Below are 104584 nucleotides of genomic sequence, written 5' to 3'. Positions count from 1 at the left end.
CATATGCAATATGTCTCACAATGGGACACCAAACCTTAATTAGGATTCCCCCCCTCTGCATTTACTATAGCAAATTAATATATCATAAATAATTCATACTTGGCATCGACAGGAATGGACCACTGTCAATTAGCTAATTCTCTGGTGGGGTGCATCCATTTTGCCTTATATTCCTAGCCTATTTGTTTGCTAAGGCAGCATAATGATAACCGATGGTGATTAAGGTATTGTTCCAAGGGCACAAAGCCACAGTAGAATTCTGTCCTCATCATGTACCTCTTTAGCCTGGCCTTTGACACTTTAAATGTATACTTTTAGGACACCGCTCTTTCTTGTGATTGTAATTTGTTTTCAACTGGTTTTTTAATGTATTTTAAGTTTTTACCTGCTGTGGGACCTTAGGTTGAAGGCTAGGCAATTAATAATAACTTAGTAATATTTTGATTTTGTTCTGTGAACTGCCCTGAGACCTCCAGGTATAGGGTGGTATATAAATTCAATAAACTAATAAAATAAATTAAAATAAATGATGATGATGATTATGCACACCTACAAACACTTGAACCACATGCCAGGAGACACAGGATGCTACTCCTGGAGGGCAACCATGTTTATGATGGACCTTAGTTTACTTAACAACCCAGGTTGCTTTTGGCTTCTGCAACTTCTGCAGTTGAGATAAATTACGGTAGTAAACCTTCAAACCATGATGAATGGACCAGTCTCAGTGCTCATGGGAGCAGGGTAACTTCTGACTAGGGATGTCAAAGAACTGCAACACAGTATTTCAAGGGACTACTGGCTTACACCAACAACTCCCCACGTGCAAATGATGTGATAAAATTGCTACATAGGAATTAACATGTGAATCAACCTTTTATTCTAATTGATTTCCATTTGTAGGTTACTTAGAAGACTTTTGTTTCCGCTTTATCTGATGTGACTATGCCTGTTGCTTTTATACCCCACCTTCAGTCTTCCTTTGATACCCTGGTCTCTCTGAATCCCCCTTTCTTTCCCTCTCTCTCTGTTCCTTTATCTTTGTCAAAATTTAGATTGTAAGCTTCTTGGGATCATCGTTTTTTGCTTATGATATTCTGTAAAGTGCCATATATACTGAGGTTGCTACATAACTAAGAAAAATACCTGACACTAATTTGGATCACTGGATGATAGTTCAGCATGACCTCAGTGATAAAACTTGCCTTGAGAATTGTAACTTACAGGTGTATCTTTTTTTTGTTAAAACCTACCAGAGCTGGATTTCCCTGGAGGACTGCGTTCCTTTGATTCGAAAATGCTTGCATAGAGAATTTGCAATTGGTTGATAAGGTTATCTGTATCTCCATATTAACTTGGGATTGTTTCAGTATGCTTGGCATCTGTACAGAGGCATGGGTGTGTATCTGGCTTCACAAATAATTACTTCATCCTGCCTCCCCCCCTCCCCAAATCATCTGTGTAGTATTTCAGAACTAGAGATAGATACCAGCCACTTTACCTGCCCACAGTTGAGATCCACTAGCATCTTGCTCATACATTACACTGCTTACACAAGCAGGCCATTCCAATTACCACAGCTGCCATAATCATGTCTAACATTGATAAACACTTGCTGAGTCCTATGAAAAGTGACATTTTCCAGTTGAAATAGGAGACCACAATAGAGATGGAGGAGATTTTGTTCAGTCCATATTCTAAAGTGAACTGGACTCATTATTAGCCGTGTTTCCAATCTGCATTGGATTTATCACTTCTCCAATTTTTGCAGTGCAGTTTGGGTTCAGAAATCTGCACAAACATGTGTATATTAAGGGAACGTACATGGAGAAATTCATGTTTTAGGGGAAGAGTGCATACAAAATAGTGTTTTAAAAAAATCCACAAATATGGGTCAGCAGAACAGACCTACAATTGAACGCATAGGAAACTGAGCTGGAATGGAAATGGGATTATCTGTCCATTGTTAGCAATATTGTTCTTCTTTTTTGCATCCTATGGATATAAAAAAATAAGACTCTAGGTCCATGTTCAAAGCACAGGCATTCCAGATGGTGCTATTCTGAGGTGCAGAATGATGAACTCTTTGGGTGACACCAGCTTCATGATAACAGGATTTTTTCTACACCCCCCAGGCATGCATTAATCAGCAGTGTTCCACCTTCTGTTATATCTTACTGCTTAATTAACAAATGCAGTGAGGAGAGCTGGCAGCCAGGGGCAATGACAATGTGACAGTCGACATTGGCATGTTTTTGCACTTTATTCCAAAAATTGATAATGTTACTCATTATAGCTTCACACAGAAGCGACTACTTCTTCACCTACCTACCACTACAAATGTGAGCAGCATAAATCACATACTTAAAGAGTAGTATGGACATGAGCAACTGTATAGTCAATTCTACGACCATTTGATTAAGCTCCCATTTTAGGGAGAGAGAGCAGGAGAAGGCCAAATACTTGTTTTCTTACTGAGTTCACTCAATGTCAGTAATGACCTGTTTTGTTATATGGTTCTGCAGAGCTGGTGGTTAGAGGCTATGCTGACCTACCCGAGAGAGTGGCAAGTGTTTTGCTAAAATTGAGAATATGTGAATTGAGAAGATGTGAATATGGACAGCATTGGGGCAGTTATATATGATACTGTTTTCAGTACTGTTAATTTTTTTAGAATGAATATACTGTTTAATTTCTGATCAGGGCACATCCCATAACATTTTGCTGAAATCCTGTAATTTTTCACACCATATTTATTTGTTTCTCATCCCACTTTTGTTGCACTATAGCACATGAGTGCCCCTCGAGATGGCAATAATGCACTAACCTTGAGGAAGCATATCAAAACAACTAGTGAAGTAGATTGATGTGTGAGCAGTCTAGCATAAGTGTATCACTAATACACCATGATTGCTTCAATGATTGCAGAATACACACACAAAACAATCTGGGTAGGGAGGGCCCTTTGCCAAAGTTTCGATTCTCTAGATGATAAATGACTATACAGCTGCTCCTCACAATGTGGAACTAGAATTAAGGTGTAGCACAGGCATCCCCAAACTCGGTCCTCCAGCTTTTTGGGACTACAATTCCCATCATCCCTGACCACTGGTCCTGTTGGCTAGGGATGATGGGAGTTGTAGTCCCCAAACAGCCAGTTAGTTCACGATCTATCTTGAATAAGGATTCTTGTGACTCCTAAAGACCTTTTTCTAGAAGTATTCTTTTTCTAATTAATTCTCATGTATTCCACTCACAAATATACATGATTCAGTAAAGTGGCCTTAGTTTATTAGATAGCACATTTCTAAAGAACATCTTTTTCTCTGTTTACAAAGCAGATTGTGTGATAGTGTTTAATTTTTAAAAAAAAAATGAAAGGGGGGGAAAACAACAGTGCAAAATGACATTATATTTACGTGGTCTGTCTTCTCTGTTCTTTATTCGCTCTGTGTTTTGTTCGTTTGTTTGTTTTCCTACAAATATGATTTGTCAGTCACTGGAAGGTTTGAAATGCTGATTTAAGTTACACAGAGTTACAAAAAAAGGAAGAAGGATAGAACGGCACACCTTGTATAATCATGGTTTAGACCAGAAACTATTGTGCTGTCCTGCAGATAGGAGCGCTGTATAGCTAAGCGCTATTGCTTGTTCTTCAGAAAAAGAGTCTCTGGTGTGTTTAATGTGGCTTCTGCCTCCCCTGCTTCACCCCCTTGGCTTTCAGAGCCCTGAAACTGTTCAGCCGGGAGTTTCTCACATGAGTCTGGGATGAAAACCAGGGAACCACCAGGTAGCTGAGTTCTGATAAGACTGTGCGGCATCAAAGCTTAGATTCCCAACACCTCTTAGCAGATTTCCTCTTTCTCTGGACTCTTATGTAGCATATATAATTATGCACAAAGGGATACTGTATATTTTACTTAGATATCTCTTGCTTCATAAACAATAGATTGAAAAAATATTTTACAAAGGAAAAGACTCCCTCCCCCCTGCAGATGTCATTCAATATATTGCTATACCTTATACCATATTGATAATTATATACAAAACTTTTAAATTGCCTCTTAGAGATGCATGGAAGCATATAATATAACAGTTTGAAAGTATCCCATTTAAAGGGTTTTTCTTTTACTTAAAAAAGAAATCTTGGCTCATGTCAGTCTCTTGAATAAACTATTGACTGCATGAAGAATATAATAGGAATTATTTGGAATGTCATTTGAGATTTAAGAATAACTGGAAGTATTGTCCACTTGTGGCTTAATTGGGGAGCACCAGCCTCAGAGAACTGGTGGAAATAGCAGCAGCAAAAGTCTTAAAACAGTGGTGTAAAGGTGATTTAGTGTACGGTGCTGGTGGCTACTGGTTTCTGCTGTTTATCCTGTGCTCTTCTTTTCTTCAACTGTGTTTTACTTTTGTTGTCCCGTTGTTCTCGGTTTTGTCTTCTAGATTCTCGGCCACTGTTTTCCTGCCTGTTTTCCTTGCTTTCTTCTGTCTTTGGCTTTTTTCTTCTTTCCTCTCTGTTTCTTCTTCCTAAAGCAAAAAGCAACAAGACCGTTCTTTAAAACACATATTCACTTTTCTTCAGAGGTTGTTGTTGTTATTCTTTCCCCCACCCTTTAACACTGCATTTCTTCAAGAGGTACATATGTGAACAGTAACTGGAAGCACACACCATAGAATCTCATAGAATCATAGAGTTGGAAGAAGACCACAAGGGCCACCCAGTCCAACCCCCTACCAAGCAGGAAACACCATCAAAGCATTCTTGACATATGCCTGTCAAGCCTCTGCTTAAAGACCTCCAAAATAGAATCATAGAATCATAGAGTTCAAACTCTTGTCTTAATCATGACAAGTTACTCCAATGCACAAAATGCATCCATTTCTTTTTTTACGTATTTCACACTTCATAGACATTTTGGTAATCATTCTTGTAAAAAATTCCTTCTAGGATTGCTCCAGTTGCTCTCCAATAGGAGAGCAAGACCAATTGCAGTCGTCGCCACCTACCCCTCCCCACCCTCTCACTATATATAAGGGTCTGGTGAGTTCTGTTTCAGTGTATCTGAAGAAGTGTGCATGCACACGAAAGCTCATACCAATGACAAACTTAGTTGGTCTCTAAGGTGCTACTGGAAGGAATTTTATTATTATTATTTTGTTTCTCCAGTAAAAGTTATTCTATAGCCTACAGCCGCCAGATCAGTAAAAATAAATTAGACATAATAAATAGCAATGTGCTAGAATTTAATATAAATAACATGGCTTTTGTTGCATATATTTTAACCATTAGTAATGTCCTATAGAAATATATTTTCCATAAAGTATTTGTATATATTCTGCTCGGAAGAAATATAAATCAGCTAATGGCAACTGAATTTCAAAAGTGTGTGCCCATTTGTAGGTTTGAGACACCTGCATCTACAAGTAGGTGGGGAAAGAAATATGTAAATGAAACCAAGTTGTATTTCAGTGTTGGAAGTATTATTTGTAATGCAACAATTAAGGTAGATAACGAACAATTCCTGTGGTTCTGAATGTCACAAATTGCATTGGTTTAGGTGAAGTAGCAATAAAAATCCACTAAGGGGCACCATTGAGCTTTCTGAACCCATATTTTGCAGTCTGTTCAGAGAGTATAGGATTCTTTCCAATGTGAAAAGGAAAAAACCTCATCCTCTTGTGCAGAAGTCTGGGGTTAAAACAGGAAGGAGAGTGAAGAGCACTCTTAACCTGGGTGTATACGTTATACATGTTCTTTTTCTTTCAACCACACTGGTGCTCTGTGAGTCAATCTGGTTTACCATACTGAGAGGATACAGCAAGATGGGGTTATGCAAAGCTATCACTCACACAGTCAGCTGTGGTATCCAGCTGCTGAAATGTCAATATAAAACAACTAACAGTGCATCCCTGTAGGGTCCCATTGACTTCAATGGGAATTACTCCCAGTCCAATAAGTAACATTGGCTGCGGTATTACTGCTTAACCCACAGAAAGAAACAAGAGTGAGGATAAAGAGGTGTAATCAAAAACTGTGAACCAGAGATGCGGATTCTTATTAACAATTGCAAGAATGTGCTGAATGTTTGTATAAATGAAGTCTACTCTTTCACCTGCTGAACCTTGCACACTGAATTATGCATGGAATGCAAAGGCGGTAGGGAACCCCATAAAGTGGAAGGTGTATAATTTAAAGCTCCATGAGCTTGTCCCACCTGGAATTACTGGCCTGCAAGTCCACCATGGTAGGAGGACAATGGCAATAGTGCAAGGCTATGTGGGGAAAGCTTCGTTAAGGTGCACCCAGCTTATAGTGCTTTTGTTGCCTCTTTCCATAAATCAATTCAATATGGCTTAAAAAGGAAAGCATCCAGATATATAACTCCAATTAACAATCCCCAACTGGGAAAATGCTCTGGAAGAGCCAACATCTCCAAAACCACTGATGCAATTCTTGTTTACTCCTGGGTCAACTTCAAGTCACCTATAGTCCATTAATGCAACGTTACATAAATTCCTAGCTCCTTTCTCATTTCCAAGAAGCATGACCAATTTTTTTGGCGAAGGGCCAACTTTCAAATACACTCAGACTGAACTCCACAGATGTCTGCCAAAAACATAATTTTAAGGACCCCTTCTCCCAAGGCTCCCATCCAGCACGAAAGTGATTGCATTTTCATTTGCCAGCCTTTTTTAAATTCATTAAAGGAACAGCACGATTCCCCAGTATTTCAGGTACTCAATGACTTGTGCAATTTCTAAAGAAACTTTACCCTGGTTGTAGGTTGGGATGAAATTATCTACTAGCACAGTCCTGCTAGCACTGGAAGCAGAATGAAGAGCTCTATGGATGCTGGCATTAGAATATGTGGCTTCCAAGTTATTATTACTAATGACATTTTTAGGTTAGGCTGAGCAAGTGAGAGTCTGGCCCAAGGTCACCCAGGTGAGTTTCATGGCCAAATGGGGATTTGAACTCAGGCCTGCCTTGGTCCTAGTCCAAGCACTACATCATGCTGTCTGTCAGCAGCCACACACTTCCACTCTTCCCTTGGGCTCAAGCACACAGCCGTATCATTTAAAGAGAGAGGTTTGAGCAGCAGCAGGCTATCCCATTGGCCCACCTTATGGCAAAGCATTCTTGCAGCCAGATTATTTGCACAAACACAATTTATGAAGCGTACATGGCCTCTTAGTCATTCTGTTTTTATCCACAATGGTTTTAGGCCATGAGCTGCAGCCTGTAAGGTCAAAAGAGGTATGAAAGAGGAGAAAGGAGTGGAGAGGGGTGCTCTGTCAATTTTCTGCATTTAAGTCCTTATGCTAGTATACTCTTTTCACAATAAAGAAAGCAAATTTGATTTGAATAACTTTGTTTATGCTGCAATGTAGATAAGGAGAAAGAATTCACATTGGAACATCATTTTATATTGCAATGCAGAAGTATTCATATTAGTTTTAAAAAATGGGAGATAAACTTAATATTTACTTTAAAAAAAGATATTTCCTGGCCTTTTTGTGAAAAAAATGGAATGACAGCATGAAAATTACTTGCTTTGGCAATGTTTGATTCAATACTTAGCCCGGCCAAATCCACAAGATGTTTCTGAGACACTGTGGACCTTAAATAAATTTTAATTAGCTGAAGTTTGCTAAATGACCTCCCTCAAGAAGCTACTGTTGCTTACTATTGTTAAGCTAACACAAACATTTGAAAATCTGTACTCTGTAGTCTGTACTCTGTTAACAAGTTCAACAGATCCAATGGCTTTAACTGTGCGTTTACAAAATTTGCTTTCTATACTGAGGGTAAATGTTGCATTTCCTTTCCAAAATCTTCACCATTAAGGTCAGCAGGATATTGTTCTGATAAAGATAAGGCTTTCCTCTCCACATCACTTTTGGACATGGTGAAATATTTCTATAAGAAATCAAAATTTTCTGCCAAGTGCCTAAAAGCATTGAAGTGGACAGTTAATGGTGCTACCAAAATGTAAAACACACACTTTCTGAAGTAGGCCTCTTCTGGAATATCATCTATCTTGCCATTCATTTCTTCCAAGTTAGCAGTAGGTGTGCTGTCATTATATGGGCTTGTCCTCTTGCGCCTGACTCTATCACATCTATGGGAGAGTTTTAGTTCTTTATTTAAGTTTGATGCAACCAATTTGGCTTCATTCCACATGCATTTCCAGTTGTTTTGAAGTTTTGTCAGCTCTGTGATGAGAGTTTCTATGTTTGCTACTTCAATATCCAGCGTGGCATCTCTTATCTTGGATAACCTTGTTGCATATATCAATGCTAGCTAATATTTTGTACCACATGACTGGCAGTAACACACAGGCAAAAGATGTCACATATTAAATCTCCATGGAATTCATTTCTTGTTTGGGCTGTCAAATTTAGTCCTAGGAGGTCTTCCAGTGCTAATTTAATGCTAGACAAAGGAGCTGTAAATGGCTTTACACATTCAACATGATCTGACCATCTTGTTTCAGACGTACCATGAAGAGAACAACCAACAAAGTTTTGTAGTAATTCGCACCACTTAGGACTGGAACTGAACAGGTGTTACACAGTTTGAATTGTTCTGGGAAAGGTTATGGCTTCAGGTGTGCATTCAGCAGCAGCATTTCCACATAAGGTGAGTGTAAGGTTTGTTATTGGTCTTCCAACACTAACCTCTCCCATTAGATTCGCTTGAGGTCACGGCTATTACTCTTTGCTTTTTCTTTTTTCGAGATTTTAATTCAGCTAGTGGAGGCATTTGAGCAAACCAGAAACACAGATCTGATGCTGTATTATGTCAGAACTGCATGTTTAGTCTGCCCTTCGAGAAATAATCAGGAAAAGTTATACATGATAAGAGACAGATGCTTCTATCCTGGCAGATATCTGAACTCATTCTAGAACAATATTACAATGGGAGAGCACCCAAAGGAATAATTTGATTTCATGTTAAAAGGATTTGCAATCCAACCACTTTGTAATGAACAATGATACTGTTTCTCTTTGAACTCACACTTAAAAATAACTGAAATGAACCAATGTGTAAATACATTGTGCACTATTTGAAATTTGTGCAACACTTTTCTTATGCCATTGGCCATCTATTTCCTTAATTCCCAAAATCAGGGCTAGAAGATTGTAGAGTCCAATGACCTTGCTTCAAGAGAGAATCAATCCATGCACCATTTGCCATTTGTCCTGTTGCAATCTCCTCCCCACCACTCCCCACATAATGTGAAATACCATATATCACAAGCAGAGAACAGAAGCAAACAGACTGCAACATAGCAAAAGACTTGTAGAACAGATGGCTCCAAGTGACTCAGGAAAGCAAGCCAAACCATATGCTACAAGGAAGAGGGGGCGGAGAGAGTTAAATATTTTCTAAACTACTTCCTGATACCAAATATGGGAGCAAAACCAGCCTAGGGAACCGACTGCACCCTTTTAGATCAGGTTTGAATAGCATTAGCCCACATAAGCACTGACAGCCAAAGCATATGTTTAAAGCACATTTCCCCCCGGAAGAATCCTGAGAACTGCCATTCATTAAGGGCGACAGAAATTTCAGTTCTGTTAGGGGTAAACTACAGTTCCCAGAATTCCTTGTGGGGGGGGGGAAAGGCTATGTGCTTTAAATGTATGGCAATATGTGGAGAGAGTAATTTCTAAAAGCTTCCATTTCTCTGCCCAGGAGCATTTATTGACTCAATTTCATACTGTATTACCTGCCAACAGAATGTCACTATGAGAAGAATGAAACAATAAAGCTGAAAAATAAATGAATGCTCTCCTTTCCTGTAATGGTGCATCCCTTTCTGGCTTTGACACCATGCTGTTCATGCACTGGGGGAGAGTATGAAGGGTGGAAGTCTGCTGAAGACGTGCAAAGCTGTCTTCATATGTTGTAGCCCTGAATAGTCAGAGTTCCGACCCACAGGGGCAGCCTGCTTGCACTTGACAGGTGTACCTCCTTCTGAACTTCCCCAGCATCAGAAAGTGGCCAGAATGAGCCAGGTGACATCAGGAATGGACATAAAAGGTGTAGCCCCTTTATCCTGTGAAGGGGGCTGTAATTAAATCAAATCAAATTGCAGAACTCCAAGCAATTGCCACACTTCCTTGAATCCATTAGCACATGCAGATCTGGGCATCTCTGATTTGGAGAAGAGGGGGTTTTTCTGTTTGAATGGGCTCTGAATCTCCCCAACCATCACTACCCTTTAGCTGTATATAAACTGTAGGTCTTATTTAGCGAAACTTCTTTGAAGCACTTGGTTCCTACGGCTGACACCAAAAACGCTAGCAGAGAGAATCACTGGGGACATTAACAGGGCATTAATGGAATTTGTTGCAGGACTCAATATAGTGGAATTAATTCACATTATTATTCAGTTTGTGCTTAGGCTTCAAAAGGTAGTAGACCAACAAATGCTGCCGTGTAGTGATGGAATGAGACAGCATATGCTGAACTCAATACAAAGCATAGGTGGCAGGAACATTTAGATGCTCAGTTTCAGGTATTGAAGAAATAAAAGGGCAGCCAGGTACCATGGTTAAGGTAAGATGTGGTGTAACCTACATAGATTTGTTCTGGTTACCAGAGAAAAAGTCAGAATACTTTTTTGGCGTTTCTCAAACATAATGAGTTTGATCCTGTGTATTGGAGTGGAGTTTCTACCTTAGCTCCTGGAGTGAAAGCAGAACTGAAAAAGGGAATTGTTGTTTAGTCATTTAGTCGTGTCCGACTCTTCGTGACCCCATGGACCAGAGCACGCCAGGCACTCCTGTCTTCCACTGCCTCCCGCAGTTTGGTCAAACTCATGTTCGTAGCTTCGAGAGCACTGTCCAACCATCTCGTCCTCTGCCATCCCCTTCTCCCTGTGCTCTCAATCTTTCCCAACATCAGGGTCTTTTCCAAGGATTCTTCTCTTCTCATGAGGTGGCCAAAGTATTGGAGCCTCAGCTTCACGATCTGTCCTTCCACTGAGCACTCAGGGCTGATTTCCTTAAGAATGGATAGGTTTGATCTTCTTGCAGTCCATGGGACTCTCAAGAGTCTCCTCCAGCACCATAATTCAAAAGCATCAATTCTTCGGCGATCAGCCTTCTTTATGGTCCAGCTCTCACTTCCATACATCACATTTCCATACATTTCCATATGTATGGAAAAAGGGAATAGGTTGCATCATTTCTGAGCTAAAATCTTGTGCAGAGAAGCAGCCATCACTATGGCTCTCTATTTCACACTTGTCTGTAATATGTGAAGTGGCATTTAACTATTTATGCTTCATCAATTTTCTCACTAGCTGCCATATAAACCTGGCAACTGCGTGAATCTGCTGCACAGTATACCCCCTTTCTACTGCTCCTTAAACTGAAGTTGGTTTTAAGCATGAGCAAAACCATGTAAGTGAGATCCTTGTTCTATACTGTATTGATTTCACTCTGCACTGTGCCAGCAGCCCCTTAGCAATAAAAATCATGATACTGTGAATTAGGGTTGTTTCCTATGATGGGGATATAAATGCAAACTACAAACTTCTACATGTAGGTTCTATCCGGTTTGACTTTTGCAAGAATGTAGAAAGTTTATTCTTTTCCAAATCCCCCAAAAGAATGAGCAGTGAATTTATGGTTGTTTGTAGTGCCATAGCTTTTACAGAAACTGAAACTAGCAGCCAACTGTTTATAAAGAGACAGGGAGAATATGAAGGATTAATGCTCTGATTCATTCATGTGGTGACGGAGGCTGCATCTTCATTTTATTCAATAGATGCCGCTGTGGGGGTTTTAACACTATGTTTACCAGTTTGTTATCCAGTCGTGCTCTTACAAGAGCCCCAAAACATCACAATGACTCTCTAACATTTTCGTATTTTAATAATGCATTCGATCCCAAGTCACTCTGCTTGTGCAGCATATTATGGGCTAGGAACTTCATCACTTGGTGATTAGGGTTGTTGTTTTTTAAGCACTTATTCACGAAGCATAAACCACGTAATTCCTTGGCACAATATGTGATGCTACCAACCAACTTAGATGGTTTTGAAGGAGGGTTAAAAATTCATAAGACGATAGGGCTGTCATTGGGTATCAATCATTACAGCTATAGGATGTCTGGAGCAGGAGAGGCAGTGTGCCTCTGAATCCCAGTTGTTGGGTTACTAGGGTGGGAGAGGGTTAGGTACCCTTACTCTTCTGAGGGACAGACCCCCTGGAAGAATGCTTTCCATGCGATCTCTGTCTCACACAGTTGCCAGTTTCAGATGTAACTGCTTTGGTGCAGAAATCACACCACAATGTATGACTGGACTTTATATAGCCCTTTTTAAATGGAAGAAGAAGAAGAAGAAGAAGAAGAAGAAGAAGAAGAAGAAGAAGAAGAAGAAGAAGAAGAGGAGGAGGAGGAGGAGGAGGAGGAGGAGGAGGAAGATTCACAAAGGATAAAATGATCAATGGCTATTACCCATGGTAAGGTAAAGGTAAAGGGGCCCCTGATCATCAGGTCCAGTCGTGTCCGACTCTAGGGTTGCGGCGCTCATCTCGCTCTATAGGCCGAGGGAGCCAGCGTTTGTCAGCAGACAGCTTCCGGGTCATGTGGCCAGCATGACAAAGCTGCTTCTGGCGAACCAGAGCAGCGCACGGAAACGCCGTTTACCTTCCCGCCGGAGCGGTTCCTATTTATCTACTTGCACTTTGATGTGCTTTCGAACTGCTAGGTGGGCAGGAGCTGGGACCGAGCAACGGGAGCTCACCCCGTTGCAGGGATTCGAACCGCCGACCTTCTGATCAGCAAGCCCTAGACTCTGCAGTTTAACCCACAGCGCCACCTGGGTCCCCATTACCCATGGTAGCTAAAGTGAAATATCTGTGTTCACAGGAAGTATGCCCTAGATTACAAAATGTTAGGGACAAGCAGCACCTTTATTAAGTCCTACTAGTAAGCTTCCTACACAGCCTGACTAGCATTATGACTTGACCTAACAAGACAATTATTTTGTTCTTTCCACTAGTACCATTTAGTCAAGAACCTGAATTGGTTCTTCTCACACTAATGCCCAGAAAAAAAATCACAGCTCCCACATGAAAACAACCATTCCACAAATGGATCTGAAAATGGATCTGAAAATGCTTTTTTTTTCGAGTGGCAGAGGGGACGGGACATTAGTGGTTGAGGATTTGGATGTAAAAACTAGTGTGTGGGTTTTTGTTTTTTAAAAGCCGCAACTGGGGCCAATGGGTCACACAGGCAATATGACAACCCACCCACCCTGTATGATTTATTTGCATGTCTGATACTATTGGTCTGTGATTGTAATAAATAATTCATTCACAAGCCCCTGATGTTTTGTGGTCTTGAGGGGTAATTTGATGAAAAGAGGACTCAACTGCAGTTGGGCTGATCTTTGGCAACTCTTTGGTTGAAGATGCTGAGAGGCAGGGTAGGAGAATCCAAAGAGGGATTCATTGGTATGATCACTGCAGATTGACTGGCATGCCAGTCTGTTCTTGAGACTGGAACATTTTATCAGAACTGGAACCAAGTTCAGTTGAAGGGTAGTAAGCAAGGGATTGATTGAGTCAGAGCTTTGCAGTGCAGTGGTTAGAGTATTAGACTAGGGAACCCCAGTTCAAAACCCTACTTAGCGATGAAGCGCAATGGGTAATATTGGACCATTCACTATATTTTAGCATGACCTACCTTAGAGGGTTGCTATAAAGATGAAATTGGGTGGCTGTGGTGGGAGGACAATGTAATCAACAAATGTAATAAATCAGTCAATCGGGCATTGGACTGAAAAGCCAAGAGACCTATATTCCAATGCTGTATTTTCTATCACTGCCTTGACTGTGTGTGTGTACCACATCTGCAAAGCAGGGGTAACATTTGAGTATTAAAAGCTACCATTACTATAGTCGCTTTGCCAAAAGTTTGAATTCTTCAGTGCATGGGTAAGTCAGTAGAACGGGCCTTTTCTGTTGTACGTTCTTGTCTATGGCGCCAAGGAGGCCAGTCTGGTGCCAACTTTCTCACAGTTTCGACCTTAGCCAAATGCATTCTTGTTTTCTCAGACATATGCGCTGCATCAGTGATTTGATGTTTTTAATATTTTTATGTATTTTTATTATTGTAAATCACTCTGGAACTTTTCGCAGTGGACAGCAATATATAAACATAATAAAGCTAAACCTTGGAATACTCTGGTAAATTATTCAGACAGTGCCCTGTATGATGAACTCATAATAAAGAACAAGCAGAGCACCTTTTCTGGATTGCATTTCTCACCCATTGTACAGATTTTGGTATTCCAGCACTTGGATCCCACCCTGGCAATTTCTCCCTTCTCCAGTCATCTGTCCCACTAATGAAGTCAATTCCTCGGAGTTTAAACTAAATCCTTCTGGTTTTGCAATGCACATTTCTACTTAAGCAATAAACAGCTGTCATCTGCCATTCATTAATATTAATTATAAATGGTTACTAGTGCAGAGGATCCAAGTCCAGCAGCTGAGATTTTTCCGCAATCTGACCTTAAGGGTTTTGAAAGGGTTCTGCTGAGAGGGAGCCTTATACTCCAAGCCAAAAGTAAGTAGAGGTTGAAGAACACAGCATGCAATCCATGTAATCAGTAGAAATGAAGGGGAGAAAGGAAGAATAGGAGAGACCACCAGGAGGTTTCTTTAAATGTTTAAACATCTTACTTAGCCTTTTGTGTTGGCTTAAAAGCAAAAAGAGACATTGTTCATAATGATGGTGCACCATCCATTTCATGTTCCTGCGAATGAAAGCTTGTGCAAATTAAAGGTTGTTCATCTCATGTTTCAGGAATGTAGCATTGTGTTTTATGCTGGAAGCCTGTTTTTGTTTTAAACCGAATTCCTCAGATGATGACAAATAGAAAGCAAACCATCTGAAGAAATTCTATGCCAAGGCATCGATATACCTGAATATTTTATACTGAGGCTACTTATGTCCATAGGCAAAAAGCTTTTGGGCAGTGTGTGTTTGTGTGTATATATAAAATTTATCCATTCACCTTATCTACCTTTTATTTATCCATACAACTGTACGGATGCATAGGTGAGTGCCAGCTAACCTAAGCGGATACGCCACAATAGAAAAATAGATGAATCTTAATAAAACTATGGAAAATCAGATGAATCTAAATAAAACTTTATGAGCAGAGATGTGACTGCATTTCTGTACCAATGAAGGTTTCCTTCTCTTCAATGCTGTTCAGTTTTACAGATGCCTGCTTCTCAGTCCCAGTTGTCCTGCTAGTTTTCTAACCCTTCACAATGGATATTCCCCCCAAAACTCCTGTTTTGAGTGATTGTGAATATTCAGCCCAGCTCAGGTCTAAATCTGCCTTGAGACAAAATGTGTATTGCATACAATTGACTGCACATTTCTTAGTCAGATCCTGCAGATCCTGCAACTCCAGTTGTCTATTGAGAGAAACTACATTATCTATCACTACATACTTCTAGCAGAAGTATGCCATTTCTCCCAAAGCTGATTATTCTACTGCATTTCTTGGACTGTGGTTATGTAGCCATCTTAGGCACATGTAAACTGGTACCTGTTTCGTTACTGGTAATAAAAAAATATTCGTTGTCCACTCTCCCACCACCCCACCTGCTTGAAAAAGAATGTTTTCAAAAGGATGATTTTATTTTTGAAATATATTTTTGTGCATATGTAGAAGCAGAGTCCCTCACCCCTTATGTAGTACCGGTAGTCCAGCATAGGCAAGAACATAAACTCACATTTTTAAAGAAATGCACATAAAATGAAGAGTTACTTCCATTTTAATTCAGTCCGACACAATACACAAACCCAACCAAAACTGCTATTTACTTCAATCCTGGATGTCTTCTCTCCCTCCCCCCAAATATGTGCTTTAGTTTAGCTGCACGTAGTACCACAATAGCTTGATCAATGTGGTTTGTATTAGGCAAAAGTCTAGACTAGATGATGATTTACCAGTCCCTTTTGGGCCTGATGTCAGTCCATTTCTCAAACAGTAACCCATTTTTCTAATGCCTACGCTGACTTGGACACTTTCTAGACCACTTCCTAATAAGTGGAACTGACTGTGCCTTGCAGGCCTTCTTTTTATAAAAACGTTGGTAAAGGTGATGCTTGGAATAGTTTGTCTGAGGGAAAGAGATGCCAGTGATTTTGTTCCACTTTGAAATCGGCCCATAAAGACTCCGGCTAGTAATAGTAAGTAAATACTACTGAATTCTGTGGTCAGCAGCGTCGTAACAGCGTTGCTATACATGGAAATATTCCATGGAAAAATAATTAAACAGTACTAAATTTTGCTTTCATTACATTTAAAAATGTTTCCTCCTCTGCGGCTGGCATTTCCAAAATGTTTTGCATACTTTGGCCGTGTTTTATTGGAGGTACTTATAAATTATTTCTTCTTCTCCTCGTTGCCCTTCCTTTCCCCTCCACTCATGATATTTTCAACATTCAAAGGCTGAAATACCAGATCCAAGAAGAGAAGGCGCCAGGAGCAACTCCTCCACCCAGTCGGTCCAGTTCCTGGCCTTTCCACTATGTGTCAGTATTCTCTAGATAAACAGCAGGCATTTGGAGAGTGCAAGTAAGCTGCTTGTTTCTGTTGCAGCAGCAGCAGGGCGAACTGCTTGTTTAGAATAGTCCTGGGAAAGATGCCAGGCGAAGGAGATCTGGGTGCATGGAAGGGTCTGGTGGAGCAGACTGGTTCTTGGTGCAAACATGATGTGTGAATGTATGGTTTTGTTTCTCCTCAAGTGACTAAAACCCACACCGTCTGATCTATGTGACACTAAACTGGCTTAAAGCCAAGTAGCCTGCCATCATCAACATGACGCTGGGTCATCAACAGAGCTTCCCACCCCCCTCCCAAAAGAAAATCTTATTCCTCGCTCATTTGTTCTAAAAGTAGATAAAACATAATTAATAGTTAGTATATTGTTCTTCCATATTCCTCCAAATCAATAACCATTTGTTCATATTCTTTCTGAAGAAAAGATGCTAATAGCCGGGATGGGCAGATCATTCTATTGCAAGTGTCTTGTCTCTTGTATACAGTATTCACAAGTCTGTTTCTTTCCATTTCTGCATTAATCCAGCCTTTTTTTATTTTTTTAAAAAAGTCTGTACAAAACTTGTTTATATATGCAACTACAGCTGCGGGAATGTTTTTTGCCCAAAAGTGGAAAGATGAAGAGGTCCCGTAGAAAGACGATTGGATACAGAAACGAATGGAGTATGCAGAAATGGCAAAACCTACTGGTCCTGGAAGAATAAGACATCAAGACAACAAACTTTTTAGAAAAGAATGGAAGTGGTGTATATGTGTATGAATAAAAGAATAAGTTAAGACAATTTGGAGTATGCAGGAAAGGACGGAAATAAACGTAAAGAAGTGCAAAAAGGGGAAGGGAGTCAAAATTGAAAATGTTAAAACTTGGCAAAATAATTGTCGTAATGTATATAAATGAAAATTACAAATAATTTTTTTTAAAATAAATAAGATAAAATGCTGCAAACAAGCAGTGAACTTCTGTGTAAACGGAGACAAGGCATACTTTAAGTTGCTTTACACTGTTTTCAGTATTGTGTAATATTGTGTTTTTAATATCCATGTTGTGTTTTAAATGTTGCGACCCACCCTGGGACCTTTGGGTGAATGGTGGGGGATAATAATAATAATAATAATAATAATAATAATAATAATAATAATAGGAAGTGTGGATAAGCCCTTTGCCAGACACATGAGTGTCATAAGGCGGTACTATTTACTGCTTCATTTAAGTTTCAGGCCTTGAATTGTGAATTTCTAGATGAGTTTCCTGAATCAGTCAGCTAGTTTTTTACTACTAAAAGTTGGTTAAAATACTTAGTTATAAAATCTAATGCATTCATCAACTCCTGAAGAAAAAAAGTGTGTTATGAGAATCCTGAAATGTGGCAGTCGTCAAACATAAGAGTAAAATAAAATAAAATATATGAACCCCTTGATAGTTGTCTTATACAGTCCTTTCTTATTTTTTCTCTGCCCTGACTGCTATCCACAGTATTACACATCTGGGGTTTCTTGGTTTGCAAGTCTCAATTTCCACATTACTGGAGTGGCACTGAGGTCCCAAGCCATGTCAGAAGCTGCTTGAGTGAAGCATTTCCCATAAGGTTTGGTGTAAAATTAAACCACATAAATAGAACCACCTGAAAATGAGCAGTTCCACGAACAGGATTGTAGTAACCCACAAGACAGCTACCGTACTTCCCATACCATTCACACAACTTGAGAATTAGGTTTATCTCCAAATATCAAATTTATTGGCTTCACTATAAAAGTACTGCAAAGGTGAGTGTGGCAGGAGATTAACATGCCCATCAATTAGAGTTTGATGTGATAATTATGTAAATTAGCAATTAAAAACATCTTAAATTAGCTACAGTGATCCAGCTCATTACATTTTGCCTACGTGGCCCTCATAAGCTGCCAGCCACTGGTGAAGGGCAGTGTTTAGAATGTTGAAATCAGAGCTCTGAATAATAAAACGTTCATAAAAGAGTACATTGATTAATTTATTTTGCTTAGCAGTTTAGGAAAAAGTAGCTATTATATGGTCAATTCTTTATTCTTTTAAAAATGTTTTCTCTGGTTGCAGAGTACAAGAGTTTTCAACATATGCTTTAAAGTTTCAAAATGATTTATAATCTGGTTAATATAGTTGTTTACTTGCATTAAGTCCAACACATTTTTAGCACAAGCTTCAGAGGAGAGGGGAAGGCTGCCAAGTGACCCCTCTGCTGCATCTTTGCCTGTTTGAGGAGTTAAGAAGCAGAGAGAACAACTGGGGGGGGGAGAAAGAAAGAAAGAGGTGAGCTTTCTGCTGATGCAATGAGCAACCAAGACCCGGGGAAAATTTCAGCATTTGTCTTTTGTCCATATACGGATCAGATGCAGAATATGTGATAGAAGTGGTACAGAAATGCTAGAAATGAGATACCCAGCTCTTTCTTCAGCTTGGGCTCCAGTATTCATCCTCCTTGTTCATACGACATGGTAAGCCAAACTATGGCTTATCAAGACCACGCAAATGTGGGGGCTCCTGAAGAGGAGCTTGCAGTCACGTTGCTCCTCCTGCCCATTCCTCTGGCTGGGCTGCTATGCTAAAGTAAGCCATGGCTTGGTTTAACATGTAGTCTGTGGTTAAGCTCTGACCTCACTAACCATGAGCAATATTCAAGGTTTGTTCTTGGCTACGGTTTGTGGCTAGTGAGGATAAAGCTCATGGGTCCCAGTTTGGACATGCTAAACCAAGTCTTGGCTTAGCCCAATAAACCACAACAGTAAAAAGGAGAAAAGCAGCTGTAAGCTCCTCTCTTGGAGCCCATGCAGTCTTACTAAGCCATGGTTTGGTTCATCGTGTTGTGCAAACTAGGTAACTACACCCCACAAAAACCCTCTTGCAGCACTGTTTGTGTATAAGTGACTCAAGTGTGTTACAGATTTTCTGTGTTACAGATTTTCTCATGCATTTTTCATCCAGTATACTGCTAGCTGGGGAAAGAACCATGGTTCAACAACAGAGAGCATCTGATTTGCATGAAGAAGGTCCCAGGTTCAATTCCTGGCATCTTAGGAGTAGCAACCAGTGGCAGCTGGTGAGGTGGCTTTGCTATGCCTGCAGCCGCTGCTTGACAATCAAGAGAGGAAAGGAATTCCCACTTGTACCTTAAGAGATGGGAGGTGGTACTGGAGGCAGAAGCAGGCTGGATCTGCACTGGGATATCATATCAGCAACTATGCGCTTGAATGGCTGTGGCTATGGCACCCTCCCTCTTCACTTCCACAACCTCCCAGTGCTGTGATACACCTTATACACAAAGATTTATGTCCCGTCTCTTTTACCAGTCAGTAATAACAAAGCATGGAAATGAATCCCATTGGTACTCCTAGATCACCACAGAATGGTTACTGGTGAATCACCTCATTGGCCACTGATGGTAAATAAAAAGGGTGTGGAAAATACTCCTTGAGTAAACAAACTAATGTACTGACTTTGTTGGCACCAATAAAAAGATTCCCTCCTGATGCAAATAGCAGCTGTGGAGGATTTGGCGGGGATGAACCTGGCAGGGAGGAAGAGAGTTAAACTCATTCCACAACCTCTACAGTTCTGCTTCTGCTAGGACCCTCTGTGACTGCTATTTACTCTTTTTTAAGGTGTGCATCTTAACCCAAGGGAAGCAAACATGGTGCCCTCCAGATGTTTCCTGACTCTGACTCCTATCAGACCCAGCCAACATGGCTAATGGGCAAGGATGATGGGAGCTGTAGTCCAACAACATCTTGAGGGGGGCCTCACATTCACTATCCCTACCTTAACCACATTCACGTAATTAACTTCATGTCTAGCTTGTCTAGTTTGGCCCTAAGGCAGCTGGTTATGTTAATGGAGAAGGATGGTAAGGATTATCTCCCATGCTTCCCCTCTGTTGGTTGTATTTAAGTCATCATAGCTGAAGCCAATCTGTCACAGCAACTGGGAAACTGCAACTGAGCTCTCAGGAGTACTCAAAATGAAGCAGAAATGTGCTACCTTAGGAGAGGGAATGCTGCAAGGAAGAAAAGGGGGGTAAAAAGAGGATTTGCTGGCAGAAAAAAGCCATTAAAAATAAACAGCCAAACCCTTCACAGGATTTTCATAATTATAGTAGTAGCTTGGAGTCACAGAATCCGAGTTATGATGACCCAGCAGCGTATGCAAAATGTCAACACTGAGATACGGTAATTAGCTTCATGTTAATTCTGAAGCCTCAGCAGCCTGGGGAATAACCACAAAGAAAGGGCATTAACCGTAACCACACTGGTGTCATTCACATGCTGCTGCTAGAGGATTGTGCTGGCGTGATACGCCTCAGCTGCAAGAGTCTCAGCATCTGCTACAAGTTCCTCAAGGCAGCATGTTTTTTGATGTGGGGACAGGGAAAGAAGTAGACTGGGAGTGAAATGCTTTGCCTTCCACCGTACACATGTTTCATACTTTGAATACTGGAGGCAGGTTATCCTCCACTGCAGGTTACAAAATTTTGTTACTACCCCAGTAGGAATGGGAAGAGGCTTTGTAGCTCTGAGCTGTACCTAACTCTTTGCTGTCCAAGACTCCTGCTGCTCTATGTGCACTGTACACTCCTGATACACTAGAACAGGCATGTCAAACCTGCGGCCCTCCAGATGTTTTGGACTACAATTCCCATCTTCCCCAGCCACTGGTCCTGCTAGCTAGGGATCATGGGAGTTGTAGGCCAAAACATCTGGAGGGCCGCAGGTTTGACATGCCTGCACTAGAATAACCCAGGGCAATGCTGTGTTCTGTCCACACACCCTTTTCCAATACAGGGAATACTGGGCTAGAGTGAAACAGTGGCAGAGAATATTGCCAAAAATATTTTTTGCTAGTAGTAAATAAAGTATATAAAGAAAGGACCACAGCATACATTTGAAGCACATCCAACACACATTTAAACCTCATTATTTTCTCCAAAGAATTATGGGAACTGTAGTTTATTAAGGGTCCTGGGAATTGTGGGTCTGTGAGGGGTAAACTGCAGTTCCGGGGGGGGGTGTCTTGTGCTTTTAATATACAAGTGCATGATGTGGATCTTCCCTAAATGCCAAATGGAGATGTTATAATTAACATGCTGAAATCATACTGGCCAAATGAAAGCGCATCTTAGTGATATGAACTGAGTTGTATTGATGAAAGGTTTTGCACAATCCCTTTTATGTTTTAAAATATTGGACAGCTGTGGGTCATATCCAGTTCTGGCTATTCACTCACTCAACTTATGCCACTTTGGGTTGAAACAACCTTATCCCTACTGAGATCAGTAGCCCATCTAATTTGGTATTGTCTCCTCTGTCTGGCAGCAGCTGTCTGAGGGTTCAGTCAAGGAGTCTTTCCCAAACACTTCTGAAGTTGCTGGGGACTAACATGGTCTCTTTTGCATGCAAAACTATATTTGAAGTAGAACAGCCTAGGTTGCCAAAGATACTGAACCCTTGTACAACATTCTGCTGGGAAAGCAAGGGCAGAGAAAGGAGCAGCAGGTATAGTTGCTTGAGATCCTTCAATGCAGAGAGAAAGATGGAACCTTGTTTATTTAATAAGAGGTGCCCAATAAAGGCTGCAGATATTTACAAAAGAGAGAAACACACTGTCACATAATCCAGTATTGAAGGCTGAGCCTGAAAATAGGCTGCAGAACATTCTTTAAGTATAGAAATGCCTATACTGCCCTTCCAAAGAAATTTCCAAGACAAGATTACATTAAAAGAAGAAAAATCAAATTAAAATACAAGTACAGGCAACGACCATTTTGCTCACACCCAATTGATGCACAACTGCTGATGCACGGGTCCTTTTGGACTTGGAAGAGGGCAGAACAGGGGCGGAACAAGGTGGAACAGAATGGGATGGGCTTATGCATGCTCTGCCAATGTGTGTGGGGCCCAAGAACAGAGCAAAATGGTTTGGCTGCCAGATAAAGGCAATCAGCAGGGCTAAAATTATTTAGAAGTCATAGTGGCTGAAGACTGCCCTTTCCTGGTGCCAAAAGGACAACAAAGTAGGCACCAGGCATACTTTCCTGGAGAAAGCACACCATAATTGTGGTGCCATAACTGAGAAGGTCCTCTTCCAGATACCAACCTACCTCACCTTACAGGGTGGCACCCACAGAAGGCCCTTATTTACCTGGTAAATGGTCGGAGGGCACTTTGAGACTGACTGGGGGCAGAATCCTGCTGAAATACCGTCTTCTAACTTAATCTATGAAAGGTGCATGAATGTGCTCCTCTTTTGCCACTGGCCACCCTAGTTATAATGTCTTCATCACCATGCTGGAATCTGATAGGAAACTACAAGAGGAAGATGCCTAGGTTCTGATGTGGGCTCTCTTCTTGAACCTGGGGAACCTCTTGCAATGTTTCTAGTTAGTGGTTCCCCAAATGCCTATGTGAGTCCTCAGCTGTCGAATCAAACCTTTTTTAAAAAAGCAACCTTAGCTTGTTCCCCTTGGTTATACTAATAATAAAACAATGTAAAATAATACTAAAAGCCAAAAAATACCCTCTGTAAAAGAGAAGGCATTTCTTATCTACAAAAGATATCCAAACCTGCAGGCATGACATACCATATTTTTCTGTGTATAACACACCCACCCCGATGTATAAGATGACCCCTATTTTGGGGGGAATCCAATTTAAGAAAATGAGGGGAGAAGGCCCAGAGTTGTTGAGCTTTGGGGGGGGGGCTTTTTTGAGGGGGTTGCTGAAAATCACTCACCAGACTGATTGCACTGTCAATTGCACATGTCACAGAAGCCACAAACCAGCAAGTGCACGCCCAATTGCTGCAGCGGCAGCCAATCCACAGCATCCATTGCCATGGCCACCAATCACCAACCCAATTGCCGCCGCAGCAGCCAATCCAAAGCAGCAATTGCCGCAGCCACCAATCACCCACCCTATCACTGCCGACAAGCTCCTGCTCGTGGCTGCCCATCCCCCCCCAATTGCCCATCCCCCCTCAGCACTATCCATGTATAAGATGACCCTCGGTTTTGAATGTTATTTTAGAGTAAAAAACAAAACACCTTGTCTTATACACAGAAAATTGTGGTAATCATATTGGTAGGTAGGAATGAAAGAGCTTCCAGAATAATATTGTAGCATGCTCACAGACAACATACTTAAAAACTACCGGTATATAGCAGCAATTTTCAGACACATTTATGAATGTTTCTGAAACTCACTATAAATTCATGAATTCAAATCATACCGCCAACATAAATTTTGGTTGGTAAAAGACTGTTCAGTGGCAACACCAAAATACTTCGATTGAAGCCAAAGTCAGTGGGACTTGATTGCTTTGGATTATTATCAGAAGTACTCTGGTTTAAGTTTTTGCATACATATGTCAGCCTGTAAAATATTTTGTACCCTCTTTCATATTCAGCCTAACCTATGCCTAGTTAGGATATTTATTCAGAAGTCTGTCTGACATCCAAGCAAGGCATCTTATTCCAGGGCACATGTGCACAGAATTGAAAACTCTCTCTCTCTTTCTTTTAATAAACTGCATTATGCTGCTTCTGTTGTTTTTCCCTGGAGCAGTTTCACAGAATGTTAATTGAATCTTTACTCATAAACAAAGAAAAGTGAACAGAGATGAACTCTGCAACAACATGTCCCACAGGAACGCTAAATGAGCAGCCCACTTTTCTTTGCAACTCATTGCATTTCACTGATGTCCGAATCTGTGTGGTGTGAGAGTGGGCGTAAATAAGAGGAATTTAATTGCTTAATACTTTGAGCCTGCTGGTATTGTGTTACATTGTCTTCATCTAAAACCACAGCAACACTAACACTGAGGAATGGCTTTGTGAATTTTAGTTAAACAGTGTTCTAGGAAATCTACTGAAAGCCCAACAGGACGTCCGACTGGACTCTGTATATACAAGAGTCAACTGCATATTTATCAGATCCGGTCTACAAATATGTTGGATGCCCTACGTGGACACATATACTAATTAGGGATAGATGACCTGATCTGAAAAAATAAATAAAACTATTAGATGTGGCCAAAATTTTGGCATTCCTCTCTTCAAAAACCAAATGAAATCTTTATATGAATTCAAATGTTTGACATTGCTTAAGGCATTAAAAAAAAATCCCTTCCCAGGCCCTCCAAGTGTCCCTATTTTCCAGGGACGTCCCTGATTTAGAGATGCCATCCTGGATTGTCCCGCTTTTCCTTAGGATGTCCCTATTTTCATTGGAGAAATGTTGGGGGGTATGTAGTTACCTGACCCCTGAGCCATCTGAAGGCAATCCTGTATAGGGAAGGGTTTTTTAAAAAAATGCTTAATGTTTTATTATGCTTTTATATATGTTGGAAGCTGCCCAGAGTGGCTGGGGAAACCAGTACGATGTGTGGGGTATAAATAGTAAAATTATCATCATGGAATGGGATGTCCCTATTTTCAGCAGAGAGATGTTGGAGGGTATGCCTTCCATCATCAGATCACTTAGATAAGTGGGTTTGCAAACTGTGTCCCTGTGATTGCTTGGAAATATATCTAGTTCCTCAGTGGGAAAGGCAAGAATAGTAGGCAATGAAAGACATCTTGTTCACCTTTGCAGATTTTCCACTTTGGCCGGGTGTGTTCCAGACTTTGCTCCCAGATTCAGTTCATATAAGGTTAAGGATGAGTCCTAGCAGGGCTGACCAGTACAATGCATGTGGCCTAAAATATGATCCAGAACTATCTGCAATGTATAAAGAACCCTTGGCAGGCAAGTAAATGTGAAAAGTTTCCCAAAGATATTTCAAAAGTCTGTGGCTTTGAATAAAGCCTCTTCCAATTAAAAGTGTTCCAAATGAATCCCTGTGGGTTACATATGGGTAAAAGATGAGCCATATGTGGGAAGCAGGTGCATGTTGACACCTCAATCCAGCTATATATCTACAACCACTCATGGCCAATGGAAGAGGACAATAGTCTCATTTGCACTAGGCTGCCCCTTTTTGCCCATCCTTTCACACCATCTCTGAATTATCCTGAAGTGCTGCATTCTATAGCCGTTAATGTCAAGTGAAATATTTCACCACAGCTTATTATATTTTAGAAGTTTACCATCTCATATTCTCTTAAAGTTCCCCAATAGTACCTAACAAAAAGGTATTGATAATTGGACGTGTAGGCATACCCCATAAAATAGATTCCTGGCTCATTCCGGTGAACAGACACATCATAAAATGTGTGAATATGTAACACTGGTTTCTTGCAAACAACTTTGAAATTTACATGCTAGCCAGTGGAAACCAAGGCCATTTGCAAAAAGTGTAAATTGCTAATGTGCATTTATTTTTAAAAGTGAAAAATCAGTAGAAAGTTAATGGAGTCGTTAAATAGCAAATGCTTCCAACCTCTGGAAATCACATTAATATAATGAGCAGTTGGGATCCCTTTAGAATTGTGCATATCAAACCAGTTTGCAGCATGCAAGTCACTAAGTGGGGCAGGAAGGATAAAGCAATGAAAAAGAACTAAAAGGTACTGTGGTTTAGTAGAAAAAGAGATCAGACGAACAGGAAGGCACATAAAACTTTTACAGGGTGTGGTCCACAAATCAACTGTGCTGTACAGCACTGCAGTACACAGCACTGTGTTCTGCTGATTACTCTTCCCTTTCTCCCTTATTATAACCAGGCACAGCAAGGATCCAGATACCACATGGCCCAGCATTCATAAAACAGCCTTCGACACTAACTGTGAGTGGTGGAAGCTGTTGCAATGACCCTTGGCAGGCCTGACCATCTTCTGATCCACAACTGCTCTGTTATATTATAGCCGTGGGCTGGGTTGTGTCCCCACTCTGACTTAAACTTTCGAGTTTTCTGAAACCCGGCTCGCTGCTAACGGTCGTCTACGTTAATGCATATTGACACCAGGGAGGCACCCTCACTGTACTGTATTCTTGGTGCCTGCTAAAGATATTTTTTTAGGCAACCTCCCCATATACTGTATGCAGAATGTTGATGTGTGTTATAACATATTTTATTACTGATTTTTTTAAAAAAATGTTTTAAATAGTTGCTTTTAACCATCTTTACCAATAATTTTATTGTTTTATTCTTTTTGTAAACTGCTTTCAGTTTTTTAAATAATCAAGAGGTGTGTAAATTTTATGAAATAAATAAATGCAAAACAACACAAGACAGAATTTTTAAAAATTACTAAGACAAAAAAACCCCACCTTTTTAAAAACACATCACACACAAAGGGATATTTTCATGAAAGTACCACTCTAAAGAAAGAAAGAGTTTCACCGTATAGGACATGCAGCAGTCAATTATCAATTGGCTATAGTTAGCAACATCACAGTTTTCTACATATGACCTAGGAAAGTAGGGGTAGCAACCAAAACAGGTGGATACATGGGAAGGACAGGAGAGAACCAAGCTTACACCAAATCCCTTATTTCTTCAGACCTCAAATATGTTTTCAACAATGGCAAAATTTTAGGCGATCACAGAGTTGGGATAACAACAATTCCATCTATAAAACTCATTTCAGGGTTATACCCACTGCCCCATCTACATCATTACAACAGAATATAGGATATGGCATCACTATGCACTCAATCACAACCCGTAAGACTTGTCTATAAACTCCCCAACAGAGGCCATAATTCAGATGACAAAGCATTTGGCATGAGGCCACAGTATATCACTCTGGCCTCACATATCATGAACACTTAGAGTACACAAAGAAGAATTCTGGCAATGGAATCCATAGAGAAAGGGCACTTTACATACAAAGGGAGCACTTGGCACAAACAGCTAGACTTCTCAAGACACACAACTAGATGGCTGCCACCACTATTTGGCAAGGGGAAAGTGATAAATGATCTAGTGGGGCTAGTCTACCAGGCAAAATTGCAGAGGAGGGTTGATCACAATGGTTGCCAAAAGGGTTCATTGGCCTATATATGAATTAGGCTACTGTCTCACATAGCACACCTTGATTAGCACAGAAACAACTCTCTCTCTCTCTCTCTGGGACACTATGTGTTGGGAACTCTCTTTGAAGAGGAACTCCTCTCCCAGATTAAACCAGGAACCTCCTGCATGTGACATCTGAGCTGTTCCACAGGGCTAGGCCTCCTTCTGCAGCCATGGCCAACCTGGTTTATGTATTGGTCATATTGCAGCTGGGACATTTCTCCATGAATGTCATATTATGTATCTGCCTGCGGTTGACTGCTGTGGCTGAAGAAGTTGGGAGCTTCTTTGTGGGGTTTGCAGTGTGACCCAAAGTCCTGGCAGCTTCCTATTGTTTGTCTCTGACATGACTGCTGCCAGCTAGAAATGCCAAACTGAGTGGGACTTCTTGGCATTCCCTATGGTGGGCCGTGAAATCCAACCTGTTTGCCTGCCCCATGCCCTATGCACTGAGTTTTGGGGAGGCTATCCCACAGGGGGCATGTTTGTGTCTTTCTTTGTTGCACACCCCCGTTTTCTGCCTAGCAAATTGCTCCCCACTTTCCACAGAAAGACTTCTGAACTCTTTTGGCAGGCCTCCATCCAAAACGTGTACTGTAAGGGAGGCTGTGTCCTATACAACTTTGTTTCCTTTGTGGTATGCAGTCGAGAAGCTTCAAGTGTGGGTGGCAGGGCAGTCTTGAGCAGGTCGGGCGCCCTGGCACTGAGGGGCGGAGATCGCTCCGGCGCCCCCCACCTTGCAGCACGCAGCATGGCTTCCGCGCTACCTAGAGCCAGCTCTGGTGGGTGGTGTAAGGTGACTCAAACCCCTTCCTGCGGGGTTCTCAGGGTCCTGCTGTTGACTCAGCAGTGAGAGCTTGGGGAGTGCAGGAGTGGGGGTGTTGCTGTGGCATCATGGAGGGGGGAGGCTGGCAAGCTGTCCCTGTGACTGAATGGTTTGTTTCCATCTACAGTATATCTGGCCATCATGAAGGCAATGCCATAATGTTGCCACATTCACTCCATGACACTGCCGCAACGTCCCTGCACCAGTCCATAATTGGGCAGGTGCAAGTAGTGCTCCTAGGGACATAGTGGTTGTCACTGTTTTCTATTCTGTGCTTTGGGGAGTTGCGTGTTTTCTTCCTCCTGTTCTGGATCAGGAAAGGATATGGCAGGCACTGTCCTGCTGCTGCAGCGGCTTATATCCTCCCTGCACCCCACGCCATCCGGCAGAATTGGACCATACTTGGAGTAAAGGCTTGCTTGGTTAGTCATCATATTCAGCTACTCACAACTTGTAAACACTGTAGCTAATATTGCATTCAGAATATCTAGCTATTATCTAGCCTTCCTCTGCCAGACTGTTTAAACAGTGACTTAACTCCAAGTGTCACAACTGAGGAATAGCATAATGGCATAAATGACTCTTACAGCTTCCGGATGATACCTTGTTTAAATGAACCTTGTTTAAAGGAACGAAAATCATGAGTCAACATTCCCAACATGCCAAGTTTTAGGATTTTCTCAAACCAAATACTATTAAGCCCCAACAAAAATTCTGACGAAATAATGCCTTTATAAGGAATTGGTATTCATCAGTTCAAAAATATGGAAGAATAATTATCGTAAGTACCTGTTTCTCCTGTCTGGCATTTCTTTCTCCGTATAATACATTTTTTTGTCTCCGTTGTATGTGGGCATGGTTTCCCCTTTGTAGAAGGAAGTTGTAAGATTTCTCTGTCCCTCGTTTCATTCCCCCTTTTGAAACCACACGTTTTCCCTCTCTTCATGCAAGGACCCCATGGGCTCCATTCACTAACTTTACAATGCACTGCAACAAAAATATGACATAAGTTAAGTATTGCCTCAGTTAATTTAAAGTGGAGATGCTATATGTAGTTTTTTGTCACACACACACACACACACAATCTTTAATAAAGAATAATAATTTAAAGAAGCAAAGAAAGTATGGCCAAATAGCCCTAAATATATGCAGAACTTACACAATATATTCTTTTCACACCTTGTGCACCACATATTTAATCTGTATGTTTGTCAGGTCCAGAGAAAACTGATCTTTATGATCTTGAATGTATGCTTTCTCAAAGGTTTGTTTCATATGAAGTGCTTGCTCAAATAAGAGTGGTTACAGGTAGGTAGCCGTGTTGGTCTGGGTCGAAGTAAAATAAAAAAATTCCTTCAGTAGCACCTTAAAGACCAACTAAGTTTTATTTTGGTATGAGCTTTCGTGTGCATGCACACTTCTTCAGATACAGTGAAATAGGAGTCCCCAGGCACTTATGTAGAGAAGGGGTGGGGAGGGGGTGGGGATGGGGAGGGGAGGGGGGATCACTCAGAAGGGTGGTGGAAGTGGGTGATTGACTGACTGATAGTCGTTGATGACCGAAAACGACTGCAAACAGCTATCAGTCAGTCAATCACCCACTTCCACCACCCTTCTGAGTGATCCCCCCTCCCCTCCCCATCCCCACCCATAGCTGCCAAGTTATCCCTTTTTTTAAGGGATTTTCCCTTATGCTGAATAGGCTTCCTCGCGAGAAAAGGGAAAACTTGGCAGCTATGTCCCCACCCCCTCCCCACCCCTTCTCTACATAAGTGCCTGGGGACTCCTATTTCACTGTATCTGAAGAAGTGTGCATGCACAAGAAAGCTCATACCAAAATAAAAACTTAGTTGGTCTTTAAGGTGCTACTGAAGGAATTTTTTTATTTTACTTCAAATAAGAGTGTAAAAGCTCGGGGCAATTTCATGGAGTAGCACTGCCAACTTTTTCACTTTCGTCTGTTTCTGTGCCATTAACAGCATTCTGATCCGCAAACATTAGTAAGTCGCAATGTTTGTCTCCATGCTGCAGAAAGCTTCACATAAGGATAGCCCTGCTAGATCAGGCCAAAGGCCCATCCGCCCCAGTATGCTATTCTCACAGTAGCCATGCAGAAGCCGATGAGAAACCCACAAACAGATCCTGAGCGCGACAGCACTCTCCCCACCTGTGATTCTCAGCAACTAGTATTCAGAGGCTTGCAACAGTGGAGGTAGAACATAGGCATTGTGGGTAGTAGCCATTGTGGCTAGTAGCTTCATTGGCTGGTGCAGGATCATCTGTTTGGGCCAGCTGGAAACCATCACCTAGCATGACACTGGGTTTTCAGTGCTTTTTAAGCAACTTGAACAGCTTAGCAAATAGTTAGCTGCCAAGCAAGTATTGTATCATTCAAGTATTTCAGATAAATGGAAGATACAAAATTCAGCAACAGAAGTCCTACTACTACCGGTAATGGTAACTTTATAGTGATGGCTTTAGCGCATCAGTGTGATTAGACATAACTTGATATGTTCTGTACTATTTGAGATGTATTAACATGGGCTTTCGGGGGTGTGATTCTGTTAATTGGGTGAGAGTCACACCTGCTCACAGCAGAAAGCCTAAATCAATATGCTAAGTGTGTAATCTAGTAAGTACAACTCCTAAGAAGGAAAAGCTTGGAATAAACGAATAAGATTTCCTTGGAAAGCAGCATTGGTTGAATTGCATCCTATGCACAGATTTAGGCATTGGTCAAATAAAAGATGTTTTTTGCAGAATGAGGCCACTGATTGGATCCAAGTTGTGACCAGTCATCTCTGACAAAACACTTGCAATGCCTTATAGAGGATGTAGACATAAGTTCATGTGTCAAAATATTTAGGCACTAAAATGCACACATAAAAAACAGATACACTTGAACTGTATGGAAGCAGCGGGAGCATCCAGAACAAAGGGGAAGAGAACGAACAGCAACCCTGTCTCTGTTGCTGCTTTTAAGAACTGCACCAGGAAATAATAGACAGTGGGGCATGTGAGACAGATCATCTACTACAGGGTCTAAGAAATCTGATTGCCACTTCCTGCACTTGTCACTTTTGAGGAACTGGTTGCTGGTTGTAATAATAAACTGCGCCTGAAAGTTTTGTCATACCTCACTCTGGTTTATGTATTTTAACACAGAGATGAGGAATTTGTGGCACCCTCCCCCAGATGTTGCTCGTTTCCCAGACCACTGGCCATGCTGGCCGAGGCTGAAAGAAGTTGGGAGTTCAACAACATTTGTATTGAATTGTTATAAGTGGGTGTGATCTTCTATATTCTGCTGTTTTTTCAGCTTGTAAACCATGTTGTGTATAGAAGAAGAAGAAGAAGAAGAAGAAGAAGAAGAAGAAGAAGAAGAAGAAGAAGAAGAAGAAGAAGAAGAAGAGGAGGAGGAGGAGGAGGAGTAGTAGTTTGGATTTGATATAGAAAGGTGGTATGCAAATTAAAAGTGAAATGAAATTAAAACATCTGATGGGCCACAGGTTACACACAAACACATACATACACACACACACACACACACACACACACAAAATACATATACATATACATATTATATAGCGAGTTTAAAATGGAACAACTGTTAGAACTGTAAAAAATGAATTATTTATTTGGGTTGAGATACTATGTTTTGAAATTAACTGGTATTTTAGGATTTAATTCAAATGCTGCAGCCCAGCTGCTCATGGTGGCAGTAGCAGAAAGTCTGGGGAGGGGGCAGAACAACCAGGCTTCATCCCTTTGTGAGTTCCAAGTTGGCACAGTGATCTTGATGAAGTCTGATGTTGGTGATCAATGTCTGTGAGACTGGCTTGGGATCCAGTGCATCCCATCCCACCATGTTTTTGAAACACTCAGTTTATTGTCTTCAACTAGGATCCGCTAGCAGGAATACTACCATACACCAGCAGGCCTCCACCATACACATTTGGTGGGTGGTTGTTCTGCCTCGTACAACCATAGAAAAAGTTATGACAACCATCATAACAAGTAAGTCCACGGACCTCCCCCCCCTTTCAAATGCCTACAAAGGGGGGAAACACCTTTTCTGAAGCACAAACATTTTATTTGTGCATATTTCCCCTTTGCAAGATTTAAACTGCATGTCTTTGCAGGTAAGCAAAAACCAACAGAGACTATATTCCACAAATGGAAATGATGTATTGGGCACAACTTTTTGGGACAGACATTTTACTTACCAATATTGTTGCATTCCATAGTGTGATTGTTGGTTTCCAGCCAGTCAGGGCAGTTTCCAAGGCACTTTCCAAGGTGTAAGTAAAACCCATTTCTACACTTTGTGCAGAAATTTTTATTGAAGCAGGTTTCACAGTCAGCTTTACATTCTGAAGGGCGAGAAATAAGCAATTACTATTTGCCATGTATACCATGAGCTACTTAAGTTAATGTGATGTCATATACAAGACAGAGTTTGTTTCCATTAGGGATCAGCAACTGAAGATGTTTGGGTCAACCCCATTGCAAGAAGACATTGGCTGGAAGGACTGACAGTTATAGCACTAGACTGGCCCATGATCTATCTGCTTCTCAATGTGGCTAGCCTATAAAGCTTGGTGTGTACAGACAGAATCATTTCGAGTGGTTAAGCCTCTGTGGAAGCACACTCATCACACTATGTCCCAATGTATAATCTTCTATCCAGGATCAAGGTTCAAGGAAACAGGTTTTGCCACTTTGCAATATCACAAAACCCATCACCCACATATTACCATAGTAGTTTTACATCTCTTTTAAAATGAGGCTTTTATTATCCCTGCCATAATCATTAATAACAACACAACAAACATTTACATATTATGCTGGACCATAAAGAAGGCTGATCGCCGAAGAATTGATGCTTTTGAATTATGGTGCTGGAGGAGACTCTTGAGAGTCCCATGGACTGCAAGAAGATCAAACCTATCCATTCTTAAGGAAATCAGCCCTGAGTGCTCCCTGGAAGGACAGATCGTGAAGCTGAGGCTCCAATACTTTGGCCACCTCATGAGAAGAGAAGAATCCTTGGAAAAGACCCTGATGTTGGGAAAGATTGAGGGCACTAGGAGAAGGGGACGACAGAGGACAAGATGGTTGGACAGTGTTCTCGAAGCTACCAACATGAGTTTGACCAAACTGCGGGAGGCAGTGCAAGACAGGAGTGCCTGGCGTGCTATGGTCCATGGGGTCACGAAGAGTCGGACACGACTAAACGACTAAACAACAACAACATTTTATTTTATTTTTAAATAGCAAGAAAACCAGCCAAGAGGTGGAGAGACCAATATTTAACATTTTATTTTCATTGTGCATAGCCACAGGTTTATCTCCCTTAGACAAACTCGAATAAATTGGATTCCTGGGCAGTACAGTACCAGTTTCTTCTAACATCAAGGGTTATGCTTGGTTACATTACTAACTTTAAGTGAAAAGGAGATAAGGAGAGGTGAAGGACTGGAGCTCCCTGGTGGAGACTGGGGATTTGGTTGGCCATCACTCTACTCCCAAGTAAACAGATGCTAAGTGATTGAGAGTCTCACTGCCCCCCCAGGTTTGACAGAGAAGCAGGTGGTGTCAAGAAGAGAGCAACACAACAGAGGGGCCCATTGCCAGTGGACTATATGTTGGGGTAGCATTGGAATAGTGGCTCATATCCATGACAAGAGTTCACAAGACAGCATGAAAAGAGTAGCTGCAACTTTTCCTTCAACTTACTTTTACACTCATTTCTTTCTGGGTACCGTTGTCCATAATATCCATTGGGGCAGGATGAAAAACACATCCCTATCTCTCTAATTTGACTCCTCATCAGGAAAAAAAAGAGTCGAGGTTTACATGTTAAACATCCATTGAACTGGGAACATGTTGCACATCCTTGGCAATCTTGGCTCATATCGAGATTCACTAAGAAGAAAAGTAACACAAACAAACAAAGGGGAGTTAGCTAGATAACATCTCTGTAATCCATAAATCTTCTGCTGAAACCTCATTAGGGTTTTTTGGTTTTTATTTTTTGGTTTTGCAGCTTGGAACCCCACATTTCACAAGGGGCATTATTTCTTTCCTATTATTAATAGTATCACTCTCATGCAAAATAAAGCTCTGCAATCCTTATGAAAAGAGAGAGAAATAACAAAATATACCAGCTCAGCTTGAACATATATATGTTTACTTGGAATAATATGTTGTGCGCAATGGGACTTACCGGTACTTTCAAGCAAGTGTCTGTAGGATTGCAGCTTCAAGAACATACTGCACAATTCTGTGTATGTTATTCATAAGTCTTACTAAATTATATTCCTTCCAATAAATTAACTAGAGCTTACTCCCAAGTAAGTAGATTGAGGACTGGAGTGATCATTCTGTGATATTATGGCAGTGGACAAAGCTGTACCGTAACTTTTGAATAAATATTTAAATTTTAAAAAGAGAAACTAATACAGCCTTAAGCTTTATCCACTGATCCAGTAAGTTTGCCACCCCCCCAAACTGCGCTAGGGAATTCTGTGTTTTGCAAAACCTTACTAATGAGAATGACAATAATAGTAGATTATTATTATACTACTATTAAAACCATCAGTCTTACCCATTCCTTTCCTATATCTCATACTGTGGGGGAAGTTGCAGATTGCAGCCTTACTTAATTTGGGGCAATGGTGAAGCCCAAAAGGTCTATCCAATGCCTTATGTAAACTGAACATGTGACCTAGAACATGCTGGAGTTTTATAACAGACACGCGGAAGAGTTCCTTGGCAAAGGAGTCATTTTGAAAAGCAAAAATAGTCACAAAATAGAAAAAGTAGCTTCATTTGCATTGGCAACAGAGAAATCAAAGCAATATTATGCAGATGTGAATGTTGTATGTTGTTTTAAGGATATTTTAATTTTAAATTTAATTGTTTTGTAATTTGTTATGTTTTGCCTTACTTATTCTATTGTTTGGTCCACCTGGTTTTTGCAATCTTGCTTTTGTATATGTACAAAAAACAAACCTTGAACTAAGTTTGCAATCAGCTCTAAAACAATACTTGGTTCAACCAATCCAAGAAGAACATCACAAGCCATGAAAGAAGAAAAATCAATACGAATAACCTGTTGTCTTCTCCACGTTGCATATGTATGCATAATCACCACCAATGAGACCTAAAAATGAGAGAGTTCAAATACGTATACTTTCTTCACTGTCCTTCTGAGCCTAAACAATTCTGAAGACTATATCGCTGAAACTAAATTTACAAACGTTGCTGTTTAATATTAACAACAGCTTTTGTTTGAAAAGCAATTTGTTCAGCTTCCAAGATATTGATCCACTTCAGCAATATACTATTTCAATGTATGGCATACAGTTTTCCAGTGGTTGACGATATGCTTATTGGTCTGTAATTCACTGGGTGTAATTTGGAGCCATTTAAACAAATTGGCACCACCACTGCTTTGAACCCACTAAGAGGGACATGGCCAGATTTAACATTGTGGGTAAATAGTCTGGCAAGAGTTGTCACACACCAATCAGCATAAGAGTAGAGTACAGTGGTACCTCTGGTTAAGAACGTAATTCGTTCCGGAGGTCCATTCTTAACCAGAAACTGTTCTTAACATGAAGCACCACTTTAGCTAATGGGGCCTCCTGCTGCCACCGCACCGCCAGAGCACAATTTCTGTTCTGATCCTGAAGCAAAGTTCTTAACCCGAGGTACTATTTCTGGGTTAGCGGAGTCTGTAACCTGAAGCGTTTGTAACCTGAAGCGTTTGTAACCCGAGGTACCACTGTAATTCAAATGGAATAAAAACTAAACTGGAGATTTTCCAGGTTTAATTTGTGCTATAAGATTAAATATATCTGATTCCAATACAGGTTCCCAGTCTTGCAAAGATGTGACCATTTTGGATTTCCCAATACAAGTAAATGCGATTTCCGACAATCTGTTTTCTCCAGATCGTAATATGGATCCAGGGGTTGGGTCAGGTTCAGATTGTTCCAGGTTAGGTCAGGCTGATCTGAACCACCAAATCAGGCCCTAAATCAGATGTGGCTTTGGGGCGGGTGTATGCAGTCCGAGTACGAAATGTTAAAGACCAAATAATATACAGTATCGGGCAAAATGTGTCTGTTCTTCGGTAACAGGTCAAACACCTAAACCTGCACCATGAAAACTGGGATGTTGAATTTGCTGAGAAATGTTCCAAGAGAAAATCCACCAGAGAAGTATGCAAAGCTTATTCAGTCTGTTAAGTTTCTTTACCACAATAGAAATAGCTTTGATTAAGCCACATGAATGACAACTGGTTTGAGCTTAATCCATTTGGTTTAAAATAAATAAATAAAAATTATGGTAATAATAATATAATATAAAAACATAATAATTATTTTCATATTGAATGAAACAGCCCCCCCTCCACCAATATTTCTCCGAAATTTATAGGTCAGTTCAGGAAAGAATACAAATAATTCCACAGGGGTCAATGTACCTTGAGGTTTATTTGAATGGAAAATCCACACAACATAACAATACTCCCCACAAAAGGCACTAACAGAAATTTCTAGAAATAATTACCATTGTTACTGGCAAAGGCAACTTACTTTTTGCTCTCGATCCAATCTGACCCTGCTCTACTCAGGCAACAAGAGGTCTATAAAATCTGATACTTCTTATAACTGAAGACTGTAGACTGTATGATTACCTTTCTTTCATGCAAGAAAAAAGAGCCTACAATAATAAAGGGACTAGGGAATAAAATAATGAATTCCCTGCAGTGAGTACTGTGGAAGTTATTAACTTCTATGGGCTAGGCTCAGACAATCTGACCAGTCATGCATTGTGGAGGAACAGAATTTCAACTGCACATTTTGTGCCTGTTCACATTGGGGTTTTTTCCCTACACGTACCTACTATTCAAGTTTGAGATCCATTTGTGCACATGCACCCAGAGGCAGGACTGTGCTCCTGACAGGTGGTGCAACTGGCTGTGATTCCTTTCACTCAACATACGTCATAGAAACCGGCTGTGTTAAAACATCCAGTTTTCAAGGGCGGTCCTATTATTTACTGCCAGCTTCTTCTGGTGGTACCCCTTTAAGAATGTGAACATTCAAGGTGGCATTGTGGGGATCTTTAATTGTTCTGACATGCAAAGCAAAATACACCTACCCTTTGTTACCATAACAGATTCCTAGGATTATCTAGCCACAAATGGTTTGGGATTCATAAGAGTTATTAGGATTGCTCATGGATTTGCAAGCACACATTGAAACGTTTGACTGGGCAACACACAAATCACAACCTACTTTTGAGATTCCAGGTTTATAGGCAGTTTGTTATGTGAAATGCAGAGTTGCTGCTGCTCATGAAAAACATCTAAATTTCCTTTTGGCCTAGGGAACTAGCTGATCAAATACATTATTCAGAACTTGTCTGTGATGCCTTTTCAGTGAGAGGAAAGCACAGCTACAACCCATCAGTCATGCTCTAAGTGTTTAGTCTCGTTCAGATGTAGTGGTTCAGCCACATTTTGAACCTGGCTTATTCTCACAAACTGGAGTTTAATCAAATCATGTTTCTTCAAATTGGGACTTCTGTGTCAATAAACTGTGGTATGTTTAAAAATGGAAATGGAAAATTCTGATCTCATCCTCTGCTGTCCAAAATAAGAGGGGACGGGGCGGGAAATGTACCCACCTAAGGTAACAGAGTGACAAACTATGGATTCCTGTTAGGTCTGAACTAGGACTATAATGTTAGGTTATGGAAAGCTCCTGTTTGGGACGGCTCCACTATGCAATCGAACTACAGGCCTTATGCAGATGAAAATTGCATGGAATTTTCCCACAGACTTTATTTAGGCCTAATATATAGTTACAATTAACCCTACCGTAGCATCTTGCCAGATTTTACAGCTGCCACTGATAATTTGCACAATACCAAAAAATGCAGTTCTAGGAAATATTGAGAAGTCACTGAGTACCGTATGTATTAATGTAACCAAAAGCTGAGTTTAGCTATTTGGCTAGTAATGCTGCATATTTGCTCCTCAACTTTCAAGCTGTACAGAGATCATTCAGTTCATACCATCAGCTTTATACAACTACAGTAGCAAGTATCTCATACAGCCTTTTGAGGCAAGTGTTTTTGTCACACAGGATTTTTAAGAAACAGAAACAACAGCAGGAGTATATTTAAAGTCCCCTTTCCCCCCATCCCAGAGAATATAAACTAGGAAAAGCCCATAATTCCATTTTAGAAGTTATAGCGCTGCCTGCACTGTTAAGAAACAAGACTTAATGTAGTCACTCAAATTTATTGCACGCCTACACAAATTCTGACCCACCAAACTGAACACAGCCTACCAGCCATGTATTACAGCCTTTTTGGTGCCTGTTGACATCCCATTTGTTTTTGAAGCCCCAGACAGGCAACCTAAACAAGAAACTTTCAGCAAGCCCCTGGGACCCACCATATATGGCTATGTTTGACTTGGTGGGTCCAAGTACAGGCATGGCTTACCATCTTGACTTTAGCTCAACTGGCTGTGATTTCCTTATCTTTTCCCAGTCTCCTGAATGCCAGTGAATGCTCTGCACTAATAGGACTTACTCTTGGGCAAGGGTGCATAGGATTGCAGTCAGAAAAACAAATTTCTATAACAAGGAAACCCAAATTCTGCAATAGGGAAACCAAGTAAAAAAATGTGTGGCAGCTGTAGACTGTGATGCAAGCCACATTAGCAGAAATCCCCTCTAAAAAATTCCCTCCCAGGTGCCTCCTTATCTGTGGAAATTATGCAAACTGAATAATTTTGCATGGTTTTCTGGAGCTTTACATGGTTTATTTTGCTTTTGTTAACCATAAAAAAAAGACAAGGAGCTGTATGGATTACTGAAACCACACTCCTGACAAGTGGAAATGTTATTCAGCAATACTGTCTTCACCAACCTGGTGCCCTCCAGATGTTCTGAACTACAACTCCCATCAGGCACTAGGTTGGTGTAGGCTACAAAAACTCCTCTGTGGGGCCGCCTTTCAAAATTGCCTGGAAGCTCTATCTGGCTCAACATAAGGCAGTGAGATTGATGGGCATTGACAACTATCAGTGTATTACTTCAGCGTTTTGTCACTTGCACACTAAGTCCCAGTCACAATTCAAAATGCTGGCATTGAACTCTAAAGCCCTAACTGTATTGGGGCCCATAAACCTGAATGATCGCCTCCTCTCATATAAATCTGTCCAGACTTTAAAATTCCCATCACTAGGTGAGGCCTTTCTCCAAATTTCCACCCTTGATGAGCTAAAGGTGTCCTGAGAAATTACCTCTACAGTGGTGGTACCCCATTATAGAGCCCTCTCTCCATAAAGGCTTGCCTGGCAGCCTGGAACCTATATAAAGACATTTCAGTGCCAGGTGAAAACACTTCTATTCGCACAGATCATTTAATAATTAGGGTGCAATCCAAACCCACAATCTGCCAGGCTCAGAATAGTTCCGACACTTTCTGCTAGCATCACTGCTGAGAGTGCAGGTGGGCAAAAGTATCACTGGCAGGAAATGGTAGCCCATGGAAAGCCCCAAACATAGCGTTCTGGGGATGGAAATGGGCTGAGCAAGCCCAGGATCTGCTGGATCCCAACTCAGTGCCACTGCCATCAGTTAACGGCATAAGGCCCAATATGGGTTCAATTGGTACAGATCAGGCTTTTGCCTGCACCACCTTCAACTCCCATCCCAGCCTGCACGAGCACCAATAACTGGTGGCAGTGCACAGCTCTGTCATACCCACTGCTGCCAGGCTAAAGCCAGGCCAGAAACATTTTTGTTTCTGACCTATTTTGATTTCTCCCTTGGCCAGACTTCAGTGCTGTTTTTATCATTCTTGATCTTACCCACCATCCTAGTGGCTTCATAGTGACTGGAATTCTTTTATTTTATTGCAACTGTATTTCATTGCTTTTAAAAGTTGTGAAGTGCCCAGAGGACATTGGTTAACTTGGCAGTATATAAATGCCAAAACCTACCTCTCTCTCCCTCTCTCCCTCTCCCCCCTCTCTCTATATATATACCGTATATAAAACTGGTTGCTGCAGTCTACATTGAAATTGAAATACAGTCTAGAAATCAATTTTAAGCGGCCTTCCTTCAGACTATTTATGCTAAATCCTTCACAGAACTGAGAAAGGTAAATGTGGGACAGACAAGCACATTTTAGAATTCACCAGAATAGAAATTACATATATTTAAACAAATGAAATATTTGCTTTAAATGACAACCAGAAAAGGCATTTGAAATTTTAAAAAAGCCCCTGTTTATGACGCCTCCTATTTTTGTGTATGACGCCTCCTATTTTTGGGGACTAAAATTTAAGAAAATGGGGGGAGATGGCCCAAAGCTGTTGAGCAATTTTTTTTGGGGGGGGGGAATGCCGAAAATCACTCACCCAACTGGCAAATGCTAACAATAGCAAGCAATGCAAGCCAAATTGCTGAAGCGGCAGCCAATCCAAAGCAGCCCTTTATGCATCCACAAATAACCCACGCAATTGACAGACAACATTCACCCACCCAATTGCTAGATCCTGCTTGCGGATGCAAACAATCACCCATCCCCCCTCTGCACTACCCATGTACCGTGTTTCTCACATTTTAAGACGTGCCTATAAAATAAGCCATGGCACGATTTTCTGGAGGCAATAAAATATAAGGCATCCCCCCAAAATAAGACATGCTGGTGTATTGTTAGTGGTGGGAGCAGGTCTGCATGGCGCTTCCGCAGCGCGCGCCTCGCCGAGCGCTGCTGTCTCTCCCGGGTCCCGCTCAGTTGGGACTCCGCGCGGTGCGCGCTGCTGCCCTTGCCGGCTCCCGCTGAGGCGGAAGTGAAAGCGGGGAGGGTGTTTGGCCCCATTAATAGAGGGAGCCGAACGTAGCGGAGGGGCGAGTCAGCGCGGTGGCCGAGCTTTTCGTATAAGGTGAAGGCTGAGGGGACGGTGCTGTGGGGCGGAGGGTGGGAGAGCGAGAGACACAGAGAGGGCGGGGGCGGAGGTTGTTCCGGATCTACGACCGCTGGGTGCGAGGCCCCGGGTGCAGCGGTCTCGGCTCGCTCACCGGGACTGAAGGAGAGGAGGCTGGGTGCGGCTCCGTTAACGGCGCCTGAGCGGCTGCTTCTCCTTCCGCTCGCCTCTTCACTGGGTTCTGCGTTTGCTGAGGGATTTAGAGCGTCGAGGAGCGGCTGACTGGGCCCTGCCCTGGTCTAGGAAGGCGGGGAGCAAATTCGGGTTGGTTTTTTTGCGGCGCGGGGGTGGTGGTGGTGGGATATTTTACCCGCTTTGCTATCCTCCGCCTGTGTGTAACAGGAGCGGGTCTCCTTCACGAACACCGGCAGTGCCTGTGTCGCAGACCCGGCAGGAGAAGCCCGGGGCGGGGGGGGGAGGGTTGGTTCCTCTTTCCTCGTCTGGCTCCCTCCTTCCCTTCCACCAGCGCCCTCCCCGGAACAAAGAAACGTGGGAAAGGGGAAACGGGCCGCCCTCCCCCAGGGTCCTGTCACAGTGCAGGTCGCCCGGGACCCTTCAGCTCCCGAGTCCTCGGGGAGCTCTAGAAGGTGAGAGCTGAGGAACAGCTTGCAAGCCCAGCCCAAGTTCCTTCTCCCCGCCCCTCCCGGCCAAACAATAAAGCTTCCCGTAGCTGCCGGCTCAAGCAAGGCATGTTGGATGACTTCCTGGTGGTGGTGTTAGCCCTGTTCGTGTTATTGCCGAACTTTTGTAGCCTTTGCTCTCTTCTCCACTTTTCCCGTGTAGCACAGCGCCGAGTCCCGACTGAGCGGGACCTGGCAAAGACAGCAGCGCGCGCCGCACTGAGCCCAACCCAGCAAAACTCTCTGAAAGCTTAATACCAGTAAAAAATTAAAAAGCTTAACAAAAAAAATAAGACATCCCCTGAAAATAAGCCGTGGCGTGTTTTTTTGGAAGAAAAATAAATATAAGACATGTCTTAAAATGTGAGAAACACGGTACAAGACGACTCCCCCCCCTTTACTTTATTTTGGAGTAAAAAACCCTTGTCTAATATACAGAAAAGTACAGTAATATCACTGTTCTAATTCCAATGGCAAATAAATACATAGCACTAGATGTCACCATTTGTCAGCAATTAATCAGAGAGGGAATCCTAACACAAGAAGGTCTTGACCCCCAAAGATATGAGGTCCCACTATCAACCTACCATAATCCAAAGTAGCACAATAGGACACATGCACAAAACAAAAAATTAGAAATATTTGTACAGCAAATTAACTAAAGCACATGATCTCCTCTGCAGATTACACATAAACTCACAAAACACAAGATGCATGTATGTAGTGTATTATCAAGGAATTAAGCATTGGTAACATGGGTAAATTTCTCTAGGCTAAAGAAGGAAGGCTAGGAAAAAATACCTGAAAAATACAGATGGAGGATACTAGTGAGGCAAAGATTAGTCGCAAGGATAGCAACATGAAGTCATTACATATACAGGGTAGATGATCAGTCAAGAACATGAACCAAGAAGCTACCGCTCAAATTAACACACATCCATTTGGTCAAGGTACAATATATACAGAGACAGGGTTGTTAAGGTGCAGTGAATCTGCCCAAAGTTTTCATTCCATTGCCTGAACATTTTAACGGAGTTCTTGCCTATTAATTCTGCATCCTTTATGGAGCAACAACAGCACTCAACTGCGATATTTTTGTGAAAGCAAAGCAGCCAGGCATGATTTAAAATGCAGTGAGGAAAAGCCATACAAACTACAGAAGCCAAACTACTTTTTAAAACTATGATATCTAATATTTTCAATTTAGGAGTGGCTAGCATCTTCCCACTATGATTGGGCCTGTACGGTTTGGTAATTTTACAAGTAGCAAGCCAAGCCTGGGATCAAGTTTCTAACTTACTTACTTACTTTAACCTTTTCAAATCTGTAAGTGTAGAGGTCATAAGAGAAATAGACTTCCTGGAGCCAAAGTCACCTTCCATCCAGATCCTTGAGCTTTCATTTGCTTTCCCCACCATCGAAAGGAAGGAAGGGCTGCTAAGAACTGAGTGTGGGGGTAATCCCAGTGGAGGCACTCTCAGATTTATGAATTTGAACTCAGTGTACACATTCTTTACATATAATAAGACTCCCTGTCCCCATCCCTGTCCCCCACTTTGAACAAGGTATACCCTTCAGCTGCTATGTTCCAGTCATGAGTCTCCCCTCATCACACCTCAGTGATACCTTAATTTCCCAGTTAGGATGCCAGATCCTTCCTGTTTGTTTCCCATATTTTGTGTCGTAAGAGACCATGGCCATTGCACCTTCCCAATATCCCTGTTGTCATATTCACCTGAAAATTACCAGGCCCCACTTCCACTGTACTGCCTCCTTTTCTTTCTTTTGCCTTCTTCCTAGTACTTGACTCAGTATACAGCTCTGGACTTTTGCCTCAATTCCTCACAGAATTTAGTTTAAAAGTTTCCTTGATCATGTTGACAAGGTTCCTGAAAAGCCCGTCCTTCCCAGTCCTAATGGAGTACATCCCATCTCCCACCAGGTCCAAGAAACAATACTATCTTGTAGCCATAGCTGCCAAGTTATCCCTTTTTTAAAGGGATTTTCCCTTATGCTGAATAGGCTTCCTCGCGAGAAAAGGGAAAACTTGGCAGCTATGCTTGTAGCTGGCTGTTCACTTATGGCATCCTGCTATAACTCCCCAACCTTTTGCAGGAAGGAAGGAACTGGGTGGAGGGACTACTTCTGTCCCCAAGACTTTCAAAGATGGCTTACTGGCATAGCTGCCAAGTTTTCCCTTTTCTCGCGAGGAAGCCTATTCAGCATAAGGGAAAATCCCTTTAAAAAAGGGATAACTTGGCAGCTATGCTTACTGGTTTTAGGCATTTGTATTAACCTAGCATACCGTGTTTCTCCTAAAATAAGACAGGCCTTAAAAATAAGCCATGGCAGGCTTTTCATGAGTAGAATAAATATAAGACATACCCCGAAAATAAGCCATACCGGGTAGTGTTGGGAGCAGGCTGCGTGAAGCCCAGGACTCGGCGGTGGGCGGCGCGCGAAGCCGGCAGGAGCTTCAGCAGCGCCGCATCGCGCGAAGCAGACAGGACCCAGCAGCAGCCTCAGCCAGCGGCTGCGTGAAAGCCGGGACCCGGCGGCGGGCGAAGCCGCAGGAGCCGGCAGCAGCCTCAGCTGGCTGTGTGAAGCCCGGGACCCGGCGGTGGGCGGCACGCGAAGCCGCAGGAGCCGGCAGCAGCCTCAGCCGGCTGTGTGAAGCCCGGACCCGGTGGTGGGCGGCGCGCGAAGCCGGCAGGAGCTTCAGCAGTGCCGCATCGCGCGAAGCCGGCAGGACCCAGCAGCAGCCTCAGCCAGCGGCTGCGTGAAAGCCGGGACCCGGTGGTGGGCGGCGCGCGAAGCCGCAGGAGCCGGCAGCAGCCTCAGCCAGCTGTGTGAAGCCCGGGACCCGGCGGTGGGCAGCGCGCGAAGCCGGCAGGAGCTTCAGCAGCGACGCATCGCGCGAAGCCGGCAGGACCCAGCAGCAGCCTCAGCCAGCAGCTGTGTGAAAGCCGGGACCCGGCGGCGGGCGGCGCGCGAAGCCGCAGGAGCCGGCAGCGGCCTCAGCCGCGCCGCGTGAAGCCCTGGGACCCGGCAGCAGGCTCAGCGGGTGGCGCAAGAAAGCCCTGTACCATACTTACCGGTAATAATGCTGTACCCTACTTAGGTAAAAAATAATAATAAGACATCCCCTGAAAATAAGCCGTGTTGTGTTTTTTGGGAGGAAAAATTAATATAAGACGTGTCTTATTTTAGGAGAAACACGGTAGCTTTATCAATGAAAAACAGGACTAGGACAAGGGACAACAGCAAAGAAATATTTTTGGTATGGCAAATCATGATTTCCTATTTATTTAGGGGAAATAAATGAATTTATAAATTACTTTTTGGTAAGATGAGAGCAAGAATCCCATTGCAGGGCCCACAAAAAGTAATGAAGTTTGGGGCTAAAGCACCAAGGGTGTGGAGTTCCCTGCTGTACAAAATCCACTGCATTTGAAATGAGAGCCCTCTTACGTTGAAAAAACCATGGCTTCTACTATTAGCTATAAATAGAATAAACAGTCTTGCTCTATTATATTACAGCTAAATAACTTGTCCATTTTATAAGAAAAGTAGAGGAAAGTAAATGTGTGCATGTCTGGAAGAAAGCAGGGGAGAGAAAAATCTCACTGCTGAAAAGTGTTCTGCCAAAATAAACCTTGGAGCATTTTATAAATTAATTCTGGTCCGCATGTTTATTTTTCTTTTGGAAATTCTAAAATGAGACTGTTCAAATCATCTTATTGGCAGCAGCATATTTTTAGAGGAGTGAAAAAAAACCCCACAGAGCTCTGTTACTGGAAGGTGCCTGCTATTTTTTTCACTGAAAGTATTCTTTCCTTCTGACCTGGCATATTAGATAAGATTTATACTTCTGACCTGACACTATGTAGTTAAGATTTATTCTTATGTATCAACTTTATGATGCTTGCAAGCTATTTATTTACAGCATAGGGAATATATTTATGGCATAAGAAACAGAAATTGTACTTTAAAAAATAGTTTAAAAGATGTCAGGGAGAGTCCCATGTAACAGTGAGAACAGCACATGCCCCTACAGCTGCTTCCCTCGGGCTCTTGGGGTATTTCCTTTGTTATTTCAGCATCAGCATTAGATAATTTAAAGTCATTTTGATGGAGAGCAACCTTAGATGGTTCCAAAAGCTCCAGCACATCCAAATACCGGTATATGCTGAAGTGCAAGATAAAACAGGCTTTCTTCCTTAAACTCAAGCTGCAATCAGTCGCTAACACTGATCTGATTGACTTGCTTTTGATTCATTGTATTTCTATGCCACTTTCCATTCAAAAGTTTCTCAAAGCAGCTTACAAACAATAAATAACAATAACAGAATGGAACATCATGAATCATAGAAAATAAATAACAAATCATCAGTGAAACAATTGCAATCTATAAAACAGCATTAACAAAGCAGCAACTGAAAAATAAGCCAAGCATCGCAATAATCCATAAAACAATATCAATGTTAACAAAATAGCAACTAAAAAAAAGAGCTATACACAGTCAAGTCCGTACACACACACCCTTCACGATCACATGTATCATTATCTTTCATTCTGTTCAGCTCATTAAAACACAGGGGATGGATTGGGAAGTCCTGAGTGAAGTGATTTCTGTTCTGCTTTATTTTGTTTTGGGAAATGTATGATGTATATATTCACAATCTGGAAAATGTATCAAATGAAATGAAATAAATGGAATTTAAAGAATAAAACAAAACACACATGATGCCTGTTGTTAAGACAGCTCAGCCAAATGTTGTGTCAGTTGGGGTCCTCGGGGAGTGAGTGGGCCATGGTGGAGACAGTGGGGCTCTCAGGCCTATCGCCAGTGGTAGGGGAAATGTTGACTCAGCATAGTAATCAGGGGGTCCATTCCCACTCGAGAAAGTCCAAGACAAGCCTGTCCCTCTGGAGCAGAGAGTCGTGGCTGCACTTAGTGTAGAGGCAGACCAAGAGGTCCAGCAGCGCCTCCACACTCAAGGCACTCTTGCTGGGCACAGTCCAGCCAAAATAAAGCTCAGTGAAGTTACATTAATTTCACTGGGATTATTAAGCACATGTTTACATCCCTCCTATTAGAATCAATGAGAGTTTAAAGAGCTTAACTTTCATTAGATCATAACTCATTGTTTCGAGTGCTGGTTTTGATTACTTTGCCATTTTAAAGAAAAGGTAACTCTACTTGGGGCTGATTTACACATGCATATTGCACCATTTGGTATCTCATCACTCCGATGCTTAACACTTAATAACTCACAGCTGAATGCACAAATTACTGCCTCTGCTGAAAAGCAATGCATCCCCCCCTCCAAAAAAATAATCAGGTTAAGTTCTGTTCATTTTTTGTTTTGTGATGGTGCTGCTACACATGTAAGTCATCACAAAGCTGGAGCCATTGGTTGACAATTATTCACTTATGAACATATCTTTCACTTGACATGCCAAATTATGGTTTACAAGACTTAGATGTGGTTAATTTCAACATCCAAATTGAAAAACCATGGCTTAAAGCAGATCTTCAAACAATGGGTAGAACAATGTAGCACTAAGGATATCATTCTGTCATTACAAGCATTTTTCCTTGCTTCTACGCTCTCTTCTGTGGATCCTTCCAGAGCAGATTTTGGAGAGACATGGGGTCGCATGCCCCACATTTCTATAAAATATCCAAGGAAACTCACCTTTTCCATGTGCTCTTTGGTTAAATTCTCAGCTTTCCATTCTGTACCACTCTGACTTAGCCTGTAACAAAGTCTAAGGACATGCAACTGAAAAAGCTACAATCTTCCCAATGCCTACCCCTGCCTCCACTTCCCTCCCTTCCTCTAATGTTTCCCTGTGTCAATTTTAGTCTGAAAACACCTCAGGGTAGGGACCTGCTTTGGTATCTGCTACACTGGGCCTGCCACTTACACATAATTTACTTATGCGACTGCAGCCTCCAAATAAATAAATGGAGAGTGTGGAAAACCTACCATGGGCAGAGCTTTTTAATCCCTCCACCTTGCTTACTGGGCTCTGGGAAGGTCGTGCAAGGCCCAGTAAGCAAGGCTGAGGACTAAGCTCGCTCCAGACAGGTAGGGATGGTTGCACAGGAGGGGGGCATGGTTCTAAGGGTTTCCTAGCTTTACACAATTTGGCTTTGCATGTGGATGCTCGAAACTGAACTCTCGCATAGTGAGGTCACTGTATATATTTTGAAAAGTAGTTTGTCTGTTTATTTGTTCCCTATGGGTTTGGACACCTCTTGATATATCATTGCCAAACTTTACACAAGGGTTCCTGAGATAGGCTCAGTGGTTATTGATGATGTTTGTATGTCAGGTGCCATTTTGAATCAATACATTGGGTCACTGGGCACCATTTTTAATCAAGATGGTGGACCAAAACATAACTTTAGCATGACTTCACTTGGCTTTTGGCTTGACTGTTCCAAATTCTGCTGATTTAGATGCCTCTGAAGATATTGTTGCCCAGTCTGATGATCCTCACCTGCACCAATTTGTATGCCTCTCAAGATATCATCACTCTACTTGACACAAGAGTTCCCAAGGTAGAGGCAGCAGTCTTCAATGGCTTGAGTGCCAGGTGCCATTTTGAATGAAGATGGTGGACCAAATTAACCCTAAATACACCTTAACTCTCCACACCAAAATGATTCAGGACTCAGTCAAGTGCTCTCCAGGTTAGGTTGGAGCCCTGTGTAGCATGTGTGTACACCCTGGCTTGTTTGTATATACAGACATAACCCCCAAACTCACAAATGACACAATCCATTTAAAAATCATAATTCTGAAAGGGGAGTTCTTTAAATTCCCAAGCAGTGCTTGGCACTCCCTGCTAGTGCTCTATTAAGGATCAAGGCAATCTGGTGGTGATGGTGGTGACGATAATGCAATATACTGCTTCGTGGTTGGTAGAGTTGTGAAGAGAAGAAATAGGACTTTTTAAAGATTCTGACTTAGGAGTTGAATGTTTGTTTGAACAACCCCTCGTTGTCATCCTCTTTTCAGTTCAAGGTTACTTTTGTCAAGGTTTATGGTCTGTTCTATGTGTAATGCCTTGGAGCGAAGAACATAAGGAGTGGCAAGCCCAATAATATTTCAAGATAATCCTGAGGTGCTTCCTTTTCCCAACCTTTGTTGCCTATTTAGATTTTTCATTCCAGGCAAAGTCTCTTAACATGTATTCTTATACAGTAATTTAACCTATGGGCTTTCTGCTCTCAGCAGCAACTTGAATGTCATTACTACAGTAAAATAATAATAATAATACTTTTTTGTTTTACTCTCTCTTTTTTTACTACAGTTGTGGATTTCCTTTAAGTAGTGCAATCATATTTCCCTGTCTTCTTATACAATATTAATTATAAAATAATAGTACAGCTCTTTGCTTTTTATCTACTCCACGTTACACTTCTGTGCATGTTTATTAAGAAGTAACCTCTGCCTAGGATTCCAACACACTTACCTGAGAATAAGCCCCATTTAACATAATGGGACTTACATTCAAATATACATGGACAGGATTGCACTCCTGTTGTATCCATCCTACTGAAGCCAATTGTTTGTAAGTAGTTTTAGGCTTGATTTGGTGTTCAGCTAAGTATGTTAGTTTTCGAAGCACTTATTTAGGACTAGGAGGAAAGTTTATGGGTGAGTTATGACAATGTCAAGAAGGTGATGTAGTAAAAGTCATAAAATACTTGCAGATGCTAGTATTTGTAGCTTTGGAGAAGCAGCGCTGGAATAATGTTTACTGTTGCTAAGCGTGTCTGTGGGAGACCTGCAGCAGGGAACATGGGTGGTTTCCCTCTCTTTGACCCACAGAGCTGATAGGAATCAAATATCATGTTCTCAAAGTTACCTTCAGTAAATTCTGTTGTATTGTTGGATGCGCTCATAACATAAATTCTATAAAATACATTAAAGTGCCATGTTTTTTGCAGTTGGATTTGTGCATGCGGATCCAGGGATGCATTGCAGGTGTTTCTACATCAGCTAGTTATTTCTATTTTGTGACTTATATTTGGACTCAGTTCAAAAACACTCCAACATAAAACAGAGCCTGACATTACTGGGTAATACCAGACAGGTAAACATATCCAAATCCTACCTAAACTACACATCCTTACCATAGGCTGAGTACACATTACCATCTTAAAACACAATGAGGTGTTTTCCCCCCATTGTGTTTCAATTTGTATTTGCATTCGTATGCTTTGACATGTTTCCACATCACCCACAGCCTGCCCACACCACTGAGTGGAGATGGAGTGGGGATATCCCAATGCAAACTGCCTGGTGGGTGTCCTCACCCTTCCTTCTACCCACCCTCTCTCCTGCTGGAACAAACTTGTGAAAAGCTAAGCCCAGAGGCGCTTGAAGCTAGGAAACCAGAGCCTCATATTACAGGTTCTTGAGAACAGCTTTAAGTCCACTACAAAACAGTTGGAAAGTATTTAAACTTAAGCAGAAGCAGATATATTGCTGGCACCATCTTCATCTGCGCATGCATGCCCATACTGCCACCACACATGTAGAACCACACCCAGAAGGAAAGGTCAGTGTCTCAAATATACGCACTAGGGCTTCACTGTAAATTGAATAAGGCTACAGTTTTCAAGTCAGATCAAAGCTGGTTTGTGGTATATGCATCAAACCTCAGTATTTCACAAAAACTGGATCATTGATAATACTATGTGAACAGAGATTGAAAAACCAGCAGTGGGAGCACGATGGAACCAGTATAAACAGTATTCTGTACCCAGCCATAGGCCCCACCTGCACTTCCCCAAAATTTAGAACTTGTGGACCACCTCGCAGCCCCGAGAGCTGCCGCCCACAGAAGACGCCGCCGATGTGGTGGCCGCGGCATGGCTGGACAGACCACCGGAACCCCGTGCTCACTTGTGAGGCTCCGGGGCGCCTCCTCCTTCTCCGCTGCCTGACGACAGCCCGCTGCTGGTGCTCTCTCTGCTGCCCAGCAGCCCGAGGAGCAGGAGGTGGTTGCCATGCCACCACCGGTGCCCTGGAACGTGGTGGTGGTCAGGCAGCGGGCACCGGTGACACAGAGGAGTCCCCTCCAGAGCTGCTCCCGCCACTGCAGCTCCCTCAGATGACAGTGGCTCGGCGTGCAGCAGCTGAGGGCATTGCTGCAGCCGAGGGAGAGGAGGAGGCGGTGGTGGAGGAGGAGCCATAGGGCTTAGTGGCTTGTTGCGCCCCGCCAACCATCTGGCGGTGTGCAGGGAAAGGGAAGGCCACCGGCAAAGCCGCACAGCTCGCCCACTCACTGGGGCGCCCCTGAGAGGCTGCCTCCCTGGCACAACAAGCCACTAGGCCCTATGGGAAAGACACCTCTGATTCCCAGAGTGGTATAACAATCAATCCCTCTTCCCAGGAAACTTTGTGAATTTAAGCTGCCTTCTTCCTCCCCATATTCCCCATCATTCCCGCAAATGTCAGAGAAAGATAACCAGAACCAGTGGTTGGACTGGGGATCCAGTGCTGCTGCTGTTGCCTATTTAGTATGAAGAGTCAGTCTGGGTAAGGTGGCAGCAGCAGAAGCAATATGGAGAGGAAGAAGACATCCAGAAGTGGGGGTGGTCAGCCTGCTGATCTACTGCTCCCACTGCCAAAAAAGTATGAAAAGATGCCCAGTTAAGGCAGCAATGGAAGGAGCAGTACAGGGAGGAGGAAAGTGATCAGTAGAAGCACTGGCCAGCCAGGGGCTCCATGGTAGCACTATTCTGGACACTATTCTGTCCCCCCATGCTCTTTGATATTTCTCTGAAACTGGGGGCTGTGGTGCAGTGCCACCTCTAGCACTCATTTTTATCTTATTCAGGTGAAGTAATTGAAGTTGTGAACCAGTGTCTGAGATTGGTGGTGAATTGGATAAAGGCCAATAAACTGAAGATTATCAGAATAGGGAAGTGGAATTCAGTCTGAACTGGGCATGATTGCATATCTCTTAAGAAACAAGCACAGTTTGGTGCTACTGTTAGTTACAGCTGTTGGTGCTGCTGTTAGTTAGTTAGTTACAGGCTTGTTCTGGGAAGCCCAAGAGCATGAGGCACTGTTCATCAGCTGAGCCTGGGGAGTCAGTTATGACCCTTCCTCATCAGAGACAACCTTGTCACTTTTATGACATTTCACTTATATTACTGCAATGTGTTTTATATTTGGCTGACTTAATAAATCATTCTCGAGCTTAGGTTGGTGCACAACACTGCAGCTGGATTGCCGACCGGGGCCAGGCATTCAGAAAATATATTGCCAGTCTTGATCCAAATGCCCAGGCTTCTGGCTCAATTCAAAGTGCTGATTATGGCCTTTAAAGCATGATATGGATTAGGACAACTGTACCTTAAGGAGCACTCGAAGCGAACTTACTTCAGAAGAAAATCCACAATGGTCCTTGCAAAGGCCAAAATTTGCCCTTCATGGAACTCTGGGCAGCAGACATGGGGACACCTAGCTTCCAAACCAGGCACTAGCCAGGCTCACATCTGCTAGCAATGTAAGCATACCATGTGACACCATTCTTTGTATCTAGGTCAGCATACATGTGTGTGTACGCACACACACACTCATGTATTATATAGCCAGTTCCCAATAATCTGTTCTTTCTTATATTGCTAGCACACACAAGCATCTGTTATAGCTACTTCCCAATGTTCCCTTCTTTGTCACAAGCAAGCAGATTTCCCCAAACTGGTCTTCTCCAGATGTTTCTGGATTGCAACTCCCACCATCTCGGACCATCAGTGATGCTGGCTGGGGTTGAGGAGAGCCCTGCTTCGTCAGGAGTACACCAAATTGAGGGAGGCTGCACTATAGTGTGATAGAAAAGTCAGACAACTGGCTTGCAGAAGGAGGAGACAGGGAGTAAAACAATCTCTGATCAGAGATGCCTCACTTAATTTCTCCCATATATGAAGCTAGTTCTTGGTCTAGCACGAGAGCCATGTGGGTGGAGGAACACACCTTTCCTATCTCTCCATACTGCGTACATCTGGTGAAGGAAGACTATGCCCTGACATACTGCCTAGCGTCCTGAGTGTGTGTACTGTACTTTTTTCTCACAGGCAATTCTCATGTGCATCAGGAAAGGAGATGGTAATTATTTAACAAGTTAGTTAGTTACAGTATATGAAGAGTTTTTAAAAACTCCCCCCTTTTTTACTCTTTCCAAAGTAGCAAACAAATGCAAATGCCATAAAAGTAAACCTAAACAAAATAATAATAACAGAGGACTAAGATACCAAATAGCCAGTTAACGGGGATTAAAATAAACAGGAGTTAGTTACAATTACAATAACTTCACCTGGTGCCTAGAAACAGAAGTGGCTGTGGCAGCAGATGAACAAAATAGGTACAGAAGGAAGGCTGTAGCAGAAGAGAGGTGAGAAGTGAAGAGGTAAGAATTGAAGAAGCGAAGCAGAAGGGATGAGCAGAAACCCATAGGATGAAAGGCAGATGGGACTTCTTCCCTTCCTCTCCAAAATAGCCCTCTGCCCCATCCTTCAAATTGTAAGGGCAAATACCGGTAGCTATAAAGAGAGAGGAGGGGAAAGAAATGGCTGCTTACCCATTCCTGGGGTGGGTGACTGCTAAACAGTCAAAACAAAAAATTAAAAAATTCCTTCCAGTAGCACCTTAGAGACCAACAAAGTTTGTCATAGGTATGAGCTTTCGTGTGCATGCACATTCCCCTGGCCAGCTGCTTAAGTGGGCAGACTTTCCCATCAGCCAGTGTTTGAATTTGGACCAATCCAGCCAGGCTGGGTGGGCATGGTTTGAGAGCAGACCAGAATGGAGCAGGCTTCACTCTAGTCTGCCCCCAGCCAATAAAAGCCCGTTGCGCCTGACCCCAGGACTTTTTAAAGCCCAGAACATTGTTTTGTCCAGTTTCTTCACCTTCCTTAGTTCAGGCCTTGCTCCATGGGAAGGGGTCACTGTGAGTTGGTCCGCAACTTCAAACAACTTCTCTCCCAATATATATATATATGCACTCCTATTTCTACTTGGTAATTGTTTTGCAGATTTTGCTTGTTTGTTTGTCCGCAGAATCTACTTTGAGCATACATGTAACATGTTAAGAAAATGGATCAGGAGAAGTTGACTGGTGCTTTAACTGCATCAAACTAGGTATTAACTTTAGAGAGGTGATTTCTCCATATACAGACTCTCCTTCAGAGTCCTTCATAATGTAAACCTATACAGCTGATATTTTTCAATGGTTTTTCACTGTTATATATAACTGAAATGGATGTTTGACTTCAGTGGAGAAGGAGATGTAGGTAAAAGGGAGTGAGTGGCTCTATTGACAATGCAGTGAGGCTACTAATTTATTTAGACTGAGCCCCAAAGTATTTTGACAGGTCCAAAGAGTGAAAATTAGAAAATATTCGTTCTCTTTCTCTGAAAGGACAATTTTCAAAAGCTCAATTTATATTTACAAGCAAGTTTGACAGCACAGGAAATCTGTGTATTGTAAAAGAGGGAGTATGAATATGTTCCCTTTTTCCTTGTGATTAATTAAATGAGCATTATTGTTGTTATTCATTAATTTTCTATGCCACTCTTCATCCAAGGATCATAGGGTGGTTTACAATATAAAAATAAATAACGTAGAAAAGAGCAAAAACAATAACTTCAAAAGACCATAGATCTTTTAAAAGACCATCGATTGTCTAATTTAAAAGACCTGGGAGAAGAGGCACCTAAACATATGTAATGAAGGTGCCAGGTTAGCCTGCCTGGGGAAAGCATTCTAAAAGTGGGGAGCCATCACAGAACAGGCCCATTCTCATGTTGCGCACCCTCTAGACCAGGGGTAGGCAACCTAAGGCCCGTGGGCCGGATGCGGCCCAATCACCTTCTCATAGAATCATAGAGTTGGAAGAGACCACAAGGATCATCCAGTCCAACCCCCTGCCAAGCAGGAAACACCATCAAAGCATTCTTGACATATGCCTGTCAAGCCTTTGCTTAAAGACCTCCAAAGAAGGAGACTCCACCACACTCCTTGGTAGCAAATTCCACTGCCCGACAGCTCTTACTGTCAGGAAGTTCTTCCTAATGTTTAGGTGGAATCTTCTTTCTTGTAGTTTGAATCCATTGCTCCATGTCCGCTTCTCTGGAGGAGCAGAAAACAACCTTTCTCCCTCCTCTATATGACATCCTTTTATATATTTGAACATGGCTATCATATCACCCCTTAACCTTCTCTTCTCCAGGCTAAACATACCCAGCTCCCTAAGCCGTTCCTCATAAGGCATCGTTTCCAGGCCTTTGACCATTTTGGTTGCCCTCTTCTGGACACGTTCCAGCTTGTCAGTATCCTTCTTGAACTGTGGTGCCCAGAACTGGACACAGTACTCCAAGTGAGGTCTGACCAGAGCGGAATACAGTGGTACTATTACTTCCCTTGATCTAGACGCTATACTCCTATTGATGCAGCCCAGAATTGCATTGGCTTTTTTAGCTGCTGCATCACACTGTTGACTCATGTCAAGTTTGTGGTCTACCAAGACTCCTAGATCCTTTTCACATGTACTGCTCTCAAGCCAGGTGTCTCCCATCCTGTATTTGTGCCTTTCATTTTTTATTTTTTGCCCAAGTGTAGTACTTTACATTTCTCCTTGTTAAAATTCATCTTGTTTGCTTTGGCCCAGTTGTCTAATCTGTTAATGTCATTTTGAAGTGTGATCCTGTCCTCTGGGGTATTAGCCACCCCTCCCAATTTGGTGTCGCCTGCAAACTTGCTCAGGATGCCCTCAAGCAAGTTTGCCCTCCATCTGGCCCACGGATGGTCTGGGAATCAGCATGTTTTTACATGAGCAGAATGTGTGCTTTTATTTAAAATGCATATCTGGGTTATTTGTGGGGCCTGCCTGGTGTTTTTACATAAGTAGAATGTGTGCTTTCATTTAAAACGCATCTCTGGGTTATTTATGGGGCATAGGAATTCGTTCATTCCCCCCCCCAAAAAAAATAGTCCAGCCCACCACATGGTCTGAGGGACAGTGGCCCATGGCTGAAAAAGGTTGCTGACCCCTGCTCTAGACCTTTCATGGAGGAGGCACACAAAGAAGGGCCTCAGATCATGATCACAGGGTCCAGGTTGGTTCATATGGGAAAATGTGGTAAAGAATATTTGTTTTATTGTATTGATAGCCTGTTATATTCACCATTATCTGTCTTATAAAACGTTTAAAAAACTTAATGCTGAAATGCCATTTTTGGTTTATACATAATATGTGTACACACTATGCATTTAGAGCGCATTTAAAGCACAAACCCCAAAGAATCCTGGGGGCTGTAGTTTGTCAATGATGCTGGGAATTGTAGCTCTGTGAGCTGTAAACAAAAGTTCTCAGAATTCTTTAGCAGGTGTGGAAAAATGTGTTTTAGATGTATGGTGTACACAGCCAAAGAATGCTAAACCCCTATGAATACAGCACACAATTATGTTTAGGTTCTTTTTGAACTGGCTGCCCACTAAAGAAGAAGGTTCTCTTTTTTTAACCACATAGCACCATTTTATTGCATTGTGGTTGAAGTAGTTTCCCCGTTCTTCTGTTGGTTGTGGTTTAACTGTCCTAGCTTTCTCAGTCATAAGTCGAAGTCTTATAGTCTAAAACTTAAAAGAGTTTTAAAAGCAGTTTATGGTTTAGCCTGAGGTTCTGGGGTTCAAAGGAGAAAAATGTCAAAAATCTCCATTGTCTGGATCCCAGACATAAGTAACATTTCACAGGTGAGGTGGACTGGATGAGAGAGGTGAACAGAAAGCAGCAGGACACCCCCACCCCACCCCAATTCCCTTCTAATTTATGGGACTTTCCCCCCTCCCATATTCCCTTTTGTTCTTTGCCTGCTTCCCAAGTTCCTGGACTGAAGTTGGGATTTTTTTGGGGGGGGAACCAGTCCCCTTCATGTCTTACCCTCTACTTAAGTCCCATTTGGAAACAACGTGCCTCTCCTCCACCAACAAATAACCCCACAACATTCTGTCTCTCATGCTGCAGATGCTCTGTAAGAAGCGCTGGACACCCCCCTCCAGGACTTGCATGTGCTGGGATTGATGGGTTTAATTATTGACAACGAGGCCGGGGAGTTTGGAAAATACCAGCAGCATGATGAGTAATGAGCACCATATTATTACAGCCCCAAGGCTCCTTTTTATATGGCTCCCACCATTCATTTAGATGCATAAAGAAGGCAGATGTAGCAATCCCCTTCCCAGCCATCTTCTAAAATTGAACCCGTTGGTTCTCCTTGAATATTTCTCTCTCTCTGGTCTGAAGTCAAGTAAGGGGTGTATCTGCCTTTGAAGTAAATCTTCTGCCTGATTTGCACTGCCTGGTTAGTTTGTAAGAGCGATAAGAAGCTATTATCTACCGTGCTGTTTAAACATCTGTTCTTCTGATCTCGTCATCGTCATCTGATCCCCGCGCTCATTTTTTGGTTGTGTGCGCGCGTGCTGTGGGGAGGTTGTTTCATTGTCTCCAAATCCAAGTTTAAGGACCGATATAGTTGCCTTTGAAGTCAGCGGCAAAGCTTCGGTAGGGGACGAGGGCAGGTGGGTGGGCGGGGGGGGGGTGTCAAACCAACACACAGGCGCTCGCAGCTTGGCCGGCCACACCACACACCTGCAACCCTGAATTTTCCGTAGCTTTGGGACAAGTTCCCTATGAAGAGAACCCGCACCTGCAAAGAACTCTCCCTCCCTCCCTCCCTCTCCCTCTTACTGCAGCGGACACCAGGGGTCGCGCCTTTCACAACTCTGGAAATTCAGGGCAAGGGGGAAGGAGGGCGAGATCCTTGGGCTTTGGAGAAAGCAAACCACCTAGGGCTGAGCAGATGACGCCCAAACAACATGTCACCATCACCATCTAACAAATTTATCCTCAATTCTTTCGAACTGAAGGAGACAACATACCCTCATATGCCAAGAAGAAGAAGAAGAAGAAGAAGAAGAAGAAGAAGAAGAAGAAGAAGAAGAAGAAGAAGAAGAAGAAGAAGAAGAAGAAGAAGAAGAAGAAGAAGCCGCCTCAGGGCGTTGCTTTCCTTTTCCATGAGTACGTAATATATAGCTGTCAAGTTTTCCCTTTTCTCGCGAGGAAGCCTATTCAGCATAAGGGAATTTCCCTTAAAAAAGGGAGAACTTGACAGCTATGACGTAATATCAGATACTTTCGCGCGCTCTCGGCTGCCTGATATAAATGAATGAACATTTCACATCACTGGCACACTGTACACTTAATCGCTCTGCACTCAATGAGGGGCAGCTATGTGAGGCAGGAACCCTATCCTATCCAGTTGAACTTAATGGGGCTGATCTGCGTGCCGAAGACTCCGATTTAAACACCGCGTCAGAGAAGCGAAAGTCCAGTACTCCGCGATAGATCTGTGGTGCCCCACGGAGACACGCCTACAGATCATCGCTCCATGATGTGCAAGCCTAAAGTTTGTGCGAAACAGCTCGCCCCACAGCCCCACCTCATATATGGGAGAGGAGCATAGCCGTCAAGTTTTCCCTTTTCTCTCGAGGAAGCCTATTCAGCATAAGGGAATTTCCCTTAAAAAAGGGGACAACTTGACAGCTATGGAGAGGAGCGCAGACTGTGTAGAAAACAAAATGCTGAAACATTTTCTTTGGATCAGTTCTTGGTCAGATGCTTATTGCCTGAGAAAGAGAGAAAGTAGGTTCCCCCTTCTACAGAACCAGAGCATCGGTCCATCTAACTTAGCACTGTTTGAACGAGGAACCTTCAGAACCTCCTTTTCTGAATGGTGTGCTGTGGCGTCCAGTACCCTTTCCCCAACTCGACTTGCCAAGTCTGAAACCACGTCCAGATCTCGCAACAGCTCACAGGGCTCAAGGGGCTCTGGGGAGCTCTGGAGGAAACGAGCCGCTCCTTGGCCCCGGGGCAACAAGAGGGCGGCTCGTCGTCAGCCTTTCATTCTGGCGAAGCGGACACGAGCGTACCCGGAGAGATCCCTCGCGAAAGCGATATTTCCAGGGCACTTTCGGTGAATCAGACCTTGTTTTCGAGAAGCCGATGTACAAAGGAAGCTTTCAAGCGATACTTGTGCCAAGGTGGGGAAAGGGAAGGCTGGGCAAAACCTAGGAAATAACCTTGTGTACTTTTGGAGGGGGGGCGGCGGAATGAAAACAGGCTGCTGTGTGTGTTGGCCTCTTCCTATCAGGGCAGAGCTGTCAAGCAAGAGGGAAATACACAGACAGCCCCTTTCACCAAGTAGTACAAAGCGCCAAAGGAAGCTCAGGAACATCTCGCCCAGCTCTCTAGGAAGCTCCTTTGGGGAGATATGGTAGGGGAGGAGGATCCCTATCGAGGTCGATGGAGGAAAGAGATGCCTAGTAGACTTTGCACGAAATGAAGAGGAGGGACCAAATTTGCACCCGCTCATCTGGGTTTATCTCATTCAACCCCTCTACCCACTTGAGGCTCATTGACGGGCAAGGCCTACCTAGGTGTTGTCTAACCTGGAAAGAATGGCCCCACTCACCACAAACTTCACCAGTGTCTCCTGCGTTAACTAACCAGGCCAATCTACTGGAACCCAAGGTTCAAACAGTGTCGCTTTGGCCTTCCTTCGGTGGGAGACACGCACACAACCCACAGCCCTACCCGTGCACCCACTTCCAACGACCCGTATGTCTCCGAAATCCTCCGAGGACGATGCCCGTGTGAATTAAACAGGGGCACGATTCAGGGGCACCCAAAGGAACCTGCGCGACCCTTTGCTTCATTACTGAGGGAGGGGCACCGAGATGCCTCCTCGATCCTGAACCACGTGTGTGTGGAATGCATCGTACAATACATAAGGAAAATAGCTTTAGTTTAATCTTTATGATAGTGTGAATCAGTGATGTGTTTCTAAGTTGATTGGGGAAAAGTTTCCCAACAAGGGCGTGATCCTCCTCTGCTCCTCTATACAAGCTTTGTTTTTCAAAAAAAAACACAAAAAAACTGCGCAGTGCGATCCTATCCACGTTCCTTGGAGACGAGTCTTCTTGAGTTCCGCAGCCCTGTGCGCGGCGCTTCCTCGAGAAGAGACAAGCGGCACTTGCTTCTCAGCGCTGCGCGGCTAAGGAACAGCAAGCGAGCCAGTGTTGCCCGAGACCTGCTGCTGCCGTACCAAAATACCATTTTTCCCCTTCAGCGGACTCCCCCTGGGACATCCCCGACACCACGAGAGAAGCGAGAGATCCTCAACAGGTGAGCGAACCCCTGTCCCCCAGCCCCTTCCCAGCCCCAGCCCTGTTTCAGCAAAGACCCAGGAAAAAGGGCGCACTTACTTCCCTGCCGCCGGACTCTGGAAGGGTTCTGCTGGCTGCCGACGTATTCCATCAAGTTCAAAGTGATAAAGACCCAAGAAACCAGTCGCAATTGCATAGTAACCCTGTAAGAAGTTCCCGTCTCTCGTCCTTTTCGGAGGGGAAGGAAGACGAGGCGACGGAGTGGGGAGGGAGGGAGGCAGATACCTGCCTCGGAGACAAGGGCTCCCGAGCGCCTTCTTGTTTACAAACAAGCGAGCCAACAAATGTCACTGGCGGCGGCGGCGGCGGCGGCGCGCGGGCTCTTAATTATTGCACTTTCAAGTCGCCCCGACGATGGCCTCCGGGCAGCCTCCTCGGAAGGACGGCGAAAGAGAGCGGCGGGAACCCGGGAGCGAGGCGCCTGGTCGATGTCAGGGCAGGTACCATGTTGCGAGGGGGTGGGGTGGGAAAAAAGAGAGGGCGATATGAAGGCTGGGCAAAGGTTGGTCGTGGCGCGGGGCGCTCCCACCCGGCTCCGACTACAGGTCGGCGTTCCCCGTCAGTAACTCCATGGGCAGGTGTGCCTTCCTCTTGGGCGCTGCTCCCCTTCGCTGAGGATCCCCATAGAGAAAGGCAAGAGGAGGCGCGGGGAAGGAGCCCGGGCTGCTGCTGGTGGTGATGGTGGTTGTGGGGCCGGCGAGCCGGTGGCAGCGCTCCTCCCTCTCCGTCCGCTTCAGGGCTGAGCGCGCGCTCCTCGGACCTGTCTGGGAGCTGTCGCCTCAGACGCCTCGAAGCCCAGCAGCATCTTTCTGAGGGAAGGCGCGGGTAGTAGGAGCGCCGCCTCAGCTGCACTAGGCGTGAGGCGCCTCAGCCGCGAGGAGCGTTAGAGGAGCGGCTCCGTTCCCAGCGGGCGAGAGCTTCGGAAGGCAACGGCGCGGGGAGCGAACGACGGCAGCAGCAGCCCCCTCAGACCGTCCCTCGCAGCTGGGCTACAGCCGGAGTCGGAGCAAAGCTTCTCTCCTCCGCTGCCTTCGCGGACTCCGCCTGGGAGAGCGAGCGAGAGAGCGCTTCCCACTTACTCCTCCCTCTCTGGGAGTCTAGGGGTATTTTTGAAGCCCGCGTCGAAGTGTGGAAAGCAAAACTCCAATCGGACGCGCAGCCGCCTGGGCGAGGAACTTCCAATCGCTAGCGGGCGGCTCTGGCTCGAGCTGCCGAGGGAGGGACACGGCGCGACAGGAGCGGGGAAACGCGCGCGTGCGCGTGGGAGTGCGAGAGCGCGCCTAGAAGTCTCGCTTCTTGCTGATGCCGGGGCGTCGCTCGCAGTCGCCTTCGCTTCCCACGCAATTCGAGGAGCCACACGCTTTTCTCTGTCAGTATCGGGGTTTTTTTTTGGGGGGGGGGTGTTAGTCTGCATGATGCCTGAGCGTGTCCTCATGAAACATTTCTTGGGGCCAACTAACAAGCACAAAGCAGCGAGTGCAGCTAGATTTCAGATAAGTCTGTCATTTCGATTATTAGACATAAGAAGCTGCGTTGTACTGAGGGCGCTCCCTCCCAGGCTGTCACTTCTTTGAGGGAGCGGGGATTTAATCACATGGGCAGATTCATGTTGCACAGTTATAATTGTTGGGGAGGGCTTGCGCAACAAACCGTACCCCCCTCCCCAAGATTGGACTTTCTCCAATAAGCGGGGAAAACTGAGATGGGGAAAGTGTGGGATAATACCTGCTTTGAAGCACTGTCGTCTAGCCTCCCCATTAACAAATCAGAGTGAGTGCTCATTAAATATCTTTATTATCTTTATTTATATCCCACCTTTTTCCCCAGACAAAGGACTCAATGTGGCTTACAGATAAGACAAAAACACAGATAAAACAGAAAAGACTAAAAATATAGAAGAGACAGTCATTAAAAAGTAATTAAACACTAATAGAATCTGTTTATAATAATAGACAATAATAAGATCTATTAAAAATTGATATAACGGTAAAAACATCACAGTAGACCTTTCCTTTAAAAGACTTTTGGAATAAAAAGGTATCCATCTGCTGGCAGAAGGAGAAAAAAGAAGAGGCTAGTCTAACTTCTTATCAGGGTGGGGGAAGTTCCAAAGTCTGGGAGCACCGAAAAGGTTCTCTCTCAGAGAAGGCCTCCCATGAAGATCTCAGAGCCCAGACAGGTTCAAATGAGAGAATACAGTCTTTCATCTTGAACCTAAGCCATATAGGGCTTAATAGGTCATAGAATCATAGAGTTGGAAGAGACCACAAGGGCCATCCAGTCCAACCCCCTGCCAAGCAGGAAACACCATCAAAGCATAGAAAAGTCATAGCCAGCACTTTGAATTGTGCCTGGAAACAGATCGGTAGCCAGTGGAGCTGTTGGAACAAAGGCGTCATATGCTCCCCATAACTAGCCCTGGTCAACTGTCTGGCTGCGGCTCAGAAGTTGAAGCTTCTGAGCACTTTTCAAAGGCAGTCCCACATAGTGCGCATTAAAGGTAAAGGTAAAGGGACCCCTGACCATTAGGTCCAGTCGTGACCGACTCTGGGGTTGCGCGCTCATCTCGCATTATTGGCCGAGGGAGCCGGCGTACAGCTTCCAGGTCAAATCATACATTTCCAGAAATGGGTGCAGCTGGTGCAGTAGCTTTGAGAAGAGGCAGTTTGAATATTGTTTAATGTAATTGTTGTTTTTATATATGCTTCCTAAACCTTGAGTCCCTGACCCAAGGTACTCATTTACACCCTGAGACCTCTGAATATAGGGTGGTATATAAATTCAATCAATCAATCAATCAATCAATCAATAACTGTGCAAATGCACTCCTGGCCACTGCAGAGACCTGGGCACCCAGGCTCAGGACTAAGTCCAGAAGCACACCCAGGAGCCAACACCATCTAATGTCTTGGCAAACAAGTCAGGATGAACACTCATTAAACAGGTCATCTGGAAGTGCCCTGCATCAGACTACTGGTCCTCTAGTTCGGCGTTATCTGAATACTGACTGGCAGCAACACTTCAGGGTTTCAGGTAGGGAGTTGACCCCAGCCTTACCACATGCAGATCATGTGTTCATCTACTAATCCGTCACCAAATATATTGGTACAGGGTCAGGTGGAACTTATGTTTGCAATATGTCACAGAAGGATTTGGGTATCTTTTTCCAACAGAGGATAACTTTTCATAACCTTCTGGGGGGCCACATGTGACTGGTGAATGGGGCCAGAAGAAAAAAGTGGGCGGTGCAGTGGCTGTGAGGCTAAATTCCAGCTGCGCAAGAGAGAGAGATTTCTACACCTGCACTCATTCCTCTCCATCCTAGCATGTGAGAGGCATTATCACAGGTCAAGGACACATTGCAAGCCAGGCTGCTTAGGTTTGGTTGTACCTAGTGCAAAAGGATTTCAGGTTGCACCGGAACAAAGTATGAGAAAGAGGCAACGGCCACCTTTCCTCTGACAGTATAAAAACAATACAATTATTCAAACATGAATGGAGTGCTAATCAAAACTTATGGTTATGAGGGAAGAGGGTTTAAAAATGCAGTAGTCCTTCCAGGAGGGACACGGGTGGCGCTGTGGTTTAAATTACTGAGCCTCTTGGGTTTGCTGATCAGAAGGTCGGCGGTTCGAATCCCCACGACGGGGTGAGCTCCCGTTGCTCTGTTCCAGCTTCCTGCCAACCTAGCAGTTCGAAAGTACGCCAAAAGTGCAAGTAGATAAATAGGCACTGCTCTGGTGGGAAGGTAAACGGCGTTTCTGTGCGCTGCTCTGGTTTCAGTGTTCTGTTGCACCAGAAGCAGCTTAGTCATACTGGTCACATGACCCGGAAAAACTGTGCGGACCTCGGCCTGTAAAGTGAGATGAGCACTGCAACCCCAGAGTTGTCTGTGACTGGACTTAATTGTCAGGCATCCTTTACCTTTTTAGTCCTTCCAGGACTGCAGTGCTACAGCTTCCCAATCATCATTTTAAGACTATAACCGATTGCATACATATGGGGCTTCCAGCACACTGTGTGCTATCATTTTTCTTCTCTGCATTTTTCTCTTTTAAAATTGTGTGTGAGAAAGTGTACAGTGAAACAAAAAAAAAACACCTAGCTTACTGTTGTGTGATATTAGAGGGTTCTAGAACAGTACTATGCCACCGTTCTTGATTGAAGTCCATTTTAAAAAATTATCATTCAGATCTTCCCCCACCCTATACACTTTTTGTGTTGTTAACTGTTATGTTTGCCCTACTGACAAAAAGACTGCCAACCTAAATATCCTGCAATCTTCTACTGAGGTTTTCATTGCAGGAATTTTAGGTGTGGAGTTTCTAAAACCACACACACACACACTTACTTGTATAGTTTTTTCAAGAGTACAAAATAACTAATAATTCCTTACAAGAGCCCCGCATTGGAGATTGGACTGAAAGACTGTTGAAACTTGGGTTTCAACACACTGGACCCCATAAAAACAAACTCTTCTATACTCCACTGCACACAACATAGCATGCAAAGTCTTCTATGAAGCTGATGGACTTTGATCATTAATTATGGCTTAAGCAACTTACTCAGAAGTAATACTGCTGAAATCAAACAAACATGTTTGGAATATATGGTGCTCTGAGCACAGTCTTACCAACCTGATCCTATGTATATTTACTTACAAGCAAGACCCACAGAGTTCACTGGGACTTGTTCCCTTTCCCAAATAAATGTATGCAGAATGTTACCATGTAAATGTGCTCAGTATGTAAGAAACTCCCATGTAAATGTGTGCACATCTTTTAATAAGGCATATATGCACAGGCTACATTGCAGTGCATTTGCAGTCAACTGCACTGTCAAAAAATGTGTCTAGTGAGCCCCCATGTAATTCATTTCATTTTCAAGAATACCGCATTTTAAATTAAAAATTATCATATTCCTAGTCTGTCTGTTTTAGTAAAAGGAAAAGGAAAGAAATGCAGGTCCTTGTGAATCAGAAACAGTGCCAGAAATCTGGGAGAGAGTTTCTGCCCATTAAAAATTCATGCCATCACTGAGATTCAGTCTTGTAAAACACAACAGGATCAGAATAGCCAGCAGGCGATTGCTTTGCAAATAATTGATATTTGCATTTCTTCAGCCTAAAAACTACCCAAATGCACACACACCTTAATCCCAAACACATTTATTTAGAAGTCAGGCTGATTTTCACCTCTTTTTTATGCAGAAGACTGCCATTTATACAGGAATGTTTTTGTAAGAAAATGGAATTGTGGGAGGGAGACATTATCTACTTTCTCTTACCCATTATCAACATACAGCTACTTTTTAAGAGAAGGAAAATACCTACAACCACTCGTATTGTCCCACAAATCATAAAGCAGGCTTCCTTTGAAAAATACTTCTTCGGAGTAGTTTTCCCCTTCTCACTGCATTGTTAAATATCTGAATCAGAAAATATGGGGGATTTAAAGATCTGTGGGAGGTTCCCTTTGAAAAGGGCTCCAGGGAAAATCTTTTAAATCCAGGATACTTGAGCTAGATGGGATGAGAACTGCCCCACAGACATAAAAATGAAAGACAATTCAGCCTTCAACTTCAGAAATATGCCCATATACAGATAAAAAGGTAAAGGACCCCTGACAGTTATATTTGGGGATGGTGTGTGTGTGTGTGCAGTTTTCTTTTTTGCCTTTTGAAATGTCTGTTGTAACCAGAGGAAGGAATGGTGTTAATAAACAATCACAGGAAGAAACTAAAGGAATATACATTCAATACTAACCCACAGCAAAGTTGGACAGCTCTGCTGGAGAAGTGTTAACATTAAAAGTATGTTTTTTAAAAGCGGGTGGGAATGTTGAGGAAACATAAGGAAAACATTACATAAACAGTACATTCTCTCCAGGGACGAGGTATTCCAGACTAACCTTTTCCAGAGTGCTTCACAATGCAGACACATTGCATAGATTCATTATATTGCTGTTAATGCACAGCTTCCAGTTATTAGGCAGATCGCATAAAAGGCTTCTCCGTGTCAGCCTGGGTTATACCCTGTAGTCACTGCACCATCTGAGGGAGAATATACACTTTGTTTCAAACCAGAGACAGGTCCATTTTAATTGATGCATTGGTTTTATCTAGACTCTTGGCCCCGTCCCGCTCTCTGATATTATATTGGAGGGGAAATGCAGTAATATTTGCTAAGCACCTCTTGGTGTTGAGGCTTATGCCATTTTAGCTATACGGTAGGTGCTGAACAAATTCATTTCCTTGCCCTTTGTTTCTAACTATAAAAAGATCAACTGCTGATAGAAGCAGCTGTAATAATGAACAGGGTTTTATCAGAATTTAATTATAGAAGAATCCAAAAGAAAGGCTGGGTTTTGAGATTGATCTATAACTGATTGATTGATTGATTGATTTAGGAGAATTATTTTACACTGGGAGATTAATAAAGGAAGTTCTGTTCAAAATCAGATTTTCTGCACTTTATTAGCTTTTAAGGCCCGACCAAGTATATTAATTAATTGTCTTATTATATGATGGTAAAATGAAAATACAATATCACTGAAATCCAGCTCTGTCATTGTGAAAGACTGTGTGTGGTGGGGTGTTTTTTTACAGTAATGTAGGCATAGGATTTTATTTTTTTGTCCTCCAACATGATAATACACCACCAGCAAAGTTGACATTGACAGTGTAAATACAGGATGCATATCTTGGTGGTATAGTTCTGCCGCAACTCCTGGTGCCCATAGCAGCTGATGCTGGGGAGACTGTAGACTCTGAGATGAAGGATTTAAAGAAGCCTTCAGGTGCCAGAATACTGTGAAGCAAACCTATGGAGAGCTAAAGGCATCTTTGTCACTAAAATAAGTAAAATCAGATATACCGTACATCTTGGAGGATTTTCACGTAGACATGGAATGGGACTATAGTAAAGGAGAATTTACTGGTGGAAACTTACATTGCTTTAGAAAAGAAAAATATTCTCAGGTAATTGAAAAAAATGAGTTTTTATTTTACATATTCTTGATGTAATGGATCTTGGCTTGTATACCTGTTCAATGCACATAGCTGAAAACACCCATTTGTCATAAACATTTCTTAGCTGTGATCCAATTTAAAGCTAGGCATACATGTTGATTTCAGTAGTCCTTAACTGTGCGTAACTGGATTGGTCACCATGTGTTAGAAGTACCTATAAAACATTTCTCCCGTGCACAGTAAAACATATTGGGCATGATACACCCAACATTAACATTTTTAAGACCCACTGATCTTACTAGAAAAGAATTATGCACATGTTTAACTATCCCATAGAAATCCATGGGACTTTAATATGCTTAAGTTCAGCTATAAAATTTTAAGTAAATTATTATCAGCAACAACCTATCCCATTAACTTTTCATTATTTTCCAAATAACAATCAATTAAGTAATGGCTTTGTGCCCATTATATATAATTTTGGTAAAGTTTGATATGGGCATATGTCTAACATAAAATCATCATCCGGAACCTGTGACTGCAATTGTGAGATACAAACACAATGTTAATTGTGATTTAGAAACTTATTGTTCCTAGTAGTACTACTGATAAGGCCACACTATTTCCATATCTGCCTCCTCCTCCTCCTCCTCCTCCTCCTCCTCCTCCTCCTCCTCCTCCTCCTCCTCCTCAACTATGTCTCTTATTTTCCATAACATGCAACGTGAAGTTAATGTTGTCATGAAAATATTTTCAAAAGCACTTAGAAGCTGGAATCAATGAACTAGTATCAATACAAAATAAGAATTTGAGATACACCCTAGCAGTGCTTTTTTCTGGGGGATGCAAGGTTATGCATATCCCTAAACATTTTGTGAATCTAAATTTGGCCTCATTGAGGGGCAGTATATCAATATGAGTAGGAAAATGAGAGTACCCCTAAACATTTTCAATAACTCACTTGCCTACGTTTTTCAGCAGAATAATATTTTAGTTGTTACCTGAAAGAGCACATGGCATAATCCTAGTAGTAATTAGGACAACGGATTTATTTTTTTCCATAAAGTTAGAAAATATATTAAAAGTAATTGGATTATTCCTTATTATCTAATCCTAATGCCATGAAAACACTGATTCTGTTCACTTTTGGGTCTCGCTAATGAGCGATGCAATTGCCCTACCAGTTACAAGCTGGCTGATGTATGGGAAAATAGATGCTTGGCAACTTGAGAATGTATTACACAGTCTTCATTTATTTATAGGAGTATTTCTATACTATCAACTCATTCAAAAAAAGATATGGTAGTGTACAATATATTTAGTATAGAAGTATCTATTAGTATATCTTTAATATACTAGGGGCTACCGCTTCTGTTCATGTTGATTGCCCACCCTCAATCCCTCTTCCCTTCCCATCTCATCACAACTCACCCATGAAAACTCACCCATTCACAGTTCACCCAAATGCCCCCTCTCCTTTCTCAGCTTACCCATCTCCACACTCCCACTGTCACTGCCATCACTGGTGGTGGTGGTGGAGAGGAAATAAAGCAGTGAATGTTTTTCTTCTCTTTGTCCAGCTTCTTGCAATTAATGTGAGAAGTAACCCTGCATTCTAAAATGTAGGTTTCCTTCTCTTGTTGTTGGCAGCGGGGTGTGTGTGTGGGTTGGATGAAGGGGAGAAGGACTTTCTTCATCCTGCTTGCCCTTGTAAGCGGTGGGCACGATAGCAGGGGAAGCTCAGGAAGGCCAGCCTAGGCTGCTTACTTTTTTGCCCACTCACTCTACTTGAGCATGCACACTTGATCATCAGCATGTTGACAGATGAGTACAAATATAATATAGAGAGAGGAAAATGTAGGGTTTGACCAAGACTTGCACTCCATGGAGTTCTGATTACACTGGATGAAGGAGGAGGGGTTGTGATACTGACCGATTTATCCTTTACCCCTGTGTCCCCTGAAATGCTTCCCCAGAGAGGGCTGGCTGCTGAAGGGGGAAACTGGGAAAAATCAGCACTATGTGGCATTCATTCCAGCAGGGAGCCTTTTCTGGATGCTTTCCCTCCACAAACGGGAGTCCACCTGTTTGCAGAGGGGCAAGCCCGTCTCCAACTCATATTTCAAATGTAAATCTCCTTTTTTCATACCTGTATACAGGGCAGGCAATAACATTTCTCTTGACAAAAGCTCTCAGAATTTTAACTAGAAAAGACACAGATTATGAAAAAGACCCAACCCTGGACTTAAGCCAAAGGGGATATTGCCATTGAATTCAATGGCAATCTTGGACATCACCAAGATTTTGCCTATGAGATGTTCTCATGAGGCAAGAATGAGCAGGAGAGATAAAAGATTTAAATGTACTTAACCACACAATGCTTAAGAATCCCCCATCCCAAGTGACAACATGCACAGGGCTTCTGAGATAATGCTAGTGAAAGCTCAGTATTCTGAAAAGCCAGGAATATTGTCGGACTATGAGAACATAGCCTCAATATATATGACTGAAAGTCCGTCTAGTCTACTATTCTAACAATTGCCAGCCAGATGTTTTTGGAAAGCTTACAAGCAAGGCATGAAGGCACCAATTCTCTCTTCTGCTGTTTGTCCCCAACATCTGGTGTTCAGAGGCATTCCATCTCTGAACAGGTTTCATTTAGCTATTATGGCTAATAACTGTCTTTGAACTCTGAGATACCCTAGGTATGATGATTTAAATCTATATCAAACCATTCTTTTCCATATTCCTTATCCTGTTGCAATTCCCACATGTTTTTGGACATAGATCTTTTGTTTCTGACATCCAGCTTTTGAAATTCATCTTCTGCTATGCTGAAGATAAATTGCAAAAGATGTTAATTTAACATTGCAAACAGAGGCTTATTACAGTACAATATCATAGTCCGAATAAGTGGAAAGAAATGGGCTATGTGCAGCTACAAATAATAAGCCTTTGACTGGCTGACAGATAATATATTTTATATTTAATATTAAAAAATAATGCATTCACAGTATGAAAATTAGGAATTTAGGAACACAAGAAGAGCCCTGCTGGATCAGAAAAAAGGCCTATCTACGTAGTCCAACATCCTGCTTTCAGAGTGATCAATCAGATGTCTATGGGAAGCCTGTTGTCTTTGTCCATGGAGTTGCCGACAAAGGTCCGTATAGTTAAAGCTATGGTTTTCCCAGTAGTGATGTATGGAAGTGAGAGCTGGACCATAAAGAAGGCTGATCACCGAAGAATTGATGCTTTTGAATTATGGTGCTGGAGGAGACTCTTGAGAGTCCCATGGACTGCAAGAAGATCAAACCTATCCATTCTTAAGGAAATCAGCCCTGAGTGCTCCCTGGAAGGACAGATCCTGAAGCTGAGGCTCCAATACTTTGGCCACCTCATGAGAAGAGAAGAATCCTTGGAAAAGACCCTGATGTTGGGAAAGATTGAGGGCACTAGGAGAAGGGGACGACAGAGGACAAGATGGTTGGACAGTGTTCTCGAAGCTACGAACATGAGTTTGACCAAACTGCGGGAGGCAGTGCAAGACAGGAGTGCCTGGCGTGCTATGGTCCATGGGGTCACGAAGAGTCGGACACGACTAAACGACTAAACAACAACAACAACAATGGGAAGCCTGCAATCAAGGCCTGAGGACAATAGCACTCTCCTCATTTGTGATTCCCAGCTAGTGGCATGCAGAGACATATTGCCTCTGATAGTGGAGGTAAAGCATAACCCATCATAACTACCTACTGTTAGCCTCATCGTCCATGGTTTTTGCCTAATCCCCTTTTAATGCCAGTGAAGCTGTGGCTATTACTACAAATTCTGCAGTTTAACTCCACGTTCTCCCCCCCTTACCTACCTTTCCACCCCAAAGTAAAAAGCCGCCTTATAATGAAGGTATGTAATATTATTCAATTTATGAAGCTGGAAGTGCTGAATTGGAAAACTTTTACTAGGGAAAGAAACAGGTGGTTCCCTCCCCCGCCAACATAATCTTGTCAGGCAAGGATGGGGGAACCTGTGGCCATCCAGAAGTTGTACCCACCTTCCATCAGACTCAGCTAACATGGCCAATGGTCAGAATGATAAGCAATGTAGTCTAGAAATATGGCCACAGCTTCCCATCTTTGTTGTATAGAGGGTGGGATATTTGGCTGCATAAACTACTGATCACTCTGTAATGTGTGAATTTTATGGAATTTTAATGCAATTATTTTTTTAATATGTTTTAATCACTCTGTCACAACAATGAAACGACTGCTGCGTGAAATGTTGTTGTTATTGTTGTTGTTGTTGTTTTGCTTTGATGAGTGCAACAGCCAACTCCTGGGTGGTGTTTGTGGTGTAATTAATTATAAGACTCACAACTCTTCACTCTTCCATGCCTGCACTAATTGAGATCTGTTTCTTCTTTAAAGTCACATTTATTTTTTATTCTTTGGAGACTGTGAACTGTCTCCAGTTTCTCCCAATCTCCACAAGGCATGCATTTATTCAAACCATGCTTGGGTGGGTCAGTGCTGTCTTGAGCACTAAGGTTATCTAAAGAGCAAAGCACCCATCATCAGGGCTATTTATTCATATCCCTATCTTTGAGTAGCTGTGCACCCATTTGTCAGGAATGGTGAAAACATCATGTGATATTGCATTCAAAATAGAGTTATTTGCAGAAAAAAGCACTGAAGGGCCTGTCTTGACTGATAACGGGTGCCAAAGCCCTGAGTATTTATATTTACAGGGATTAAAATGCCAATTGTGTTTCATGGAACCAAATAGGACATATGGCAGATAATCAACCTTTTCAACATTCCGACACAGGATTGTGATCTGATCACGGGAAGGCACCAGAATTGCAAAACAGTTTGACTTTGCTTCAGTTGGTAATTAATGAGGTGCTAAGAGTAGCTCAGCAAAGCATCCCAGTCTGAGAATTCATGACTCAAGACTTAAGAAGACCCCCCTCCCCTCCCCTCTCCAATCAATTCAAACAACAGTGTCATTTAAATAAACAGAAAAGACAAGCAACTTCAGACTGGGGTGGGTGTCCAGGGTCTGGTAGCATTAGTGGACATCACACAACTCCTAAACTATCCAGTGTAATAGCATGCACATTGTTTAGCACATGTTGTAATTTGTATACTGGTCTCTATGACAAACACAGAAAGCAGAGTTTGCTCTAATCTTGTAATGAAGTCAGAACGATAGAAATATTGTAGTATGTGCAGGGAAAACCCCTGATAAACATAAGATTCAGCTTGAACAGCAGCAGCCAACCTCAGTAGTGTCAAGGACCCTTCTTTTCCAGACTAGTCCGGGAACAGCCAGCTTCTTAATAACGTTTAGACCATCCAGAAGTAACAACTCTTACATTTACAGACAGATTACAGGTACATACAATCCCCGCTCCAAGAGATGTAATTTTAAAGGTAACATCTCTGTTTCCTACAACTTGAAAACAGTTTTTGAAGGGGCTATTGGGGATCAGAGAAATAGCTTTGGGTCTTTTCAACACATAGGTTTGTTAGCTGTCATTGATTCAGAAGAATGACAGTCATAGCATTTTACAGCATGTATGAGTGGTAAAAGTGCTTCACTTGCACATTCTTGTAAAGATCCCACATAATAAAGTTTAGTCTTGGTGATTGGCAGACATCTGGTGATTGGCAGATAGGAGTGGGGGAGGTAAAGATCTGACCCTCCCACCAGGAAATATTCCCTCCTCCATAGAGTCTATTTTCAGACAATGGTAATCTTTTGTTTCTCAATGATAGAAAAAAAAATGCTTTGTGTATGTGTTTTGCTGAGAGTTGTGAAATTGCACATATCTGTCTGTTGTTGTAGACTTGTGTAGTGATTTTATCCCTGGAGCTTTTCAACTTTCCCTTCATCCTTTTATCTTCATAAGAGCCATGTGAGGTTGGCTAGGCTAGGCTGAGAGTTGGTGCTTCAGATGCCAAAGTTGTGAAATTGTATATAACAGTATTTTTTGCTTGTTGGGGGAAAAGAGAGGGGGAGAGGATTTTGCTGTAAATATCAGGACTTTGAAATATTGCAGTTAAAGCAAGGGGGCTGCTGTGAAGACATGAGATGTATATGAATCTTGCATTTCCACTCAGGAACCTTCCACTCAAGGTTGTATACATTATCCTCCCCTTCCCCTGCTTTTATCTTTGCAATAGGATAGGACCCACCCTATTATTGATAAGTGCAATTTGCTTTTAAATTTATTTTAATAATGAATTCTACAGTGTCGCAATCTGCTGTGGGACCCCACGGTGAAGGGAGGGTAAGAAATCAGAGTAATTAATGCTGCAATATTAATTAATACCACCAGCAACAATACTGTGAGGTTGTTAGGTAACCTAAGTTAGTATGTACATAAGCTGTTAGTATTTACACAAGCTGTTCTTGTCAATAGATGCAGACATACTGAGCCCAAGAAATCCTGTTGGCATCCCTTGTGACTTGGTACTATTGCCACAGTGGCTCCACAGAATAAAAGCTTATTCTCATATTACTTTTACCTGCATGGAGAAGGACAGGGTACTATCCCAAATAGCAGTTATTTTTGTAACGTGGGAATAGCCAGGTGACCATCTCAGTCATACACTCATTCAATCAGAAATCAGTCATTAGGCATTTAGCCAGTTCCCTAACAGGGCATTTGCTAAATATGTGCTTGATGGATTCCCCCACCCCCCACCCCACCCCACCCCATGCTAGGAATATAGATACAGTATCTCCTAGTCACTTGACTCTTTATGCTTGAAAAGTTCATGTAGAAAAAAGTAATGCAACAGATAGTCTCCAAAACATAGCATAGGTGATGGCAGAGCTGGCTTGTGTGATACCTCAATGTGTATATGCACAGTGTTGCTAAAGTCCTAAGTCTAGGCCAGAGATAGGTGAAAATAACTGATTCCTATGGACTACAGTGTGATTAACTCTGTTGGATTGTGGCTTTGATTTTCTGCAGGACTATTTTGAGTGTTTACCAATGTATTTACATATATTTTATTTCTATTCTTTCTTGAAAGCAATCGCTGTCATTATAATTTAGTGTCCCTGAATCATTTATGCAGAACCAGAAAGATATTGAGTAAAAATAAAAGTGTGTCCGAAAGTCAAAATCGGGGCATTTTTGTGGGTGGGAACGCTGCTTTCTGAAATGAAAATGAAGCCTGCTATGAAGCTTTTCCCTTAAAAATACTCTAGAGGGAGTCAAATCTAAGAAAGTTTATTTATGTTTCATGCATTTGAGCTCTTGGGCCTTTTAAAAAACATTCCTTGTGCTTCCTGTTTATCTATTTTATCCCTGCCTATTAATAAGTAGCTTTTGTTTGTACATATTTGTACATGTTCGAATTGGACAAGAACACATAGCACTCAAAAAGGCATTATTTAAAGTTGTGTCTCATTGTCACAAGATTAAATAGTCTTTGAAAAAAAATAAGGATTGGTTTTAAGTCTGAAAAAAAGAAGAATTGGTTTTAAGTTTTAACTAAATAAAGGTTTTCCCCCCCACTAAGAACGAAGAAGAAAGAAATTTCATAAACTAAATAAATACGGGGAGGTATTGTTTTCAAAATGGGTCATTTCCCCAAAGACAGTACGTACAATTTTAGGATGTTATGAAAACAAATGTTTAGATCACCTAGGTGTTTGGAAAGTGAATAGCAATTTCTTTTCAGCTTTCAAAAATAATATAGCATCCTTGCTTTGCTGTTCCAACTACTTGATAGAGACTGCAAAATCATCATCATCATCATCATCATCATCATCATCATCATCATCTAAGGTCCATCAGATCTCTTCCCATCTTAAACTTTTGCAGTAGTAATTAAGTGAATGTTAAATCAGAAGAATTGAGCCTTGCTCAATCAGATCAAAGACCACCTAGCTCAGCAATCTATAGACAAGATTAACCCAGAAGAGGACCCCGGAAGAAGGTACCATGATTATTGTAATGTCTACCACTTCAGAAATGGAGACTTCATGGTCACAATGACATTGAGTATCCCATTTTTGCCTGTGTGGATGATCAGCTGATTGGCAGGGTTTGCAGAGTTCTGTGCACTTTGTTGCCACTTCCAAAGTGCTGTGCACAGGGCTTTGCAAACCACATTTGGCCCAGCGTCATATTTACTTGTCTCACACTTGATGTCATGTATGTGAGGCTGGGGTGTGTAGCAGCCTAATTGGAGAAGCCTGGTTGGAGTAATTAGACTGGAGGTTCCCCACCTCTGGCTTACAGCTCGTAAGAGTTCTATCTAAGCTACGGTAGTAGAGGTATTGTGGCACTGAACTTCATAAATTTACTATGAGTTGCGTGAAGAAGTAGCTCCTTCCTTTTGTGTATTCTAAGCATTGAGCAATGTCCTGGTCTAAAATTATGAAAACGGAAGGGTGGAAAGTCCTCCTTTCTCCTCTTCTGGCACTATTCATAAATTTATAGCTCTGTAACACAAAGTCATCTCACATTTTCTCAGCTGTTGCCTCTTAGGCATGCCCTTTTATTAACTAATTTTGGAAAAGAAACGTCAAGAATTGGGCCCCTGAAGCCAAAGTTTAGCATTTTTAAGTCCTGTTGATTTAGTGGGAGAGTTAATCCCTTAAGTAAGTGAATAAAAACAACTCTCTCATTGAAATGAATGGGATTAAGAAGTGATTAACTTTGGCTGGATTGTTCCCCATGATCCTTGTATAACTATCAGCTAATGAAATGTCACTCAAGAAGGGCAGGTGACAATGGCGGCTAATGCAGGCAGTTCATAAGAATAGGTCAGTGTGTATTATGCTCTTAAAAACAAAGCAAGCAAAGAGGAAGTCCAGTTCACCAGAAAAACCATATTTTTGTGCTTGTTTTGGCAAATGACTCTTCGTGGATCTGGTCCATTCCAAGTGTGGCCACAATTCCAGTCCTCATATCAGCCTTGTGTACAGTGGACGAATTCATGTAGGTCATTCTCTCTCCATCAGCTTGAACACCTGCAACATGAGAAGAACAGCCAGTGGCTCAGCCTCAAAGTATTTGTCATGCTGATTAGTAAAACATACTAAAATGGCTAGCGACAAATTTTGAGAAGCCTTCTGACAAAAATGATGTTATGGCTGAGATCCAACATAACATTTGCTCAAGAACGCCATCTTATCAAGAGGTCCAGTCCACACAATACAGTGGTACCTCAGTTTATGAACTTAATCTGTTCTGGAAGTTCGTTCTTAAACCGAAACCATTCTTAAACCGAAGCACGCCTTCCCTAATGAGGCCTCCCGCAGCCAGTGCCCTTCCATCATTCGGCTTCTGTTCTTAGACCGAGGTAAAGTTCACAAACCGGGGCACGACTTCCAGTTTTGGGGAGTTCGTAAACCAAATTGTTCATAAACAGGCCTGTTATTAAACCAAGGTACTACCGTATAAGAATTGACCCTTGAGTGCTGTGGAAACTACCCTTTGGTATTCCCTCCCCTTGAATATTAGACAGGTGCCATCTCTTGTCTTTTTGGCACCTACTGAAGACCTTCCTATTTCAGCAAGTCTTTAAAATTGATATCTTTCTTTTTCTGCACCTGTACTGGAATTGTTTTTTTTATTGCTTTGTCATTTGTGGTTTGCTACCCAGGGCTCCTTCAGGAGGAAGCATGGGCATAGCCAGGATTTATTTTAGGGGGGCAGACTTTATTGGGGGGAGCAGAACCAAGTTATCTGCAACTCAATTTGTCAGTTAGTTAAGTATTTTTATTTATTTACTTGATGGGGGGGGACAGCTGCAACCCATAGCTGCCAAGTTATCCCTTTTTTTAAGGGATTTTCCCTTATGCTGAATAGGCTTCCTCGCAAGAAAAAGGAAAACTTGGCAGCTATGCTGCAACCCCATGGGATGAACTACGCCCATGGGATGTTAAATACGTATTCTGTAGTTGACCTCCTTTGTAATGTTTAATTTTGAAAGATAGAAGATAATATTTTAGTTTTCTGTTTATTATGTTGCTTTGGCTGTGTACTCTATATTTGACTTTCTACAGAAACGTTTGACTCTGGATTGTTTTATTGATGTTTTAATATGCTGTAAACCGCTTTTAGAGTTTTCTTAAAAATATAAAGTGGTATAGAAATGAAATGAAATGAAATGAGATGAATAAATAATAAAGGACAGGAATCCCAAACGATGCTGAGTACGAGGCTGCTAGTCAATTATAATTGTGGAACCTGAACTTACAGGCAGTGGGGGATCTTCATGCTCTGGCACTGGGGGGAGGGGCAGAGAGCAGGCGGGGTGGGGCACCAGCATGGGGGGGCAGCCACGACGGAACCCCACCGGGATCGCGCTGCCAGGGGCGGTGTTCTCCCTCCGCACTCCTCTTCCTCCGCCAGTGCTTACAGGTGTCGACTGAATCTCTCTCCCATTGTCTCACGAGACAGACAGATGCCAACAACAATAGCAAGGTCAAATCTCAGTTGAAAATACTGACATTCTGGAAGTGCTCAGATTTAGTTGTATTTACTGCTTCCTTTAGCAACCTTCATCCACTTCATCCATGGAACATCTCCAACTTCTCCTCTCCCTGCTAAAGCCACCTGCTTTGCCCCTGCTGGTCACTCCAAGCTGATTTCACAATAAAACTTTTGATGCTGAATGTGTTCTGGGGAGGTACAGAATTTGATTCCACAAGATGTTGCCTTCATGTCTTCCTTGTGGGTTTCTTAAGAGGCATCTGGTTGGGCACTGAAGGAAATAGGATGCTGGACTAGATAGGTTTTTAATGCTATTCTTATGGCCAGGCATTCTGTGCTGTTGGTTAGTGGTAATGGTAATGGTAATGGGAATGGGAAGGGCTCCCCAGCAAAGATATTGGGAACAGACAGTAATAGGGAACAGATAATATCAGGTCACCAGCAGGAATTAGGCTTATCCCTTGCTAAGACTGAAGCCTCTTACATTTCTTTTCTTTTCTTAGTGCAACATGAGAAAATAGTTTTAATAGGATGAAAGTTCTGGTTAATTGAATGAGCAATGACATCCAGAAAACAATTATGAATTACTTTTGTGTTCTCAGTCCCTCAATTTGTAGCTGTGTCACATAAAAGAAACCAGGATTCATTTATTTTTAATTTTTAGTTCTAAATATGGGGGAAAAACATTATATGACACTTATTCCATGTGATCCTCATGGATGCCCTTAAGCTCCAGCAAATTTAAGAGACTGGGATGGCTCCTGCTAAATTCAAAGTGATTTACCATGATGTAATTTTGCATTGCCTATGACTTCATATGAATTCACAGACAGCAGAGGAAAACAACAGCCCCGAAGTAAACATGAAAGGGATACAGAAGATTGCTAAAGGCATTCATTGAGCAAAGTGCACTTTAAAAAAATGCTTTAGCTTGTGAAGAAGTCGAATCCTGCTGGGGCTAGCATAGCAAGTTAATGTTATAACCTTTCACCTTAGAAAACTAGTTTAAATCCTGTGTAAGGGTAATAAAGGGAAATTGAGTTTGATGGTGTCAAATTAGTCCCTAGTGAACTTTTCTCTACATCACAAAACCTACCACACATGTGATGGAATTTATTTAGAGCAGTTGTAGGGTAGGTTTAGAAGGGGTGTTGTAGAGTACAATTGAAGTACATGGATAATAGCATTTTAGTATTTTCATAAATACTATCCTTGTTTTAAATCAAACAGGTTACTTTTTTTCTAACAGAAACAAAGACATTGCAGAAATTCACACAGCATTGGGAGTTCTGTATATTTTTTCAAGGAGCTAAATGCTTTATTACACCCACCCCTGGAGTAACACTCAATTGTCTTTCAAGACAGATGCCAACAATTCTACCCTGAGCATAATTAACGCTACCATCCTAAGCCCACTTACCTGGGAGTAAGCCCTGTTGATTTAAATAGGACTTGCTTCTGAGTAGACACAGCTTGTCTTCCACTAGGCCACTCTGAGGGGTTTCACTTGAAGAGAAGCAGAGAAAGTCATTAAGACAGCAACCATAGGAGCCCACTTCAAAGGGTCTTCACCCCGCAAAAAAATTTTTGAAGCCCCCCCCCAAAGTTGATGAGCATTGCCATTCAAATGGTGTGCGTGCATCATGTCATGTTATCAATTAATGTGGGCGGGGCTTGCTGCAGCCTTCCCCAATATTTTATTCAAGTTGGCACCCAAACCCCATTTATCTGGGTTCAGGAGGACTTACTTCTGAGTAGACATGGTTAGGACTGTGTTGCAAGTCTGCAATTCTATACAGACCTACCTGGAAGTAAACCCAATAGGACTGACTTCTGAGTATACTGTCATAGGATTGCACCATTAATCAATTTTGCCAACTTTCACCCACCTCAGCTAGAACCAAGGCCTATAACTGGTGCCTTGTCATGCAGTTCCTCAAATAGCCTTTTAACTTTTGAAGGCATGACACAGTTCTTCTGCTTGGAGCACTTGATAAATGAGTACTCACACCAGCCACACAGGATTTATATAGTTCATGAAAGGCAAGTTTGCAATTATAAATGATAATGGTGATAATAATTAAGAACCAAGACATTTTACAGGGAGAGAAGACAAATCACCATCTCACTGGAGCCTAGAAAAATGCAAACTACATGGTGTCCAAACACACTAATTAGAAAACCTAAATGCCATGAGGAATGACCCACAGAGAGAACAGTTTGTTGCTTAAGAACATATGGCACTGGCTGACTTCAGGAAATATTTCAAGAGTGTGCACATATTTCTCCAAGATTTCTAACTTCCCAAGGGAGGAGGAAGAGGAAAAAAACCCACAAAAAACATGACAGCAAGTAATTTGAAATGGCAGGTAGTACACTTTCCTTTTTCTTCAATGGAAACCTGATACCTGATACCAATACAGGACATTTCCTCGTTATTATGTACAGAAATTGTTACCACCAGCCAGTTTACTACGGTATGCGGTAAAACTGCAATGGTTGACACTTTTATTGCTGCTCCCATTCAGCTATAATTCGTCAGATAAATTAATCAACTTAATTTTATCCCTGTATCAAATATTTGCTAACCCTAGACACAGGGCTATGGATTTCTTTATTCAACAAATCCTGGGCACAAACTGACAAAAATGTAACATAAATTAACTGTCTGGTACTTGAAAACCAGAAAGCTGGAATGCTTCCATGACTCACTTTTCTTCATTGGCATTTTACACATTACTACTACTATTAGTACTATTTATACTAGTACTATTGTTGCTACTACTACTAATAGCATTGCTAACAATAGTACTCCTATTTATAGTACTCCCACAAGAAGTAGTACTATTACTACTAATACTATTATTATTTTAATATCATCTGAGCACAGTTCTTTAAATTGTGGCAATTATCCTCAGTCAAACTATATGATCAAATATTCACTAGGTGTTTGGTGGCTAGATTTCCCCGAGAAAAAGCTTTTGTTTGTTTGTTTGTTTGTTTGTTTTGTTTGTTTGTTTTGTTCCCAAAGAAACAGCAGGACTTGAAAGGGCATTGGGGCCATTTGGTAGTGGCAGTAGTGAATGGTAAATGTAAAATGAGACACAACCCACTTCTAGTAATATTTCTTTTATTTACACAGGCCAACAGACCCGCCAAACCCAGAGAGACCATTTGCCTGACCCTCTCAAGTCCTTTGTAGAACCATTTGTATACTTTGACTAATAGATGTCGTGGGAGTTATTGCTTTGGAGCTGTTCAAGCGACAGTTTATTGTGAAATCAAAGGAAGTTAGGCTGTTTCGTACTACTGAAGGCACAATCCATTTGCGTGCCTATACAGCCTTTGGTTTATTTATTATTTAATGGTCCCGAGTTAGTGTGTGATTAGAAAATCTTTTCCCTCCATAAAAATATACATATACTTGGGAAAATGTGCATCACATACTTCTGAAATTCAGCAGATAAAGTAATAGTGGTGACAACCATGGACCATTTAAACTCTGCTAATGTAAAACACATTATTTTAATTCTGATATATATTTGAGATAATGGATTTTAAACTATTTATATAAAAGCCAGGTCGAAACATTGTATCATAAGTCCCTTCATGCAAATAATTTAATTATTGCTCAGAAGAAGAATGAGCTATAAGAAACGTTAGCGCCACAACATACTAGAGGAAGACTATTCTAAGATGATGTTAAGCATTTTGGAAGCTACGGTATTGATATTTATTCAATTAACACAGCAACACCAAGATGAAAAGAGAAAGTGGCATTCATGACAGTTGGAATGTTACATGTAATTTTACATATATTAAAATATATCTTCCTATGTGCTCACAGTTATTGGCTGATAAATATTTGTACTGGTTTCTGTAACCCTGAATAGTCTATAGGATGTTGCAAAATACAATGGGAAGGATTCTGATTTTCCCCTCTGCAAAGCTTTTGTGCAGTACCTAAGGAGAAAGGGCAGAAGTTGGCCACTGAAACAATATTCAAACCTCTTCATTGGCTGGGTCTAGCTTTCCGATAATGAGCCTTAGTATGCCCCAATCTCAAGCATTGCCTCTCCTTCTCTGTCATAGCCATGAGAAGGCCAGAATTTTCTGTTCCTGTCAGGGCTGGCTCTAAGGCAAGGCTGGCTGGCGCAATGCGCCAGGGCACCAGGCCGTCAGGGGGGTGCCGCGCTGCGCGCAGAGCCCGCCAGACAGCCGCGCTGGATGGGGAGGGCACCGGAGGGATCTTCACCCCACGGTGCCAGGGCGCCAGATACGCTTAAGACGGCCCTGGCTCCTGTTTCCGATTAACAACAGTTTAGCATCCAAACACAGGTTAGTTGAAACAAGCCAGCTTCATAAACTATTCTTTTCCCAACTGACCATAGCAAAAATTAACTACAGTTTGTCTGGGTTCAGATGACATGGCAAGGTTAATCAAAATGATTAGTGAAAGATTCTGAGCTCCTCCTTGGGACTGCACAGGAGGGGACAGAGGGCAGGTGAGCTCACTGAAGCGCCTTCTCATAATGCTAATAATGTATTATCCTTTTCATAATGTCCATAAGGTTTACAAGTATATCCAAATCAGCCCACTGAGCCATAGACTTCCAATGTTCTCCTAGGTAAAGGTAAAGGGACCCCTGACCATTAGGTCCAGTCGTAACCGACTCTGGGGTTGCGGCGCTCATCTCACGTTATTGGCCGAGGGAGCCGGCGTACAGTTTCCAGGTCATGTGGTCAGCATGACTAAGCCACTTCTGGCAAACCAGAGCAGCGCACGGAAATGGTGTTTACCTTCCTGCCGTAGTGGTACCTATTTATCTACTTGCACTTGACGTGCTTTTGAACTGCTAGGTTGGCAGGAGCTGGGAGCGAGCAACAGGAGCTCACCCCGTCACGGGGATTCGAACCGCCAACCTTCTGATTGGCAAGCCCTAGGCTCTGTGGTTTAATGTTCTCCTGCCTCAGGGCAATTTCTATAGCACCAGGTTACTGATATTCAACTGATTTGTGTGTCAACAGTTTTTTTTTTTAAAAAAAGAAATATGTCTCTTGTGTATTTGCATCAGAGTGGCATGTGTTCTTCAAAAAGCACACATGCTTTTTTCAATTTTGCATGCCCCATGTCTTTGATTGCTAAACTTATGATGATTTCCCCATTTATATGCAAGTTGCATTTTACGAGAACAAATCCCCTTTTCTGGGTTTTACAGCCAATTAGATTTACCATGTGTAGTAAAATGTAGTTGACTAAATTTGCCAGCACACCCTAAGCCTTAAGAGTCTGATGTATCATATTTCTTCGTAAAAAGCTACTGTGATATAGGATAACCTCTTTAATTGGCATTCCCTAAGCAAAACAGAAAAACTTAGCTAACTCAGAGGGTGCAAGTCAGTTCTTAAATCCCATCTGCTGGATCAAGAAATGAGCACGTCCAGGTTTGCCTCCACCAACAGAACACAGCGCTGAGATGACTGAGGGAAATCTGCAGGGGTGGACTGGTACTGTTGTACCTGCGGGAAACTTTCAGTGGCTACTAGACATAATGGCTTTGCTGTCCCTCCATGGTCAGAGGCAACAGTGCTTCTGAATACCAGCTGCTGGAAGCCACAGGTGGAGAGAATGCTCTTGTGCTTGGGTCCTGCTTGCCCCTTTCTCATCGGCATCTTGTTGGTCACAAAGAGAACAGGATGCAGGAATACCTGGGACATTGGCCTGATTCAGCAGGCTCTTATTATGTCAGTGGAACACTAATGCTGGTAAGACATCACAGGAACAAAAATAGGCAGATGCTGAGTGTGGTGGAGGTGGATCAGGACTTAGGAGGAATTCTAGGCTCACTTAGAGGTCAGTCTTAACAGAGTTTTAAATGAACCTGAGTTTGTGTGGGGAGGTCAATTATAAACGGCTGCTTATGCATTAATTTCTTTCTCTCCCATTGTGCTCCTAAGGAAACAACACTGCCAGTAAAATAAACTGAAATGCTGTAGTGCAGGCAGTATGCGTGCAGCACTGCATAGCTTCAAAATGACAATAGAGGCTCTGGAGCCATGTGTTGTATAATGAACATGATGCTAAACCATGCGTCTCCGCTGAAGGGTCTGCTTCTCTCTTTGACGCCAAGCAGAAGCTGTGTGTAAAAGAAATGATCAGAGAAGAGAGGCCAGCTTATGAGAGCGTTAGCGCTTCAGATGTGGTTTACATCCTACCAGCAAACCCAGCCTAAAGCAAACAGATTTGGAACATGCGACTCTCATCATCTTAGCTGCATAAAAACATCACACTGCTGTTTGCTTCACTAGTAGAAGTAACCCCAAGATGAAATTGCTATGGCAATAATGATGGCAAAAGCTACAACACCTTGTTCTGTGTCATATGTATCAGACGGGGCCTGGGATTGAGTTTTATATAATCATTGTTTCATTGGGCAATTGAAGTGGCGCTGTGAATGTAATACGTTTAAAAAGATAAAAACTATAAACCCGTTTTCTGTATCTTTACATTTTAAAAGACACTGCTGTTTGAGGATAAAATAGTATCATGGGTTTGCAGGGGGCAAGAATCCCTGGGTACCAGGTTCTCCCCATAATTTCAGAAATTAGTAAATGTGGAGTTTGATCAATGGATTTAGCAAGGCCTAAAAGATGCCAGTCCAGCTTCCTCAGGAGATTCACTGAGAGAGGGGCCACCAAAGAGCAAAACAGGTGATGGAAGTCATTCCCCTGACAAAAGGTGGGCCATCGAGACATTCAGTGTTAGACAAGAACGGGGTGGATTCCCTCCCCCAGCTGTGTGATAGCAAAAGACAACAGCAGAGTTGGGAAGGAGAGGTTGCCAGGGAACAGTGGGTGTGATGTCACTACAGGGGTGTGTTTTCTTTTTGTATGAGACTTGGGTTGCATTTTAGCAAGAGTTGGGGGGGGCAAATAAGGGTGGGGCTAGATGACATGTGAGTGGACAATCTGTGCTGAGAAGACAGGGATGGTTGCCTTTGGGCTGCCTTTGAATTCAATGATGTGCCACTGTGGGAAGCAAGCCCCTCTTGAGATGTGATGCTTGTAACTGCCTCTCAATCCAGACTTGGTTGTAAACATGTGCAAATAAATCATATTTCATAAAGACATTACAGTCTCTGCTGTGCCTAATTTTCCAATGGAAGCACAAACCCTGGTTAAGTGCCAAGAGCCCTGAAATCTTGCACTGCTCGGCAGAGATTGGGGTGGCTTGCACACTTTGTTCCAATCTAGTGTCTCTGTGCACATGTTGAAACTCTGATGTACCTACTGAGCTCCTGTACATGAGTGTCTTCATATGGTTCAATGGAGCATGCTATTCCATGTGCTCAAGTAAAAGTGGAATCCTTTAGCCACAAAGACTCAGTGTGTGCATCAAAGCACATGTGCAGTTCATCTCAAAATGTCTTGAAAAGTCATTTCAAATGCAGAATTTTTAAAATAAAAAAAATCACTTTCCAATTTTTTTTAGAACACTTCAATTTTTTTAATGACATCTAATATTCATATATTGATTGGCTGCTCTGAGGTTTATCGTAATGCTCTTTCCTTATTTCAGTGCCAGCTTAAAATGCTTTTACTCAGGATATTAGTTGTGAATTTATCCTGACTGATGATGATGCACTGTAGTCTCAAAGACCACTCTTACTTACTGGGCTTTCTTCTGAGCTGATGTTTATGATGGCGTGTACTGTATGGGTGTTTTTCAGTTGGATATGTTATTGTGTGTTTTTTTCCAGCAACTGTTTATTGATGTAAATAAGTTTGTGTTTGACACTTGAGATCAACTACTTCAAAATTTCATACATTGGATATTAAAAGATGAAGATGAAGATCAAGCAGGTTTATTTCAGTATTGAATCATCATTAGCTTCCGCCAGTGCTTTTGCAATTCGTTCCATTTACTCACGCTTCTCCTGCTCCTCTGCTTCTATTCTCCTTTCCTCCTCAGCAATAGGCTTCAAATAGTCATATCTTTTCTTTCCATAGACTATCCCAATGAGCAGTGCTGAATACCTGCCAAACTTGATCAGTGGGGAAACATCCACCGGCGGGCTCATCATGCCTTCTCCTCGTCCTACTGCTAAGGAGGAAGTCGGATATGTAATTGTTATCTGGACCTTTCCCTGAAATCAACTGCAATGAAATATTGAAGTGGCTATCTGTTGTGACATCTATAAAAGGTGACCATCCCATGCACTATTTGTGAATATGTATGCATGTGTGTATGTAAATGTGGGTGTACATGTGAGCATGAAGGGGGGGCAAAAAAGCATAGTGCACAAATGTGTGTAGGTGTTTGGCACATATATGTATCTGAGGACATATGCATATGTGTGTATGGTTTTTTTTATCGTGAGTAGAGAGAGAAATTTAGAAAATCCCTTGCTGCCCACCCCACAAAAACATCAGCCCCCTTCATTTGTATCATAGTATCCCTGCTGTGTAAATGAGAATCAACTACTGTTAAGGCCACTTGGCTGTGCCAGGATGCGCTATGCGAAGCACAACCCTATATTCATGCTTACCTGGATGCAGATACCCCTGTGGTTTATGGGGCTTATTCCTAGGTAAACGTGCATAGCATTGCACTCTTAATTTTCCTTCTTGAAATTTATGCTCTGTCTAGAGTTACATTTATCAGCTTGCCCTTAGTAAGCAAAGCACAATCTCATATCTTTGTATAGTATGCGTTGCTGTAATCTTGCAGATCATTAAAATACAGATGGAGATTTGGTGTTTTAATTTAAAAAAATACCCCCTCCGCCACCCACACCACCACCATAAATAAATAATGTCAAACAATAAAGGTAGACAGTGGGCAAAATCAGAGTGCAGTTGGATTTGAAAATAGATTTACCATATAAAGTGTAGAAAGAACTGTATCTCATTTAATATGACCTGTCAATAGAATTGTGATAGATTACAAAACAATGTGATGAACTGGCTTTTGTATGGATTTTTGAATTTCTCTCATGCATCCCCACCACTCATCCATCTTCCATCCATCCATAATTCCAACTCTCTAAGCAGCTTCAAACAGCTGACATCTTTTTAAAAAAATAAACAGTGCAAAGCAATATTTCATTTCTTACCCTCATTTACCTCCCAAAATATCACTGGCTTGACAGGAAAGATAAATGATATTTAGTTCTGCTCCAGTGGCAGGATTTAAAAGATCGGCATTTAGCAGATCATTACAGGAAGACAAGAGAGGGAGAGTTCTCCCACATTTTAGTTGGTTGTACAGCTTTTGTTAGTAAGCCTAGAATGTTTCTAGAAAACAAAACTCAAGGCATTTATTACACATAAACATCTACTTCAGATAATTTATTATGATTTCACAAATGGTAAATTATACTTCACTTCTCCCAAGGAAAGCCAAAAATTTGATTCATAGTATAGTATCTGACTCAGTGTAAGAAGCAGCCTGAGGTGCAAAAATTGCACTGTGTAAAATGGGGGTGGGGTCCTTTGACCCACCATATGTCATTGAACTACAGCTTCCATCATCCCAGGTGCATACCAGGAAGGGCTCCAGTCTCTTAGCTTTCATTAAGAAGAAAAAAGAGTTAATCTAAGGAAAGTTATTAAGCAAAATATGGAGGCAACTCTAATCCTTTAGCACTCAGCAGCACTATGAAATGTTGCAGTTAAAGCAAGCTTTTCAGGCTTTCTTTTCATGTTTTGTGAATGACATTATATAAGAGCCTGCTAGATTAGGCCAATGACTCATCTAGTCCAGGATCTTGTTCTCACAGTGGCCAACCAGGTGCCTGGGGGGAACCCGCAAGCAGGACTCGAGCACAAGAGCACTCTGCTCTATTATGGTTTCAAGCAGCTAGTATTCAGAAGCATACTGACTCTGACTGTGGAGGCAGAGCATACCCATTGTGGCTACTAGCCACTGATAGCCTTATCCTCCATGAATTTGTTCTATTTTAAAGCCATCCAAGTAGATGGACATCTGTGCCACCCTCTGCTCAATCTACTCAAACCTTTGCCCTTTTTTCCTCTCAATATTTTTTCGTCACTGCCTTATTAATACTCTGCTGCTGTTTAGAATGGCTGCTTTCTCTCTCTCTCAGTGTGTCTCCATCCCTGCTTTACCCAAACCTGTTGTTTAAAACTGCCATTTTCCAATCAATGTCCTTCTAACCCTATTTCATCAAACTTCTGCCATTATTTAAAACAGCCACTTTCCTCCTTTCAGTATGGCTTTCTTCTCCCAATATTCCAATGCCTCCCTTTTCCATTCCTCTGCTGCCTCAGAACTACCATATCACGTCCTGGTTATGGGTTTGTCCTGGGTCCACTAAAATGTCCCTTGAGAGACAGCAATGAAAAACATATTGGGTTGAACTTGTAAACCTACTGAATTTTACTCGGAGAGCAGACCTACTATAATTAATGGTCCTAAATTAGTAATGTCCATTAATTTCACTAGGTTTACTCTGAGTAAAACTGACAATAAATACAACCCATAGCTGTACAAATAAATTGGCATAATGTTAATTATAATATAATGTTAATTTATTTGATTGCTTCTTCTGTAATGCTACAAAAATTATCTTCGATGTCATGTGTAGCAGATCAAAATGATCATTCTTATTTGTCGTTAACTCAGTTAAAATCAAATCAGATTTTTGGTATTTATATGGTGGATTTTTTTTTCAAAGGCATTTTACCTGCCAAATATAAATTGGGGTAATTTTCAATGTCATTTTCAGAAAGTGATTACTACATAATTTACTATTTTTGCAAACCAGCAATTTAGGAAGGTCTTTGAATGCTAGCTATTGTAGCTGATACTGGCATCTTGCTCAGTTATGGTTTTAATAAGCACAGATTAGTTGCGGCTTGCTTTTAATTATATTAAAATTGCAAAGCAGTCAATAAAGACAAATTAAAACAACAACAATTAGCTTTTGTCAAATGGCTGACAAATGGTTTTGTCAAGAAAAATTAAGTTTCTCAGGAGCAATTTCCAAAAGCGGCTTGCGTTAGTGAAAGTACGAGGTGGCACCAAGGCCTTTTTAAAAATTTGACAGAAAATAATAAACTATGCTTCCATAGCTGACCTTAAATGGTGGCATTGAGCTGAAGCGTCTCTTGATTATGTACTGATTGTGTAGCTATGTCCCCAATGGAAGCTTTGTAAATGTAGAAAATATAAAATGCTAAAAGAAAACTATAAAAAGAAACAACAAAGCCATTCATTTAATTGTTGTGTATATCAAATGTCCAGTCCTCCAAATCAGTCTCAAACCACAACTAGCACTTCAGCACACATTTTCTGAAGCATAGTCCTGTTCCGGTAACGTATGAATGGAATCCTTTGTGTCAACAGAGTTTCATTTGAATTCATCTTTCCTTCCCCCAAAATGTTTAAAACAGGTCGGCTTGCACATGGACATAGCATTACAGCTCTTATACTTACATATTTCCATATTTGGCAAATTATCCTGTTTCCAATATTTGTCTAACAGAATCCATCCTCTCATCAAGCAGTTATGCTATACACACTTACCTGGCAGTAAGTCCTGTTAAACTCAGTTGGACTTAACGGTAAAGGGACCCCTGACAGTTAAGTCCAGTCACAGATGACTCTGGGTTTGCGGCGCTCATCTCGCTTTACTGGCCGAGGGAGCCAGCGTTTGTCCGCAGGCAGCTTCCGGGTCATGTGGCCAGCATGACAAAGCCACTTCTGGCGAACCAGAGCAGCACGGAAACACCATTTACCTTCCCTCCGGAGCGGTACTTATTTATCTACTTGCACTTTGATGTGCTTTGATGTCCAATCTCACATAAGGTTTCACATACCCAGATAAAATGATAATGGACATTAATGGAATTTCATAAGCAATAATCCTATTAGCACATGATGCCATCTCCTTTTGATACTTCTGTACATCCCCACAACTCCACCCCCACAGCTGCAACAGTTAATAGTCTGATTAACTGTTTATGTTTCCCATTCCTATTGGTGATCTATCTGGGGCCTCCCTCCTCCCCCTCCCCCTCCTCTTGGTTTGTGCATAACACAGCAAATAGGACTGAGAATTCAAGAATCACCCAAATAGAAGGTGGAAGGGAATAGTGGCACTGCTGCCATTTTGGCTCATCCAACAGGAACTAGTCTACTAGTTCTAAGCTTTCTAACCCCTTTCTCTATCCAAATATCCCAACTCTGCTTGTGGGAGTCTCCGGGCCAAGTAATACACATGATCTGAAAGCGTTGTGGCAGTATTTCCCGATGTCTTTTAAGCAACTTAATGTAACTGACATTAACTTAATCCTTGGCTCCACCCCTTTTCCCAATCAAAATACACACCCAACCTCCCAAGTTTCTAGCAGCTGATAGGGAAATGTTACTTTTGGTCCACTTTGCAGCTGCTTTAAGGTCTTTAAAAGAGAGGTTGGGAGATCCAATTGTGGGTCTCAAGTGCCTTGGCACTCAGGCAAAAACAAAGACCAGTCTTGAAAACACACACACACACACACACCAGTTTGAAAATGGGGAGCAGAACCACTCTTAACTTCTAAACAAAGACTAGTCTTGAAAACACACACACACACCAGTTTGAAAATGGGGAGCAGAACCACTCTTAACTTCAGTAAACCACAGCTGAGACAACAGATTAAATCGACAAAGTGTTCATTATACATTTCAGCAGGGCTTGGTTTATTGCATGCTCCCATTATCCTGCTGTAAGTTTATTTCGTTTGACTGATGTTCCTAATAGCGTGTCTAGTGCCACGATAAAGAGCCATTGCACAGATTACAGAAGTCGACGTTCCCAGTGTGTGCTGCCTGTGCCTTTTCTGTAACAGTTGACAGCTTGAGGTTTCACAATTGTTTGCTCGTGTGCTGGTTCTTTTCAGGCATTAAAAAATGCAGCCTGTACACTGCACCCGTGTCAGCAGGTCAACAGATCAAGTGCCCAGGAGTCATGATACAGGAGTTCTGGAGTAGGGTAAGAAGTGCAGAACTGGACTGAAAGGATAAAGATGTCCCAACAAATTTCCCAAGAGGAGGGAAAGGGTCAAAGAGAAGCTAGGTATAGAATGGGGATTCTGCTAGATGGTGCTTCTTTGGCCACGGCAGCACTATATATATATATAAAAAAAACCTGGAAGGGGCCAATAAGGCTTGGGTGATGGCTACAGCTTATCATCTGTGGACTGCTCTCTTGAGTGAGACCTCCCTGGCACCATCATTAACATCCTTTTGATGCCAGGTTGGAATAGGTTGATGGCCTAACGAATACAATGCTTTTCCTTGCTTGTTCTTGTTGTTATCCTTCCTATTTGGTTTGTTTGTGGTTTGTTGTTCCGTGTTTCTCCAAAAAAAATAAGCCATACCCCGAAAATAAGCCATACCCCCAAAATAAGCCATAGTGATAGGCAGTTTAACCTTGTAGGTTAAACTGTACCATACTTAATAATAATAATAATAAAAGACATCCCCTGAAAATAAGCCACCGTGTGGTTTTTTTTGTTTTTTTTTTGAGGAAAAATAAATATAAGAAGGTGTCTTATTTTTGGAGAAACACGGTAATAGTGCTGCTGCTGCTGCTGTTATTAGTATTATTTCATTTCATTTCATTTCTATACTGCTTTTTATTTTTAGGGGGGGGGGACTGAAAGTGGTTTACAGCCTACATTAAAACATCAAATAAAACAATCCAGAATAAAACATTACTGAAGAAAGTCAAGTATACATGCATTCAAAGCAACATATTGAAATGCATCATTTTATATGTTATGCCTTTGGCCTTTTAGCTATTTTGTAAGTTGTTTAACATTAGGCAACTAAAATGTCAACGATCTATCTTTGAATTAGGACCAGAGTGGCTAGATTTCAAGTCCACATCCAGATAGGAAGCCACCCACTGTCTCCTAGCTTAATATCTAGCTTCTTCTTGTGAAGAAGAAAAACAGGGCATGTACCCTGCCCTGAGCTTCTTGGAGAAAAGACAAAATGAAAATATATGAAGAAATTATAGTTATTTTCCATATTTGAAAAAGAGAGCCTATCCTGATTTAGAACAAATTGGTCAGCCACACTATGAAAACAATACGACTGTTGGAATAGCAGGGAGTCATCACATTTCACCTACCAAGTTCCCTCTGCAATAACTGGATATTTTCCTAATGTAACAAGGATCAGCACCATAGCTAAATCTGGTTATGTTTGCATTCAGTAGTATCCAGATAACCCGATCATCACTGTTTCTTCCCAGGGTTATCATGAGGATGGGGAGCAAGATTCATTTGCACCTTCATTAGAAAATCTACAGGTACTCATTTGCATATTCAGACCTTTAAACCTCCCCCTTAAATGAATTCACACAAGACTCATAATTTTGGTTTGGTTTTTGGCAGAATTTAGGCCACAACTTTATTGATTACAGCAAGTGAGTGGTTGCATAGGCTCTGGTTTGACTAGATCCCTGCCATGCAGGTAGCGCTGACCCAGGCTTCCAGCATAGGTCAGCCCAGGGTGAACACCTGGATAGGCGAAAAGCCGGGGACATGCACCCAGGTGCCCCCTGGACTCAGGCACGGGCACAACCCCCTCACAGGGTTGACCAAGCCATTGAGGGTTTGGAGGTTGTCAGGTCTCACAGCAACGTGTGTCTTCTTTAAGGGAGGACAGGATATACAGTCATACCTCGGTTTAAGTTCGCTTCGGTTTGAGTACTTTCAGTTTAAGTACTCCGTGGACCCGTCTGGAACAGATTAATCTACTTTCCATTACTTTCAATGGGAAAGTTCGCTTCAGGTTAAGTACAGACTTCCGGAACCAATTGTGTACTTAAACTGAGGTACCACTGTACATTCAGCAAGAATGTGGTTTGTGTTTCTCTTGCTATCACCTTCTTAAGAGACATTCCAGATGATGGTTTTATTATGCACTAAATGTTCAATAAAGGCACAGCTGTTACTCAGTTATTTCAGGGGGATCCAGATGTCTTATTGTAGCCGTGAGGAACCTCTGGCCCATGGGCCTAATTAGGGCTGGCCCACCTAAATTGGCCCACCGGGCCATTTCCCCCAAACCACACTAATATGTGATGTCATGAATGAGGCAGGTAAAGACATGACTGCAAAGGAACAACTGGGAGATTAAAGTTTGCGCCAAACTGTTCCTTGGCAAACAGGGCTCAGTCAGCTGATCGGCAGAGAAAGTGAGCCCCTTTGAGGCAAGTCAGTTTGAAGTTGTCAGTTTGAGGGATTCAAACTGCACCTTCAAATAGACACACACACCCCTTTGCAGAAAGCTTTGTCAATCAGCAGAGGAAAAATGCACCTGCAATGGACAGAGTGACTCATCAGCTGATAGTGCCAGTCAACTGAGTGACACTGACACTGAGCCCCTTTGAAATTGTCCATTTGCAGGCATGGTTTGGATCTGAACCATGCCTGCAAATAGATAAAGCAGGGCTTTCTATAAGCATTAACCAGCCATTTGGTGCTGACCATAAGTCTATTTGAATTTGTCACCTGACATCCTAATGCTATCAGGTGATTGAGAATGTTCATGCATTCCCATAAAAAAGGAGAGGGTGATCATGCAATGTCCTACCATCAGATGTGCCGGGTTGTGTCCAACATTGGGGGGGGGGGCTGTCATGCCCATATGATGAGGCCCGGCGGGGCCCATCATGCCCTCTGCATGGGAAGGCCCAACGGGGTCTGTCCGGCTGTGGAATATTGAAAAGCTCCCTCCGTGAATTTGGGGGGGGGCTTGCCCCCCACAGCCCCCATAGATGGCAGCCTACCTATCATTTTGTAGGACATTGTAGGAATGCCCTACCATTTTGTGTTCTTTGCTATTCTTCTTTCTACTCCCTTTAAAACTTTTTTATGCAGCCATTCACAGAGGCTATCTGGTTCATTCCTGGTTTTATGCATGGATCAAGAAGTGTTTAGTGATCATAAGCCACTTTCAAAAGTGAAGAAAGTCTTGCCGCTTCAGTGTTGGAATCAAAGCAACAAAAATGCCAAAGAAAGCTAGAGCCTTTTATGTGGTCCCTTCACATGTGTATAAACGGTTTCTTTGGATCACAGCAAAGTGTGTCTTTCATCCTCTTATCAAGAAGTGAGGAGGATCCTATAGCACACTGGGTTTCAAACTCTAGCTACAAGGAAACCCTTTTCACATTAATGTGTCTGCCAATAAATGTCTGGACATCTGCAACAGAACCCCTGTGTTCCAAAGGATTCTGGGAAATATTATAGAGGAGACGAGTTCACACATGACTGGATACTGTCTAGTCCTGTAGGCCTCACTCTTGTCCTACGTGATCTGAGATGTATGCTCTAGTTAGAACATTTCCCAGAATCTTCTGCAAACCACTCCTCTGCAGCTGTGGCTGTGCTGTACTGTATTTTAAGAGTTACTGGCAGAGATGGTCAACCTGTCTGTCAGAAAATTATCTGCCCTTATTATTAAGAAACTCCTGAAAAACTACACATCCTGGAACTCAGTTTGAAAAGCACCTATCTAGCTGGATATTCTTTTTCTGTACTCCCATAGGTTCTGCCTTAGAGTGTACCCTTTGTGTCAGCTTCTTGACATTGTTACATGTTGTGCTTGTCGACATCCAAGGACAAACAGATTAACTTTCGGCTTGCTTTTATAATTAGCCTCCACTTCAGTATTAAAGCTACCAGAAAGATTTTGGATTCATAGGCGAGGTGTGCAGTAGTACCGTGTCCTGATGTGGCACCTGTTGGGTTCATTTTAAACTAAGGGTATTGGTAAACTAAGGGTATTGGCTTGTTCTTGGCAACAGATCATAGTTAAGGGGAGAGAAAGTATTTGATTTGGATGACCCAGCAAACTTTGGCTGAGTCCCCATGCCACACTGGGGACCGAAGAGGCACAAAGCTGGTGTGAGCCCCTCTCTGGAAACAAGTACATTTACATAGTACCTGTATAAACCATAGTTTGGTTTACCAGGGTGTGTGAACCAGGCCATTTTATCCTATCCTTACTGTACGGACAAAAATAATAATTGGCTACACACTTCTAGCTTTATTGAATGTTAGTGTCAAGGCAGAACATGTTTCTCCAGATATACTAAGGGTTTGGTGGGCTCTATTGATTGGTGAATATATATAAACTGTGGTGTCAATACAGTGAGGTTTTTTTTTTCACTATAAACTATTTTCTAGCAGAGTCCATTTGATTATAAGCAGGCAACAAAAATGTACATTTCAGATCCCTTCCATTTAAATAGTCTTCATATTCCGTGTACTTTATAAAAATGCATTTGTTGGCATACAGGGAGTTGTGGTTGAATTCAGACCCATGGCTCATGCATCCTGGAAGTCTTATTTTGAGAGCAAATCTAATCATTCCAAATTGATTACACAAATGCTATAGATATTTAATTTCCATAGTGTTTATAATATGTGGCGTGGCTGATTGGGCTCTTCAATTCTGTGGTTGACCCACCAGTTTATAATTCACCAGTTCATAAACTTTTAGAAGCATACATGCCTCATAAACAGAATGTTGGAGTTATTGTTGTAGGTCCAATTAAATCTTTCCAAAGTTGCTTTTACTGAAAAGAAAAGAAAATCTCAGAGACATACTTCATCTGGAATCAGCTGTTTTCCAGTTTTGCTTTTACAGAAAGTATTTATTTTGTACCTTTGCCATTGCTTTTAAAGCAGAACATTAATAGTTGTAGGGCATTTTAGAATGAAGGGAATTAAAAGTCTAACCTCCCAAGAAAAGAGAAACTTATACCAAGTTATTTAAAACAGACAAAAATACATATAACCGAAGCAACTATGCACATTACAAGCAACTGGAGCCAAAAAGGTAATGAAAAATTGGCAGAAATTCTAGGCTGCATATTAAGTCTTCCCTGTGGCAAACTGGAAATCCGAAAGTGATGGAAAAGTGGGCCAGAAATCCTTCTAAGAGCCTATTCACATTCTTTCCCCTGTGGATTTGATGCATTCATTGAGTGTATCCGATTCCTTCTTATGGCACCCATCTCCAGCAGGTAAGCACCAGTAGACCTCAGTTGTCTTCATAGCCTGTTGGTGTTGGAACTACAAGTTGCTCAGTTGAACATGGTACATTTTAATTCTTTTGTTGGTAGATACTGCTTCCTACTCTTAATGTTTTGCCTAGAAACACGAAACTCGGGCATAGAAAGCTCCTGGTCTCAGGACACTTCTCCACACCTCCACAAGCATCTTTCAGCTGCTCTCACACTAGTTATGCTCCTGTGGGTGCTATTAAAGAAGGCTAGAAAGTTATTATTTATGTTTTTTTACATTTAGCACATGCCCTCATAGACCTTATACATTGCATCCAAGTTTCAAAACAAAACACATTTTGGTGATTTACAACAGAAGTCATTTCAAACAAAACTGCATGATCAGTTTTTATAAAAGAAAGAGAAGAAAAAGAAAAAGAGAAGAACATTTCCCCTTAAAAATATGTTGTGGTGCCAAATCCCTAAATTGCCTTTTAAAATCAGATGGCTCTGTGAAACGATTTGGGGGTTCTCTGGCAGCAGGTCCCAAGAAGAAAACTAGAAGAAAAATATAGTGCATAAATGGATGTTATGTATCCCCCCTTTGGACTGCGGCCTGTCTATTTTGGGTACCAAATGAATAAATATATGAAAATATGAAGTACTTTCCCCCCCTCTAAGCACTGAATATTTGGGGTAGAGAAGATCATTAATATTCCTTCATGCCTTTGGGCCTTGATTAATGTCTTTCCACACTCCCCATGACTTTCTCTCCCCCCTCACTTCAAAACATGCTTGGCATTTAGGAGTTTTAAAGCAATTTCCTCCTTTGCCCTCACCTGGGATCACGGCTGTCCCAAAACCTTCTTCTGACCTCAGTATTGTGTTTTCATTTAAAACAGGGGTATGTCTATAAATGTCAGCCGTACAGAGCAATTAGAAGTTTGAAAAGAGCTGTAACATAAACCAGCATTATAGTGAAATGGATACCACGCTAAGCTGCCTGCAATCCACTTGCTGTTGGAAAGACAATATCCTGCCATTCTCCCATGGTGGCCTTGAATGGAACACGTTTGACTGAGACTTGACCCATAATTCAGATAAGTGTCTGCGTGGCTTGAAACAAAAGAGAAACACAGCAAGAGGGGAACTCAGCAAATTGGGCTGGTGGCTTGCCAGTGCAAGGCAGAAATGTGACACTGGATTAGGCCTTAATAGCTGTCTGTGGTGCTATCAATGAAATCCAATGCTATCTCTTGCTTCTCAGCATTTGTAGGGCAGGAGCATGCAATTTGGTCTTGCGTGACATCCCCATTATTTGTGTGTGGTGGAAGAAGACTGAATAAATTCTGAAACCAGCCTCCCACAACTGCAACTGCACACATTTGTTGCAATAAGAGTTTTATGAAGTTGTTGACAATATTGCCTTGTTTCTGGAGGTGCATCTGATCGTTTGCAGAACTGCTTCCACCCACGTGAACTGGTCTATCCGTTGTGGTCCTTTCTGGAGGCCATCCTCTGAGCTCCACCACCAAGAAAGGTGCCGTTTCTGGGTGCTTGTGGGTGACAATGTATCCACAGCTGTTTCTTATTCTAATCATGCCTGTAGCTCTTTGAATCCTCCCATTAGTTCTTCCTCTGGCCCATATTAATTTCCTCTTTGACTTTTCTACCTGTAGCATGTTTCAGAAGCTTATTAGGTGTGTGTGTGTATCCATCCAAACATTTCTAATAGTTGATCGCTGGATCATACTGTGTATGATTTTTAGTATTTAATGGTTAAAGTATTATAATTTTTTAAATAATTGTATTTATTTCCTGGTCAATTATATTATCTGTACATATGTACCAAGTATTGTATGTTTTAGAGTCCTCTTTGTTACTTTGGAGTCATTGACTCTTTATTAGTAAACTAATATATTTTCCATATGGCAAGTGACCAAAAAGTTGACCGATTTATAATTTTTTTTAAAACCCACTGGATCAGATGAAAGGCTCATCTAATTCAACATCCTGTACTCAACAAGATGCCCACAAGCAGGACCTGAATGTAACAGCATTCTCCCCATTTGCAGATACCCGCAACTACCGGTATCATGGCCAGCCCAGCTGATAATTGTGGATTTCTTCAATCCTCTTTCCAAGCCATTGCTACATCTTTGTGGGAGTGAATGCCAAAGTTTAACTATGTGGTATGTGAAGAAGTACTGCCTTTTGTCTGCTTTGAATCTTTAGCATTCAGCTCCATTGGATAATCCTGGGTTCTAGTATTATGAGGGAGGGGTGTAGATGCATAGACTTCATAGACCTAAAGCCCGGGTTTTGTAGATTTTAGAGGGGAGCCTCCCATCCTCTGGGGCAAAGAGCTGCCATCGCTCCCCAGCCTACTCTTCTGCACAGACTCTTCTTTGAGTCCCTCCCAGCTGGCCTCACCTGAAGCTGATCAGTGAAATTTAGAAGCCTCTGGGCTGCTGTGGCTGTGCCTCTCCTCCCGCTCCAACTTCTCTTGAGTCTCTGATGCCAACAGTTGGCATGAGTGCCTGGGAAGAGAAGGGCTTCCCCCACACAAGCCCCAGCTGCACATTCTCAGAGGCTGTTGGCAGGTGGAGGGTGGCAACCGGGCAGCAGCAGACACTCTTAAGGACATGGGCCCTCAGCAGCTGCCCCACCACACTGTCTCCTGGTGCCAGCCTTGAGTCTCATTGAGTCCCATCAGGGCTGTCTTAAGCATATGCGGCGCCGGGGTGCAAAGATCCGCCCAGCACCCCTCCGGTTGCCCACTCCCAGGCGTGCAGGAGGGCAGAGTTGGCCGGCCGCCTCAGCGTCTTGCTGACTTGGTTGCCCCCGAACTCAAGGCACAGAGCTGCCCACAGCAGAAGAGCCCGCCGAGACACTTCCACTGATGGTTGGGCTCTTCCTCGGACTCAACTCTTGGGCCCTGGACTCTCAGCCTGGTGCCTCTGAGAGCCCAACGCCCAGGTGCCCCACACCCCCAGCACCTATGGGTAAGATGGCCCTGAGTCCTATGAGTCCCAGGTTACTGCCTGCAAGCTGAAAGCATCACATAAATGCCAAACATTTGCTTTTGGATGCTGGCCAGAAATGGCCAGCTGATATTTTCTCAACAGGTCATCTGGAAGTAACAAAGCAACACATATGTGCTGCTTCCATTGCTGCTGGAGAGTGTCACATCCCTGCTTTGGGAGGGAGGCACCTTTGCAAATAGGAGTTGGCAGAGAACCCACCTGTAGTTTGCAGTAAAAACGAGGCAGAGAAAGCTGTAAGGGGGTTGAAGTTGTAGCCTAGAACAGGATTAACAGCAGCCTTATCTGTTCAGTTGGCGGGTATTTGCATCCACCACCTCTGCTTTTAGCTTTGTAAATATTATGAAGTCACCATCAGTCTCCAGTATTGTTTCATGCCAAGGAAACTAAACCTGATTGCTGTACACTCTGATCCTCTCACCACATTGGAAAGTGGGGGATGTTTAACAGCACAATAATTATCATTATCCCAGCATGGATCCATCTTACCCAGGCATCCCCAAACTGCGGCCCTCCAGATGTTTTGGCCTACAACTCCCATGATCCCTAGCTAACAGGACCAGTGGTCGGGGAAGATGGGAATTGTAGTCCAAAACATCTGGAGGGCCGAAGTTTGGGGATGCCTGATCTTACCAAATGATTTGCAGTTCAGCAGTCTAGGGAATACAGAGATTTTGGTGGTGGCTTCACCTAAACTTTCATTGCTCTTTTAATGTTGATCCATCCCATCTCTGCTGAAAGGAACTAGAGTTACTAGGCAGACAGCAACTTACTTCTAAGCAGATCTGGAAAAGCCTTGTCAGAGCACAGGACGCTGTTCTTCCATAGGACTCTTCAGATTCTGGTTTACTGTTCAACCGTGCAATTAGCTAGCATTACGTGGGTGTTCTTGAGGCTTTTCAACCATTTCCAAATGCATTGCACACTTTAGGTTAATCTAACCGCAGTTGCTTCATAAGCAGATTTCTTTGGTGGCCTGAATGATCCAAAGCCCACTGGAAGTCAATGAAAGATTCCTATTGTCTTCAAAAGGGACCTACATCAGACCTTATATGTCTGGGAATTAATGAGCTGGCGAAGTGCTACTATTTCTGTCTTGATGCCACAGTACCTTGGCTGCAACAGCACTGTATTTCAAGAACTGTGAGCTTAGGTGTGCTATTTGAGAACTGGTGTCCCTGAATGAATGCAAACGCACACACGGCACCGAAAAGCAGAGCAACACTGCTGTAGGAAAGAAGGCTCCCAATTATTACACAGTTGCTTAGGCATCCTACTCTGCATTCTGCAAAGTGCAGACATGTTGCATAAATATGCTCTGAGGCATAAAACCCCCAATAAGCATAAATCTGCGGCTTGAGAGAAACACAAGATGAACCAGAGAGAAGCAAACCAGGAAAGGTGGGAGGAGGCAAGAGAAGGAATATCTTGCTTTCTCCCACCCTCTGAAGTAAGCGTCTGCTTTTTAGATCTGGGATTTAAATGATTAATAGAAAAGGGCATGGAAATGTTTTTAATTTGCACATTGGGTGGGATTCCACTAAATACTTGCAACAGGACTTCCTCCCTCCACATTGCCCCCTCAGTGATCCTTAAACAGGCTAGGTTGGGTTGGGGGGATTCCCAGAACCAATTTAGGAGGCAGAGGGAAGAGAATGTTCCATTGTCCTACACTGAAGACAACACATCGTATTTTGATTGCAATATTGGAATCTCAAGAATATATTTGTGGAACAGTTTAGAGAAATGAGGAAATGGGAAAAGCTTTGATCAGCAGGCTTTTTAGAATATGCAGAGACTTGGAAAGGGGGTTATGTTGGACCAAATAACCCAAATATTTGTTCACTATAATTGTCACCCAAAGCTGCCTCTTTTAAGGGTAGCCAAAGCTTCTCTCGAAATTTAGCTCCCATCATTTAAAAATTAAATACTGCTAAAGCAGATTGAGGTGATAGATAGCAGAATGGAGTTCAGCATTTCAGTGGAATATACTAAGTTTTAAGTATTGTATATGTTGAGAGAGAGAGAGAGAGAGAGAGAGAGAGAGAGAGAGAGAGAGAGAGAGAGAGAGGCTTTTCACAACCCTCCGCCCCATACAGCTTTTCCTCTCTAATTGCTTATTGAGGTTTTCAATCAAGTACCAACAAAATAGATAATGTAAGAAAACAAGGACATAAGCATGCACATAAACGGAAACATTAATTAACATAAGCATGCAGGTGGCAACATGGAAGAAAACAAAAGGGATATCATTAGAGAGAAGTCTGTTTGCATGCAAGTTTAGGTACATATGTATATTTGTTGGACAAGCCATATCTTGTGTAGGTAATGGTCCACCTGTTTCTTCTTGATTTATGAAGGTGAGAAAGCTCCATCAGTCCACTTGCCAGTCATACTTGCTGAGTTAGCTTTTCTACCAAGGCTATGTCCCATACAATTTACCACACATTCAGGATTATTTCCACTCATTATTCTGTTGGGGTGGTCCCATATGATCCCTATTTCAATACTGTGTGTACCTGCAAAAGTTTTGGGAAGGCTGCACTGCTTCAATTCCAATTAGTGCATATGATGTAACCCCACTGAAACACCATAATTTTGTATACCACAAATGTTCTGGTTATTTTTGTTCCATTTGTATTGCACCCTTGCTTTTCCAGACAGCAATACTGTATTAGCATTGGGGAAGCATTGCATAACAAATGAAAGCAGGGAAAAAATATCCAGCACTGATTATTATATTATTATATCAATAACAAGTTGAAGAATTTGCTATAATTAGCAGAACAATTTTCAAATTTCAGGCAGTTTTTTTAGTGTAAGCAAGTGTGACAGATTCAGTGGGATGGGCATTTTTTCTTACTGGCAGACCCCCTTTTTGTTTAAAAGCCTCCCCTCCATGTGTGCATATGTACGTACATGCACATGTACACACATATACAGAAAAGAATTCTGAAAAGTTGCCACCAGACAGGATAAAACTATTGTCCTGCCCTAGTGACTGTCCAACTGCCTGGGGGAGATTCTGGACCAGACTGCCCTTCAGCCCAGTTCTAGGAAAAAATAAACAAAAAAAGAGGAGTTGTGGACTGCTGTTCCCCAAAGCCCTGGGGACATACAGCTCAACTAAAGCACCCTTGTGAAATGTTCTTCTAACACAAGGGTAGGTTTAGCAAGCATACAGTCTTAAAACATGGGGGAGATTCTAGTGAGAAATTCCAGAGAATGAGTATTAGAATATAAAGAATTAAATGGGATGGGAGGAAGAAAATAGGAAGACAAACATCTCTCTCTCTCTCTCTCTCTCTCTCTCTCTCTCTCTCTCTCTCTCTCTCTCTCTCTCTCTCTCTGACACACACACACACACACACACACACTTGCAAAAAGCATCAATAAAGTGAACCTGTTTTTACTAGTTACATGTTTTGACTAGGTACATGCTACCTCATTGAGCAGAACCTTGGATTTCAGAGCACATGCAGATATGTTCTTAGAGAAATCAACACTGGAGTTGTGATTAGATGTCAGTGCCTGAACTAAGCAGAAGATTTGGACACAGGTATCCTTCACTTTTCTCACTTCTCTGAATGTTGTGATCCAGTTCTCAGCTCAAAAATAACTCCACTCTCCCCCAGTATCCCAAGTGCATATAGGCATTTAAATATGAATTTTCTCATATATATATATATATATATATATATATATATATATATATATATATATATGGGACCCAGGTGGCGCTGTGGTTAAACCACTGAGCCTAGGGCTTGCTGATCAGAAGGTCGGCGGTTCGAATCCCTGTGACGGGGTGAGCTTCCGTTGCTTGGTCCCAGCTCCTGCCAACCTAGCAGTTCGAAAGCACGTCAAAATGCAAGTAGATAAATAGGAACCGCTATAGCGGGAAGGTAAACGGCGTTTCCATGTGCTGCTCTGGTTTGCCAGAAGCAGCTTTGTCATGCTGGCCACATGACCTGGAAGCTATACGCCGGCTCCCTCGGCCAATAATGCGAGATGAGCGCGCAACCCCAGAGTCGGTCACGACTGGACCTAATGGTCAGGGGTCCCTTTACCTTTACCTTTATATATATATATAATCAGATTAAAGCAAAATGGAATGGAATGAGGTTATGAATGGATATATGTAAAAAATAAAATAAAAATGACACCAACTGCAAAGAGAAAGATCTGTTCTGACTTTCAATACGTTGTAAGGCAGCCCCCCCTGACCTGGTGCCCTGCAGAGTTTTTGAACTCCAACTCCCATCAGCCCCAGCAAGGATGATAGGCGTTGTATTCCGAAACATCTGGAGGGCATCATTTTGGGGAAGGTTGCTATAAGGTTATACAAATACTGGGTATTATTAATGGTATTTACATTTCCATGCTTTTCTAACCACTCACCTATCAAGTTGCAACCCAGTAGTAAAATGACTTCTGAAAGGTGCTTTATTTCTACTTCAGTAACGTAACTCAACACGCGTGCCTCATTTTCTAAATGATGATTGGGCCTTTCTCCCTTTTCTCCATTGCGCTCCAACACCGCTACCCAGCAGGCTGCTCCTTGCTACATGAGGCTTTATACCACTAAAATGAAATAGGAACACATGCCAGGCCTCCAAACATGGGGCAAGCAAGCGGGAAATGTGCAGAACCCAGTGCCAACACTCTCTAAGCCAAAACCCAAATAAAATGCTTGAGTAACAAAGAATCACCTGGTTTCTTTCCTTATTGGCAAAGACAAATGTCACAAGCCGTCTTGTACTGTATGATGAAGCACGTGCTAAGCGTAGGCTGAGGGCGCACTCCGATTACACTGTCATTTTTATCTGTGAGAGGATTTGTGAAGCGTTATGCAGGCACTCAGAGGATAAAACTTCAGTGAACTCAATGGACCTCGGGGTTTTTTTTAAAAAAAATGAGAGGGGGAAATCAGCTGAGGATGTGGCCTGCTGTAGCCACAAATGTTTACGAGCATAGCATTTTTCACATTAAAGAATAAGATTAGAAAGAAAATGTCTTGAAATGTAAAGAGACGCAGCCCACTGATGAGACAGGACCACCAAACAGGGGACCACAGTGGTTTTGTGGGTGGCCCCTGTAGCTATTGGCGAAATAGCATGGAGGAGAAAAACAACATAAAGATATTAGGTAATGGAGTGGGGCTGGCTGATAACCACACACATCTTTCCTCAGTAGTATGAGGGTTTGTCCAGATGACAGATTTGTTCAGCCATGGAAACTACAGTGTAGACTTATTACAGGCAGCTCAGGAAGGTTCTGCTTCCGAACCTGGAGGTAGTCAACAGCTGTCCTTAGTAAGTAATCCTCCATGATGATGCCCAATGCTCTTTTAAAGTTGGTGCTCATCACCACATCGTGTGGTAGCAAACAGCGTTGGCAAATCCCACAGTTTAACAATGTGCTGTGTAAAGAGGTACTTCCCTTTGTCTCTTCTGAATCTGCCACCATTAACCTTCATTGGATCATGGCCCTGGGTTCTGCTAGATCTTCAGATCAGTTACACCACACCAGATCACTAGAAAGAGGCACCTTGCCTGCCAAAATGTGACCAGCCATCTTGTTTCCAGTCTTTAGCTAACTCTGGCTTCATACACATCTTCTCCGTTTGGACTGAAGTTGGGGGAAATGCGTTAAAATGCAGTATTTCTTAATAAACTACAAGGTAGAT

General features: G+C 42.3%; 1 protein-coding gene and 1 pseudogene across 1 annotated transcript; both read right to left on the bottom strand.

Annotated features, from left to right (window-relative positions):
• Positions 1-1353: 1353 nt before the first annotated feature.
• RSPO3 (R-spondin 3) lies at positions 1354-61539 on the bottom strand. The gene is made up of 5 exons (XM_035108717.2): positions 60428-61539; positions 34169-34357; positions 32656-32802; positions 29219-29416; positions 1354-4533 (listed from the first exon to the last, which is right to left on the bottom strand). Exons 1-5 carry the CDS (start codon positions 60522-60524, stop codon positions 4340-4342), a joined length of 825 nt encoding a protein of 274 aa, XP_034964608.1. The 5' UTR covers positions 60525-61539; the 3' UTR covers positions 1354-4339.
• Positions 61540-85577: 24038 nt separating this feature from the next.
• On the bottom strand, positions 85578-85934 carry LOC118082893 (ATP synthase subunit e, mitochondrial-like; annotated as a pseudogene).
• Between the last annotated feature and the right edge of the window lie 18650 nt (positions 85935-104584).

The sequence above is a fragment of the Zootoca vivipara genome, chromosome 3 (genome assembly GCF_963506605.1).
Source record: "Zootoca vivipara chromosome 3, rZooViv1.1, whole genome shotgun sequence".
NCBI lineage: Eukaryota > Metazoa > Chordata > Lepidosauria > Squamata > Lacertidae > Zootoca > Zootoca vivipara.
The sequence above is the reverse complement of the archived record's forward strand: the minus strand, read 5'-3'. Positions and strand labels throughout refer to the sequence as shown.

Bases quoted from the DNA above. Each gene is read 5' to 3' on its own strand.
- RSPO3 (XM_035108717.2), bottom strand. From the start codon at position 60,524: ATGCAATTGCGACTGGTTTCTTGGGTCTTTATCACTTTGAACTTGATG. The intron at 32,803-34,168 runs GTAAGTTGAAGG...CTCGCCCTTCAG, and splicing joins AGAAAGAAATGAGTGTAAAA to AATGTAAAGCTGACTGTGAA. The intron at 29,417-32,655 runs GTAAGTAAAATG...TTTTTGTTGCAG, and splicing joins TATGGAATGCAACAATATTG to TGCATTGTAAAGTTAGTGAA.